Source organism: Magnolia sinica, chromosome 4, assembly GCF_029962835.1.
Source record: "Magnolia sinica isolate HGM2019 chromosome 4, MsV1, whole genome shotgun sequence".
NCBI lineage: Eukaryota > Viridiplantae > Streptophyta > Magnoliopsida > Magnoliales > Magnoliaceae > Magnolia > Magnolia sinica.
Window position 1 is genome coordinate 26481355 of NC_080576.1, and position 144179 is coordinate 26625533.

General features: G+C 40.6%; 2 protein-coding genes across 2 annotated transcripts; one reads left to right on the forward strand and one right to left on the reverse strand.

Moving 5' to 3' along the window:
- Positions 1-26305: 26305 nt before the first annotated feature.
- Positions 26306-86661, reverse strand: LOC131242859 (cell division cycle 5-like protein). The gene is made up of 4 exons (XM_058241785.1): positions 86235-86661; positions 30489-32222; positions 28939-29220; positions 26306-28264 (listed from the first exon to the last, which is right to left on the reverse strand). The coding sequence occupies exons 1-4, from the start codon at positions 86409-86411 to the stop codon at positions 26729-26731; spliced, it is 3729 nt and encodes a 1242-aa protein (XP_058097768.1). The 5' UTR covers positions 86412-86661; the 3' UTR covers positions 26306-26728.
- LOC131242860 (uncharacterized) lies at positions 66110-67365 on the forward strand. The gene is made up of 2 exons (XM_058241787.1): positions 66110-66565; positions 66685-67365. The coding sequence occupies exons 1-2, from the start codon at positions 66500-66502 to the stop codon at positions 67228-67230; spliced, it is 612 nt and encodes a 203-aa protein (XP_058097770.1). The 5' UTR covers positions 66110-66499; the 3' UTR covers positions 67231-67365.
- Positions 86662-144179: the final 57518 nt, after the last annotated feature.

The following is a 144179-nucleotide window of genomic DNA, read 5'->3' on the forward strand; positions in this document are numbered from 1 at the left end:
TTCTTTTCAATTACTCTCTATTTTGTAATCCCATTACCTGTAATTTCGTAAAAAACACTTGCATCTTGAAGATCTTTAGTATGTTATATCTTTCTCTTTCCATAACACATTTATTTTCCAATTAAATTCTTAACTCAACATTTAAAAAAAAAAAAAAGTACAACATGGTAGACATTCAAATACTCCTCAGCTAGTTTGGAATGTGGTAATTGGGCTTAGCCTGGCCTGGTCCGGCACTTATAAGCCCAAGTCCCGAGGACGAACCCATAGAATTGATCGAATCCCCATTGACGGTTCCTACTAGGGGTGTACATCGAGTCGAACTGAGTTGAGCTAGCCTTAGCTCAACTCGGCTCGAACACTGGCTGACCTCAGCTCGAACTCGACTCGGCTCAGTCCTCAAGCCTGATTGGCTAGCTCGGCTCAGTTCGGTCAATAGCTCGGGCCGAGTTCGAGCCAAGTTCGTCATTGAGGCATTTCTACGAACACCTGAACTGCAACTTCACAATTCCATTGTTTGTAAAACAAAGGCAATGGTTTTACATGTGTTTTATCAAACACCTTTTAAGTAACATAAAAACAAAAAAAAATAAAGAGAAAAAAAGTATTTGTTTAATGTGCATACCTTACTTGCCACCAGCCACATTTGGTTGAGTCATTTTATCAATGGTTGGTGAGCAACATCAATGGCAAAGTAACCGAGTCACCAAACTAGTTTGATCCGAGTTCGATTCGAGCTGGATTCGATCCGAGTCAAGTTGAGCTGGGGCCTGCTCAAACTCCGCTCGAACTCATTTCTCGGCTCGAACTCAGCTTCGAACGAATCGAACTTTTTCGAATGGAGTCGAGCAAGATAACCGAGCTAGCTCGGTTCGTGTACACCCCTAGTTCCTACATTGATTGTTCCTAATCCACTCGTTGACAAGTGGGCCTCACACACGTGAAGGATGATACAGACATCTAGAAGATTGAAAATTAATGATATCCATTCAAGATGCATATAGTACATGTCAGATGACGATCAGAACGTATCAATACACATGAACTGGGCCGGTCAAGATCATGCTCTTATCCATGATCGGGCCTTACTTGCCAGGTCCAGGTCGGAAACAGCCCTAGTTGACAGGTCCAAGCCCAGTCCAAAGACAAGTTGGACTTTACAGGCCCAAAGGGCCTACCGCCCGTACTGCAGTTGTGGCCTGCCACTCATTTGGTTCGCATCCAAACACCATGAAATAGCCCAATTGCCCATGAGTCTCGTGTACATCACATCTGTGTGGTGGCCCACTGCATTGACGGTCTCAAAAGCATTCTCTATACAGACGTCACTTGTTCGGAAGCGGATTGGCTAGTGTAGGTACGTGTCGTGCGAAGACGAGCGCTGACGCTCCTCCAGCTCCGAGTTGTACAAACGGTTCAAAGGAGATCAAAGTTACATGGGTCCCACAGTGATGTATTTATTATATCCACACTGTTCATCCATTTTTCAAGATCATTTTAGAGCATTATCCCAAAAATGAATCATACGAAAAGATCAAATGGACCACACAACAAATAGCAGAGGGGATAATGATTTTCACCGTTAAAAAAAAGCGTAGGGCCCACCATAACGTTTATTTTTCATCCAATATGTTCATAAAGTCACAAAGACATGGATGAAGAGGAAAAACAAATTTTATATTGATCCAAAACTTCTAGGATCCCTAAAAGGGTTCAATGGTAGACGGTTAATCCCTTACTGCTTTTTGCAGTGTAGTCCACTTGATAGTTATATCTGTCTTATTTTTCGTCTCAAGCCTGAATACGAGCTCAAAAAATGGATGGACGGTTTGGATATAATACATACCTCGTGATGAGACCTGTAAAATTTGCTGACGTCAATACATCAACTGTATATAGCTGATGTGTGCTACACCAGCCAATCCGCTTCCTGCTTGTTTGGAAACGGATTGGCTACTCCGAGACGCGGATTTCCTGCGATTCTTGCACTGGGAATTTAGGTGAGGCCCACTGTGTTGTTTTTGAGAAATCCTCTCCGTCCATCCGTTTTGTGAGTTTATTTTAGGAAACGTTGTCAAAAATGAACCGTATCCAAAGCTTGAGTGATCCGTTCTAAAGGAAAATGTGGTTAGGGAAATTCCTACCATTGAAACCTTCCTGGGTTCAATAGTGATATTCAGATGCCATCCATACTGTTAATAACGTCATTCCTATTGGGATGAACTGAAAACAAAAATATTAACATGAATTAAAGCTTATGTGGCCTACAAATATTTCAACTGTGGACATTTAATTATCACGTTTTTGGCTGACTTGAGCTTTGGATACGGTTTATTTTTGATAACTTGTCCTAAAATGAACTTACAAAATGGATGGACGGATATGATTTCTCACAAACATCACAGTGGGCCCCACCTAATTTCCCAGTGCAGGAGGCTTTCGCAGGAAATCCGCGTCCGGCTACTCCCCCTGCACCAGCTAATGGCTCGGTGCTTTTGTATTTTATCCATGCCGTTCATCTAATTTTCTAGATCATTTTATGGTATTAGACCAAAAATGGGATATAAAATGAGTTATATCACAATCTCAAGTCGAACACATTACAGGAAACAGTGTTTAGTGAATTTTGACTATTAAAATTGTTTTGAGGGCCATAAAAGCTTTGGATCAAGCTGATATTTGTTTTCACCCTTCATCTGGGTCTGTATGACCTAATAAACAGATTGAATGTCAAATAAACAGTACAGTGGGCCTTAAGAGGATTTTAATCGTGGATATCCAATCAATATTGTTTTCCTGTGGTGTGGTCCACCTGAGATTTATATTCCTCTCATTTTTGTGATCAAGCCCTAAAATGATCTTTAGAAATGGATGGACGGAATGGAGAAAACACATACATCATAGCGGGGCCCACAGAGCACCGACCACCAGCCACGGGGCTGGTGGCAGGGGGAGTAGCCAATCCATTCCATGCTTGTTTATACGCGGATCAGCTACTGAACCTGACAGTAGCGAGTTTCGCTACTGAAGTGACGTCACCACGTTCCATGGCACTTAATATGATGCATGTGTTGTATCACACCGTCCATCCATTTGGTGAGATCATTTTAGGTCATGAGCCAAGGAATGAGACAGATCCAAAGCTCAAGTAGATCCCACCACAGAAAACAGTGGGGACAGTGACGGCCACCGTTGAAACCTTCCTAAGGCCGGCCATGATATTTATTTGAGATCTAACCTGTTTATCAGTTAACAAAGACATAAAATAAAGGAAATTAAAATTATCAGCTTGATCGAAAACTTCTGTGGCCCACTGCATTGACGGCCTCAAGAGCATAAAGTATCTAATAGAGACATCACTTGTTCAGGTGATGTCACGGAATCAATGCAACCCCTTGATGGGGAAGCGGATTGCGTCCTTACCCCGCCTCGAGGATAATCTGTCCAGACAGGGGCTCTGTGGGGCCCACCGTGATGTGTGTGTTTTATCCACTCCGTACATACATATGCTTTCACATCATTTTAGGGTATTATCTCAAGAAAAGGGAGGTAGATCCAAGGCTCAAGTGGAACACACACTCGGGGTTGAACGGCCACCATTAAAAACTTCTCAGGAGCAGCAGAAATATTTTTTTTTGGATCAACCTGATATTTGTGTTTTCCCTTCATCTGGGGTGTCACTATCATTGTTGTTTCCTAGGATGTTTAGATCTGCCTCGTTTTTTTGACTGTAGACTAAAATAATATGAAAAAAAAAAATAGTAGATGGATGGCGTAGATAAAACTCATAGTCTAGGATTTTATTTTATTGATTTCCTCTTTACCTGACCCACTTTTCGTCATTACTTCTTCATATTCCAAATTATAGTTAGTTTTAATTTTACTTTTAGTTCTAAAGTTTATTTGAGAACAAACTGATAGAGTTGGGCATGTCTGACCCGATCCGGTGGATCCGACCCGATCAGACCCGATCCGAACCGAACCGACATCCTGGATCGGTGCAGATCGAGTAGGGCTATTCAGATCCGATAGTTTTTCTAATCGAGATCGTGTTGTGGACAATCTGGACCGATGCGATCCGAAAACCCAATTCGAATGGATTCGGATTGATTCGATCCGACCCAATCCGCAGTGATTCTTATCAGTACTTCTACTTTTTCCCATGGTATGGTCCACTTGAGCTTTGGATATGCATCAATTTTGGGTTCAACCATTAAAATGATCTGGAAAAACGAATGGACGGCGTGGATAAACCACATGCATTCACGGTGGGCCCCAACAGAGTTTACTCGGTACGAATTGGTTGGTGTACTACACACCAACTATATAATATAGCTATTGTAGCCTGTAGGTACGTGTCGTGTGAAGACAAGCACTGAGTCCTCCCAGTCCCATCGCATTCCGTTAGCGTCAGGACACCAGTGAAAGACAATTCGCATGCTTCTACTAGTTTTGAAATACTCCGATGCTAGTTTTGCAGTATTTAAAAAGTGATGGTGACTCATCTCATATCATGTGGCTCTAATGCACAGCTATCCCCACCGTCCAAATTGTGGGTCCCATCATATCTATGAAGTGATCAAGCTATCCTAACCATTCAATTAACATCTATCAAATTGATGGTTGACATTACCATCATCTCAAATATTCAGTTATGCTCCATCCACAGCAGTTTCATTTGGATGGTCTGGATTACCTCACTTGGCTAAGCTTTGGATAGTCACTACCGTTTTCTTAATGGTGTAAAACTAACATGGGTCTAATCTGAGCTATAAATAGCTGGCATCTCATTAGTTTCTTTCTTATTTTCTATGGTTTCCATCACCGCCACTAATGTTGTAGCCTTAGCATGTAGGTATGTGTGGTGCGATTAGGTACTGACAAGTCAGTAGTGACGTCACCAAGTTTTGTGGACCCCACCATGATGCATGTGTTGTATGCATACTATCCATCCATTTGGAGAGATCATTTTATGGCATGAGAAAAATAATGAGATAGATCTAAAGTTCAAGTGGACCCCACCATAGAAAATAGTGGGGACAGTGACATCCATCGTTCAAAACTTCTTAAGTGCCACAGAAGTTTCCGATCAAGCTTATATTTTTGTTTTCACTTCATCTATCTCTATGTTAGTTTATGAATAGGTTGGATCTAAAAAATACATCATGGTAGGCCCTATAAATGTTTAAACGGTGGGTGTGACTGATCCCACAGTTTTCTATGGTGGGTCCACTTGAACTTTAGATCTATCTCATTTTTTTCTCATGCCATAAAACCATCCCTACAAATGGTTGGACGGTATGGATACAACACACGCATCATGGGGTCCACAGAGCTTGGTGATGTTAGCAATTTGGTACTGACCTTATTAGTATCTAATCCGTGCCCACACGTAATGTAGTTTCGTGCACAGCACGTCAACACAGTTATGTGTCGTGTAAAGATGATCGGAGACACACCTCGAGCTCTGAGTTGTACGAACGGCTCAAATGAGATCAAGATTACATAGGCCCCACAATGATGTATATATTATATCCATACCGTTTATCCATGTTTCGTGATCATTTTAAGACCATTTGAAAAAAAAATGAATCATATCTAAAGCTCAAATGGACCACACCGAAAATAGCAGTGGGGATAATGATTTTCACCGAAAATGAATCTGAACCTTACCGAATTCGATCCGACTCGGTTTTTCTGACCAAGTCGAACTCGGATCGGATCAGGCCAGCGGTGGTTCGGATCGGTTCGAGTCAGATGACCCGGACTCGGTCCCAGATCGGATCGAGTTCGGTTTAGGCCATGTAGATTTCGGACCGAGTTGAGTTGGACCCAATCCAATCCAACTCAGTCCGATGCCCAGCTCTAGTCCCTAAGAATTCGATCTCTGTCTCACTGAGTTAAAACTACATCAAAGCCTTGCACTTGGAGTTGTCATCCTTTTGATCGATTAATAAATGACATGAAATGCATATGTGCGGCCCGGGTTCAACAATAATAGTAATGAATCATATCAACGCTATTACTAGGGCGTCAACATATGCATAATGGTTAACTTGCAACACAACCCAACAATGTTATGGTAGGGTCCTTACTCTTGCTCTGGTGGTAGACTCTAAGGAGTTTCAACACTTGGTCAAGGGTTCGAGTACCCATAGGTGGTGAAATCCCACTACGGTGTGAGTGTGTGGGGGTGTGTGTGCGTGTGTAAATTTAAACAAAAAAAAAAAACCCAACAATGTTATGGTATGCACGATTAGCCGGGATTTATTAATTTCAAGTCAAACAGCCAATTGGCGAAGCTAGGATACCACCGTCGAATCGCGGGTTTCTATCCGGATCACATGGCTCGTTGTGGCACTAAGCATTTCCTCACCACTTTCCCATAATCCATTTCAGGGTTCATGACCCAATTGTCCCTATAATCAATCAGATTCATAGTAGAGCTAGTCGCCCAGGGATAATCACAACCATGGCAGAGGTCATCACCCAACCCAAGTGTGGAGAAGGCACCCCACCCAAGCCATTGACAACATGATAGGGTCGCATCATTCCTCAATGCTCGATGGTCATTACTGGGAGGCTCATCATCCAATGTTTTGCCAATATGGTAGGCACATCACCCTAGTGTAGGCTAACAACTCAGACAGGGTCTTCCATACCACCATATTCGACTCCTGAGTCTTGTTAGATCATATCGCGCTAACAGTTATGGATGAACCTCATTCGCTAGTAACAGGGTATCTCGGATTTCATATTGTGTTGTGCAATCACTAAACATAAAGGCAATTGAGCCATGCATTAGACTTATCTTATTGTCCAAGGGGAACCCTGGACAAACTGGCATTAGGTGCAAGCATCCGCCATGGTCAACAATATAAGTCGAGGATGCCCAATTTTGGCGGCCATCCCCTACTCCAACTGTTTGGCAAAGCTCGATCTCTCTGCACAATAGTTTAATTTATAAAGTATACCGATATGACAATATACTGTCATTAACAGACATCTCAAGTTTAAATCAATACAAAATAATGCATAATAAGGCACATCAATAGGAATCCACAAATTACTATAGTCAAGTCACAACAAAATTTCATGCAACATGCCCAAAGCTAGAAACACACCCATCATCATTTGGCATCAACGATTATCATCGCAAACCATAGCCAAACATTAACTAGGTAAACATTATAATGAGTAAGTATTTTATCATACATGTTAACTACCAACACTAATGAAAATCAGAGATTTCTAGGATAATACATTTAGGGCAAATTTTAGTGTAAGGGTTCATATTAAATCAAAAGGACTCATAGTCTATCACCATCAAGGGTTGATAAAAGGAAACCTAGGAGAATAGTCTGCACCTTAGTAAAACTTTTCTCAATTCATAACACTTTTAGGGTTAGAGTTTGTGGTTAAATCAATGGGCACCTAATCAATTGACAAAGCCATTGTGAGATTCATGTAGTTACCCTAAGAAAGCTTCGATTATGAAGAATGACTCGATTCTTACCTCCTATCATCGGCGGAAAGACTTTAAACGGAGATCTAGAAGCTCGTTAGGACCTCAATTGAAGAATATAAATATTTTGGATCCTTACTCTTGCTCCGGTGGTAGACTCTTAGGAGTTTCAACACCCGGTCAAGGGTTCGAGTATCCATAGGTGGTGAAATCCCACTACGGCGTGAGTGTGTGGGGGTGTGTAGTAAAAAAGAAAAAAAAAAGACCTCGATTGAAGGAAAGAAGGAAATGGGTGAGTACAAATCCTCCAAACCTTTCGACATTCACTTTCTCTCTCTTTCTCCTTCCCTTTATCTTCTCTTCCCCTCTTCTTCCTCTCTTTAGGGCATAAAAGTCGTATAGGAGCCAAGGGCTTCCCTTAATGCCCTATTTATAGCACCAAAAATTGTGCAAATGGTCCTAATGGGCAAGGGTTGGGTCATGGGTGTACTAACCCTATGGGAGGTTAATTCCTGCTATTGGGGCCCATCGAAGGGTGCAGGGGTTGATTTATACGTTAAAGTAAGTGACCTTAGTAAGGATGTACACAGAGATGTGATCGCTCCGATATTCGGATGTGTCAATCAATGGAAAAGGTCCTAATTCAATTCAACGATCACCAATGATTGATCGGGGTCGCAGCTATATGGATATGCATAGGGTAATATCTTAAGTTTGATCATAATTCAACGGTCTGAAAGTCACAACTTAGGCCGAGAGTGAATGATGGTTTTTAACTTAAGTTCATATGAGTACCTACGAACACTCACGCGCTCCAATCACTTAGCCTACAGGTTCAAGTTAAGCGACTCTAAATGGAATCTTGGCTCAATGTCCGTGATGGACATCAAACCCGGTGAGACAAATGTCTTCTTATAGTTTCAATTTTAGTAGACCACGTACGAGCAGTGTAGAGCTAGTTTGGGTATTAAGGGTATTTCTGGAATGAGTCAAACCACGAAACTATATGCGGACAATGATTTGTGTTAGTATTAGTTAGGTTCACAATTACACGATTACACCCATTCGCATTTAGCAGAAATGGGCAATGGGACTTAATCTCCCTATTTCCACTTGTCCAAGGGTATTTAGGACATCTGGTCAAGACTAAATTGATTTCTGACAGTACCCCTCGTGGACATACTCGGGTTTAGTATGAAATTTTACATGATGTTATGAGTTATTACTTTTAAACATACACAACAAAAAATACCAAGTACAGTAAATGGCCAAGACACAAAGTGAAGAAAAAGAAGACACTCAGCCGATTTCATTAATGATCAATTCCATTACAATGGTCAGTACATAATGTAAAAAAAAAAAAAAAAAAAAACAGAAATCAAAAGAAGAAAAAATGAAAATCTCTCATGTATATTCTCCCATTTGGTTTTCTTCCGATCGAAGACAATTTGGGGATTGTCTCGAATAAAGATAGCTAGTGAACTGATTTTGATTTTTCGTTCACTTCTAATATTACTAATTCTTTGTGGCGATCTTTCAAAAACTTGAGTTTTTCTTCCATTATTGTAATTTGAATAGTTAGGTCGGTCATCTCTGAATATGTCTCTTTCAGTTCAAAAAATGCAACAGATAGCCGCTCTCCAGCATTTGTGACTTCACTCATTTTGAAGTTAGCAACATCATGCTCGGCCTAGGCTTTATCGACTATCGCATTAATATCTTGGCACTCCTGCACAAAGCCCAAGAATTCATAAATTAAAGGAATTTTAGCTCATTCAAGCAAGAGATAATCCGGTATAACTGAATAAGGAGAATAAGTCTTTCGACCGACCTTGATAAAATAATCTCAGTAGCCTTAGAGCGAATAAGAATGTGTAACACCTCAGGTTTTCAGGGGCCATATAAGAACTCGGCTCCCGAATTCCCAGGTGCCATGGGTGCCCTAATGAGCTTTATATTTTAATTACATTTCAATGATCTCATAAACAATGAAGGATTTAGCATAGCATGAAGCATAAGTACATCATAAAGCAGTATTAATTGCTACTAAATATAAAAATATCCAAACCACGAAACCAAAATTATCTAAATAGGAAACTAGTCCCACCCATACATGACCCAAAGTGACTAGGGCTCGGGTCCATACCCCGCGATAGCTCAAACTCAAACTAAAAGGATCTACCAAAAGTCTGGAAGTAGGGAAGCTCCTCTTCCCTATCCTTGCTCACCTCGCTCGGCTCGTCGAGCTTCGTCTCACTTGCATCTGGTAAAGGGTCTGATTGGTGTTTTAAAACATCATCCCAGAGTAGGAATAAGTAGATAACTCAGTGGTTACTATTAGCCTTAAGTTACAACTAGCAGTAATTATATGGTGAATTTAATGAAAGGCATACATTCACAGATCCCTAAATAATTTTATTAATGCATATGCATATATTATAATATGATGCATAACCTCGCAACAACACTCCCTTGAGTGACTACTTATAACGATCGCGCATGATCAACACTCCCTCATTGCGACCTCAACTGCTGAGTCGCCAAATTCTAGTTAATATGATGCGTGAATAATGTTAACCGAGTATTTAATTAATTTCGTGCATCCAGCAAATTGAAAAAACTGGTACACCCCATGTATCATTGCCCTCAATTAGTTATGAGGCCAAAGCCCTTCAACGTGCGAGACCAAGACCACGCGATCCTTGATCCCATCGGATTTTTCGTCCCCGATTTCAAGCACATGGGGAGTGTTAAGAAGACAGATCGCTCGCAGTCACTATGGGGAGGCTCATCACCCCATCGTAGGCTGACAGCTCAGACATAGTGTCTCATTCCACCATGCCCGGCTCTCAAGTCGGTGAATCAGTTTCGAATGGTTATCAATAGGATTCAGTGGTAGAAAGGTGTTCCACGTTCCATACTGGCATGAGCAGACAAGGTTAACAAACATGGTTGGTTAGTAAGTGAACTAGACTATACGAGTTCAGGCAAGTGCGTGATGGACGACATCGAGTATAAGCGACCCGTGTAGTCCAACTATAATTGCCCATTCGCATTTGCCCAAACCCGCTAGTTTAACCGTAGGATAGTCCTACCAATGGGATCACCTCCTCCCACCTCATCTCCCTAACCAACCTAGGGGTTTGATGACATTCAATAATATTCCAACACTTCAAGATTCATCTTCTACACAAGTGAAGTCATGCTCTCAAACATTAAACATAAAATTCAGATTTTTCTACGATGCATCTACAAATAAAAATACAAAATTAATGTGCATGTGTGTTGTGATAGGTTACTGAAAAGACCAAGAGTTATACATCATTCATAGCACAAGCATACAATAAGGATTAATGTTAGCGCAATCATACAACAAGGATTTATGCATGCACCAACATACAACAAGGGTTTTATGCAATCATACATGCCATAAGGGAGGTTATACTAAAATCATATGTGGGATGAACATGTCACACAAAAATTAAACCAAATCATGTTGAAGAACAAATAAATAACATTTAATCATTTCATGAAATTTAGGGGGACCTATCATGTAAGGTCTTGGCTAGGTTCTCTCTATAGGTTACTCAAGCACATCATCGTAACACTCATAATCATTAAACTCACAGTAAAATTGGTGCTAGGCCACCTAAGGATAATAGTTCGCACCTTTAAGAAGGAATCTCCGATTTTAAGCTTCTAGGGTTAGGTTTTTAGAGAAAATTATTGAAAGACCTAAACAAACATACAAGCTTATGAGATTTGGAATAAACAACTATTGAAACCTTAAATTATATTTGAGATTCAACACTTACCTCCAACCATTGTCGGGAAAGCTCCAACGACGACTCTGGCTATGGCGAGGCAGCTAAAGAGGGGATGAGAGGGCAAAGGTGCACCAACACCTACACCCCAAGGTCTCTCTCTTCTCCTTTCTTCCTTTTTTTCTCTTACTCTAGGGCATGAAATTCGTATGGGAGGAGGAAGTGCCCAAATAAGGCCGTTATATAGTGTCAGATTTGGTGTAAATGGCCCTAAGGGTTGGGTTTTTACTATACTAGCCCTATAGGAGAGTTTTTCTAGCCTCTAGAGCTCACTACGAGGTGTACATATTGATATATACCATATAATAGTTAGCCCTAATGATGATCTACGTATGGACATGTTTGGCCCGCCATTTGGATGCGTCGATCGACAGATATGGTTAGAAGTCTGTTCAACGGTCACCGATGGTCGATCGGAGCCGCGGCTATACGAATATGAGCAAGAAAATATCCTTACTCCACGTGTGAAGTTTGATCGTAAATCGACGGTCTGAAATCATCAACTTTGCATAAGAGTGGATGACCCAATTCACTTAAGTTTTAGCCTATTCCTTTAGGGTATTTGCACTTCTCATGCACTCATCCTTTGGCTCAAGTTGAGCGGTTTTGGACAGTACCCAAGTCTGACTCCCGCGATGGACGTCAATCCCAGTAAGACGGACATTATTCTATAATTTTGGAACTAGTGGCCCAACAACGAGCGGTCTAGAGCTTGTTCAGAAAATCGGAGCATTTCTGGAATGAATTAGGTATTGAGATTTCTCGTGAGTAGTGATTAGGATTTGGATTAACTATGTTTATAGTATGGCCTATTTATAAATGGTGAAAGTGGATATTTGGTCATGTTTACTCTAAACTGTCGGTTTTAGGCTAAAAGAGTAACGGGGTTGATTTGATCTATTAGTTAAGATCCGGGCCTTATCTGACTCGGCTTCGGTTAGATCTTTAATTTAGTTATGATTGTCTTAATTAGTTAGCGATGGGTCAGTTAGATTTGGACCCTACATGAGTAAATCATGGGGCTAAACTTGATGTTCAAGTGATCGGGTGGATTCGTTGGCTTCCTACGGTTGATTAATCGGACTTGTGTGGTTATTTACTGGTATCACCCATATATAAACTAACATTGAGTGCCAATGGTCAGTAAGTGATAATATAAGTTAATTATATTTAAAAAAATTAAGAATTTTTGAAAATTCAAAATATTGAAAATCCAGGATGTTACAATCTACCTCCCTTAAAAATAATTTCATTCCTGAAATTTTCTAAGGGTAATAAGTAAAGATATTATCATTTCATTTGCTTAAGTTTTGTTGGTTTCGGGTTTATATACATTTTAGGGTATATAATAAATACACTAGCCTAGCTCATTGTGATCTACCCCCCTTAAAAGTTTTCACCTTTGAGATTTGAAAATAAATATCAAAATCATCATTATCGTGCTAATTGTTTGATGATAAAGTTTACCTAAGGTGGTATATTCTACTCTTTATGATTGGGCTAATACAGAAATACAGTTGTGATAGACTTGATCCCATACGCCGATCCTTTGCCTGACCAAGGCAAAAAGATCATTGTATCCCTTCCTAGTCCTAGTAGATCTTGGTTTTTTGCTCGATCAAAGCAATGAGTCCATTGGTATTCACCCAGGATCGAGAATTGGGTTAAGCCGCAAATACTTCACAAATTATGGTTTCGTAATTCCGTAGTCCAATTATTCTTAACATTTGAAAGATATCAAAATTTATTAAAAATTTTAAGTTTCACATTTATAATATTTTAGTGGGTGGTGAGTCCCCCATGGTGCCTATGATCAAACGACTATCCTAGAAAGGTTTCAAGGAACTTAAGGTTTCTCTCGACATTACCATTTTGATCCTATGGTTAGTAAGTTATGGATAAATCAGGCTTTGGTTTCATAAATTTTAACTGGGAATGAAGAATCGAAAGTTTCAAGGTATTCTAGAGGTTTGGAGTGATGGTGATGCAAGGAATACCGCAGAAAAGGAAAAAAGAAAAACATTATCTCCTCAAAGTGGTATGAACTTTGAATCCATAAGAAAATAGAATCCAAAATATTTTAGTAAAGTCTACTTCAAATACGAACTCATAAATTCTTAAGCAATGAAACGAAACCCTACTTAAGAAGTCTAATTCGTCAAGTTATAAATTATTTGAAATAGTAAAATATACTAAAAATAATAATTTAATTTAATTACCCAGGACGATTCCTAAGATCTTCGAAAGCAATTCCTAATTAGACTTCGAATCCTAAAACTCTATAATGAAAGATATATATCTGGTCCATTGGTAACTTTTCATTGTAGAAGCTTTCGGTTTCAATACATCTTTTGTTCATAAACTATTTATCACTTTTAATTACTGGATAAGTTTTATAATTTTTATGGTAATTTGTGATTAATTTGACCCTTTTCATACAAAGTTTCAATCTATTTCAAGTTCCATAAAAATTATAAAAAAATTTAGAAGCATAAGTTATTCGAAACTAACGATGTTCTATAAGATAATAAAACGTATTTAATTCTTGTAACGTTTATTATACTTTAGTAACTAACTATTTTTAAAATTTTTATGATGATTTATCATTAAGTTTCAAGTCATCCCACAAAATTTCATATCATTTGGAGATGTAAATAAATTATTAAAATTCTAGGAGCAATAGCTGTCCGAAATTAATAATTTTTAGACAGTTGGTAAAACATCTTAATTTTAAATATATTCTAATTTTTATTTTTTTTTCTTATTCTTATATAAAACTAGACTCATCAAATTTCAATCTGGCTTTTGAATCACCTAAATCAGAGTTGTAACGAAGGATATATGAATTTTTTAAATCGACCCAAAATTTATAGGAATTTTCGGCGGGGCAACGCCAAAAATTGGCTCCCGGCAGGGGCCACGCGAGCCTCTAGCAACCCGAGCAGGGGCACCTTGCGACGGACATATCTCACAAATTAGAATGAGTTATTTGACGTGATATATATGAATTTGGGGTAGGAGAAGCTACTCAATCCAAATAACTTAGTTGTTTCACAAGATTCCATCAGGTTAATAGTCAAAAATCTATTTTATTTACATTTTTACTATTTATAGTAAATTTTCATCTGATTATAGCTTTTCATCCTTTGAGCTTTGTAGTTGTGTCCAATTTGAAAGTACTTAGAGAAATTATAAGGATAAAGTAGTGGAAAGTGAGATTTTTTTTAAAGAAATGGGTTGAAAGGAGGAGTTGAGACTTAGGGGTTAAGTTTTGAGAGCTTAGGAAGAAAATGGGATAATGATTGAGGGTGAAAGGAGTAGGATTGGCTAGAAATGACCATGGAGAGAAGCCTCTAGGGCATTTAAGGAGTTTGGAGAGGCAAGGAGGGAGTCGCCACGTATGGGAGGGCCCACTTATTCTCCGGGCTAGGATACACTAGATGTTGGGATCGCACAAGCTACTTCAGCAACTTGAACCTATCGCATTTAGGTCGGATCGACTCAAGTCGTCCAACCTTTCAATTAGAAGTGATTTGGATCACTTTGTGCAGTCTAAGTCTTTCTATTCGTAAACACTAACGTTTTAATATTCGGACTTGCCAAATGGCATGATCCCGGAATCTATAGATGTCTCTAAGTTCAATCGCTCCGTCCTACGTAAGCATATGGTTTTGGCGAGTTCATAATCCACAGCCCAAGTTAATCCAAACCATTGCTCTAATACCATCTATAACATCCCGGATTTTCAGGGGCCGAGTAAGAACTTGACTCCCAAATTCTCAGGTGTCATGGGTGCCTTAATGGGCTTCATATTTTAATTACATTTGGATGATCTCATAAACAATAGAGGATTTAGCAAGGCATGAAGCATAAGTACGCTATAAAGTAGTATCAATTGCTACTAAATATAAAAATATGCAAACCACAATTCCAAAATTATCTAAATAAGGAACTAGTCCCACCCATACATGACCCAAAGCGACTAGGGCCCTGGTCCATACCCCGCGGTACCCGAACTCAAACTAAAAGGATCCACCGAAAGTCTGGAAGCAGGAAGCTCCTTTTCCTTATCCTTGCTCACCTCGCTGTGCTCATCGAGCTTCGCCTCACCTGCATCTAGTAAAGGGTCTGATTAGTATTTTAAAACACCGTCCCAGAGTGGGAGTGAGTAGCTAACTCAATGGTTACTATTAGCCTTAAGTTACAACTAGTAGGAATTATATGATGAATTTAATGAAAGGCATATATTCATAGATCCCTAAATAGTCTTATTAATGCATATACATGTATTATGATATGATGCATAACCTCGCAACAACACTCCCTCGAGCGACTACGTCTAACGATCGCGCATGATCAACACTCGCTCATTACGACCTTAACTGCCGAGTCGCCAAATTCTAGCTAATGCAATGCGTGAATAATGTTAGTCGAGTATTTAGTTAATTCTGTGCATCCAGCAGATTGGAGAAACTGGTACACCCCACATATCATTGCCCTCAACTGGTTGCGAGGCCAAGGCCCCTCAACGTGCGAGGCTAGGACCCCGTAATCCTTGATCCCATCGGGTTCCTCATCCCCGATTTCAAGCACATGGGGAATGTTGAGACGAGGGATCGCTAGCAGTCACTACGGGGAGGCTCATCACCCCACCATAGGCCGACATCTCTGACACAGTGTCCCATTCCACCATGCCTAGCTTTGAGTCTGTGGATCGGTTTTGAATGGTTATCAATATGTTTCAGTGGTTGAAGGGTGTTCAAGGTTCCATACAGGCATGAGCAGATAGAGTTAACAAACATGGTTAGTCAGTAAGTGGACTAGACCATGCGAGTTCAGGCAAGTGCGCGACGGACGATATCGAGCACAAGCGACCCATATAGTCCAACTACAGTCATCCATTCGCATCCGCCCAAACCTGCTAGTTTAGCCGCAGGATGGTCCTACCAATGGGACCACCTCCTCCCACCTCAGCTCCCTAACCAACCTAGGGGTTTGATGACATTCAATAATATTCCAACACTTCAGGATTCATCTTCTACACAAGTGAAGTCACACTCTCATACATTAAACATAAAATTCAGTTTTTTCTACAATGCATCTATTAACAAAAATACGAAATTAATGTGCATGTGTGTTGTGATGGGTTACTGAAAAGATTAAGAGTTATACATCATTCATAGCACAAACTTACAACAAGGATTAATGTTAGCGTCATCATACAAGGATTTATGCAAGCACCAACATACAATAAAGGTTTTATGCAATCATACATACCACAAGGGAGGTTATATTAAAATCATATATGGGATGAACATGCCATACGAAAATTAAACCTAATCATATTGAAGAACAAATAAACAACATTTAATCATTTCATGAAATTTAGGGGGACCTATCATGTAGGGTCTTGGCTAGGTTCTCTCTATAGGTTGCTCAAGCACATTATCGTAACACTCATAATCATTAAACTCATAGTAAAATTAGCGTTAGCCCACCTAAGGATAATAGTCCGTACCTTTAAGAAGGAATCTTCGATTTTGAACTCCTAGGGTTAGGTTTTTAGAGAAAATTGTTGAAAGATCTAAACAAACATACAAGCTTATGAGATTTGGAATAAACAACTATTGAAATCCTAAATTATATTTGAGATTCAACACTTACCTCCAACCATTGTCGAGAAAGCTCCAATGACGACTCCAGTTACGGCGAGGTGGCTAAAGAGGGAATGAGAGGGCGAAGGTGCACCAACACCCACACCCCAAGGTCTCTCTCTTCTCCTTTCTCCTCTTTTTCTTCTCCCTTTCTCCCTTTTTTTTCTCTTGCTCTAGGGCATAAAATTCGTATGGGAGGGGGTGCCCAAATAAGGCCTTTATATAGTGCCAGATTTGGTGTAAATGGCCTTAAGGGTTGGGTTTTTACTATACTAGCCCTATGGGAGGGTTTTTCTAGCCTCTAGGGCCCACTATAGGGTATACATATTTATATACACCGTAGGATAGTTAGCCCTGATGATGATCTACGTATGGACATGTTCGGCCCCTCTATTTGGATGTGTCGATCGACAGATATGGTTAGAAGTCTGTTCAACGGTCACCGATGGTCGATTGGGGCCACGGCTATACGGATATGAGAAGAAAAAAATCCTTACTCCAAGTGTGAAGTTTGGTCATAAACCGACTGTCCGAAATCCTCAACTTTGCATAAGAGTGGATGACCCAATTCACTTAAGTTTCAGCCTCTTCCTTTAGGGTATTTACACTTCTCATGCATTCGTCCTTTGACTCAAGTTAAGCAGTTCTGGAGAGTACCCAGGTCCGACTCCCGCGATGGACGTCAAGCCCAGTAAGACGGACATTATTCCATAGTTTTGGAACTAGTGGCCCAACAACGAGTTCTCGTGGGCAACGATTAGGGTTTGGATTAAATATGTTCATAGTGTAGCCTATTTATAAGTAGTGAAAGTGGAGATTTGGTCATGTTTACTCGAAACCGTCGATTTTAGGCTAAAAGAGTTATGGGGTTGATTTGGTCTATTAGTCAATATCCAGGCCTTATCTGACTCGGCTTCGGTTAGATCTTTAATTTAGTTATGATTGTCTTGATTAGTTAGCAATGGTTCGGTTAGATTTGGGCCCTACGTGAGTAAATTATGGGGTTAAACTTGATGGTCAAGTGATCGGGCGGATTCGTTGGTTTCCTACAGTTGATTAATCGGACTTGTGTGGTTCTTTACTGGTATTACTCGTGTTTAAACTAACATTGAATACCAATGGTCAGAAAGTGATAATATAAGTTAATTATATTAAAAAAATTAAGAATTTTTGGAAATCCAAAATAGTGAAAATCTAAGATGTTACAGAATGCGTAATTCTTCTTGGAGTTACTAAAATTCAATCAAAGGCTCTCGAGATTCAGCCACTGAAATGTCGTTGGTAAGGACTTAGCCAAGGGATCAATGAAAGGATATCTTCAACCAAGAATGTCTCCTCGAGCACTGGAGGATAAGCATGTGAAGTCTCGACCAACATGGCAACATTGCCAGCGTCATCGGTCGGAGGAACTTCGGTAGTTATTGTTCGACTAGGAGAGGCCATGACTGATCAAGGAGCTTCTTCTTCTTCATTTTTTAAAACTGGATAGTGTCGAATGAGAAGATGCAGATTTAGGAGAGATTCGCGGTGTCTCCACAGGAGGTTCGTCTTTATCTTCTTCTTGGTTGAGAGAAATGATCGTTGTCTTAAACTGGATAGGAAGAGATTCTATTGGTTGCACAGTCTCCATCTCTTCTTAAGCATGGATTTCTATCCGAGGGACATCACTCATGGTCTTCTCAGAGTCCGAGACATTCAAATTCTCTGACGAAGTTTGGGCCTCGTCGATCACAGCGATAACATGGACTACTTCGGGCTATAAAGATTGTTTTTTGGCGATCGAAAGTTCTCTAGTCACTGCATAGATGGAAGATATCAAAAAGATAAAAGTTACTAAGTGGTTGAGATATAAAAACAACAAAAGAAGGTACATCCACCTAAATTAAAGTAAATAACAATGGTGGAGTATCGATCGATCATTGACTGAATCTTAATAAGATCATCGATAGCTATGGAAAAAGGCTGAGCGGAAGAAGAAAAAGACGGAGGATTGGGCCGATAAGGTGTAAGAAAGTGATCGAAAGAAATGTTGAGATCATTTAACCTCTCCATCTCTTTTTGCCATTTATTCCAAGATTTATTGAAATTTACATCTTTATGTCTTTTTAAAGCTTCATCCATCTCCCAAGAATATTTCAATGATAATAATCCCGGCCAAAACTTAGTTTTGAAATATTTTTCAAAAGCAGAAATACCCTCAGATGTAGAAAGGGTACTTAAAATCTTCGTTACAGATCGAGCAGCTTTATTGGCTATTGTTGAAGGCTTTATGGGTGCGACTGAAACAGTAGGAGGAACAGGAGGTTTAAGGATCAGATCCGGAAGAGAACCCAGATCTGAAATTTTCTTCAAAACAAGAGGAGTTTTCGACGCTAGTGATGATTAAACCAGTGTAACTACTCCAATTGGGTCGACAACTAACATTTTTTGGTGTTTTGCCTTAGGAAGTGTGGGATCGGTCACCATTATTGTTGAAGCGACTGGGGTGACTGATGTCATTCTCTTCGACTACGCCTTTCTCTAACCTGGAGAAATGACTGGCTTAGACACTGTCTTCTTCTTATTTCCCTTGGTCGTCAATTTCTTCTTTATCGGAGGTTTCTCTATTCTTGAATATGATAGAAAGAGTCAGGTGATAATAAATTCGATCGGCTCAGTGACTAATTTATTATAATAGCTCGCCCACCAATTACAAAAAGTTAGCATCCGACGTGGGCAACCCGGATAAAGAGGAGGATCGAAAGCTGCGCACATAGCCCCAAAGTTGCTAGCAATAGTTTGGAAAGTGTCGACCGATTCAATCAATGCTCACCCATAAGGAGGTTGATTGATGGTCTTGTGAGTAAAAGGATAAGGAAAGCATTGTGTAAGATTAAATTGATAAGCTGATATTGGTGCAATATTGCTTGACCCCTGCCTTAGCATTAACACATGTTTTCATAACACCACCATATGGGAGATCTTTACAGAGAATGTAACTTTTTCATGCTTTGTCTCGAAGCTCAGCCATCTCTACATTGGCCTTTTCATACTCTTCGGTAAACCAAGCCAAGCCGAATTCTTTATTGTGAAACGAACAAAAAGATTTGTTTGGTTTATCAGTATTAAAGGTGAGGAAAAGCTGCATGTAATCAACAAAAGAACAAGAAGCTCTAGAGTAGCAAATATTCTGATGGCTGAAAGAAGTAAAGGAAGTTGGAGGAGTGATAGGATTAACATGAGTAGAATGAAAATACTCATACAACCACATCTGGAGAAGCCAAAAAGGTCCTCTGTTGTGGTAGAAACCCTTAGTGGTCACATCATGCATGCTACTGTACAAGTGACTGAGCACGAACAGAGCAAGGGCTAGTTGTTGAACCCTATCTAGGGCCTCGACCAAGTAAACATATTCCTTCATTATTTGGACGGCATTCACACAATGTAAATAGAGGCAAATCTACATCAGTAGGAATGTCATTTTTTTATTATTATTAATAGCAGTATGAAATTTGTGTTGAATGGATAAGAAAGTCGAATGTGCCTGTCCACTCTTTTCTGGGAGATTGAAAAAGTACTCTTCATCTTGGGCAAAGTTAGGGTAGATCGAATCTCCAAATGGAAAAAGATGGATGGATGCATAGATAATGCATAGATATCCATAACTGTGGGGCTCATTAGACAACATCTAAAATGAAAGGTATTAGTCAATCGACTCTAAAATGCTGAAGCTGCAGCAAGAAGAAAGGCATTTGTTGTGTACTAAAGCAAGGATAAACTGATATAGTCAAAAATATTAGTTTGTCTCAAAGTCCCACCCTGCTATTTTTCTACCCGGTCGAACCACTCTGACCATTCTTTCATAGATCTCAGCTAGAACCTTGACGTCTTGAGGGTATAATCAGGAAGAAATTAAGATTGAAGTAAAAGTTTTTCACCCATACAGATATGGAAGAATGAATCTATATACTGAATTTGTTCAGGAATAAGAATGAATCTATATACTGAATTTGTTCAGGAATAACTCGAGGATAAAAAGCTTAGCCAAGTGTCATGAATGATTTGTCATCAATCGGAGTTTCAAAAAGAATATCCTCTAAAATCATCTTTGAAGGGAAAACATCCAATGATTGCATAAAATCTTCCTGATAGTAAGCTGTGTAGAAGATGAAGAAGCAGCCATAGCACTTTACAGATATCTCGATCAAGGAAGAGTTTCGGATGAGAGAAAGGGAGAAGCGTAAGGTAAAAGATTTGGAAGCGATCAACCGATTTCAAATACAGGTGTATATATTGGTCAGAACTGTGCGCATTAATGAAAGGAAAATTATGATTCTTCGTATAACACGATTGTATGCTACGTGTCATAACAACAACTGCAAGACAGAGGTAAAACCACCATTCGGTTTTCGTCTCGACCCAGCAGAATCAATAAGGAGCTGACACATGGAAAGACTGTCGATCACGTTAACCAATCAGGGAATGACACATGTTGTTGCACAAAGAGAATATAGCATGCAGAAAAATCTTCAAAGATATTTGGAACACTTTTTAACCGAAGCACAACTGGTGCTGAGTTGGCAGTTCTTGTTATTTGATGATGGGGCATGGTCGAGATGTCCAACAGTCGAAAACCATTCGAGAGAAATGGAACGGTTAGAAGAACACAGAGACAGAAAGATTTGAAAGACCGACATAACAACGATTCAGCTACCATAACAGTTGGAGTAAAGAGGAGGAACGGATATAGAGTATTTGTGTAGCGGAGAAGTCTATAAATAATAGAGGAAATCCACAAAGAAAACTGCCTCATACCAATTCAACAAATCGAGTTAAATTTATCTTATTTTATCTTAGCATAATCTTTTAAGCCTTAGTTCTATTTTAGGAGCAATGGTAATCTCTTAGTTGTAATCAATTAGATGTAATTTAAGTCTACACCCATACGCTAGACTTTATCCATTATCAATACAAGCTGTTATTCATTCAAAAAGGCTCCTTGCAGTCCCGACTGGACCGATTGTAAGTATTTTCATATAGTTTGACAATAGCTAGGAATAAAAAGTCCTTCCATATGAAAGGCAAAGTTAAACCCATCTTTAAAGGAAGAATCCCACCCTCTGAATTTTACATGATCATCCCATGAGCCCAAACCTAAAAAAGAACTGCCGAACATCACTGAACCTTGATTATAGGATAATAAATTTTTAATGGAAGTAGTGAGAATATGGACGGTTCAAATTATCGGATCATCTCAGCATGTGGGCCCCAGTGGGTTGTGACACACGCTGGATCCTGAGTGGCGACTTGCGAAAGGCAAAAACGATATCTTCTTTAATTTCCCTCCTCTCGTCTGGTGCTTATCTTCTTTGAGGAATTACATGATACACGACCAGCGTCTTTGAAGAGTGTACTCAGCTTTTCAAATCTGGCACGTGAAGCTTATGATTAGCCAGTCCAAACCGTTGATTTATTACATCCTACGGTGGATGGATAATGCCCCAGAAAATCTCTCATCATTTGTCAGAATCAAAATCCCATCACGGATATTATCCATAACTTTCTGGGTTCCTCCTGTCTGTTGAAAGCAAAAGCTCTTCTAGAATCTAATAAGAGAGATGCTTGAAACCGTTGATGTTATGTCATAGATGGGGAAAGTGAGATATATTCCTTTCCTGTTTTTGAAGACTGAAGAGTATCAAAACTGAAAAGATTTTGATAGAACGCAGGTCCCTGATGGCACAAAACAGATCAACGGTCTGGATTGCTGAACAATGGGCCCTGTTTTCATAACTGAAAGCCCGAGTATACTCTGCACATCATCCACTCGAAGATCCTATCTCGACCCAGCTGTGCGTTTAAAACGTAGGGACCCACTGCCTGCCAGAGGACCCGGACGCGGATTGCATACAGACACCGTAGCGACGTGGTTACTGGACGGTTCTCTGTGGGCCCCACCATGATGTATATGTTTTATACATGCCGTTCATCCATTTTGGGTCATTATTTTATGGCAAGATCCGAAAAAATAGGCATATCCAAATCTCAGGTGGACCACATCATACGAAAACAGTGATGATTGAATGCTCACCATTAAAAACTTCCTAGGCACAGTGTAATGTTCATTTGTCATCCACGTTGATTAGGTCACACAGACGTGGATGAAGGGAAAACACATGTCAGCTTGATTCAAGACTTCTCTGTCCCCCCAAGAAGTTTTCAATTATGGGTGTTCAATCACCACTCTCTCCTCTGGTGTGGTCTACCTGATATTTGGATCTGCCTCATTTTCAGGCTTAAACCCTAAAAAAAGGAAACGGATTGGCTACTCCCCCTGCCACCAGCCCCGTGGCTGGTGGTCGGTGCTCTGTGAGCTCCACCATGATGTATGTGTTACATCCATTCCGTTCATCAATTTTTACAGATCATTTTAGGACCTGAATCTAAATATGAGAGGCATATAAATCTCAGGTTGACCACACCAAAGGAAAACAATATTGATTGGATATCTACCATTAAAATCCTCCTAAGGCCCGCTGTACTGTTTATTTGACATCTAATCCGTTGATTAGGTCATGGAGGCCTAGATGATGGGAAAAAACAAAAATCAGCTTGATCCAAAACTTTTATGGCCCCCAAAAGGTTTTTAAAGGTCGACGCTCATTCAACACTTTTTCCTGTAATGTGGTCCATTTGAGATTGGGATATACCTCATTTTTGGTCTTATACCATAAAATGATCTGGAAAAATAGATGGACAGCATGGATGAAACACATACATCATGGTGGGGCCCACAGATCACCGACCACCAGCCATTGGCTGATGGCAGGGGGAGTAGCCAATCCATTTTCCTAAAATAAGACCCAAAAATGGATGGACGGCATGGGTATCCATTAGCGAATCGCTACTGACAGCGTCAGTATGCAATCCACGTCCTAGCTGGACCTTTTTCAGCCATTAATCCATATCACTGCTTCAAATGAAGCGTTGGAATTTACAACTGATGTTGAACTGCAGGGACGCGGATTAGCTACTGACAGGTTGATTTGGACCTGAATCATTCTTTAGATCATGCCTTAAAATGATCTCTCCAAATGGATTGACGGTGTGGATACAAAACATACATCATGGTAGGGTCCACAGAACCTTTCAGTAGCTAATCCGCGTCCTTGCTGCAGTGCCAAGTCAAGTGGTGCTGTTGGGAGATAGTGTTCTTGTTACCTTTCATTGGTCCCCTTCTTATGATGGGAAATGCAGCCGAACCGTCCTTCACTGGCCCACACCAGTAATCAAGTCAATTTAGTGTGAAACACCTCTTTCTTTCCTCCTGTATGCAAGGCACACATGTACAAGATCTCTGCCTTTCATTAGCTAGGCCCTATCATGGACGGACATGTACAAGATCTGGATCTTTCATTAGCTGGGCCCTATCGTGGATGGACAGACGACCAGGAAGCACATCAATTGGGCAATCTAACCATCCAATTAGAAGAATGAAAAATAACGGTGGCAAAATACCTCTATCACTATGAGAAATGGGTGGATTGTAGTGTGTGTTCCTTCAACATACCATCACCACCATCATCATCACCACCACCACCACCACCACTATTAGCTTCGTCCCAGCTATATCGCTATTCAGGTTCAGCTTTAGCATCCTTCTACGTAAAGAAATCAAAAGTCCCTACTTTCCATAGAATGAAAGGCCTTGGTGTTTTTTTTTTTTTTTTTCACACGCACACACAACACCACACACTCACGCCTTGGTGTTGTTTCTCAATCCCTTTATCCAAGTCCTCCTTTGTTTCTCAATCACAGGCCATTTAAAAATAAATAAATAAAATTCCACACGCACGCACACCACCACACACTCACACCGTAGTGGGATTTCACCACCTATGGGTGCTCAACCCTCAACCAGGTGTTGAAATTCCTGGGAGTCTACCACCGGAGTAAGAGCAAGGACCCTAATCATAAGCCATTGCAACCTTCATCAATGGTCACTTGCCTGACTCTGTCTTATGGTATTATTATTCATACACAACCAATGCTTAACATTCCAGCATGCTCCGTGGGCCCCACCATGATGTATGCATTTTATCCATGTCGTCCATCCATTCTGCCAGATCATTTTATGGCATGATGCTGAAAATGAGGCAAATCCAAATCTTAGGCGGACCACACCATAGGAAAACAGTCGTGATTGAACACCCACCATCAAAAACCTCCTAGAGCCCACCGTATTGTTTATTTGTCATCCACCCTGTTAATTAGGAAAACACAAATATCAGCTTGATCCAAAACTTGTAGCCCCCAAGAAGTTTTTAACAACAGTTCAATCATAACTGTTTCATGTGGTGTGCTCCACCTGGGATTTGGATCTGCCTCATTTTCAGGATCATGCCATAAAATGATCGCAAAATGGATGGAGGGCATGGATAAAACACATACATCATGGTGGAGCCCACAGGGCACCATCCGGTAGCGACTGGCTCCTCACTACTCAACTGTCAATAGGCAATCATCATACACTTAACAATGAAAATAAAAGAGAACATGACGAGTAGAATGCAGATTGCCGAAAGCTCATGAGTCCCAAGTGAAAACTATTTATAGAAAAATCACTAGAATAATGCATAAGCTAAGATGGTGTCGTGTGGCATTCATTCAACAGCCAGTCATTCATAGAAAGCTTTTAGACTAATTTACACAGGCTACAACTCTTCTAGCGAAAACTCTAAAACATACAAGGGTTTCCAACACAAGCCTATGCTATATGTCCACCCACACACATGTACAAGCCCCATGTACAATGTGTGAGAGAACTGGCCGAGTCTATGGACTAGCCTCACAGAGTGATCTCATGGTATGTCTATACTACTTATTAACGAGTCTCGGGAAATACTAACATCCACAGACAATGCCCCCAAAGCTTTTAAGGGAGACGAGGCATGATGAATCATCAGGCAACAGAGTCCATTCAATTGTACCATTGCAGGAAGGCCATCGTGCGAATGTTACGATGATCAAATGTCTTAACCCTTCGAACATGGCCATCTTGTTAAAACCATCCATTTTTTTTATGAGCCATAAGGTGCTTCTTCGGAATCACAAGTGGTCTTGAATGAATGGTTCAGGATGATGATTGAACCAATTGTTTCTCTGTTTGATTGGCTTGATTTTCGCACCATAGCTTGCCCCCAACAGTAGGATTGAATGGACTGTTAGGCTCGATGATTGATCATGCCATGTGTCACTTAAAAGCTTAGGGAAATTGCTAACCTTCCCAGGAAGGTGGAGTGGTTAGCATTCCCATTTTACTATTCTTCGACACCCATAAAGATAATCCATCTGCCCATAGCATATATTTCAGACCAGAAAGCAATGGAGACGTTACCATTCCCTTTCATATAATATTTCAAAATGTCTGAAAAGCTTACCATGTAAGAGTCCAGCTCACTCTCCCAACAGTACCATTCACAGCTTTTCATCTCGCAACCTTACGCTACACACTCTTGCAGATGATAGACTTCCTCTCTAGCCAATATTCTCTGAGAACATCTCAAGTGGATAACAGTCGTCTATTTCAATTTGGCAGCTGCCACAATGGGCTGTGCGTGCCTCCATAACCAAATGATTTCATTTCATGGGTCATGGATAGTGTGAAGAAAACATTGATGGACCTCGAAGATTATGAAGAGAATGTTGGATCAATGGTTTTGTCGAATTCCGAGAACATCGAACGGTTGACAGCAAGTTTTTTTTTCAGCATCTGCATACTCACGCATCGAAGCACTCGGATGTTATTATCTCTCACTATCGAGTTCTATGCTTGCCTGTTCAGAACTCGCATTGGTTTCCACCAGCTTTCCATCTGATTCCGTGGCCTTCTCATTTGGAACAGCATCGATCCCAGTAGCTGGATCGATATTTTTGCATTTCATGTCTCCACCCACATCTGATGTAGAATGAGTGGCCATTTGAATTTGATCAACCTCATCTGTCATCACCTTTTCTATGTTCCCTGCAGCTGTTTGAGTCTGATCAACCTCATCCGTCGCTTTCTCTTCTATGTCCACCGCAGCCAAGTTACCACCGTCTCCTGCAGCAGCTGTCAGGGGATGACCAACTTGCTTGATAGGAAGAGCATCTGGGTTTTGGCCTTCTGAAACAGAGGAATGATCCTCAACCAGTAACTTGGATTCGACATAACTATTACTATTTGCTGCAGTATGTTCTTCACCAGCAGCTTCAACATGGATTCCTGAATCACAAGCTTTATCTTCCTCTACAACTTGAACATCATTTCTAGAATCACCTGCTGGATGATCAACTGGCATCTTCTCTACCCTAGTCATTGAATTCAGAATGGCAGTCCCATCAAGAACCATGTCAGCTTGAAAAGGAATAGAGGGATTTTCAACCACAGCGCCTATCAGGTTGTCACCACTCCCAACAGGGAACTGATCTCCACTAGCATTAAGCTCTTTGTGATTCTCACCATCTAACAGAGTCACCTTTTCCTCATTTACAGTGGCAGCACCATTATCGGACAGGCTCATATTCATGCTAGTAACTGACTGAGGCTCTGGATCAACATTGATATCCTTTCGACCCACATTCACATTTTCAACAGCGTGATCTAGACTGACATCCGCTTGCTTGGTTGATGTTTCATCATGCGGATGGTCAATGGGAACTGAGACTGGGACTTCTTTGGAAGAGGCAACAGGTTCACCATACTGAGCGGTTGGCATATCAGTATCTTCCGTAGCTTGAACTGATACCCCTAGTGGACGATTTTCCACCAGGACTTCTTCCAGCTTTTGTAAATCCACTGTGGCCATTTCCTCCTGATTTTGTAACTCTATCGTCACAGTTTCTTTCTGCTTCTGTAATTCCATAACCTCAACTTCTTCCTGCTGCTCTGTTTCCACTGATGCGATTTCTTCCTGCTGTAATTCCATTGCTGCAATTTCTTTTTGCTTCTGCAATTCCATCGCCGCGATTTCTTCCTGCTTCTGCAATTCCATTGCAGCAATTTCTTTTTGTTTCTGCAGTTCTATCGCAGCAATTTCTGCCTGCTTTTGTAATTCTAACTTGTACTCCTCTAGAAGCCTTTGAATCCTATCCTGCTCCACTATGAGGCCTCCGTAGCGCTGCTGCAGATTTCTTTCAAGTTCTTTCTGCTTATTGATTTCCACAAGCAAGCCATTGATTCTGTGAGTTGCTGCAAACTGCTCTTGTTTCTGCAAAGCTCGAAAACACTCGAGTTCTGTTCCAGCAGTGTCCATCTGCTTGTAGGTGGCCTCTATTTGTGACCATAACTTTCCTGCCCGCATCTGCACATTCAAATGATATACAACTATCAGTCAACTGGAAGATCTAGGATTCTAAAATGAGGAAAACTAACCATCATTAAGGTCTATTGTTTGTCACCTTTTTTGCTGAAGTGACTCAATTTTCAAACCTGGCTAATATGTACAAGATCCAAACTAATCATCACGTCGGCTTTACCTTGGATGGGCCATGCCCCAAAAGATACAGCAATCACACAATCCCAACCATTCTATTGGAGAAACTTTGGGGAAAGAAAATGGATGATTATATAAAAGGTCAATCTAAGTGTTTCGACCTCCCATCTTTTTCTTCCTGTAATGTCCTCCAATCCAACAGTCAGTATTGCCAATTGTCCAATCATTTTGCATTTTGGGAAATGGCCAATCCAAGGGATGGCCTACTGGATGATTGGATTCAGATCTTGTACACAGGAACCATCTGTACAAAAAAGATAAGCAGAAAATAAAATAAAAATACTCTTATGTTTTGCCTATCATTAATCCCCAGGTTTCAAATTGCCAAATGATATGCAACTCCAATCCCAGGGAAGAAAATGAAATATAATGGGAATGCAGTACAAGTAGGGCCATATGATTCACCAGCATCTGATCCAAAAATAGGATGGTGATAATGGCATATGGCTACCATGACATTTGACAAGCACTTCTCACTATACCTGATATCCTTGAGTAAGAACTTTTATCTTCTGCTCAAGCCGCAGGGCCTTCTTAGCCTCATCATCCATTCTCTTCTTCACATTCTCAAATTCGTTTTGCAAGGCCACAAGTTTGTCACTATTGTTGGCAACACTGGCAAGACCATAAGCATTACGAGCCGGGAAGTACATCAGATCTTCTTGGCATGCATCGCGTGCTTTAATAAATTCATCAAGAGATTCCTCCTCATGCCCCATCGCCACACGAAGAAATTGAACCTCTTCCTTTATCAAAGAATCAGCCTGCAAGAAAATTTGGGTTCTCACACTGTTTGATGCTAAAACAAACCATAATGATATGTAACTTAGGCTCAGAACTCGTGTCACAATGCCAAATGCAGAAATAATCTGTCAGACTCAGAACTTGATCAACTGACAGGTCCATACATTAGATCCACAAGGCTAGAAATATTATATGAATAATAGCAACAACGGGAAAAAAAAAAAAAAAACACAGAGTTAAGGACTTATTACTCAAAAACATGTGGCCATGTATCCATAACATGCATCCAACAGCACCAGAAAAATATTCATTTAAACTGTGGAGGTCCATTTTATATGGATGTCTATGGACACTCAACCCAAAAGTGTCTTGCCTTTGGCATAACAGAGCAGTTCAAGTTACAAGTCAATAGGCATCAAAAGCCATGGAACTACCCATGAGCAAGGAGAAGCTATCAGAACATGTCTTCATCTAATTCAAGGCTAGTGCAGAACTTTCACTCATTCATTTAGCTGATTCATTCCAGATTGACTTCATGTTTTGTGAAATTTGCACTAAATCAGTTTGCCCTCATTTGAAAACTTAAGTAATATGATCGGATACTGTGAGATGCCGTAACATATAGAAATAAACAAAACATTCTGAATCAGACTCAAACATCTAGTATCCTCATCATCATCATAGCCTTCTCCCAGCTATTTGGGGTTGGTTGCACTAACAAACCCTGTTTCGCCTACTGATCCTGCCTAAGGCCCAATCCTTGGAAAGCAAACAAGCCTTCATGCCCTTTCTCACCACCTCAACATGACCAATTCAGGTACATGTTCCTTTGCGGACATTGACAGGGTGTATGAGTTGCAAGCTCTAGGCACGTGGGTAGACAAGTAGTACACCAAGCATAACTTCAGCAAGAAATTCCTGCATTAGCTTAGGAAACTCGAAGATCATTCAGACAAAATATGAGAAGTGAACACATTTGCAATTTCCTTTTTCCTTTTCTTGTATTTCATTTGGTGATTATGCTGACAGTTAAAGAAACCAATATCTCCAAGTTGAGATCACTCAGATCCACAAACATCAACCTTGCCAGCATATTAATTATCAGATAGCCACAAATATCATTATGATACTTACAAGGCATTGAATATGAAGATGAGAACCAATGCAAGAAATGCAATGCTTAACAATCAAAAGAAAAGTATTAATATCTAGAAATGGGATATCTGGTATATCCAAGGGTTACTTTGCCTCTAAAAAGAACAAGCACGAAAAATAACAGTCAGCTTACCTCCTTCAGTGCATCTTCTTCAAAATCCTCAATCTCAGGGATGGAAAGAGCAGGCTTTCCATTTGCTGTACGCTTGACTCCTTTCTTCTTCTCCTTGTCTTTCTCCGTTTTTTCATCAAGTGGATACTTTGCATTATCATGCTCTAGTAATGCAAGAAGTTCCTTTCTTATCATCTCATCAGCCTGCTCAATCAAAGTAGGAGGGACAAACGAACTCTTATCTTCATCACCCCTGATCAACGACTGCTTGATGAGATCCAAGGAAGCAGTAGGAGGCCTAGGGAGCTCCCGCTGCAGCACTTTTGATCTCTTCCTGAGTAGTGCCATCTGTCTTGCTTCTTCCTCTGCCTTCTCTCTAGCTAGCCTATCTGACATATCTTCTTCAATCTTATCCTCAGCTTCTTCGTTTTCCTCGGGAATGGGTTGGATAACTATCTGGTATTCATTCTTAGGCTGTGGAAGATTGATTAAACCGGAATGCAAGTTTCTTCTCAGCTCAGCCTGCCGACGCAGTTCAAGCTTAGCACTGTCATGCATATCCATATCTTCGTTAATGTGAAGCTCGTCCCGTAGAGGAGTCCCTTTTGGAGTCACGCCATAAGAATATCCATCCCTTGATGGTGTCATACCAATTCTAGGAGTAAGAGCCATTGGTCCAGGACTTGCCAAAGGAGTTGCCATGGGGTTTGGTGTCTGTATCTCCCTTTTCTTAGGTGTAACACCCGAAAAATCAGATGGGTGCAGTTCTGGATTCTCTCCACCTAATAAAGGTGTCTGCGACTCTCTCAACCGTGCAAGGTTTTCCGCTTCCATCATAATAGCATCAGCCTTGCCGCCAGGAGTTCTTTGCGGTGTCCGCAACGGTGTCATCCCCTGCCGTGGTGTTTGAGCATAATTTGCAAGAAGAGCCCGTGTAGCACCAGTTCCGTCGGCAAGTTCCTCATTCCCTAAAACAAGATCGCCTTCATAACCCAACTTTGCTATCTCCTCCAATTCGTGGTCTGAAATCTGCGGCGGTGGAAGCATTAGTTTTGACCTCTTCCTGACTGCTTCAGGATCATTAAGCTTGTTCACTTGCAATATCGATGATGGGGCATCCTGCCTCTGTGCAATCTTGTTCTTAGCAATATCCTGCTTTCTTAACTGGGCCTCCACATCGACCCTCCTTTTCCCTTCAAGTTCTTCAATGGTGGTCGGAAACTTGGGCTGATCCACTGGCCTCTCCTCATCTGCAACATCATAGAACCCTGGTGGGGGCCTTTTCTCAAAGGGTATCTCGGCGTTGTAGTCTATCCCCTTCCTTTTCCTCTTCCGTTGCCTAGTGTCGATACCAGCTGCCTTGAGTTCTCTCCGTTTCTGCAAAGAAGCAAGCCTCCTTGCCTCTTCCAGCTGCTTCTCCCTGGCTTTCCTTTTCGCCTTCTTGCCTCTGGTGTTTGCTAACCGGGCTCGGGCTTCCGAGAGCATTTCCTTTTCATCTTCGTCCATATCAACAGGATCAGGACGTGCAGGTTTAGATTCAGGGTTTGGGTCAATCTCCCCAGGGCGCAACTTCCGTGGGTCGTCACTGGGTTCATAGTTCTCATCCTTGACGCATGCTGCATCAAGCAGTTTCTCGTAACGCTCAAGACACTGGGATGGCGTTCGACCCACAATTGGTGCAATTGTCCTCCACTGTGTGGGCATGAGTTTAGCAAGATGAAGCAGCTTCTCATCTTCTTCTCGGGTCCACTCAGTCTGAATCAATTAATTTGAAGCAATCATCAGTTCTAAATTCAATTAAGCAAGTTCCATAATCAATCAGAAAAGGAAAAAGAAAAAAATCAAACCAGCAATTGTCATGATCCATTAGAGAACATAAAAATAAGAATATTTTAAGTGTTTGTCATAACCAAAAGAAACATAAGAAGAAGAATACAACTCATCGACATCATAGTTGTCTGGACTCTGGAAAACATCATAGTAGGTAAAGACAATGAACAGGGTACTAAAGAAATGATTGTTTTCTAATTTTTCAATGCTCCTCTTTCCAACCCAGAATATACAGTCGGTGCTCTAATTTATATCCATGGTGGACATATTTTGAATTAGAAGTTACTGAATTATTGAGATTATCTCTAACAATTTATGGTCTGATTGTGTGAGTCAACATGTATAATGTTAGATCTATTTATTTATTTATTTATTTTTCGGAATGCAATGAAGCTTTTATTGAAATGCCAAAGGCGCAAAAAGAAACAAAAAGGATCCACAAAAGCCTATAAGAAACAATCTACGGGGATTTTAAGAGTGGAAGCCCAATCTATTACATTGTTCTCAGTCCAACCCAAAACAACATAGAAAGGAGCAGTCTCGCCCCTTAAACAATTGCTGCTCCACTCTCCCCAAAAGGACCACAGACCAGCTAGTAGACAAAAGCCTCCAAATTTTCTTGCCGATCCGACTGAAGCCACCCCCATGCCATGAGATAAAAAAGGCCTCGATGGTCCCCGGCATCATCCAAGGAATCTTGAAAATACCCAAAAAACCGTCCCAAACAATGTTGTCAAAATCATTACAATATAGCAAATCATAATAGGGGTTGAATCATATCGAGTCGCAAATCGTAACATTTTTTATATTTTCTTAAAAATATGAAAAATGTAAATAAATCAGAAACTTTAACACTGTCATGAGATAGTAAAAATTAAATGATTCTAATATTTCCTTCTTTTTTTTTTAGTCTTTCAAGAAATTCTCCTTAAAACACAAGGATCCTTTAATAATTTATGTTCTTGTTACCTTTCTTGTATGTAGAATCACATTGGAAAAGCGGCATTTGATTTTGTAGACCGATGAAAAAAGATATTTGGATTTCTAACCATCATTCCACAATACATAAGCTGACATGATTGTAACCATCCATAAAAATATTCTAGATAAATCATACATCAATTTGGTGTTTCGATCAGTTACGAAGTAAGAAATCATTTTTTTTTTTTAAGCTCTAGGATTTAACATTGAAGAGAATATATATCATTTAAAAAAAAAAAAAAAGATCTAGGATTTAACAATGAAGAGAATATACATAATTTAATCTCTTATAAAGAAGAAAATAAAATAATTTACCTCCCCTAAACGATTCTTTTTTCTTGAAAGGTTTTTTTCTAAATGATTCTTAAAGCCCCCACCAATTTAAAAACATAAAATGAAAGCAGAGTGATGCTTAAAATAGAAGAAAACAAGAATAATTTGAATCGCAAATTGTGGGATTTATATGAAAATGGATTCAAAAGTGGGATTCAAATCATTTTGCTTAAGATTCGACTCAAATCGTAAATCGTAAATTGTGAATCGTAGGATTTTGACAAACACTGATCCCAAATGAATCTAGCAATTGGACTACAAACAAACAAGTGGTTTATAGATTCCGCATTGCTAAAACATAAGGAGCACATATTGGGAATGAACATAGACCTTTTCTAGAGGTTAGCACGAGCGCCATAGCCCCACATAAACTCCAAAGGACTAGAATCCACCACCTCAGGAGAGAGAAGCCTATAAAAAATGAACCAAGAATTTGCCCGATCTCTCAAGGGGCCAAACCAACAAATCATTCTCTCAGGGACACAGATGGGCACCATGGAGCATAGCCGAAGCCCTTAGGAAATCATCCACCTGCTCATTGGAGGGATTTCTTCTAAAAGAAGGGGACCACACCATTTTGTCGCCACTAGAAGAGAAGCAGGTAGCCACCGAGGACTTGACGTCCAATGCTACCCTAGTCAACCTAGGAAACTCTTTGCGAAGCGGTCGGTCTCTGATCCAAACATCAACCCAATCTCTACTACCCATTGCAAAGCTCGTCCCCTTCTTAAAGCTCTCCCCCTCTTTCTATATCCTTCCATCGCCTAGAAGCTCTATAAAGAGGAGCTCTTAACCCACCATATCCCACTTGAATTCCATATTTAGTCGTTGCAACCTTCCTTCACAAGCTTTCTTCCTCTGACCTGAACCTCCATAACCATTCACCCAACAAATCCTTATCTATAACCTCCAAAACTCTTATACCAGCCCCGCCTTCCTGAACCAGCCTACGCACCTCGCCCCACTTCAAGAGATGAAATTTGTAAAGATTCGGAGGATCCTTGCCACAAGAAATCCAATCTCAACTTATCCAGCCGATCCACCACCGCTTTCGGACATTTAAATGAGGACATGAAATATATCAGCATATTACATAATGCAGCTTTGATCACCTAGTCCCAAAGGTGCTTCGGAGGCTTTCCCTTGCAAAGAGGAAGCCAAGATGAGTGGAAAGGAAAGAGCCAGACCCACACCCAAAAACCCCCGCCAAACTATCCAGCTCCTCATTGGAAGTACCAATTCCCAAAATTTCCTTCTTGAGGTATAAATACTTAACCTCAACACCCATTCAAAACATTTAATAATCTTCCTTATATTATCCACCATACTGAACCCCAACAACACCCACTCAAAACATTTAATAATCTTCCTTATATTATCCACCATACCCATCCTAGCTTCGTTAAAAATAATTGTATCATCAGGGCATACTGAAGATGGGAAGTATGAGGACCACCCCTTCCCACATGAAAACCTTTAAAAAGCCCAACCTCCTTACCTATATCAAGGATCCTACTCAAAACTTCAATGGCCATGATAAAGAGATGAGGAGAGAGCAGATCGCACTGATGAAGGCCACGCAAGTCCCCAAAAGAACCTTTTGGGGACCACCCATTAACCAAATCTGAATACCTAACCAACTGAGTGCAAGAATTAATCTAGCTTCTCCTCTGAACCCACATCCCATCCCTTCCAAAATATAGTCCAAAAAGTCCCACACCGCACACGATTGTAGGCCTTTCAATATTTAACTTACACACCACCCCCTTCTTATCATCCCTACGGCGTGCATCAATACATTCGGGTGCCAGGAGAGCACAATCCACAATTTGTCTCCCTTTGATAAAAGTATTCCGAGCCAATGAGGTAACACACGAAATGACCTTCCAGAATCCTGTGGCTAAGATCTCGGCAAGAATTTTATACAAGCTCACTATCAAGCTCATAGGTCTAAAGTCCTTCAAACTGTCTGCTTATTCCTTTTTAGGGATGATGCCTATAAATAAAAGTGTTCCCCAATTCTATAGTGAGTTGAGCGCCTCTAAAAAATTCTTCTACAAAAAGCACCACATTTCCCACCACGACCCAAAATTCTTGAAAGAAAGCTAATGGAAAACCATCATGGCCTAGCGGTCTATAACAGCCTAGACCAAACACTAGCACATTAACTTGATTCTCTTGAATCAGACTTTCCAAATAATTAGCTTTATAAGGAGATTAACAGTTAGAAGTCATATTATAAAGGCATTGTCTCGTCCAACCCCAGAAGATAATAAGTCTTTACAAAAATTCATAATGGCTTCGTAAACTTTGTCTTTGTCGACAAATGTAGAATCGTTCACTTTCATGCTATGAATCCGGTCTGCTCTAGCCATGTATAAATTTTGCTAAAAAGAACTTTTACTCCCTTGCGTGGGAAAGGTTATCTTTTTTTGTAAAGGTAAAGATTTATTATTGCTAGACCAAAGCCAAAAAAATACAATATACAAAAGGAAAAAGAAATACAAGATAGCAGAAAAAATTATCCCATAGCTTTAAAAATTGTCGCCCATTCTAATATATTCGCTTTAGCCCTATTAATCATCTCTTCAACATCTTCTTCCAATAGATTCCTTCTACACCGGGGGGTGGGTGGGTGGGTGGGTGGGTGCATATCACCTCATTTCTTTCAAGCAAGAAGCAACGAGCAACCAAAATGTTCGATTCCCATTGAAATTCTAGGAAAATTAGGAAAATCATCTAAAATTCTAACAATAATCATCATAACTGAGAAAATCATAAAGGAAACATGCAATGGAGCGGGCCATCACTACAACCATGGAGTATGGAATTCAATTACTACTTAGGTTGGATCCGGAGGATGAGACCTCCCGATCTTGCATGGTCACACCCAATCGATCAATGAAGATCACTAGTCCGAAGAACCAAGAAGTTTCTCGGATTAGGGATTTGAGAATTTGGGAATTTAGGGTTTAGATCGGTTCTCAAGATTTTGATCGAAGAGGACTTAGCCAAAACCAAAAAAATAGAAGAAAGAAAGTTATTACCTTGAGGACGTTGGAGGGGCACAAGAAGAAATTAGAAGAAGAAGATCAAGGGGAGAGAAGAAGCACCATTAGAGAAAAGAGAGGAAGGAGGCAACCAAAGGGTTTGCTTTTCATTCATCAATAGTTGAAATTCGTGTTTAGGGCTTTACCCCACTTAAATAAGCAAATAAAGACATAAAATTACTAAAATACCCCTAGAATAAGCAAATAAAGATATAAGATTACTAAAAGACCCCTAACTAAGTCAAAAAATGCACAAATAACATAAGTATGGGAAATTTTGTGCGCTCGGTCTTCTTTCTCCAATCTTCCTTCACATGTGTCTTCCCTAAGTGGGGTCTTCTATATGTCCAATCACATGTGAATGGTCTTCCGCTCCTCAATATTCGCCTATCCACAAGGACGGCACTTGTGGTTGGCGCTGTCTTCGTTGGGACACCGTGATTGCACCTGGGTCCGCATCAATTCCCCTCGGGTGAGAAAAACTCGACTCGACGAGTTGAAACTTTTGTAGCGCTCGAGTAGATCCTGGATCAATACCTTGCAATGCGTCGCCCGACAGTAGATTCAGACGATGGTTTGTTTTTCCACCTGACAAGATACCTTTGGAAACCCCCATCTCTCATGGATACTATCTCATCATCCAAGATTTCCTCAATTGCTTCTTTATGGGTAATGGGTGGAGGAGGGGGTAGAAGGGGTTGGGAGCAAACTCAGAAAAAGGCCATGAAAGGGACGATGTATCACAATGGGAGTATGAGCACGGACTAGATCTTCCACATTAAAAGTTGGATTAATGCTCATTTCAGGTGGAAGGTCAACCCGATACGCGTTGGACCCAACCTTTTGTAATATCTTGAATGGTCCAACACTACACGCTTGTAATTTCTTTGCAGATCCTTGAGAGAATCGCTCTGGCCTTATTTGCACCATTACATAGTCTCCTTCTTAAAATTCTTGCACTTTACAATGAGAATCAGCTGAAACTTTATAATCATCATTGCTCTTATTTAACCGCTGTCTAATATGTGTATGCAAATCATGAATATGGCGTGCGAATGCATCGGCTGACTCAGAAGACCTTTGGGTAACAGACATAGGTAAGAGATCTATGGGCATTCTAGGTTTATAACCACTTACAATTTCAAAAGGACTCAACCCTGTAGATCTATTAACTGACCCCTTATAAGCAAGTTCCGTAGTTGGTAAAATTAGGTTCCAAGTCTTAACATGTTCACCCACTAGACAACGTAGAAGATTTCCAAGGCTACGGTTTACCACTTCAGTTTGACCATCTGTTTGTGGGTGGTAAGCAGTAGAAAATTGCAAACGAGTTCCCATAATGTGCCACAGTGTCTTCCAAAAATAGCTAGTAAATCGAACATCACGATCAGACACTATGGTTTTAGGTAACCCATGGAGACGCACCACACCATCAAAAAAGATACGAGCAACATGAGACGCATCTGACGTCTTCGAACATGGGAGGAAATGCGCCATTTTAGAAAAACGGTCCACAACGACAAAAACGGAATCGTGCTTTTTTATAGTCTTGGGAAGCCCAAGCATGAAGTCCATACTAATGTCCTGCCACGGAGCATGTGGCACTGGCAATGGCGTGTACAGCCCAGTATTTTGCTTTCTTTGCTTTGCCAGCTGACATGTTCGACACTGCCCTAAAACTTTGGCTACGTCTCGCTTGAGGCTTGGCCAATAGAAACGATCTTCCACGAGGGCAATGGTCTTATCACGACCAAAATGGCCAGCTATCCCTCCTGAATGAAGCTCCCAGATGAGGAATTCACGAAGGGACATACGGGGAATACAAAGTCTGTCTCCCTTGAAAAGAAAGCCATCTTTAAGAACATATTCACCCATAATATGCTGGTCACTAGAGAATGACGCGTAAGTACCCCCAAAATCAGGACATATGGGGTATTCATCTTTCAGTTGCTCAAATCCGACTACCTCTACACTCAAGGAGTTGAGCAACGCCACTCTCCTACTAAGGGCATCCGCTGGTTTGTTTTCAACCCCGGCCTTGTGTTTCAAAACAAACGAATATTCCTGAAGAAACGCTACCCACTTGGCATGCCTTGGGTTGAGTTTCTTCTGAGAATGCAAATATCTCAAAGCCTCATGGTCAGAAAACAAAACGAATTCTTGCGGTAGGAGGTAGTGTCGCCAATGTCTCAGGGATTGCACTACCGCATAAAATTCTTTATCGTAAGTGGAGTATTTTTGTTTTGCCTCATTCAGTTTCTCAAAATAGGCCACTGGGTGTCCTTCTTGACTCAACACTCCACCTATACCGACACCGGACGCATCGCACGCTATTACAAAGATTGTAGAAAAGTCAGGTAGACGCATGACAGAGCTTCCACCATCTTGCCCTTAATTTCTTTAAAAGCCTTGACGGCGGCTTTAGACCACACGAACTCTCCCTTTTTCATGCACTCGGTAATGGGAGCCATGATCGTGCTAAAACTCCTAATGAACCGACGATAAAAAGTTGCTAGGCCGTGAAAACTTCGCACCTCATGAATGTTCCTTGGTTATGGCCACTCAACTATGGCCCTGACTTTCAGGGTCTGCACGCATCCCTTCTGATGACACTATAAATCCTAAGAACACAACTTGGTTAGACATGAATGCACATTTCTTAAGATTAGCGTACAACTTTTCCTTCCTAAGGACACTACAGACCTTCTTTAAATGTTCAAGGTGTGATTCCTTAGTGGTACTATAAATAAGAATATCGTCAAAGTACACCACTAGGAATTTTTCCATGAACGGCCTCAAAGCTTGGGTCATCACCCGCATGAAAGTTTGGGTGCGTTAGTCAAGCCGAAGGGCATGACCAACCACTCATACAACCCATCTTTCGTCTTAAACGCCGTCTTCCACTCATCTCCGGGGCGTATACGAATTTGGTGATATCCACTCTTGAGGTCTATCTTAGAGAATATAGTGGACCGGCCATCATGTCAAGCATATCATCAAGTCTAGGTATAGGGAACCTATACTTGACGATAATTTTGTTTATGGCACGGCTATCCACACACATGCGCCACGTGCCGTCTTTCTTTAGCGTCAACAATGCAGGCACACACGGGCTCATACTCTCTTGGATGAAACCCTTTTGAAGCTCATCAACTTGCTTCTTCAACTCGGCATGCTCGGGGGTTCATTCTGTAGTGAGGAAGGTTCGGTAGAGTAGACCAAGGGACAAGATCAATGGCATCCGTATGTCCCTCATAGGTGGCAACTCATTCGGTAAGTCTTCGGGAAATACATCACGTATTCCTTCAGGACCGAGGTCACCTCACGGGGCAACTCTAATGGAACCTCAGGTATAATTTCTCTAGCCACAAGGGCATACACCATGGAATCCTCCTTAGCCTCTTTTTCAAACTCTCTTGCGCTGATTATATGTAAAAACTTAGGTTTGGATTTCCTCATTTCTCTAGGCTCACTTGCCTTCTCATCCTTCTTCTTCCCTAGTGTATTCTCAGGTGGCATGGGATTAAGTTTGATCTTTTTACCATTATATATAAAAGTACACGCATTCGAACGGCTAAAGATCATGACATCATTATCGAATAGCCACGGTCTACCTAGGATAACATGTCCCACATCCATAGGTAAAACATCACACCACGGGGACTCTTTGTATGACCTAAACTCGATGGGAACTAGACATTGCTGGGTGACAGGTAGGGATGTCTTGTCAACCCAAGAAACTTTATATGGGTCTGGATGAGGTGTGGATTTCAGTTTTAAGCGATCTAAGGTGCTAGTGGAAATCACATTCTGACAACTTCCATTGTCCACTATCACCTTACAATTCTTTTCACCACACTTGGCAATAGTTCAGAAGATAGTGCTTCGACGCCAGTCAGCACTACTTCTAGACTGAGCTAACACACGCCTGACTACTGCAAGCGTTGCTTCTCCATCCACTTCTTCTTCATCAGTAAGTCCTCCTTTAGGGTGATACTCTTCAACTTCATAATCACCCTGGTCATCTTCACCCTCGTGGGACTCGCCTATAACTAAGGCTCTCCCACGGCTCTTCATAGGACACCGATTAGACATGTGGCCAAGGTTGCCACACTCATAGCACCTCACTTGGCTCATGTTACTAGGACCGGCACCAAGAACCCCTTTGCCCTTGTCCTCCTTAGGCTTAGGCGGAATGGTCGCTGTGCCCTAGGTTGATTACCAATATTAGGTCTAGTTCCTTGGGAACTAGATCTAGCATTGGAGTCTCGGGACTCAAAACGACGAAAGACAGAAGCCTTCAGATACTGCTCTAACTCCTGCACGACTTGATATGCTTCATCTAAGTCCGTTAAGGGCCGAGTAATAAGCTCGCGCTGAAGATCCGCACAAAGGCCCGTCTTAAAACGCGAGAGCGTTACTAGAGGGTCTTCTCGGATATCACATCGCATCACATACTCTTCAAATTTAGCGATGTAGTCAGCGGCAGACATTGACCCTTGGCGTAAGGATTGCCATTGGTCAAGGAGCTTCTGACGGTATGAGAGAGGAAGGTACTTCTCCTTCAACTTCTCTTTCATCTCATACCAATGTGTGATAGGGGCTCTACCAACTCTCTCTACCCTACGCTCGGTGTTGGTCCAGAAGAGCTTGGCTTGACCCACAAGCTTCATCTTAGCAAACCGCATTTGACGGTTTTCTGACATGTCATACCACTCAAAGTAGTGGTCCATGTCAGCAACCCAGTCAAGGAATGCCTTGGGATCCAAGCGTCCATCAAAACTTGGAGCCTCAACTCTCACACTCTTCATCGCACGCTCATCTGGATCATAACGGTCTTGATGACCACATGTGGCTCGTGCCTCTCGCACCACACCACGACCGGTACCACGATCTCTATCCTCACTACCACCACGTGTGGCAGCACGTTCTTCCATGATTCCTTCCACTTGGGAGTGCACATCTTCCCCTACAGCGGGGTTTTCCTTTTGGGACGCCTCTAGTTGCTCCACCTTAGTCATGGTGGTGGTAATTTGGTTCTCAAGGCGGGCAAACTCACACCTTTAACCCGCTTCTAGGGCGGTTATCTTTTGTATCAATTGAGCAAGTTGCTCAGATAATTGCTTGTTATTCATGGTAGGTTGAAGTCCGAAACCTCTACCTCTTCTCGTGGGCATACAATGAAGACTTGAACCAAACTCTACCTAACTAGACTACTAGGTGTTATGACTTTCAAGATGAATGCGATGAATGCAAAACTACTATGAACTGACACAATTAAGTTGAAACAGGAAACAACTCAAATCTGAAAATTTTCCAGATTAGGAACTTTCTAAAATTGAAAAGTTTCTAAAATTGAAAACTTTCTAAACCTAGAACTTTCCTAAGTTAAACCTAAAAATCAAAACCCTAATTTGATAACTCGATCTAGACAAAAACCATGCAAGCCTAGGCTTTGATACCAAATTTGACGTAGGACAGCCCTAATTATGATGCATGCTCATGGAAATAATTAAACAGCGGAAATAAAAGGAATAAATGATCTAAAATTCTAACAATAATCATCATAACTGAGAAAATCATAAAGGAAACATGCAATGGAGCGGGCCATCACTACAACCATGGAGTATGGAATTCAATTACTACTTAGGTTGGATCCGTAAGGATGAGACCTCCCGATCTTGCATGGTCACACCCAATCGATCAATGAAGATCACTAGTCCGAAGAACCAAGAAGTTTCTCGGATTAGGGATTTGAGAATTTGGGGATTTAGGGTTTAGATCGGTTCTCAAGATTTTGATCGAAGAGGACTTAGCCAAAACCAAAAAAATAGAAGAAAGAAAGTTATTACCTTGAGGACGTTGGAGGGGCACAAGAAGAAATTAGAAGAAGAAGATCAAGGGGAGAGAAGAAGCACCATTAGAGAGAAGAGAGGAAGGAGGCAACCAAAGGGCTTGCTTTTCATTCATCAATAGTTGAAATTCGTGTTTAGGGCTTTACCCCACTTAAATAAGCAAATAAAGACATAAAATTACTAAAATACCCCTAGAATAAGCAAATAAAGATATAAGATTACTAAAAGACCCCTAACTAAGTCAAAAAATGCACAAATAACATAAGTATGGGAAATTTTGTGCGCTCGGTCTTCTTTCTCCAATCTTCCTTCACATGTGTCTTCCCTAAGTGGGGTCTTCTATATGTCCAATCACATGTGAAAGGTCTTCAGCTCCTCAATATTCGCCTATCCACAAGGACGGCACTTGTGGTTGGCGCTTTCTTCGTTGGTACACCTTGAATGCACCTGTGTCCGAAGCAACGAGCAACCAAAATGTTCGATTCCCATTGAAATTCTAGGAAAATTAGGAAAATCTACATGAAGAGGCTTGTCTCCCAACCCAACATCTTCCCAAAACCGAATGCTACTACCATCTCCCAAAAAGAAACCAACCCCTTCCTTATATTTCCATCTTTGACCTGCTATAGCTTTCCAAGCCCTCGAAGCTTTATATAGAGAGGACTCTCCTATCCATCTACCTCCTTCCTCTATTCCATATTTCTTTACCATAACCTGTCTTCGTCGATGACTTTCCTCCCCCCAAGCTGCCATAACCATTTTCCCAATAATGCCAAATTCATCATTTCCAAATTTCTAATACCCACTCCCCCTTCCTGAAATGGCTTGCACACCTCCTTCCACGAGTCTTCTGCAATTATCCAAGCAATTTAGCACCAACTTGGGGCATCTAAACAAAGACAAAAAATAGATCAGGAGATTAAACATTGTTGCCTTTATCAACATTAACCTTCCTCCTAGAGATGGATGTTTTCTTTTACAGCTTGATAGCTTCCGTTCAAACATTTCCACTACCTTATTCCTCAAGAGTTTAGCCGGTTTGCCTACACAAAGAGATAGGCCTAAATACGTTGAAGGAAAAGATCTCGTATGACATTCAAAGACTCTGGCATACTAATGGGGGCATCTTGGTGTGATTCCAGGGATGCACCGTATCTCCACACTGGGGTGGGATGGCCCACAAGGTGGGGTCTTTGAGATGTAGAATGGCCCACGAAGTGGGGCCCACTGTGGGACCGTGCGATTCGGAGACTTGTGCAAAGCGGGGGTTACCCATGGGGAGGCCTCGTCTGGGTTTGCCTTGGAGGGCCTGCATATAGGGATAAATCGTTCCTTCCCCATTAACTATGGAGTTTTTGGTGCGCTGGTTAGTCGTCTGCTATTAAAATGATATTAAGGCGGGAGCCCAGTGTTCGAGTCTCCTCACCAGCGTGGGTGGATGATGTGGGGGCATTTTAGTATAATTCAAAGGATGCACGGTATCTTCACACTGGGGTGGGGTGGCCCACGAGTTAGGGTCTGTGAGATGCATAATGGCCACGAGGTGAGGCCCACTATGGGACCGTGCAATCCGGGGATCCATTCGAAGCGGGAGTTGCTTACGGGGAGGTCTCGCCTGGGTCTGCCTGCATATATAAATCAGTCATTTCCCATCAGCTCTGGAGCTTTTGGTACGTTGGTCAGTTGTCCGCTATCACATACTCGTCCACCTCTTCTTTGGATAATTAAATTCCTAATTGCTCACTTTGCTAATATTCACTCTCAAAGCCTGAAACTACCTTGAAACAAGAAACGATCTTCTTTAAATTGTCCACTATCACATTCACATCACGAAATAAAAGCATGTCATCCACATAGTAAAGATGGGAAACCTGAAAATCTATCCACACCTCTTTGTAACATTCGACCGAAAGCTTCCATCACTACTACAAATAAATATGGAGATAATAAGTCCCATTGTCTCAAACCCCTCGGAGATGAAAAATAGCCCTTTGGAGATCCATAAATTGAAAACTTGGCCGGCTAAATACACATTTGTATCCACCTTCTCCATTTCTGACCACAACCCAAACATTCTAACATGTAGTCTAAAAAACCTCAATCCACATAGTCATAGGCCTTTTTTATATTCAACTTGCAAACCATCCCTTTCTTCTTTTCTTTGTGAAAGGTTATCACCAGTGTTCGAAATATCGGTATCACACCATGTATTACAACCTTGGGATACGGATACATATCAGTTATCGCACGGGATATATTGTTTGTATCACGTAATTTATCGCACTTTTTGAGAAACATGGGGAAACATTGGGAAATTTGTTGAATTTTTCAATGAAACTTCAAAGATTATTAAAAAAAGACCTTAATACACCCTTTTAAATCATAAAATCTCAAAAAAGAAGTGTACATAATACGTTTACTTTGTAAAAATCCTAAGCTATGCACTGGCTGATTCAACTAATGTAACTATATTCAAATTGAATGCATAACATTAATAAATGTATTAAAACATGTATGAAAATACAATTAATTCATTCAAAAGTAGAAATTGTAAACATACCCATCAATGATGTGACTAGCCGATTTTTGGGGCATGATGGACGTTTAACGCTCACTGTTTCATGTCATGTGGCCAACTTGATCTTAGGATCTGCCTGATTTTTAGTCTTATGCCTTAATATGCTATGGAAAAATGGATGGATAGTGGATTTCTCACAAACATCATTGCGAGCCCCACCATGAGCCCCATAGGACCATCCATTTCTAAATAGGTCCTAGCAGGATGTGGATTGCCTACTGATCTGAGGGCCTCACCATAATATATACATTTTATCCACTTTGTCAATCTATTTTTCCAAATAGCTTTATACCATAATCCAAAATATGAGGCAAATTCAAATCTCATGTGGACCACATCGTTGGAAACATGGGCCATATGAAGTTTTTAATGACGTGTCAGTGGAATTTGGATCTGCTTAAAATTTAGGATTTTTTTTTATAGTGAGGTACTCAATCACCACTGTTTCTTATGGTGTGGTCCACCTAAGATTTGGATCTGCTTAATTTTTTGGGACCACATCCTAAAATAAGCTAATATAGACCAGAGAAAAGGATAGATATACTACACATCGGTAAGGTGATGTATATGTTTTATCAGGGGTTTGTGGGGCCAGTGTAATGTATATGTTTTATCCACGTTGTCCATTCATTTTGACAGATAATTTTAGAGCATGAGCTAAAAAAAGGTAGGGAGATCTAAGGCTCAAATGGACCACACCATAGGAAGCAGTGAGGATTGAACAGCTATAGTTGAAAATGTCTTGGGGGCCACATAATTTTTGGATCAAGCTAATATTTATGTTTTCTATTCATCCAGGTCTGTCAGACCTTATGATCAGATTGGATGGCAAATAAACATCATGACGGGACCTAGGAATGTTTCAATGGTGGGCATCATTGTCACCACGGCTTCCTGTGGCGTGGTCCACTTAAGCCTTGGATCTGCCTCCTTTTCAGGCTAGTGCCCTAAAATAACATGTCAAAATGGATGGATGGTGTGGATAAAACACATACATAACGGTGGGTCCTACAGAGCCCCCGACAAGACCGTCTGCATCCGGCTACCGATTATGCCTGCGCCCACAGAAAAAGGACGCGGATTAGCACCACTGGTTGGAAATCGAATTGCATAGAGTTACTCACTACGCTCTTATCGTACTGAGTAAACTCAGTTCGGCCCACCTTGAATGTATGTGGTCTATCCACGCTGTCCATACGTTTTTCCATCTAATTTAAGGGGTTGAGCCCAAAATTGAAGCAAATCCAAAGATCAAGTGGATCATACCACTGGAAACATTGGGGATAATGATTTCCACCATTGAAACCTTTATAGGCCCTTCAGTGATGTTTATTTGTCATCCAACCTGTTCATAAGATCATACAAACATGGATTAAGGTGAAAAACAAATATAATATTGATCCAAAACTTCTGTGGCCCCCAATAATTTTTCAACCTTAGACGTTCAATTCAACTCTTTCCTACGGTGTGGTTCATTTGAACATTGGATATGCTGCATTTGTGGGGTCAATACCTAAAATTATCTGGTAAAATGTATGGACGGAGCACATAAAGTACATAAATCATGGTGGCCCTCACAGAGTTTACTTACTACACTAGCGTAGTGAGTTACTCTATGCAATCCACTTCCTACAGGTTGAGTAGCGAGACTCACTACTAAAGTGACATCACCAAGTTCCGTGGGCCCCACGATTTATGTATTGTATCTAAACCATCCATCCATTTGGAGAGATCATTTTAGGGCATTTGATAAAGAATGAGGTAGATCCAAAGCAGTAGTGGACCCCACCACAGAAAATAGTAGGGAGAGTGACGCCCACCGTTGAAACCTTCCTAAGGTCGACCATGATGTTTATTTGAGATCCAACCTTTCCATAATTTAACAAAGACATGAAATAAGGGAAAAAACAAATATAAGCTTGATCCAAAGCTTTTGTAGCCCTTAGAAGTCTTTAATGGTGGGCATCACTCCCTGCTGTTTTCTATGGCGGGGTCCACTGGAGCTTTGAATCTGAATCATTCTTTGTATCATGCCTTAAAATGACCTCTCCAAATGTATGGACGGTGTGGATACAACGCATACATCATGGTGGGGCCCACATAACTTGGTGACATCACTTCAGTAGCGAGTCTCCCTACTCAAACCCGTCAATAGCCAATCTACGTCCCTAAAAGGCATCCGAGGCCTTTTTTCCGAAACAGAGGAACCCAAAATTCCCTCTTTTTCTCTCAAATACTCTCCAAATCTCTGATTCTTCATGTCATTTGCTGAAATCGAAGGGAATCAAAGATTTTTTCAAAAAAAAAAAAAACTACGAACGGCACACGGCTTCGATCGATTGGCCCACCAAATGCAACTTTCGAATAGGCAATCTCTTTTACAGGTATCAAAATACACTATTTTGAATTTTTTTCCTTTATATATATATATATATATATATATATATATATATTATTTTCTGGGGTTGTTCCGGTTTTTTCTGATTTTTCAACATTCCCGGCCCTTTAATCGCGAAGGAAATGTTAAAATCCCTATAAAAAGGGGTAAAAGTGATAATAGCTATCGATATCACACAATATTTTGCGATATCTCACGATATTTTGCAATATATCGCATGATACAGAAGATCTTTCAAATTTTTTGTATTTCAAGGGCTTTCCGAGGGGTTTCGTATCGCTCGCCATCGATACCGATAATATCAGCCGATAGTATCGATATTACGAACATTGGTTATCACCACTTAATTTCTAACTTCCCTAGATAAAAACCATATAAATTATAAATAGAAAATAATTGGCAACATGGATGGGGAAAAAACTTCAAATTAATAGTTTTCTGGAGAAAATCAGTCTTAATCCTTTCAATAAGGAAGATCATATCTAGAAGGCATTCGAGGGTTTTAAGATATTTTTTGGATTGCTTATGGAATCATTAGGATGCATGGAAGAATGTTTTCAAGGGAAGTCCATACCCATGGATTCTTAAATCTGGGATAAGGGGTTCAATGGATTTTGAGAGTTTGTACTTTGATGCCAATGTAGAGTTCCATGGATGTTTAGATTGTGTTTGGATCATGAATCCTGGAAGTCACATTCATGATTAGGAATTGAAAAGAATACAAAAAGATATGTCAAACAACCACTTGCTCTGAATGCTCGAGCCATTAGAGGATGTTGTATCAATGTATATCAAGGGACTTTAACACTCCCCCGCACGTGATGTGGGGCTTCGCACGGGAACATACTGGGCAAAGGTGGAGGCACACTCACTCACACCATAAACAATGGCCACCTGTGGGAGAATATATTACAGAGGCATAGTTGCTACTCTCGGGATTCGAACACATGACCTTCCTCTCTGAGACCATGTTAAACCAGTGTTCAAAATATCGGTTATCGCACTATGTATCGCACCCTTGGGATATAGATACGTATCAGTTATCGCACGGGATATATCGTTTGTATCGCATAATTTATCGCACTTTTTGGGAAATATGGGGAAACTTTGGGGAAATGGTTGAATTTTTTAATGAAACTTTGGGGATTGTTAAAAAAGACCTTAATACACACTTTTAAATCATAACATCTCAAAAAAAAGATGCACATAATAATTTTCCTTTGTATAGGGTCCTGAGCTATGCGATGTTTAACTGAACTAATGCAAACTATATTTAAATTGGATGCATGATATTTATAAATATATCATAGTCATGTATGAAAACACAACCAATCTGGCGTCACAGAACTTGGTGACGTCAATTCAGTAGCCAGTCTAGCTACACAACATGTCAGTATCTAATCCGCGTCCTACAAGTCCGCGCGGGTGAACTCCCCCTGACACCAGCCCCATGGCTGGTGGTCGGCACTCTATGGGCCCCCACCATAATGTATTTGTTTCATCCATTTCGTTCATCCATTTTTATGGATCATTTTAGGGATTGATGAAAATAATTATAGGGATATAAATCTCAGGTGGACCACACCACAGGAAAACAATAATGATTGGATATCCACCATTTAAATCCTCCTAAGGCCCACTGTACTGTTTATTTGACATCCAATCTATTGATTGGATCATAAAGACCCAGATGAAGGGGAAAAATAAATATCAGCTTGATCCAAAGCTTTTATGGCTCCCAAAACGTTTTTAATGGTCAACGTTCATTCAACACTGTTTCTGTAATGTTGTCCACTTTATATTTTGATATACCTTATTTTTTCTCTCATAACATAAAATGATCTATAAAAATAGGTGGACAGAATGGATGAAACACATACATCATGGTGGGGCCCACAGAGCACCAACCACCAGCCATTGGCTAGTGCCCGTGGGAGTAGCCAATCCGTTTCCTCCGCGCGGCACACTCAGTACCCCATGTGTACTGTGTAAATTTTGTGGGGTCCACCGTGATTTATGTATTTTATCCACTCCATCCATCCATTTTACCAGATAATTTTAGGGCTTTAACAGAAAAATGAAGTATATATAAACCTCAAGTGGACCACACCACAGGAAACAGTGTGAATTGAACATCTACTGTTGAAAATTTCTCGGGAGCCACATAAGTGTTGGATCAAGCTTGTATTTGTTTTTTCCCCTTCATCCATGTCTGTGTGATTGTATGAACAGGTTTGATGAGAAATAAACATGACTGTGGGCCCTAAAAAGGTTTCAACAGTGGAAATCATCATTCCAACTATTTCCTATGGTGTGGTCCACTCAATCTTTGGGTATGATTAAATTTTGGGCTCAACCGTTAAAATAAGATGGAAAAACCGATGGACGGCATGGATAGACCACATACATTCACGGTGGGCCCAACAGAGTTTACTCAGTACGATAATAGCGTACTGAGTAACTCGGTACGCAATCCGATTTCCTCATTGACCGGGCCCAAGTGATGTCACCAAGTTCTGTGGGTCCCACCATGATGTATTTTTTGTATCCACACCGTCCATCAAGGTATCTCGTATCAATATCGGTTGGCGTAACGGTGCCCTCCAATACCGATACGGATACGGGGGTGTAATGGCGATACGGGGGCGTAACGGCTCGTAACGGTGCAATTTATTTATTTTTTTGCCAAAAAAATATGAAAAAATATGGATTAAATCTGGAATATTCTAAGCATTCCAAATATGCATTCATTTATAAATTGGAACATGCTTATGGTGGTGTAACGGTCCACTCTTTGGTGAGAAGTTGTATTGGACTGTCTGATGAATTTATGAACCAGATAACTTGAATTTGACTAAAAAATTCATATATTTAATTTTATAAATATCTAATTTATATACTAAACAATTTAATATCATTTCTCCCAATAGTTCTTTAAAAAAAATGAAATTAAATTCAGGTAGATGGCGTTTTGGGGCTGACTTGGAGGACCAATTCATGCCCCAAATCAGTCTCAAATTCATGCAATTTATTGGCATTATCCCACTTATGAATTGGTGGACATTTATTAGATAGTGAATCATGAAAAAAAAAAAATCAAATTTATTAGATAGTGAATCATGAAAAAAAAAAATCAAAAGGCCCTATTTAAAAAAATAAGTGTCTACAAATTAACAATTAAAACTATTCAAACAATTTGATTTTGGCATGGTGAATTAGCAATTACAGTCCATAATTTAATTGGTAAATTTTAAGTTAATACATGTCTCGTGTACAATTTTTTAAGGTCCCGAATTAGGCAAGACTCGAATTGTGAAGTGTAGCACACGATTGTCAAAGTTTTTTGGGCCCCACCCGTGATGAATGTATTATATCCACACCGTCCATCCATTTTGCCAAATAATTTTAGGGCATGAGACCATAAATGAGGCAGATCCAAAGCTCAGGTGGACTGCACCATAAGAAACAACAATAATTAAACGTCCACCATTAAAAATTTATTGGGGGCTACAAAAGTTTTAAATCAAGCTGACATGTGTGTTTTCCCTTCATCCATGTCAATGTGACCCAATTAACAGGTTAGATGAAAAGTAAACATTACAGTAGACCCTAAGAAATTTTTAATGGTGAGCATTCTATAACCACTATTTCCTATGGTGTGGTCCACCTGAGATTTGGATCTTACTAATTTTTTGGATCATGACCTAAAATGATGCGGCAAAATGGATGGACGGCGTGCATAAAATATATACATCATGTTGGGGCCATGCAACACGTGTACAAAAGCCTACCACGCACATTTTTTTGAAAACGGATTACGTTGTGTACCTCAATGACATACCTGTATTAACGGCAGTAAGTCTTGTGGGTCTGATCATGACATATGTATTATATCTAAACCGTCCATTCATTTGACGAGCTCGTCTTAAGGCTTGACACTAAAAATAATACAGATCTAATTATCAAGTGGACCACACTGCAAAAAGCAGTGGGGGATTGAACGTCTACCATTGAAACCCTTTTTGGGATCACAGAAGTTTTGGACCAATATGAAATTTGTTTTTCCTCTTCATTCAGGTCTTTTCGACCTTATGAACAAATTGGATGGAAAATAAACGTTTATGGTGGGCCTACGAATTGTTTAACGGTGAAAATCATTATCTCCGCTGCTATTTTTGGTGTGGTCCAGAAGATCTTTGGATATGATTCATTTTTTGGGTAATGCTCTAAAATAATATCAAAAAATAGATTAACGGTGTAGATATAACAAATACATCACTGTGGAGCCCACGTAACTTTGATCTCCTTTGAACCGTTCATACAACTCAGAGCTCGAGGAGTGTCAGTGCTCGTTTTAGCATGACACGTACCTAGAGTAGCTATATAGCTATAGCTAGTGTGTGGTACACCAGTCAATCGGCTTCCGATTTCAGATGAAAAGGACGGGAGAGAGGGCTTCCGATTTCAGACGAAAAAGACGGGAGAGGGAAATCGAAAATCAAAAGAGGGAAAGAAGAGAGAGAGAGAGAGAGAGAGAGAGAGAGGAGGAAGAAGAAGGAAGAGGAGGCCCGCGGCCGCAGCAGGGCGAGAAGAAGAAGAAGAGGAAGGAGGAGGAGAAGAAAAGAAAATTAAAAAAAAACGTATGTTTTTTTTTCCCCTATTTTTTTCTTTTTTTCTTTTGGCCCGTAACAGCCGTTACGAGGCCGTAACGGGCGTTATGGCCCGTAACGGGCGTAACAGTCATAGAATCGGGGGCGTGCTCGTTTCGACCCCGTATCACGTAACGGTGTCAGCCGTTACCGTTACGTATCGGCTGATACAGCTGTATCGTAACGGATACAGGACAACTTGCCGTCCATACATTTGAAGAGATCATTTTATGGCATGAGCCAAAAAATGGGTCAGATCCAGAGCTCGAGTGGACCCCACCACAGAAAACAATGGAGAGAGTGACGCCCACCATTACAAACTTACTGAGGCCCACAAGAGTTTTTTATCAAGATGATATTTTATCTGATCCGTCCATCCATTTTACCAGATAATTTCAGGGCTTTAGCCCAAAAATAAAGCATATACAATGTTCAAATGGGCCACACCGTAGAAAACAGTTGAATTGAACATCTACCGTTGAAAATTTCTTGAGGGCCACTTGGATGATTGGAACAAGCTTATATTAATATTTTCCCTTCATCCACGTCTGCATGATCTTATTAACGGTTTGGATGACCAATAAACATCACCGCAGGGCCGAGAAACGTTTCAACAGTGGAAATCAATATCACCACTGTTTACTGTGGTATGATCGTTTAAAATTACTACATTTAGGGATCAACCCCTTAAATTAGATGGGAAAATGGATGGACAGCATGGATAGGCCACATACATTAAAGGTGGGCCCAACTGAGTTTACTGAGTACGATAAGAGCGCACTGAGTAACCCACAACGCAATCTGATCGGTTTTTCACCCATCCGCACCCCCCTCCTTCACGCACGAAGGGTCTCACTTTCCCTCTCCTTCACGCATGCAAGGTTTCCAGACCGACGTTCTCTCGCTCCGGAAGGAAGGGTTCCTCAATCCGGCCTAATTCCTCGCCGGAATCTTCGAGAAATCCCCACAGACACGCTCCAATCAGCGAAGAAAGAGGGAAATTGAAGAAAATAGCGAGAAAAATCATCGAAGAAATAGGAAAATCGTACTTACCTATCAAATGGCCCACCTCCGATGACCGCTACAGCCTACAGCTACAGGTACTCTCCGATTTCTCTTCTTTTTTTTCTAATTCAATTTTTTTCAATTCTCCACAACCCCGCATCGGCTTTTTATGGCCGTTGTGGGTTGTTGGCTACAGTGGGACTCATGAGTCCCCTGCAAACGCACCCGTATGTATCCGTGAGTGTGTTTGTCAATATCCGACAATAATGGAGGAGGAAATCGTGCGATATCGACGATACATCGTGCAATATCGACGATATATCGTGCGAGATTTGGATTTTGGATTTTTTTTGCATCTTCCGGGGGTTATCAGACGGGTTTCATCTCACTAGGGGCCGATAACGATAATATCGACCGATAGTATCGATACTTAAAACAGTGTGTTAAACAACCACTTGCTCTAAAAGCTCGAGCCATTACAGGAGGGTGTATCAATGTGACTTTAACAGGATCATATGTTGAAGAGTGAGTTATAGTGCACCTGCACAAGATCCATGCCACTAACTGGGTGCTAACACATGAAGATGCTCTCCCGAAATCAGGGACGTGCATTCCTAGCTTGCATCTGTTGGACTGTAGAATTTAATGGGATGTGGAGTTGAGAGCTCTCATGTGGATTCCTACATCCATAAGCTTCATTCAACTATTTGGTTGGAAGCCTAAATCTTCAATGTTTTTTTCAACCCTCGTCCACCAAACTTAAGGCGGCTAAACAGCGGAATCCTGATGAGGACATCCAAACACCTTACCGAGTATACCAAGGGAAGAGGAGATGAGCTCCAGTTTCACTTTGGCTTGGTGACCACTACATGGGCACACTGAAGACCCCACATGCATGATTGTGCATCTTCGAAGACCCTATACTAGGAAGATGCATGTAGGTTACTTATTGAGGAGTTTGGACCGTTGGATTGCGAGGACACATCGATCGGACGGTTGGATCTTGAGAACACTTTGATCGGACAGTTGGATCATTGATCACAATGATCATAGACTTTAGGATGTTTAGATTTATTTCTTTTATTTAGTTGATTATTCATGTTGGATTTATTTTGATATTTAGTTGTGATTAGACAGTTAGGAACAACTTTTATTTCATTGAGCATATTTACGCTAAAAATTTTATGTCAGAGCATCTTTTTGTAAAAGTTCTTTTCTGTGACTATAAAAGAGAGGAAACGGCCAACCCTAGGGATGGATGTTTTTCTAATGAAATTTATTTGCTCCCCTTGAAGCTTTCTCTTCCTGTGAATGGAGATTGATGGTGTGATGCCAAGGTGCGAAACCTAATCTCTCCTCTCTTATCTTTCTCATCTTGTTTTTAAATCCCTCTTTTCTTCTACTTTTCTTCTCCAAACCTAAATCTCTTTACTCTTCTCTCCACCAAAACCCAAACCCATCTTTTCTTATCCCTCCCTCCACCAAACCCAACCCATCCCATATCTATCAAGCCCTACACGTACGGACTGCTTGTCCATATAAGTCGGTCTGTATGGCTGTGCGAACAGATTCATAGAACAGATTCATCCTGCATCAAATCCCCAGTCATCTATGAACGCATTGGTGTTATGCGAAGGTTTCCATGCAACCAAACAACCATTAATGGATAGAAATAAAGGACTCTGTAGAAACGACTAAATTGGAGTCTCAAGCATGTGAGACATCCTAGCTGTGGAGGCATCCTCCCATGAAGATCACTAGACACAAAAAGAGGCGAGTTCAATCATCAGGTAAACCCCTCAAGGATGTTGAATCAGACTGTCACATGTCTAATTTGAATTGTCCATCATTTCATAACAGTGTAGCCTGCCTGGAAATTGGACAAGCCTTTTCTTGCACCTGGTGATCCTCATAGTAGGTCCCACCTTCCACGCAAATCGGACGTGACACACTGACACATGCTGGGAGCACGGCGTTATCATCTGATGAGGTGCATGTAATCATTCCTATAGAAATAAGAACACAGTTCTATAGTGGGCACATCCAGGCCATACACCAGGAGGGTCCTACAAAGATGCTAGGCCCAAAAAGTCAGGCTAGTCAATTCATTAAGTGGACCGTGCACGAAAACAACCGAGTTAAAAGAAGTGCTAATGGTCAACAGCCCACCTGACAAGGGTCAAGTGTAATTAATGGACAAGGAGATCCAGGTCATCTAATGATGAGGACCAATTAGGCGTCCCACATGTGCCAGTTGGCATGTGCAGTCATGTGTAGAGTAACATGTTCAGAGGTGCCTGAAAGGATATGCATTTAACAAACCGGTACACAAATGAGAAGTACTACAATGTTCTCATGTTACGATAAGGTATATTGTATAGCTAAACCAACAAAAAATGTTCAATGCTCTCAGAGGGCTGTATTTTTAGTTATACAGGCCATTCTATCCAAATCCATTAACAAACAGACAAGAAAGCACAATGTTAACTAGAAAAGACCAATGAAGAAAACATCAGTCAATTAAACTACCCCTTTTGAGGGCTTTTATCAAAGAAGTCGAAACCCTCAAATGGAAGGAATTCAAATTTCAAAGCAAGAAGAATCAAGGAGCATAATCAACCAAACCACATCTTCCAGCAAAAAACTAAAGAGATGGAAGAAAAAGTAATACAACAAAAATATCATCGGATACTCTCCCGACTATAGAACTTTCAATAAAAGAAGATTAACCAAAAAATAGGCCTTCAGAGAACTGTAGAATATGGTAAAGGGGTGACACAATACAAACCAAAAGAGAAAAAATCATTTTGACATGTTGTGTTTTAAATATCAATGATATCAACTGATATATAATGTTTCAAACATGTGCAGTACAAAATACAACTCAAGTACATATTTTATAATATGTTGACGGTAATTATCATTGCTACTGGCAAATATATCGGCATGCCTTATCTACAAATTTGCTCTGTTTAGGTCAAAACTTGCAGTATTTAGCAAGGTTTGCAGTGTAAATCAGTACATATTTGGAAGAAAAAAATGCCCAATTTTTTTAGGATTCCCTTCATAAATGTGTTTTAACGACTCCACTTGAGTTGTTTCGCATCAAAAAACGATTTGGTAAAGAAACAGCAATTGGAGACCAATTTTAGCCCGGAATCCCAAAGGTGAGAAAAATGCATCTTTTGTTTGTTTGAATTCATTTTTCAACAGATTAGCAATGAAATATTTTGACATCCATGTCCATGCATGACTTTCATGCATTGAAATGGATTTCGAGCAAGAAATTTGAATTTCCAAGGTGAAAAGAGAAGAAAGTGAGGAAAAAAATTATGCATAGTTCTGTGATGGAAGACTGTCATATATTTGTAAAATTTTGAGCTCCGTGTGCAATCCTTTGTCTTTTAACATCTCCGGAAGATTCACTAAGAAAATCCACCATTTTTCTGAAGTTTTCCCAAAGTTTTTATTTTTATTTTTTTGGTTAGCTTGTTAGTACACCCACTGTCAGCTCACACTTCACTATAAGCCACCCCCACTAGGGAATCGATACCAAGACCTCAGTGTTGAAAAGAGGTATCTTTCACTCAGTCTACCACTTGAGCTATGGATCAGGGTGTAAAATATATGATTCCTACAGAATGAAACTTGACAATATATGTGTAATATTTCCTGATATATCCCACAATATTTTCATTCTTGAAGGTGTGATATCATGTGCAATAATGATGTTTAAAACATACGAACCTTGTATGTTAACTAGAATAAGGTTGGGATTAACCAAGTCACATGTTCAAGCAGAAAACCACAAAATATATAACTGAACAAAAGAACACCAATATAAACGAATAAACTCCCATTCTGGAATTTTTATAGAAGACCATATATCATCAACTAGAAGCATAAAATAAACCCATAACATGCATCAATCATGTGTTATTTATTGTTAGGACCATAACATCTAGCCCCAAAACCCATATTGGGAAATGATTCTGGTTGACAATGCCTCGTATTTGCACTTTTAGATCTTAACACTCTTATGAATTACAAATAAAAATTAAAATGCTAGAGAAAAGAGAGAATACTCAATAGAGGTTGAAGGAGTCCCCCACGAGTGCTTTCAGTGTCGGTATCAATGCATGTATCACACACTTGAGATATAGAAACATATCAAGTATCGCATAAAATATCGCCGTTTTTGCAAAACAATGGGAAATTGGTCAAACTTTTCAATGAAACTTCAAGGGATGTCTTCTGTAGATTAAACACTTGGAGAGGTAAATCCATGTCTTTGGGAGGGAGACTAACTCTTCTCGAAGCGTCTCTCTAATCTTCATGTCTATTTTATGTCCTTGTTTCATTGCCCTTCATCGATTAAGCTTAAAATAGATAAATTGAGGAGAGATTTTCTCTGACAAGTTGGATCAGAAGATTGGAAATTCCATGATGGGGACATCATGCGCACGCGCACGCCCCCCACCCTACGCACATACTCAAGGAGGAGGAGGGCCCCACTATCGATCTAGATCGACGATAGCATCTATGGAGTACCTCTTAGTTAGGGGGTTGTGCTATGGAGCATTGGAGTGGACCCGATCATCATATGGATTCTACCATTGGATCTCACGATCGTGGCCCACTACCCTAAATGATCTAAGATTTTGAGTTTTGGCTATTATCGTTATTAGAAACATCATGAACGGTTTTGAATGCGTAGATTAGTTATTATTTTAGTTACTTCATCTCTAAGTATTAGTGTGCGCACACGGCACAAGGATAAAATTGGCTTTTGGGTTTTCATATAGATAAGCAACCCCATGTAGGTATTTTTCAATGAAGTTTATGAATAAAAATTCTACGTTTTTTTCTTCTTCTTTATCTCTCTGAGTTGAATAATCAAATTGGGTGCAAAACCCTCTCTTCCTCGAAGGGCTAACTATCGTGGTGCGAAGCCACAACCATCCCAAATCATCCTCACTTCCTACACCCCACATCCATCATCTTCCACAGCCCTCCCATCTTCAGATTCACCTTTTCTTGTTCCCAATGTTCAAAATATCGATACTATCAGCCAATATTATCGTTATCGCCCCCCAGCGAGACGAAACCCGCGCAATAACCCCCGAAAGATTTTAAAAAAAAAAAACTCAAAATCCAAATATCGCACGATGTATCGTCGATATCGCACGATTTCCTCCTCCATTATTTGCGGATATCAACAGACGCACTCACGGACACTCACAGGTTGATTGTAAGGGACTCGCGAGTCCCACTGTAGCCAACAACCCACAACAACCATAAAAAGCCAATGTGGGGTTGAAGAGAATAAAAAAAAAAAAAAAGAGTGAGAAATCGGAGAGTACCTGTAGGCTGTAGCGAAGATTGGTGATCGGAGGTGGGCCATTCGACATGTAAGTACGATTTCCCTCTTTCTTCGATGATTTTTCTCGCTATTTTCTTCAATTTTCCTTTCTTCGCTGATTAGAGCGTGTCTGTGGGGATTTCTCAGAGATTCCGGTGAGAAATCAGGCCGGATTGAGGAACCCTTCCTTCCGGAACGAGAATCATCGTCGCGAACGTCGGTCTGGAACCCTTGCGTGTGTGAAGGAGAGGGAAAGTAAAGGAGGGGCATAGATGGGGTGACAATGGGATCGGATTGCGTGGTGGGTTACTCAGTACGCTCTTATCGTACTCACTAAACTCAGTTGGGCCCACCTTTAATGTATGTGGTCTATCCACGCCGTCCATCCATTTTCACATCTAATTTAAGAGGTTGATCCCAAAATTTAGGAATTTTAAAAGATCATACCACAGGAAACAGTGGTGATACTGATTTCCACCGTTGAAACCTTTCTTAGCCCTGCAGTGATGTTTATTGGTCATCCAAACCATTAATAAGATCATACAGACATGGATGAAGGGAAAATACGAATATAAGCTTGATCCAATCATCTAAGACTTCTGTGGCCCTCAAGAAATTTTCAACGGTAGATGTTTAATTCAACTATTTTCTACAGTTTGGCCCATTTGAACATTGTATATGCTTTATTTTTGGGCTAAAGCCCTGAAATTATCTAGTAAAATGGATGGATGGATCAGATAAAATACATAAATCATGGTGGACCGTAATTAGCTTAATCAGTATGGTAAGCATAGTTACTTTTAAGTGACGTCACCAAGTTGTGGGTCCCACGGTAATGTATGTGTCGTATCCACACCGTCCATTCATTTGGAAATATTATTTTAGGGCATGACACAAACATTTAGGCAAATATCATCTTGATCAAAAACTCTTGTGGCCCTCAATAAGTTTGTAATGGTGGGCGTCACTCTCCACTGTTTTCTGTGGTTGGGTTCACTCGAGCTTTGGACCTAACCCATTTTTGGGCTCATGCTATAAAATGATCTCTTCAAATGTATGGACGGAGTGGATACAAAAAATACATCATGGTGGGAGCCACATAACTTGGTGACGTCGCTTGTGCCCTGTCAATGAGGGGCCGATCATACAGATGTGGTTGATCGGACTGCGTACTGAGTTACTCAGTACACTCTTATGATACTGAGTAAACTCTGTTAGGCCCACCGTGATTGCACGTGGTTTATCCACGCCGTCCATCCATTTTTACTGATCATTTTAGGTGTTGAGCCCAAAATTGAAGCATATCCACAACTCAAGTGGACCATACCACAGGAAACAGTAGAACTATTAATTTCTACCATTGAAACCTTTCTAAGGCCCATAGTGATGTTTATTTGTCATCCAACCTGTTAATAAGATCAATCGGACATGGATGAATGGAAAACACAAAGATCATCTTGATCTAAAACTTCTGTGGCCCCCAAGAACCTTTCAACAATAGAAATTCAATTCACACTGTTTCCGTTGGTGTGGTCCACTTGAGATTTTGACAGACTTCATTTTTGGGCTAAAGCCCTAAAATAATCTGTTAAAATGGATGGATGGAGTGGATAACATGCATGAATGAGGGTCAGCCCCACAGAGTTTACTCAGTGCGCTTAGGTTCCGCAATCAGCTTCCGCGCGGATTTGTAGGACGCGGATTAGATACTGACAGGTTGCATAGCCAGACTGGCTACTGAAGTGATGTTACCAAGTTCTGTGGGGGCCCACCATGATGTATGTGTTGTATCTACACCGTCCATCCATTTGGCTAGATCATTTTTAAGGCATGAGACAAAGAATGAGTCAAATCCAAATCTGAAATGGACCCCACCACAGAAAACAGTGGGGAGAGGGACGCCCACCGTTGAAACCTTCCTAAGGTCCACTATGATGTCTATCTGAGATCCAACTTGTTTATAAGTTAAGACAGACATGTGAGAAGGGAAAAAACAAATTTCAGCTTGATTGAAAACTTTTGTGGCCCTTAGAAATTTTTAATGGTGGGCGTCACTCTCTCCACTGTTTTCTGTGGTGGGGTCCACTCGAGCTTTAGATCTAACTCATTCTTTTTCTCATGGCCTAAAATGATATCTCCAAATGGATGGACGGTGTGGATACAACACATACATCATGGTGGGCCCTAGAGAACTTGGTGATGTCACTTCAGGGTCCACCATGTCATTTATTTTCCATCCAACCTGTTGATATGTTCATATACACCCGTATGAAGTGAAAATATGCTGGGAATAAAACAATTACAGCTCTGTAGGGTAAAACATGCTGTAAATGTAAAATTCACCGTTCATCCGGTGATCCGTACATACAAAATATAAGCCTGATTAAAAAAACTATTGTGGGCCACACCAATGGGAACAATGTAAAACTGCTTCCAAATTGATAAATTCACGCTGTGAGGCCCACCTGAGTTTCTTTTATCAGGATGAATTTTGTACCTTCTCCTTATTTTAGTGAGTTACACCTGATTAACGACTTTGATTGAAGGTCCACATCATGGTGGCCCCTAATTACTAACCTATTGTTGGCATCAATTCCCATTGTTCCTTGTGGTGTGGCCGATCTGAGTGGTGGATCTATCTGATTTTAGCTCCATCCAATCTCAACGGATAGATAAAATATTATTTTACGGATAAAATATGTCGAGAGGAAGAGAAGGGAGACAACCTAATATAGGGTGGACGCACGGTCAGCCCATTCCCGATAATCGATTCGGGAGTATTTGTAATTTATGTGGCCATGTATCGAGGAGTGGTGGGGTAACCCGCTTAAAAGAGCATTTAACAGGAGGGTATCGCAATGTTGTGGATTGCCCTAAGTGCCCACAGGATGTGCGAGAAGAGATGACCATATTGGAAAAAAAATGTAAAGACAAAAGATGAATGACATGCACGGGAGGGAGATTAGGGAGGAGTTGGGGCGGCCACCATATGTAAGTGAGGAGGATGTAGTGGATCACGATGGCAATGTTGATCCCGAATACAGACGCGCAGTTCAAGAGTCCATGCGGATCAGTGGGAGAGGGATCAAGATAGGAGGTGGGACACGAGTAGGCCTAGATTTGAGGGGTCTATCCAGTTTACCAGTGGGTTAGGTTAGATGACTTGGATACCTCAGATGGGCGACCAGAGCCACATGTTGCAGCGGAAGCAGAGACACAAGGGATTGATTTTAACGTACATGTGGAACAGCAGAGGTCTCCTGCTGAGGCATTCGACCCATTGACGAAGAGGCAGGAGGGCAGCCCGCGGCAGTCACTATCACGCGGGACACATGGCTGGGAGGCATTGTCTGACACCGAGACTGAGTCAGAGAGTGATGCGGGGAATGAGTTCTGTGATGATGATGGCGGTGATAAGGGTGACGATGACTCTAATGACAGTAAGGATGATGATGATGATGATGGCGATGGGGATGGCGACATGGGTGGGAGTCGGGATAAGAGGCCTCTTAGCCCTTTCACCGGGGAGGAGAATTTCAATCATTCCACGCAAGACCCTGACCATGGTTCTCGTCTAGGAGAACCACAACCCCGTCTTGTTTACAATAAGACATACACGTGTCAAAAGCTACTGCAGAAAAAGCAGACTCATAAACTTTCAGATTTTGAGGAGCTGCTGGCAAAATACATGAGGGACACAAGCGTTCGTAGCAGGCGAGGTGGCTCTAGATTTAGATCACGGACGAGGGAGGGGAGCTCGAGTTACAGGCCACAACATGAATCTAGATCACAAACACGGGAGAGTAGCTTGAGTTCTGTACCACAGTACGGGGCATGGATATGAACCTAGTGGATATGCGACGAGTGATTCCAGCAGTTACGGCACATCATTTTTCAACCATGGTCAGGAGTTCACTTCTGCATATGGGTAGGGATATGAGCAGCAATATAGATATGACCAACAATATGGATACCAAGGAGCTTCATATGTGCCCTTCCCTGATCCATATCAGCTATAGACTGTGACGATTATGCAATACCCACGGATGGGCGTATTGATTCAATTCGAAGTGGATCAGTACCAGCGTTATGTCAGGGAGTATCTTAACTGGTACCACTCTACTATGACCTGGGCACAATATTGTCGATTTGTGGATCAGCAGTACTATGCCCAGCCCCGTCGAGATGGAGATGATGATTACGAGCCACTGCGCAACTCTATGTGGGTCTAGACCACAACTAATCTCCATCATTGATATGTATATTTCTCAAATTTTACTTCTTCAATTCTTTTGCTTTTCAATGAATTGGTTGTGTTTTCATACATGACTATGATATATTGATAAATATCATGCATCCAATTTAAATATAGTTACATTAGTTCAGTTAAACATCGCATAGCTTAGGACCATATACAAAGGAAAATTATTATGTGCATCTTTTTTTTGAGATGTTATGATTTAAAAGTGTGTATTAAGGGCTTTTTTAACAATCCCCAAAGTTTCATTAAAAAATTCAACCATTTTCTCAATGTTTCCCCATGTTTCCCAAAAAGTGCGATAAATTATGTGATACAAACGATATATCCCGTGCGATAACCGATACGTATCTGTATCCCAAGGGTGCGATACATAGTGCGATACAATGTTGTCATGTGTGGTCGCATTTGCGAATATGCGATCGCATATGCGCATATATGTGGGCCGATCGCATATGGGGCAGTGGCATATGCGATCCCTGCACATACGCGATCGCATATACCACATGTGCCAGCATATGCGATCCCATATGCGATGTATGCGATTGCATACTACATATGCGATCCCATATGTGATCGCATAATGGCCAACGGTTAGATTTCTGACCATTTTTTGACCTTTTTTTAAAAAAAATCCCGGTTTTTACTTTATAAATATGCATTCTAAGCATTCCTACATGCAAAAAAAGCTCAAACTCTCTCTCTATTCTCTATTTCTCTTACTACATCCTCTCTTACATATTTCTAATTCTAACTTCTAAGCACTTTACAATCTACATTCTACATCCACTCCTCTCCATCCATATTCCATTTCCATATTTCTTTTCTTTTCTTTTCTTTCAACTTTCAAGAATCAAGAATCAAGGAAGGGTATAAGAATCAAGAATCGAGAATCCAATATACATGATACATCATACCATTACCATCCATATTCAAGAATCAAGATTCAAGAGTCAAGAGACTCCTCACTCTTCTAGTCCTCTCCAATCTCCATCCACTAAGTTTTCTAAGTTCTAACTTCTAAGTTCTAAGTTTCTAATTCTAAGTTTCTAACAACTTCTTTCTATCATTTTTTTTTATATTTTGTTTGTTTATTGATTTGTTACTTTGTTAATTGTTAGTTGTTATTTGTTACAACTTACAACTTACAAGCTTGAAGTTACAACTTACAAGTTACGACTTACAAGTACAAGTTACAACAAGATTTCAAGATCAATACTCAAGTGAAGGGGTAAAAAAGGTGAAGAGAAGACAAGTAGACAACTTAGAGTCGAATTTGGAAGTTGAAAGTTGGAAGTTGGGAACCTCTTTTAGATTTGTTACATTTGTAATTTCACTTTTATTGTGTGTAAATCTCTCTCTCTCTCTCTCTCTCTCTCTCTCTCTCTCTACAAGTGTAACTCAACTCTCTCTTTTTCTCATTTTCTTTTCCCTCTTCTTCTCCCTTTCTAAAAGTGTAAGTGTGTAACTCAACTCTCTCTCTCCCTCTTCTTCTCCCTTTCTAGTTTCTACAAGTGTAAGTGTAAGTGTAAGTGTGTAACTCTCTCTCTCTCTCTCTCTCTCTCTCCCCCCCCCCCCCGCCAAGTCCCATCTCTTTAGGCTCTTTACTCTTACTTACTCTCTTTGATCTACTTCTTTCTTACTTCTTAGTTCTTTTTCTTAGTCTCTTACTTTAGTTTTCTTTTTATTTGTAGTTTACTTTCTAGTTTCTAGTTAGTAGCAAGTTAGTTACTTTTTAGTGCTAATACACACACCACCATCCACCATTATAATGTCTTCTTCCCAATCTTCCTCTTTGAAGCCCAACTCGAATGACCCGAGTTGGAAGTATGGGCACTACCATAGTGCGACCGAAAAGACTCACATAGTATGTGAGTTATGTGGGTTTGTGAGTTCCGATGGCATTACAAGGCACAAGCAACACCTTGCACATTTACCGGGGTCAAATGCAAAAGCATGCGACAAAATTACTCTAGAAATCCAAAGGGAGATCGTGGAGTATATGGAAAAACAATCAAGAGAGATGCGATAGTGCCCTACATCAGGAGGAATATATGGAACAAGATACATATAAAGATATAAATGTAGTTAATACAGATGAAGCTAGTCTCACTCTCTCTACTTTGACAGGCCGGTCTAGACCACAAGTACAACCATCGAAAAGAGCCCGAGGGCATGGGCCCATAGATGGTGTAGACCACACCCCGAGGATGTGGTCGACCAAAGGGGTAGAGGGAAAGGGCCGGCTCAATCAACTTTAGAGAACCAGTATAAACAAAAAGATAGGAAAACCACAATTCAATATATTGCTAAGTGGTTTTACCGAACTGACGTTGCTTTTAACGCCATTAAATCAAAAGGCTTCAAAGTAATGATTGAGGCTATAGGTCAATTTGGACCTGGGCTTAAACCTCCTTCATATCATGAAATGAAGGAGACATGCCTAAAAACTGAAATTGAATATACACAATCCTTCATAGCTGAATATAGGAAATCATGGAAAATATATGGTTGTTCACTAATGGCCGATGGATGGATGGATTGATCCGATCGGTCTCTCATTAACTTTTTGGTAAATTGTCCAGCTGGGACAATGTTCTTGAAGTCAGTGGATGCGTCGGGCCATTCACACACAGGAGAATATTTGTTTAACTTACTAAATAGTGTAGTTGAAGAAATAGGTAAGGGCTACGTTATACAAGTAATTATAGATAACGCAGCCTCGTATGTAATGGTCGGTCGTCTTCTTATGGAGAAGAGGCGACGTTTATTTTGGACCCCCTGTGCAGCCCATTGTATTGATCTTATGTTAGAAGATATAGGTAGATTATTTATAAATGTGATTGCAAGGGCTAGAAGAATCACGATCTTTATGTACAAACACGCCCTTCTTCTCAGTCGAATGAGAAAACACATTGGGAGTAACTTGCTACGTCCAGCAGTCACTCATTTCGCTACAACCTTTTTAACACTACAAAGGCTACATGCAAAGAAATCAAAACTTAGAAGCTTTGTAGTGTCGGCCGATTTTACAAGTGAGCCTTGGTCAAAGAAGGCTGAAAGGAGACGAGTTCAACAAACAATTCTTTCTCAAAGTTTTTGGACTCAAGTGGTAAAGGAACTAAAATCATCCGAGCCCTTAGTCACTGTGTTGCGATTGGTGGACGGGGATGAGAAGCCCGCAATGAGCTACATATATGATACTATGGAGAGGGCGAAAAATAAGATCATGGACCATTTTAACTATAGAGACCGTGATTACAGACCAATTTTAGATATTATAGATAGAAGATGGGGCAGCCAAATGTCATCCCCATTTTATTCGGCTGCTTACATCCTTAACCCGGCCTGTTTATTCACTTCTGCTGATCCAGCAGAAGCACTAACTATGAATATGGTTGGATTTATTGATGTCTTGGAAATAATGATTCCGGATAGAGGAGAACAGGACAAGATCTCAACTTTGTTGGACTTCTACACAAAAAGTGAAGGGATATTCTCAAAGGATATCGTAATAAGACATCGGACAATGAAATTACCCAGTAAGTACTTCTATGAATGAATGTTAGTGTACTGTCAATTGTATACTGAACTCTTACAAAAAGTTTTTCTACAACGTGTCTCTAAGAGACTAAGACTCTAACCTATACTTAAACTGTTGTTCTCAACTGACTGGTGGGCTGCCTATGGAGTGGACCCGAACAGGAAGGATCCAGCTCTAAAGAAGCTGGCTATGAAGATTCTTGAACTCACGTGTTCTGCCAGTGGTTGCAAGCGCAATTGGAGCACGTTCAAGGCGGTAAGTTTAGACTGTTTAGTAATTGTTTTGTTTTTTTGTAAACTTTAATTTTTTAGTGGCCTAAGCTAAATTAATTACCTAAATAGCTAGTGCCAAATGCTGCACTTTCTTTCTTGCAGATTCATACCAAGAAAAGGAATCGCCTTGAGCTAAAAAAGCTCAACGACTTGGTTTTCGTCCAATACAATCAAAAATTGCGAGAACAATTCCAAAGTAGGAAAGAAAAGCCCGGCTTCTTTGACCCTATCTGCTTAGATGAGTTGGATGCAGATAACAAGTGGCTTGTAGAGACGGAGGACCCGGCATTTGCTGGAGAGGATCTGACATGGACACAAGTTGAAGATGTCGCATATGGATCGACACCTGGTGAAGGTATTAGTACCACTCGAAGGCGAAGGATGGGGTGGTGCCGGGGGGCGAATAGTAGCCGTCAACCCGTTGATGAGATTGAGGAGATTGAAGAAGGAGAAGGTGATAATGATGATCAAATTGAAGATCATCCACCATTGGATGTTGATGAAGTATTAGTACGTACAGATGATGAAGAAACGGAAGAAGTGTGTGTCGAAGAAGGAGATGACTCGAATGATGATGATGATGGTGGTGGTGGTGGTGGTGGACCTGGTGGTGATGTGCCACAATGGATGCTAGATCAATGTATATGATTATTGATTATTGATTAGATAAATAATAAATACATAACTTCTTAATTTTGTTTAATGCTTATCTCATAAGTCTAAGTGTGTTGATGTTGATGTTGTTGATTGTTGATAACTTGATATTGATAACTTGATATATTATATATTGTATCAACTATCATGTACATGTAGTGTTGAATGTTGAATATGGATATTTGATATTTGATATTTCATATTTGTTATTGTTAAATGTAACTAAAATGTTAATTGTTAAGATTTAAGAAGTTAACTATATTGTAATTTGTAAACTGTAAATGTATGATGTATCATTATCATATGTATGTAATTTGTCCGTTTTATTTTTTTTTCTACTTAAATTAAATGTATTTCATGCCTCAATGACATATAATAATTTATTTTGATTTTTCTGATTTTTTTTGAATTTTTTCTGATTTTTCTGATTTTTTTTTAATTTTTTGAAAAAATGTGGAAATTTATATATATATGCGATCGCATATGCGCACACGCATATGCAATCGCACAGGATCCATATGCTATTTGACAACATTGGTGTGATACCGATATTTCGAACACTGCTTGTACCCAAGTTCTCCTCCACAACAGATTTTCAGATTCTGGCCCATCAGAGGGGTTGAAACTTCGGCGGAGCACCATGCACAAACCGGCAACAGATTGAAACAAAATTTGGTATGGAAGTGGGCCTCCCTTGGCCAATCCTACCGTAGGAATCATTTTCCGATTTCGTGGGCCCCACACATGTGTGGACAAGGAATCACGCACATGCGCCCAAGCCTGGTTGCTATCCACATGCGTGGATCACCTCAGGTTCCATCTTTCTTCAATTTCTCTCCTCTCTCGCCTTAAATCCAAGGCCTTAACCCTAGATAATCTCAATCCCAAATATTCCCAAATTTGCAAACCCTAGACTTTCCCCCGAATTGAAACATGGTGAATCTCTTGAATTGGGGAACAATCCTTTGCAAGAATAGATGAATCCTACACTCCTTTGGGCATTGTTTGGTTTATAATTTTATTTGATCCAGCCCTAAACTTGTGTAGGCTTGGACCCCCGTAGATTCCCCTTGTTGAATGTTTGATCGTATGTGGGACGTGGAATTTTGTGATTGTTTAAAATTGTTATGATCTAAAGCTTGAAATCTTACATGTCATATTTAATTTCATGTCCTGCATCATTCCATCTTCTGAACTGGAAGGAAGTGTGCTTGCCGACTTCTCTTGGAGGAGCTGGTTAATAAGTATCTTATGGGAAAATGGGTGTGGAGGTTTTTCCAGGACAATAATAGTTTGTGGAAATCTATTTTAGTGACTAAATATGAGACCTCCTCCACTGGCTGGTGGCCTAAGCAATTTTCTGCATACCGTATGTCCCACACTTGCAAAATCATCAATAAGCTATCGCCCTTGATCTTCTCTAGATTGAGTCTTATGGTGGGTAATGGCAAAAGAGTTTGCTTCTGGTCTGATCCTTGGATCCTCGATCAACCTCTTAAAATGGTATTCTCGGACCTCGCCATCCTATCCTTGGATATCAACATTCCGGTGGCTGATTGCATTTCCTGGCATGGAGATGAGATAATCTGGATAGCTCTCCTCTGCAAAGGGATTTGAAGGAATCTGAGATAGATTCCCTAACATCTCTCCTCTCACTATTGCAGGATGTCAGCATCGATAAGGAGTTGGAATATAGTATGCGCTAGAGGAAAGCAGTCTCAGGAGTATTCTCAGTTCATTTGCTTTATGCTGACCTCGTAAAGGCAGGAGACAATAACCTAACGGCTCCAACGTCGATGGTTTGGAAATACGGTGCCCCCACCAAAGTAGCAGCATTCGATTGGCTAGTGGGGAGGAGCAGAATCCCTACTTTGGACAACCTCCAAAAATGTGGCATGATTGTCCCGAGTATCTGCCTATTGTGTTTCAACCAAGCAGAGACTGTCGATCACCTCCTTCACTGTTCCTTCTCATCAGAAATCTGGAATCAGATTCTCTCTCTTGCGTCAGTCAGTTGGACCATGCCATGGTTTATCAGGGATCTGCTAACAGCTTGGCACAGTGAGAATGGAGGAAGTCTCAGGAGAAAGAAATGGCGTATAGCCCTGCTTGCAGTGCTGTGGGCAATCTGGGCTGAAAGGAATGATCGTTGTTGCGCAACAGAAGATCTAATGCTGGAGTTTACCGTAGGGTTACCCAATTCATGTGAGATTGGGCCCTGTGATGCTAGTGGGTTTTGTCCAGTGTGGGCACTGGCTTTTGTTGTTGTATTTTAGTTTCTTTAGGTTTTTTCCCCTTTCTTTTAGGTCCAGGGTGTCTCTTTCGTCTCTGTGTTGTTTGTTGTCTGTTTTCGGTTCTGGTTTTAATAATATTATCACCTTTCAAAAAAAGAAGCTTCAAGGGATGTTAAAAAATGCATTAACACACACTTAGAACTCAAAAGATCACCAAAAAAATTTACAAATGATAAGTTTCCTTTATATAGAGTCCTAAAATATGCCTTGCTGGTGCAACTATATTCAAAATCGGTTCATATAACTTATATCATAGAAGACATATGAAACACAACAAATATGGCTGTCGTTAAGATCAGTATACACTCATTATAACATAAATAAGGCATAAATAACATCTGGTAAACGATTTTTTCAAAACAAAAAAATATTTATTTATCAATATTTTTAATTAAAAGTTCACTCGGAGTTTGTGACGGTGAGTTTGTGACGGTAGAACACACCAGCAACAGGCAAGATGACTTCGGCGCTGGGTGCAGTAATCACTCGGACGGTAGCCAATGGCATCACCAACATGGACTTCTAACGTTGATTAAACCAATCAACATCTTCTAATTCCAAGGATATCCCACGCATCTATCCCAAAGAATTCCTCCTTACTCACGCACCATTGGGAAGAGCTTGTAGTGCATCCCTTAACACTCCATGAACCTTGCCACATTAAAAAAATTATTCCATCCAAATGACCCATATAATAGCAAAATGGCACTTTGTGATCTTCCTCCATGAGATGGCGGATTAAAGGAAATAGTTGTGGCTAAGGTACGTTGAATCAGAGTGACTTCTCTATGAACCAAATGATGCACCCATCACTTCCTGATATAACTGGTGGATATAGCTTTCCACTATAACCAAGCACACCCTGCATACAACCCAACTTCGTATTCACCCACTGCCCGAGCATCCATTCAAAGATAACAGTTCCGTGTGCTGTGATGCTTTAAAATATCAAATGAAGAATCTCAAGGTTCTTTGAAGACGGTTCAAGGTGGTCTCTGACAGAGTAAATCTTAGTAAAAGCGCCAATTTTAGGTACCTTTACATCCTGACAGCATGAGGAGGGACATCCATTATTGGTTGTGAAGTATACAGCTAGGTTCTCATTTATCTTGGCCTTACAGTTGGTGATAAACCTATTTCTTCCTCTGTGGTTTCCTATTGTAGAAAGATTCAAGAAGCAGTTACCACATGTAAATTAGTCCTATGTTTCTTTTGGAAGTAGAATCACTCTTAATGGATCTTCCATAGTAGGATCCTATGCATGTTTTTATTGATAACAGACATTTTTTATTAAAAGACCCCAAAGGGGAAAAATAAAACAAAGGAAACAAGATCCATGAAAGTGCAGATCTATAGAATGCATCCTTTGCCATAGAATTGACAATACAGTTTGACTCGCAATCAATTTGCTCAAAAACAATCTCCCCGGACAGAGATTAAAAAGAAGGCTAGTTTCCGCGGAGGTCAAGCCCCCAAGGCCCAAGCAATCAAACAGACCAGGATTCCTGATTGAACCTTCCATCTATCTAATAACTTCCACCATCCTTGGGGTGCAGGGGACCACCAATTTCATTTGACAAAAGGCTGTTGAAAATCACAAATCGCCTGCTTGGCTCCTTCCTATTGTGAAGAAGACCTGAGATGCGAACACCGGAGAATTCCCAAGTAACACCTCGAGTTCCAAATGCCCTTTTTATTTTTCCCATTAAATTGATGCAAGGACATATGATGGCCTAACCCTAGATGCATATAGAATCAGGTTGAAGGGATTCAAATAATAAAATTACTCAACTAACTGTTTTCAATTAAGGGGATTAAGCAAATCTCAACACAGAGATTAAATCATTCCATCGGGATCGTGCCCCTTCGCATAAAATCACGCAAACAGTAAAAAAGGGAGGACCTCGGGATATGAGGAAATCCCAGATATAATATAAGTCAGTCCACAGTTAAGTTTGGATCCGATTCTCCTTACTAGTCATCCCTCTTTTCCGTTCAAACCAAAAGGGAATATATAAAGAGGAACGAAAGAGATGAAGAAGAGATGGTTCGAGATGAAAGAGAGTATGGATTTTAGGGCATCAAAGAAAAGAAGACGGCTAATTCTTACCTTTTCCTACACCTCGAAGATCTATAAAGAAGGAAAATGTAAGCCTGGGGTGGAATCCTCAACACCCAAGGGTCAATCCTTAAACCCTAATCTCTTTAATAAAAGATGAAAAAAGTATACGAATTATCATTCATTCAATAATAAAATAGAGGTTTCTCATAGTGTATATATAAGCCACGGAAAAAACAAAAAGTACACTAAAGCCCATAAAAACAAGGAAAAGAACAAAAAGACGCCTAAAATTAAAATATCCACGTGACAAGGTGTGAAATCCGCCCCATGGGCTTGCAGTCAGGGTGCGGTCATGCCGCTCTTGCACTCATAGCGCATCAGAAAATGGGTCTGATGGACCCAGCGTCCATCCACATCAAGTCCTCCACTCCGTTACTTTTTCGGCGACACCTCCTCCTCTAGTACACTCTAAAGGGTGCACCACTGATGCTGCATCATAAATGCTCCTTATTAGAAACAATATCCCCAGATACTCTCCCATATATTTTCCACATACTAGCGAGGGGACGCAGCCACCAAAGGATCTTGCCTCGAGGATTAAATGGACCACCATTCCACACATCTATTAGCCGCTCTAATGAACTCAACAGAACATGTTTGAGCTCAAAAGGCCAAAACACTTCACACCATGCTACACTGATTCCACATTACACAATAGAGAAATGATCAACCGATTCCTCTTCCTTCTTGCATATGATGCACCTATTGGCAATAACCCAAATTCTCTTTTGACGGTTATTTGGAGTTAGGATCTTATTCACCACCGCTACCCAAAAAAAGGCCTCAACACGAGGTCAACAAAGTGATTTGTGAAATGGATAAATCCAAGACACTAAAGTTGGATGGATTATCTATGGCCTTCTGTCAGACATGTCAAGGTGTAACTAAAGTTGATATATGAGCTTCTATACAGAGTTCCATGTCAGATCTAGATTGAGCAAAGGATTGACCACAACATTCACCTCGCATTCCAAAATCGTAAGATGAAGCTGAAATTTAAGTCTTCAGACCCATTGATTTCATTGGAGGCGTCTAAAAAGTTCCGACTAAGGTGTTGGTGATCAGGTTAAGGGAGCTTTAAGCTTCATCAATTCCCCATTCCAAGGAGCCTTCATTAAGGAGAGACACCGACACATGTAATTCGTGCCTCATTTCCAAGATGAGAGAGGGTTTGGCAATCGTCTCTCTCACCATGTGCGGAAAAAGGTGTAGTAGTGCCATATTTGTCCCCATCATTTCTTAAAAACTCACATGTGGGAGCTTGATTCAGTAGTTATAAATAGAAGGGGAATGCTATTCTCAACAGAGGTGTGTGCAGCAAGCTTGAGCCTATTTCCTTTCGAGGGGGGTCTCAACCGCAGCATGGGATTTGACTGAAATCACATCTCCATAGGGCAGATTGTCCTGTTCAAGGAAGGCACCCTGGAGGATCCATAGCGAGATAAGGTAGAGGATGAGTTGGAATCGTCGTGGCCAACACGACTAATTCAACATCACTCCTCTTCAGGTTGCGGGGAGATGCCATTGGAAGCAAGTCAACTCTCACAACCCTTCCTGCTAGAGAATTTCGAGAATCTCATGGGGTCATCTTCAATGACGAGGGAAGAATTAGAGTGGTACCGCGACATACTAGAGAGGGTGGGCAAGTTAGAAGGCCTATCTTTCGAATCAGGTGACGATGATGTTCATGCTTTCATTCAATTTGTCAAGGAACGAGGCTCCCAAAGAGTGAGGAGAATGCAAGTGCAGAAAGCAAAGCTGAAGACTCTGAAAGCGTGGAGAGAACTGTTGAATTTGGAGTGCTCAGTGAACTATGATTCTCATAGCAAACATATTGATGGAAGGATAGAGGGGGTCGAATGGTTTCCTAATGAAGATGATAAGTTGGAACTTGGAACGTATAGACACAGGACAGCTCGGAAAAGAAGGAAATGTGTTAAGGAGGTATGTGGTAGATATAAGGCTCAAATAATAGCTCTACAAGAAACGAAGCTTGATGCCTTTGATGATAGAGTACTGGATTCAATCTAGGGAGCAAAAAATCAGGACTGGACTACGCTAAATGTAGAGGGTACTGCAGGAAGGATTTTGGTGGCATGGAACAAAGAATTCTAGTAATGGAGGACAATTTTCTTGGGTCATTTCCGGTTTCGGTATCATCAAGAGCAGCTCTTTAGATAGCATAAGGCAATTCACAACCGTCTGTGGGCCGTGTCATCCGAGTCGCAGGCAACGCTTCTAAGCAGAGTTAGATGCAACCAAAACTAGATTCAACATGCCATGGTGTGTTGGGGTGACTTCAATGTCGTCATATTTGCACATGAAAAGTCCAATGGAAGCCACATGACAGAGCATGATAGGATTAGAAGAATGGGTAAGCCGCTAATGTGCCGTCTAGACAGATTTATGTTGTCTGCTGAGTGAGTTGAAAAATACACATTGGTTCCCTTTCAAGGACTGCCTAGAACAATATCTGACCACAGGCCCATTTTGCTGGAAGTTAAGGACGAGAGCTGGGGGCCAAAACCTTTTTGGCTCGAGCTTATGTGGCTAGAAATGGACGATTTTTTTCCCTATCAAATTAAGGAGTGATGGCATTCCTTTGAAATAGAAGGCTTGGCTGGTTTTGTATTGCTTCAAAACTTAAACTCTTAAAGGCAATTTGAATAGCTAGAAAATGGAGATTGTGGGGAAAAGAAAAGTCGAAGCAAAAAGCATTTTAAATGATATTCATGATCTGGATATTAAGGAAGAGACGAGTGGTCTATCTAATGACAAACGGCACAGATGCAGTATGCTATTAGCGGAGTACTCCAAATACCTTGAGGAAGAGGAAATAAAATGGCAATAGAGACCTGCGACTCTTTGCCTCAAAGAAGGTGATAGAAACACCCGCTTCTTCCACCACACAATGCAAGGGCAAGAAACAATCGTATAAGCAGTCTAATGGCGGATGGAAGAAGAATCGAAGATAAGAATCAAATAAGCTCCTCGGTGGTACAATACTACTCGCAACTTCTCTCGTGTAATGAATGGAGGAGGACCTAAGTTAGATGATTAGCAATCTGAAATCTTATCAATTGAAAAAAGGGACTCCCTAAAGAAACCTATGTCAAAAGAAAGTAAAACAGCTACCGACTGATTGGGCAAAGATAAGGCCCCAAGTCCAAACGGATGTCCCGTGGCTTTCTATCGAGTTTTTTGTGAAATGCTCGAAAGGGATGTAGTGGGTTTTGTTAAAGACTTTTTTGAAGAAGGCGGTTTAACGGCAGGGATGGGGCCTTCTTTTATTGTCATTATTCCGAAGAAAGAAGGTTTGGAGCAGGGTGTACCAAATCCGTTACATATCGGCCATAACGGCCGATACTTAAACGGTAACGGCTGAGTCCGTTACGCGATACGGCAATGGTAACGGACCTTCTTTTAATGATTGAATATGATGTGTTAATTATAGTAGAACACATAAATTTCTTTTTACAAATTATTCAATTGATTTCTATTTTTTCATATTTTAAAATTTTCGGACTATTTTCAACTTATTTTTAAACATCAAGAAAAAAATCAATCTTTTTCTATTTTAATGGTTGAATATGATGTATTGATGATAGTAGAACATAAAAACGTTCTTTTTACAGATTATGCAATTCATTTGGTATTTTTTTGTATTTTCGGACTATTTTCAGCATTTTTTTAAAAATTAGGGAAAAAATCAATATTTTTCTATTTTGATGGTTGAATATGATGTGTTAATGATGTAGAATGTATGAATGGCCTTTTTACAGATTATGCAATTGATTTGGTATTTTTTTTGTATTTACGGACTATTTTCAACCCATTTTTAAAAATTAAGAAACGAATATCTTTTTTTCTTGTTTGATGATTGAATAAGAATGCGGTATTAATATAAGATGATATAATGTGCTTGAATATCATATTGTCATTATTGATTCAATCTTTTATTTTTATTTTTATTTTTTATTTTCAAATTAGTGATTGTGTTTATATTTTTTTATTTTAGGCAGGTTTTGGAGCTTCATAGTCGTAGGGCTTTGTACTTAATTTCTTTTTTATTGATTAGATTTAGAAGAAATTAGAACATTATTTCATTAATCTATTTACAAGTTTTTTATTGATTAGATTTATAAGAAATTAGAACAGGTTTTGGAGCTTCATAGTCGTAGAGATTTTAATTAATTCATTTTCTTATAAAATTTGTATTTAGACGTAAAGAATCGAGTAGACTCTCACATAAGCCACAACTAGCTAAGAAAACGTTTGGCCAACAAGGAAGTGAGAATATTGGATGGCAACTTTGTCGGAGGATAGGTGGTGGTAGGCACAAAGTGAAGTGCACTCATTGCGATAGACTAATAACTAGTGGAATGACTCAAACAATAATTGGCACATCGAAATAGTCAAGTTGCGGGATGTACCAGAGTGCCAAAAGAGATAATGAATATGATGAAGACAGATTGGATAAGTCAAAGGGGAAACAAGTTGTTGTGCAGAAGAAGAAAGATACGATTTTGGAAGCAGCCCGACGGGAGGTGTTTGGTCCTAAATATATGGACTTTCGTGATGAAGAGATCATTGATTCTAACGAAGATTCAAATCGAAAAATAACTATAGCTAGAAGAGAAAGCGTGCACCTTGCTCGTGAAGAAGAAGAACGTCAGCGCATGTTTGGCGCAGGATCTATACGTGATATCGGGGGGCAATGGGACTGGGAGTGGGAATGCTATTGGCAGTGCGACTGCATCTGTAAGTGGGGGTAGTTTGGGTGGATTACGACGTATGTTTGGTAGTTGATGATATGCATCTTCACGTAATACCCCTGTGGATGTGGATTTGGAAGAAGATGATCCGAGGAGACCCTCTATTGATCTGATCCTATCTAGGAAAGAATCAACTAAACAAAAAAAGATAAAAACAAATGTGGAGTAAAACTTCCTTTGAGAATCTGGGTAGGGCAGCAACAAAATTATTTATACATGCCAACATACACCTTAATGCGGCCAATTCTCCATATTTGTAGGCGGTAATTGATGTAGCAACAGAAGTAGGTGAAGGAATTAAAGCTCCCACGGCTAGGGAGATTAGGGGGAAATGGACAAATGTAGAGTATGCAAATGTGAAAGCATATGTGGCTACCTTTAAACTCATATTGCAGGCCAAAAGATGCGTGATCATGTGCGATGATTGGACTGGCCAAACCAGACACAGCATGATCAACCTTATGGTGTATTGTCAGTTGGGAACGGTGTACCATAAGTCAATTGATACATCGGATGAAACAAAAAATGTTATTTATATTTTTTCCCTAATGGACAAAATGGCGGATGAGATTGGATAGGAGAATGTGGTGCAGATTGTTACAAATAATGAAGTAACATAGAAGGCTGCAAGACAAAAGTTGATGATAAAGAGACCACATATATTTTAGTCACCATGTGTTGCCCATTGTGAAGAAGAGTCTTGAGGAGACGGTCGAAAGGGCAAGAGAAGTGACGACATTTATTTACAATAATAATCAAGTAGTTGCAATAATGATGAGGTTTATGAAGGGAAAAGAGTTGCTTATGCCTACGATGACTAGATTTGCAACTAATTTTATAGCCCTGGAGAGTTTGTACCAGCATAGAGGACAGTTGAGTGAGATGTTCGCTTCCCAAGATTGGCTCAACACAAAACATTGGAAGAAGACATCAGGGACACCAATTGAGGTTGTGAAAACCATAAGAAACAACAATTATTAGAAGAAGGTCCAAAAGATCCTAAAGGTGATGGAGCCTGCAACAACTAGATTTGCGACTAACTTTATAGCCCAGGAGAGTTTGTACCAGCATAGGGGATAGTTGAGTGAAATGTTCGCTTCCCGAGATTGGCTCAGCACAAAACATGGGAAGAAGATATCGGGGACACCGGTTGAAGTTGTGAAGACCATAAGGGGCAACAAATATTGGAAGAATGTCCAAAAGATCCTAAAGGTGATAAAGCCACTAATGAGGGTACTCCGTCTTGTTAAAACTGACGAAGCACCTACCATAGGCTTCCTCTACGGTGCCATGGATAAGGCAAAGCTGGCAATTCTTCCTTGCTTGCATGTGATTTGCAGGTAGTGATTTTGGGTCCTCTAGGGATTGGAGAGGGGGTGTGAAACCTCGCGGGTGTTCCTCGCCTATCTTCTTTCTTCTTCTTCCAAAAGGTATTTTTCCATCTCCTTTTTTATTCAAAACTAAAATCCCTATTCTTTCTTCCTTTTTTTTTTCATTTTTCCCTTTCTTCCTCAAACCTAAACCACCAAAACCCAACCCATCTTCCTTCCTCCATCAACCCACACGCATGCATGCACGTGCGTCCATACAGGCTGACACGTGCAGCCCCTCTTTCCCCCATTTCCTCTTTGTTTCTCTCATCCAACCCTAAATCCCTAACCCTATTTCGACCCTTTCCAAAACCCTAACCCTAGTTTCTCTAAACCTAGCCCTAATAGTTCAATTCTTGACTCCCCTAACCTTTATTGTGTCCTAAGCATGAATTCACGAATCTACTTGATTATTGGGCTTAATCCAAACTAGAACGAGATTCCCATATCTCGTAGGGGCCGCTCTTTCTTTATTTTCTAGTGAACATTCTTGCAAGATTTTACTTTTGGCTGAATCTGAATAGTTTAAATCTGAATTTTCTGTTTTTTGTGGTAGAATACTTGATTTCATACTTGATTTATTTGTGTGAATCTGAATTTTTGTTCTCTTCTTGTAAATCAACATCACAAAGCATTCATCCTACATCATATATCCATGCCATCCATTCATTAGTAAGGATCATTTTAGGGTATGGGCCCAAAAATGAGGCAAATTCAAAGATCAAGTGGACCCCACATTTCATAAAACAGTGGAGATTGAATGCTAACCATTTAAATGTTATTCTTGTGTTGTGGTCCACTTGATCTTTGGATCTGCCTCATTTTTTTGGGCATACCTTAGAATCATTTGGCCAATCGAATGGATGGCATAGATAAAACACAGACATCATGGTGGGACCCACAAAGTCTTGTCTCGTTTTCCATACCTAAAAGTTGCTACTATCACAATCATACTACATCTCTTCCCTTAGAAATTTGTGTGGTATGTAATTGATACTAAAAATGGTAACTACAACACAAATCCCATGAATTACATGATTTCAAACAGGTCCTAAAAGAAACCACAGCCACTTTGCACTCTTTATGCAATATGCAGGCAACACTATATCATTTTGTGATGCAAAGTTGTCAAAGGTGAATAATTTGAGCAAAATCTTAGGGTGCTTCAAGGAGGTTTCCGAATTAAAAGTAAATGTCAGTAAGAGTGAAATGCTAAGCATTGGTTTATCTAAGAAGGAAGTACAGGCATATGTGCATGTTTTGGGATGTGGGGTAGGGTCTTTCCCCTCCTCTCGGGTCTACCACTATGACTGGGGAAGCCAGCAACTCATTATGGAGTGAGGTTGTTGAAAGATTTGAGAGGAAGTTATCAAGATGGAAGAGTCGTCACTTGTCAATAGGAGGGCGAATCACACTTATCAAAGCGGCACTCTTTAACCTTCTTCGTTATTTTATATCATTGTTCAAATGTCCGAAGTCAATATTGGACAAGCTAGAGAAACTAAGGCAGGCACAGTTTCTTATGAAGAGGGGCCAAAGAGAAGCACAAGTTCTATCTACCCAGTTGGGAAGAGGTATATAAATCGATCTGTGAAGGAGATGTTGGCATTAGAATATTAGAGTCGATGAATGCAACTTTGTTTGGAAAATGGTATAGGAGATTCATATCCGAAGAAGGCAAAACGTGGAGAGAACGTGTAACTTCCAAATTTGGTGTTCAAACAGGGGGTGGGAAATAGAGAAAACTTCATGGTATCACGCTTCAGGATACCACGAAGCATGATTTTGCAAGTTTATTGAAGAGGATTCATAATCTTAAAGCATGCCCCATTTCCAAGGATTCTTTAGTATGGAAAGGCGGCTCATCGGGTTAATTCTCAATTCGGTCCTTTTAAAAGTTGATTTGGAAATCTTTATCCCCCTCTAGGCTCATATCTTTCACCTTTTTTTTGTTCTATGGAGCTCCTCCGAAAGTGAGCTCCTCCGAAGGTGACCACTTTTGTTTGGTTGGTAGGGAAAAGGAGAACCTTAACTATTGACAACCTCCAGAAAGATTTGATAGGAAGTTATCAAGATGGAAGAGTCGTCACTTGTCAATAGGAGGGCGAATCACACTTATCAAAGCGGCACTCTCTAACCTTCTTCGTTATTTTATAACATTGTTCAAATGTCTGAAGTCAGTATTGGACAAGCTAGAGAAACTAAGGTGTGATTTCTTATGAAGAGGGGCCAAAGAGAAGCACAAGTTCTATCTTCCTAGTTGGAAGAGGTATATCAATCGATCTATGAAGGAGATGTTGGCATTAGAATATTAGAGTCGACGAATGCAACTTTGCTTGGAAAATGATATTGGAGATTCGTATCCGAAGAAGGCAAAACGTGAAGAGAACTTCTACCTTCCAAATTTGGTGTTCAAACGGGCGGTGGGAAATAAAGAAAACTTCATGGTACCACGCTTCAAGATACCACGAAGCGTGATTTTGCAAGTTTATTGAAGTGGCTTCATAATCTTAAAGCATGCCCCATTTCCAAGGATTCTTTGGTATGGAAAGGCAACTCATTGGGTTAATTCTCAGTTCGGTCCTTCTACAAGTTGATTTGGAAATCTTTATCCCCCTCTAGGCTCATTGATGCAGGACTGATGCATAAACCAAATAATATGTGAGCTCAAGTAGCAAAATTAAGATATTTAACCAAAAAACGTAAGCATTGCCATAAACACACAAATATCATGAACAAAACCAAAAGAACATCATGCATGATCCTAGCCTAAGTTACCAACATCATAACAAAGATCGTTAAATAAAAGGAAACTAGGATCTAATGGATGTATAGACATCCAATTAGCATAGGGTATAGTCTATTTCAAAGTAGATAACCTAACACAACCTAGGGTAAAATTAGGGTTAAGGAAAATTTGGGGAAACATAAGAAAAGTCAGGGATTTTAGGTTCAGGGTTAATGATGGGTGTGGGAAAGTGAGGTTTAGAAGAAGCAAGGTATTCAAAATTGGTTACGTATCGGTCGTAACGGTACGGCCAATACGTAACAGTAACAGTATCAATCGTTACGCGATACAGCCCCAAAATGGGGCACCTCTGTAACAACTGTTACGGGCCATAACCCTAAAGAAAAAAAAAAAAAACATTCTTCTTCTTCTTCTTGGGTTGCAGCACTGCCGCTGTTGCAGTTGCGGTTGTGGCGCAGCTGCGGCAGCAGTTGCTGCTCTCTCTCTCTCTCTCTCTCTCTCTCTCTCTCTCTCTCTCTCTCTCGTTTCAGTCCCCTCTTCTCTTCTTTCCCTCTTTTCTTTTCATTTCCCTCTCTTCTTTTCATTTTCCAAAAAAAACGAATGGACTGCGTGGCCGTTTCACAGCCACGTAGTTTTCTTTTTCATACTCTGCAGTGCACGTTGCATAGTGCACACACACTGTTTTATTACATGGGGGTGGGGCCCACCTTGATTTATGTATAGTAAATCCATGTCATCCATAATTTTTCAGGTTCATTTTAAGACACGATCCTTAAAATGAAGAGATCCAAATCTCAATTGGACCACGCAGTTGGGATTGAATGCCCACCGTTAAAATCTTCTTAGGGCCCACTATAATGTTTATTTTCCATCCAACCTGTTGATGAGGTCACATAGACCTTCACCTTGATGAACGAAGAACACAAATAACAGCTTGATCCCAAAATAATGTGTTAAGAAAATTTTAATGGTGGGAATTAAATCCTTATTTTGTGATCCACCTAAGATTTGGATCAGCCTCATTTTTTGGTCCATATATTGAAATAAGTTGGCAAAGAGGATGGACCACATGGATATACAAATGCATTGAGGTGGGCCCCACTTTTAAAGGCATGCTCACTAGTGGTCCACCGAAGATTTAGATCTACCTGAATTTTTGGACCATGCCTTAAAATGAGTTGGCAAAACAGACGGCATGGATATACAAATACAACGAGGTGGCCCGCCTAGCCCACTAGTGGTCCACCTAAGATCTAGATTTACCTCTTTTTTTTTCCAATACCCTTAAATGAGTTGACAAAACGAATGGACGACATGTATATATAATACATAATCGAGTGAACCCCACATACATGGCCCTAAAAATTTATACATGAGGAATATATCAACTCAAAATTAACCAATTAAATTTTGGGACCATTGTTGCTAAGTCACAATCCCAAAATTAAATTGTTTGAACAATTTTCACTATTAGTTTGTAGACACTTGTTTTTTGAAATAGGACCATTTGATATTTTTCATTTTTCACTGTCCAATAAATGTCCTCCAATCCATTAGTGGGATAAGTGCTAATAGATTGCATTAATTTAAGGCTAGTTTAGGGCATCAAATGGTCCCTTAATCAACCCCGAATTGACAACACTATTTACCCTAATTTAATTATTTTTTTTAAGATGTATTGAGGAAAATGATATCAAATATTTAGGTATATGAATTACATAATAGGATATAAAAGTCTCTAAACTCTATATATTGAAATGAAATGTATGTGAGTCACGAAGTATGCAATGCACTAGCACTATAAATAAAAGGAAACTTGAAAATATAAGATGTTTTGGTATTACATTCATTATAGTAAATTTATATAGATATTATATTACATAGTTAAAAAACTAAATATAAAAGGTTTGCAGTTAATTCCAGGTTGTTAGGTTCATAAATCCATTAGACAACCCGATACAGCATTCTCACCAAAGAGTGGATCATTACACCACCATAAACATGTTCCAAATTATAAATGAATGCTTATTTGGAATATTTAGAATATTCCGGATTTAATGGATATTTTTCCATAATTTTTTGACCAAAATTTTTTTTTCACCGTTACACACCCCATATTGGCCGTTACAGCCCCGTATCGGCCTACGAGGCATATTTGTATCGGTAGTGGTGGGCACCGTTACACCCACCGATACCGCAACGGAACACCTTGAGAAGAAGATGAAAATATGGGATGGGAGAATTGAAGACTTGAAGAAAATACCTTGATGGATAATGAAAATGTGATGTTGTGGGGCTAGATGGAGACCTCGCACATCCGTTGATGAAGATTAGCCTCACACCAATCTCCCTTCCAAATCACATGGAAGTATCTTCAAATCTCATGAAGATGGAAGAAGAAGAATATAACAGAAGCATCTTTCTTTCTTCTTTTTTTCACAAAACCTAATGAGGGAGAGAGTCACACACCCACCCTCTTTTTATAGCTTTACCAAGTTTCAATAATTACAAAAAACACCGTCTTATGAAATTTTAATAAAAATAGCCCTAGTCTAAAGAGAATTTACTAAATCACTCATAAAAGTGTCCAAACATAAAATAATAAAAAATAAATCCTAAAAGATGATAAAATCAAAAAAACCGATGTGGACGATTCATGATCAATGGCCCAATCATGTGATCCATGAGATCCAACGGGCCGATCATCACACCCCTCTAATCCAACAGCCTAAATCACTCCATATAGCAAACCATGTGCATCTTCCCGGTGTGGGGTTTTCCAGATGCTCGCACATGCACATGGGGTCTTCAACACGATCACAGGTAGTCGCATAGCTACAGGGAAATCGGTGCGGCCAGCCTCCTCTGATACGTACGCAAAGGTGTACATTATGTGGTGTCCTCATCACTCATATCTTTCACTTTTTTTGTTCTATGAAGCTCCTCCGAAGGTACCTTTGTTTGGTTGGTAGGGAGAGAGAATCTTAACTATTAACAACCTCCAGAAAAGAGCTATGATTCTACCCAATATTTGCCTTGTGTGTCTAAGGGGTGCAAAATCGATAGACCACCTTTTCATTCATTATACCTTCATGAGGCAAGTATGGTCTGCTTTTTTATCATGTTTAGTCTGGAATGGGTTATGCCACAAACAATTGAAGAGTTACTAAGGGTTTGGCACGGTGTGTATCTCTCCAAGGACGAGTCAACAGGTTGGCGCCTAGTCATAACAGCAGTCTTATGGAATATTTGGTGTGATCGAAATAAGCCTTGCTTCCTTAGCAAGTAAGGATCTTGGGAGGAGGTAGTGTGGAAAACCAAATGACATGTGTTAGAGTGGGTATCTAGGGTAAAAAATGCAAATGTTATAATGGCATCCAGCGTTCCAAGTATCAGTATCGCTACAATTTTCGTTGGTCAAGGATACGGAAACAATATTGATATTGCCAATAACAGAGAATGCAGGGAAACATTGGGGAAACATGGGGAAATGGTGAAATATTTCAGTGAAACTTCCCGAGATGCTAAAGTACACATATTTGCATATTTAGGAATCAAAAATTGTCAAAAGAATGCATACATAATAAGTTTCCATTTAATAGGGACCTAGAAGCATGTGTTGTCATAAGAAATCAGTCCAGTCATCCCATCAATCCCATCTTATCCATCCAAACATCCATTGATATTTTAGAATATCGACAACACATGATATTTTGCCAAGAAATTGTCGACAACTGGAAAGGAAACGAAAGATTGTGGTCTCAATATCGGCCATATTACGATAACAATAATATCATGATATTATCAATATTAGCATCGACAATTTGAAAATTACAAATAACCATGAGCTCATAAAAAAATCTAAAACGAAAATTTTTTTTATAAATTGACTTTTGGCAATATCGATACATTGGTGATATTATTGAAATATCGCCAATAATATTGCCAATACATTGGCAATACAAGAGAAACCTAGAATTTACACAGTCGAAAATATTAGCAATGCATTGGCGATACAAGCAACGCCTAGAATTTACATGGTTGAAAACATTGGCGATACAAGCAATGCCTAGAATTTACACGGTTGAAAACATTGGCGATACTTAGCAATACATCACCAATACCAGGAATTTTTGATACTACCAGTGTTATCAATATCGCTACCAGTGTTATCGGCATCATCAAGCTAAAGATACGGATAATATCAGGAATATTTCGATAATATCATGGATACCCCAAACAATGGTGGTGTCTTTGTTTGGATTGTAATATTTCTTTTTGTGTTGTATTTTTTCCGCTAGCAGCTTTTCAACTAAATTACTTGTTATACTTCAAAACGGGGGGAGACGGATTTTAGATAGCGTGTTGGTGGCAAACGAGTTCATTGATTCTAGATATAAAGTAGGTGAAGCAAGTATTATCAGCAAAATCAACATGGAAAAAGCTTATGACCAGGTTCACCGCAACTTCCTTCTATGTTTTCTTTCTAAGGATGGGTTTCAGGGAAAAGATGAATTGGTGGATCAAAGAATGTATCTCTATGGTCTCGTTCTCAATTCTTGTGGATGGTCTGCCAATCGGTTATTTTTTTCTTTTCTTTTACCAGTTCAAAGGGCATCCATCTGGGTGATCCCTTCTGCCCTTTCCTATTTTTAGTAGTGACAGAAGGATTAAGTCTGCTTATGGAGATGGTGCCATCTTGTGACATCGTTAGGGGTTTGGGGGTTGGTAAGAAAGAGGTGTCACTTACGCACATCCATTTTGCAAATGACACCATCCAACTTTGTGACGCCAATGTGCCCTCAAAGGAATTCTAGACGCTTTGAAGCAGTGTCCATTTTGCGGGTGAACCTAGGAAAAAGAGCCATGGCAGGTGTTGTTAACTTAAGATTGTATTCTCTATTCTGATTCTATGGTTTTAACAAAGCTCATCATTTTATTTATATTTATATAAAGAGTGAGAGAGAAGGTCTCAAGTCCATCTGGTTCGACCACAAGTTATGGTCCACCCAACGGATAACTTCAAACCTATTGAGAGAATGCAAAATCCAACACTTCCAATCGATTGGCTCCACCATAAGGATCGCCCAGTGCAAAAATCAGCACCATCTAATCGTTAAGTAGACCACACCATAGTGAACATTTTCTAGCCATTGATAAATAGAAGAAAAAAAATGTGATCTATTCAATGAGTGGATGTGGCTGATTTTTATACAAGGCGATCCTCATGGTGGGGCCAAGGTATTGGATGGATGAGATGTCACTGTAACATGTAATTGGAGACCTTCTCTCTCACTCACGCGCGCGCACGCACACACACATGAAAGGTTGCAAGTTATCTGCTGGGTGGACCATAACACGTAACTTGAGAGATCTTCTCTCTCTCACTCACACACACAAAAGGCTCTCACGCAAGCACAAAGACATTGGAGAGAGATCCTAAAATCTAAAATGCAACCATTTTCTACCACGCATGGACAAAACCAATTATCAAATCGAGCAGGCCAGGATGTTAGGATTTTCTATTCAGAAACCACATCCATGGCCAGAAAAGGGAATATCATAGAATCTACGTACAGAAGCAGCCATTTTTACCACGGGAAAATTGTACGAACTCAAATATAGCAGATTTCCAGGGTTATTCCACAAGATGAAAATAGAGATCGAGATCGAAGAAAGGAAACCAACCTTCTTAATGGAGGGATCAAGCCACTCGTACCACCGGGCCTTGCACTGCTTGGCCGATTTGCGGACGAGAAGGGAAGAGATTCGGGCCCACTGATTCTTCCCATATTTCATAACAGCCGCTTTGAGAATCTCATCCTCCGTGTTCTTCCAAACGCCTCCCTTTATCATAATCCTCATCTTGCCGGCTTCTTCTTTTACCCTCCTCCTTCAGAAAGGGAAGAAAAATTAAAAACTAGGATTTCAGATGCTGTGCTTTTCTACGGTTTTTTCGATCCCAGGAGTTGAGAATCTCTGGTTTTCTTGTCGCAGCACCTCGAAGGAACCCTAGAAAATCTCTCTCTCTCTCTGGCGTCTGGAGGGTGCAAACAGAAAACTCGAGTGAGAGTATACTTTTGGGACGTTCGCCTCCAGCAGCGGTGGACCCGAGCCGCCCATCAGACGGGCCCCAAATTTCAGATCGAAAGCTCTGCCGCGGTTTGGGTGGATCCCTAACTGTGGGCCCACTGTGATATATTTTCCTTATATCCACACTGTCCATCCATTTTGAAAGCTTATTTTAGGCCATGATATAAAAAATGAAGCAGATCCGAATCTTAGGTGGACCATACCACAGGAAACGGTAGTGATTAAATCCCCACCATTAAAATTTTCATGGGAGCCAACGGAATGTTTATTTTACATCCAACCTGTTGATAAGGTTAGAAATGTATGGATGAAGTGACCACATAAATATCAGCTTGATCCAAAACTATTTTGCCCTACGAGAAGTTTTTAATGGCTGATTACTACTGTTTCCTATGTTATGGTCCACCTTAGATTTGGATATTCTTTATTTTTGGCATCATAACATAAAATGAGCTTTCAAAACATATGAACGGTGTGGATATAAGAAAAATACATCAAATTGGGCCCCACGATCCCACACACCTCGGTGTATCCGGGGATCCACCGAAGCCGCCACCGAAAGCTCTTGCCTGACTTGCTGTAGGCACGCGCGGAGCGTGGCTACCGCTTCTTCTAGGGGGAGGACCTTACGTGGATCAGATCCTCCCCGTCCATCAGGTACAACACTGTTTTTTTGTCTTGATCTAAAAACTCAGGCTGATTAAACACTTAAATTGGCCAACCAGGAGGGAATTATACCTAAAAACTCTAAATTTACTTGTTATGGACTTACCTGAGTTTTGAGTAGATTGAAGTTTGGGGAATGATTTCATCCTGACGAGATAAGTTAGATGAACGGATTGGATGAAATATATACACAACGGTGGGCCCTACAGAAAACTGATGGCGGGTGTAATGTTACAGTTGTTTCCTGCAGTGTGGCACATCTAAGTTTTGGGTCCTCGTAGAAGATAGGTTTCAGAAATAACGTTATGCAACGCACCGAATGAACGGTTCGGATCCAATAAAAGTTCTGCCCGTGTGGCGGTAGGTCTGCTCACGCGTACCTTTGCAAGCCTCCCTACCGGGGGCCTCGCCTCAAACAACGGGCCGGTATGTTCACTGAGGGGAACAGATTTTGTGCGGCCCCGACCTCACCCAGCACGGTGCAGCCCTGATAATGGGCCCACCTTGATATATTTATTGTATATCCATGCCGTCCATCCTTTTTTAATCTCATTTAGGACTTATCTAGAAAAACTGAAGCAGATCAAAGTCTCAGGTGGACCACAGCATAGGAAAGATTGGTAATTAAATGCCTGCCATTAAAAACACGATAGGTGCAATGTAATGTCCACCACAATTTTTGTTTACCATCCAAACTGTTGATAATGCAACATTGACCTGGATGAAAGGGAAAAAAAAAATAAGTATCAACTTGATCCACAAAACTTTTGTGGCCTATAAAAAGTTTTTAATGATCAACCACTGCTGCTTCCAGTAGCATGGTCCACCTACGATTTAGATCTGCCTCAATTTTAAGATAATGAATTAAAATGATCTGCCAAAATATATGACCAGCACAGATACACCGTACATGAATCAAAGTAGGCTCCACGATCAACACTGCACTGAGTTGGGTGCACTAAGTTGGGTAAGGCCTGGCCTTACCTAATCCACTCCCCGTTTGGAGCGGATTAGGCGAGCCCATGCCTCACCCAACACGTGGCCCTACCGTAAGGCCCACCTCCATATATGGATTGCAAGTACATTCGGTTTCGTTTTCAAAGCTAATTTTAGAGCATGTGACTAAAAATAATCGGATAAGCTTGGGGGACGACGATGTAGGAAAGAGCCGCTACAGAAATTCTAGATCAAGTTAGCATTTTAGTTTTCCCTTCGGCGTGACATTATTAACAAGTAAGATGATAGATAAACATTACGATGAGTCAAAGAAATGGCAAAGGTGAGCATTCAATTACAACTTTTCCTATGATATGGTCCACCTAACATCTAGATATTCTTCACTTTTGGACTCGTGAACTAAAACGAGTGGACAAAACAGAATGACATCATGACATATTATACACATCAAAGTGGGTCCCATGGTCCCGGCGCACCATGTTGGATTAGGCTGGGGCACACCTAGTTTGTCTAGAGTTAGGCGCAGTTTGTGTGGATCCCCATATCCACTTGAGGTTGGTAGATCCCTCACTATGGGGCCCACTGTGATACATGTGCTTTATATCGACACAGTGCATCCGTTTTGAAAGCTCATTTTAGCATATGATCTCAAAAATAAAGCAAATCTAAATCTTTCACATGAGATAATAGTGATTGAATCCCTGTCATTAAACTTCATGGAGGCCACCAAAATGTTTATTTGCCATCCAACCTATTGATAAGGTCATAATAACTTAGAGGAAGAGATCGTACAAATATTAGCTTGATCCAAAACTTTTGTGGCCAACGAGAAGTTTTTAATGGTTTATTACCATCGTTTCCCATATTTTGGTCCACCAGAGATTTGGATATGCTCCATGTCACGACCTGAAATTTGGTACCCAAGCTAGTAAGGCCTGAATCTGAGATAATGTGTATGAGCGTATGAATGGGCGTGGTATCCAGTGCACTAAGGGCCAATTTGTTAACTTTTTAAAATAGTACTAAATGCGGAATTGAGAAAATGCTCCTTATTAAGAGTTGTTTGTTAACGCTGAAATCAGAAGACGCTAATGGTGAATGCGGAATGTGTTCCATAATTTTTTCTATAAAAAAATTTGCTTCCAAAATTACCCCTCTTCAATTTACTACAAAACTTTTTTTCTCTTTAAATTGTTTGCGTAATAGAAAACCAACTTTTAACATGTGAAACCTCTTTATGCCCTACCATGATTTATGTGTTTGATCCACACCGTCCATCAACTTTTTCAGGTCATTCTAGAGGATGAGCCCAAAAATGAGGTACATGTAAAACTCAAGTGGGTCACACCATGGAATCCAACAGAAATTGAATAAAACTATTGTTGAAACTTTCCTAGAATCTAATGTAATGTTAATTTCTCATATAAACTCTTCGTAAGGTCACACGTACCTTGATGAAAAAGGAAAAATACAAGATTTAGCATGATCAGGGCCTTTTATGGCCCTGAGAAATTTTAAATGCTAGGCACCCAATTTTCACTATTTCCTGCAATATGGCCCACTTGAGCCTTATATCTACCTCATTTTTTATTTTATGCCTCGAAATGATATGAAAAAGTGGATAGACAGTGTGGATAAAACATATCTACCTCATTTTTTATTTTGACTTCAGATTTCAAATTCAACCTTCGGATTTCATATCTAGGCTTCAGATTTCAGATCCAGGCTTTAGACTTCATATTTAACAAATGGGGCCTAAGCATATTATCAGTGTCGACCTATCAGGCTAAGTTCACTAGCATGTTATCAACCATATCATGTGATAATCGACTTAAATTGGCCTGACATATAAAGAGTGGGATCCAATCGACAGCCCCACTAACAAATGTAAAGGTCTTTGTGGCATGGCCCACTTGAGGCTTGAATCGACACCTCTTATGGCCCATTGCCACGTGGTCTAACAAACAGATGTATGGCATGGATAAACTTATACATAAAGGTGAGACCCCTTGGGACGCTCTGAATAAACACACGCACCATGGTGGGGTCCACAGCGGGGCCCACGAATAGGGTGACAAATGAACATTACAATAGGCCCGTAGGAGGTTTTCAATGGTAGGCACTCAATCACTGTTATTTCCTAGCGTGGTCTGCCCAAAAATGGGCCCCACACATACCATGGGCAACCAAGATGAATGGCCAACATGGGTACAATAAACACATCAGTGTGGGACCCCACATCCCTTGAATGGCTGGAAAATAAACAATACAATTGGCCCAATGAAGGTTTCAAGGGTAGGCACTCAATGCCCACTGTTTCTATCGGTACGGACCACCTAAGGGTTAGATCGACCTTATTTTTTAGCTCATGACTTAAAATGGTATGGAAAAACAAATGGGTGGCGTGGATCGAACATATACATTACGATGGGTCCTACTACCAAATAGGGTGCATGGACAAACATGTTGTAATATCCCAAAAATCTATGAGCATAAGTAGGTACCCAAATGCTCTCCCACATGTGTAAACACATTTAATGTAGCACATGTATATATTTTTCCTAAGACTCACTTACACTTAGGGCTCGTTTGTTAAAATTGAAGTTGGAAGTTTGAATCTGAAATCTGAATCTGAAATCTGAATATGAAGTCGAAAACCTAGTATTGAATTTAGAACAATGCATTTATTAACTAACATCTGAAATGTTTGGAATATGTTAAGTTGACACATTTGTTCTCAAGAAACAATCACGATTGAATCCTTACCATTAAAATCTTCATAGATTCAATCAAAATGTTTATTTATCAATCTATTGATAAGGATAAAAAAAACACCTAGATGAAAAGAGCACACAAATATCATCTTAATCCAAAGATTTTATGTAAGACCCGTAACCTTGTGAGACCTTTTGTACATTTCTACTTAAACAACGACATGTTCCTGGTGGAGCAGATCGACAAGTTTTGATCGATACCCTATTTTTGTACCGCAATACCCCGAAACATGTACCCTAGCGACCGCACGGGTGTTACGATTCCAATGCCATGCGACACGCCCCATTTCGACCCTTGTATTAGAAGTTACAATTTTGGCACAATCCGAGATGAGCCGCGCAATGCATGCGGCCCCACTTACACAAATCCTCATATTGTCAAATCAATTAATCCATCCATCCATCAATCAAGTCATCCGTCGCTCATGTTGCTCTCTCCCCATTAGTCAAACAAACTCATGTCATTCTCATGCAACCTATACCCCTACCTATGCTAGTCATCATTCTTTTCTTCCTTTTTTCCCCATTTTACCCCTCCAACTTTCCCTTATTCCCTCCCTATTATAAAATCTCTACCATGAAAACTCTCTAACTCCCTCTCATTTTTACCATTTCCCAGCAAGAGTAGAGATGGATTAAGAGAGAAAAATATTAGAAAGATTAGGGAAAATTTAAGAGAGAAAAAGAGAAAAGAAAGAAAGATTAGGGAGAAATTAAGAGAAAAGAAAGAGAGCTTGTGAGAGTATTAGGAAAGATCAAGAGAGTAGGAATAAGAGAATAGAGAAAAGAGTGATTAGAGGAGGTTAAGGGTGAAGAGGAGCTTGATGGATCGTCTGATCGCCGATTCAAGCCGATCTAACCGTCCATCCTTCTAAGTGAGTACATAGGAGGGTCAAAACCCTCCCCTTCTTTGTGATTTCTCTATTTTGGTGGGCCCATAAGGGTGAGACCCACCTTTATCATGTATTGAGTATATGGTGGACCCCATAGTGGCGGAGGGCCACCTTGATGGCCAGATCTATTTTCCTTCATTTCCCTTTCTTTTCTTATTTTCATGGTGTTGTGGGACCCACAAGTGCGCCACGCTATTAGAGAGCGTGCCCCGCACGCTATCATAGTGTTGACCACCTGTGTGGCCCAATATGATATTTATTTTCTATTTAAACCAATTGATTGTGTAGTCACACTTGGATGGTGAAAATACACAAAAAATGGAAGTGATCCAAAGCTCATGGTCCCATCATGTGTTGGACATTCAAATGGATGGAATGGATTTCCTAGGTGGGCCCTACATCACCCTTAAAAACATAAGACAGGGAGAGGGGTAGTGGCACTGTCGTCCCTGGATGCAGCAATGTCCAGAGATATCTCTCGCACCATTTACCTTCCAAAGCCACCACGTGGGCTTCTCTTGTAGGCCCCATCATGATGTATATATATCATCCACACCGTCCATCCGATTTCCCTTCTCATTTTAGGCATTGAGCTAAAAAAATGAAGCTAATTTGAATCTCAGGTGGGCTGCACTATAGGGAAATGTGAGGCTAGAAACCTCTTGAACTTAAGATTTCTTGGTTTTGGGATCCCTTGGACTTGGAAATCCCTGGAATCAAGATCCCTTAGGTCTTTAGTTATGTTTGGCATCTTGGATTCAAATTCTTAAATTAATTGGTGTGAATGTTGAAACTATGGTTTTATTAAATCCATTTAAGCATATACTCTGCCTGAACTGATGAAATCCCAATACACAGATGGGCCATGAGTATAGGATCACATCTTAATGACTAACCAATGATTTGTAACCATCGATTTACATTAGCAATGATCAGACAGTGCAAATCATTCTACTAAAGTAACTATAGCGATGTCATTGATAATCTGATTATTTAGGGACATCATTAGTAGGCCATGTGCCCAAATGGATTGGTAGCCTAGTGACACATGTGTTGTACATGTGGGTATTCATCCGGGTCACTCCCAGTGGACCCCGCCTTATTATTATTATTATTCATGCCTTGCAAGCGACATGAGGAGCTAATGTTAGTCTAACGTGGGCCACACCACATATATTTCTATATTTCTAGTAAGGCACGTCATTCAATTCTCACTCTCTGATATGATGTGTTGATTATTGTCTGATATGTTTGATAACATGCTAGTGTACTTGACTTGGTATGACACACTAAGAACATGCTTAGTATAATGACATCATGCCCAAACATATGCTCATACACATCACATGTATGCATGTTGTGGGTGATGACTAATCATAGCATATGCCATTGGGTTGAGATACTTAAGGGACCCCATATGAGATAGGGTTGCCCCGCATAATCGCGCGGTACGCGTAGGTTTGATGCATGACTTGGATGGTATAACTCATGCATTTCGTATCTTATATATCACGATCACTTTATGCCCTAGCGAAATTAGGGTTATGGCCTCCGCAGACATATTGTGGATGACCAAATTAGATATTAGAAATATCTGTTCTACCATTGGGGCGTTATGGATGTCCTTGGGTGAAAGTCCTTAAACCCTTGGTGACCAGTAAGATACTTCAACATTGAGACCGGGTGAATAACATGAGTGCCCGAGTGCCGAATACCAGTATGTCACATCTCTCACCGTGTCGTGGTCGGTTGAAAAGGGGTGTGACCTTATCCGCCCGAGGGTAGGGGATCGTAAGCTAGGTTGAGTTTGACCGGCTCGTAAATAGTTTTCGTTATCGACGAGCTGGGTGGGCATTGGCATACCACCAGCAAGGCGGATAGTGACGTCTCTTTCACTCACTTGGTCATAGGTGCGATAGGGCGGAAGCCAGTGTTGGAGTGTACTAGACCCCGGTGATATTTCCATTGACGAACCATATTGATACGTGGACTATTTGAGAATTAGTATGCTTGCGTTACATTTCTAGCATATGACATTCGACTATGTAGGCATTACATTGCATAGCCTTGGTATGGCTAACATCATATATGGACTTGCCAATTTAACCTTCCATTATTTCTGCTTACTCTGACATTTGTATGCTTGTCACATGCATTGCGTGCACACGCATGCACTCTTTAAGCTTCATAGTAAGCTTATGCATGTTCGTTACGTGCAGGTTATGTTAGACTGCAGCGGCATTGAAGCAGAAGCATGTGCCCGATCTTTTGAAATTTTGTTATATGACGTAGTTCCCTTTCAGCACTATACTTAAATATTATATTAGTGAATATGTGGTGATGATATTTTGTTACTTGGTTATACTTGTGGCTATGCTCTTTTATAAAAAAAAATAAAAAAAAATAAAAAAATCACCCTGAAAATCCTCCTTATAGGATCCTATAATCGGAACCTGACGCATGGGAGCTGTGAGCTGAGAATGGGGTACTATGGAAGATGTCGGCACCAGATTCGGCGTTCGAAAATTTTGTGAGTCCGGTTCTCGAGTTTGGGGCGTGACATTTTGTAACTTGCAAGAAATTTTGAATGGGCATTTGCCACTTTCGATTGTACTATGCCCACCTGAGATTTGGATTTGCTTAATTTTTTGGATCATGCACAAAAATGAGCTTTCAATATGGATGGATAACATGAATGTAGCCACATACATCACCATGGGCCTCACAATCAGGGTCCCATGCACCTCGGTGGATCCAGATTGCATACTAACCACGTCGATAGCCCCTAGCTATTGGACGATATTGTGTAGCCCCCATCATTATGTATGTGTTTTATCCACGTTGTCCATCCATTTTTCCGAATCATTTTGGGGATTGATCCCAAAAATGAGGATGATCTAAATCTCATGTGGCCTATGATATGGCTTTTTTGGCCTATAACTTTTTTGGCCCATTAATGGTCACTCACCACTATTTCCTATGATATGGCTTACTTGATAATTGGATTTGCTTCATTTTTTGTATAATGCCCCATAATGATTTGAAAAAACAGGTGAACAGAGTGGATATAGAATACATACATCAAGGTGGGCCCCATGGTTAGGGCCAAGGTAGGTGGCATGTGGCACATGACGCTGCGAACCCCAACAATCGGATGCGGATTAGCTACTGTCAGGTTGAGTAGTGAGACTCGCTACTGAAGTGACGTCACCAAGTTCTATGGGTCCCATCATGATGTATGTGTTATATCCACACCGTTCATCCATTTGGAGAAATCATATTAGTGCATGATCCAAAGAATGAGTCAAATCTAAAGATTGAGTGGACCCCACCCAAAAAAACAGTGGGGAGAGTGACACCCACCATTAAAATTTTCTAAGGGCCACAAAAGTTTTCAATCAAGCTAATATTTTTATCCTCATTTCATGTCTGCGTTAACACATGAATAGGTTAGATCTCAAACAAATATCATGGTGGACCTTAGGAAGGTTTCAATGGTGGGCGTCACTCTCTCCACTATTTTCTATGGTGGGGCCCACTTCAGCTTTGGATCTGCCTCATTCTTTTGATAATATCCTAGAATGATCTCTCCAAATGGATGAACAGTGTGGATACAACACATACATCATGGTGGGCCCACATAACTTGGTGACGTCACTTTAATCGAGTCTCGTTACTCAACCTAATCCGCTCCCCCCAAATTCGGGTGGGATTGCATACTACCCCCACTAGCTAATCAGTATGGCTAGAAAGGATGTCTTGTCAAATAGCTCTATGGAGCATACAGTGATGTATATGTTTTATCCACACAATCCATTCATTTTTCCATATCATTTTAGGGAAAATGACCAAAAACAAGCCAGATCTAAGGCTTAAGTGGGCCACAATATAAGAAACAGTGGGAGTTGGGTGCCTACCATAAAAAATTTCTTGGGGTCACATAAGCCTCTGATCAAACTGATTTTTGTATTTGTCCTTTATCCAGGTTTGTGTGAACTTATAAAAAGGTTAAATGGCAAATAAACTTCACAATGGACCTTAAGAAGATTTTAACAGTAGTCATTTCATTCCCACCACTTTCTATGGTGTGGTCGACTTGAGGTTTGGATGTGCCTCAATTTTTGGGATCATGATTTAAGACGATATAGAAAAGTTGATGGGCTTTTTGGATTTAACACATAAATCATAGTGGGCGTAGAGCAGTGCCACGCCTTAAAAGTTGGATTATGATTTACGCAATGGAGAAAGTGTAGGAAAAAATAAAACAAAATACCCCAAGCGCATTCTCCATTCACCATTAAGCTAGACCTTTATTGCTGAAAAAATTCAACCAAAATACACGAAGCGCTTTCCACATTCCGTGTTAACAAACAAAGCTAAATGCCGATTGCTTTCCAATTCCGCATTAAGTCAAAATTTTCAACGTTACCAAACAGGCCCTTCGTAATGAACTTTGAACCCTCATTTATCATCATATAATCAATCAATCATTAAAATGGGCGTTGAAAACACAAATCACCACTAAATAAACATATATGATCGTCCACTTCAATTTTGGACTACTTGATCACATTAAATGAAACTAGAGACCGTCGCAAACATCCAATTACGAATCCTGAGGCCACCTAAACCCACAATCACAATGATTTGTTGATCAAAATTGACCGTTGGATTAATCTCATTCATCCATCATCTTAAGAAAGCTATGAATAGCATAAACATGTCATGACAAGCCCAAAAAAGATTTCGATGGATGATGTTTCACCCCATTTTCCTTCACATCGTGGCCCACTTAAGTTTTAAATCTATTCCATTTTCAAGCCCATAATCTAATATAATCAAATAGATTAGATAGACGGTTCGGATGCCTTCCTAGACATCACTAGTGGGGGCCACAAAACCTTTGTAAAAAAAGCTCGATGTGCGCTACACGTTGTTATAGAAGCCGGGAGCTACACGCCTCCTCCATCCATCTGAAATCGGTGGGTCTCACTCCCATCTCGATTACAGGCCATCCATCATCCAAGGCGGTTATCCACCCCATTCATCTTGTCTGAGCCCCGAGGAGGTTTTCAATGATAGGCATCTCCCTACCCGACCTTCAATATAGCGCCTTGCCTGAGGCTTTGAATCTACCTCATTTTTGGACCTCTGTCCAATCAGGATATGAAGAAATTGATGGATGGTATAGATTTCTCAACACCTTCTGATGGACCCCACCTTGTCAGTTGTTGCGGTTCGACCAGACCTGAACCTAAGTTGAGTTACCATGCGGAAACTGCTTCTTATGAGTTCAGGTAGGAGTTTTGCGCAATATCTTCTCCCGACCTTCTCCATCTAAAACTACCTTCATAGATAATCCCAACCGTCCATTCCTAAGTTTTTGTGTGTTAAGAATCGAAAGAAACTGATTCTTCCATGTTTTTTGTCGAAAACTTCGATCGTACACAGTGTGATAGCCTCACTTTCTTTTACGGAAACCATTATGAAGGTGTAACGCCCCGGATTTTTGTCAGGTGAGAATTGAATGTCCTTGGGCGGTATCTTTAATTTAATGGCTCGAGTGTATGTCCGTGTGTGTATTTGCACATGTTTGGAACCAAAAGGAGTGACCTTAGATCCACTAAAATCATCTAACTGAGTGAAATCTGAGAATTTTGAAGAATATGGACAACCAGGCTCGGTTGCACCGAGCAAACTAGGGCAATTGGGGCAGCACTGCTTAGTTGCATCGAGTAAACCTTAAGTAATCGAACAAATCTGGATGTTCGGATTTTGACAGTTTCAGTGTACTGACTTCAAAAAGTCATATCTATTTTTCTACAACTCCAATTGAGGTGAATTAAAAAATAGATTAAAGCTTGATGAGTCTAGTTTCATAAAAAAATAAAAACAAAACTTAAAGGGGGTTAATTTTAGGACTTTTTGAAAACTGTACCAAAATCATTAATTTCAGGCAGCTGGTACTCTTAGAATTTTTAGAATTTTTATATAACTCGAAACGAGATGAAATTTTGTGGGGATAAATTATCTTAATGATAAACTAATATAAAAAATTTAAAAATAATTTGGCTACTAAAAGTATCAAAAACATTTCAAGGAATAGATCTATTGAAACTGAAAATTTCTACAACCACACGTTACCGATAAACTGCACTTTTCTTTTTTATATTAGAGTTTTTATATTTAATGTCTTCTTAAGACTTGCTTCTAATCATACTAGGAATCACCATATTTAATTTTTAATATATTTTACTAATTCGGATAGCTTCGAGTATAGTTGAGTTATTGTCCTTTTATTAGGGTGATTAGAGACAAGTTACCATTTCCACTAATTGCGAGTAGGCTATACTATGAATTTAGATAATCCAAACCCCAATCATCATGCATGAGAAATCTTGTTGCCAAATTCATCCCAAAAATGCATAGATTCACCGGATTAGATATATATCGCATGTTAGTGGCCCGCTAGACTCAAAACTATAGAATAACGACCATCCTACCGAGCTTATGCAGATGTCGATCCGGGATAGTGTATAGAATCGCTCAACTTGGACCGAAGGTCAAGTGCTTGAGATACACGAATGTCCTAGGCAGAAACCTAAAATTTAAGTGAATTGGGCTGTTTGCTCTTTCGCAAAGTTGTGGCTTTTGGACCGCTGGATTGTGACTAAATTTAGGGCAACAACTTAGATTAATGTCCTACACAAATCCATATAGTCGCAAACCCGATTGATGCTCGGTGACCATTGATCTGGGTTAGGGCCTTTCCAGTTTATCGGCATGTCCGATCATCGAATGGTTGTGTCCAAACATAGATTGCCTAGTAGGACACCTATCTCATGGCTTAGATTGACCAGTACACCTCCCGGTGGGTCCCATTAATTGGAAACAACCCCCTCTAGGGTTAATATAATGAATAAAGAGCCATTGGCGCCATTTTTATCAATTTTGGCTCTATGAATAACCTCATTTGCACACCCCATTCTCCTATACGAATTTTTCCAAATGCAAGGAGAGGAAGAGAAGGAGAAGAAGAGAGAAATGAGAGAAATTATGGGGCCCGGTGCCAGATCACACCATCCAATCCCCGTACTCACCGGATTCATGCAACACCTCATCTCTATTCTTAGTTCACAGATGAAATACGAAGCTTTTGGGTTGGATTCTCCACTCCCTTGCTAGGCAAGGGGTTTCCCTGCATGTTTTTCCATCTATTTCTTTCATTTCTTTCATTTTGAGCCATTAGGGTTAAAAACCCATTTCCTTTCCGCTGATTCTCCTGAACCCTAATGTTATGGTTGATTGTGTTAGAATTTTGAGTCGCAATTATTGATTGGAGAGGTCCATACTCTTGAGGGAGCCATAATCCGGCCCCATTCCATTATGGTTTTGGTTGTGCGCCGATTACGAGTCTCGATTCGTCGAACCGAGTTGATGGATCAATCAAAGTGAGTTAGTTAAGTCATAATTCATTGTTTAATATTTAATTAGGACTAAATCTATGTTATTAACAATAGTCTTACACTTTAATTTAGGTTTGAAGTGTTTTCCCTAAATTCCCAACGTTATGGCCGCATCCGAGTCGAGGATTTTAACTTTAAGGTGAAGATCAAATAATTAAATATATTTATTTACTCTTTGATTGATAAAATGCTCGATGAAATGCCTGAATAGTATGAAACTCTTAATATTATAAACTTCTTGGATGTTAGATGCTTAGAAATACTATGATGATTGAATTGTGTTGTTGTGGTGGATCGAGCTTCACAAATTATCTAAATATGCAGTGTAACAACCTCAATTCTGGCCGTTAGTGGTATCTGTTCGCACATACAAACAACCTTCGTAGGAAAATAATGAATGCTTAGAATCACCGCAGATTATATTATAATTGTCACCAATTCATTTAGAAGCACTGAATCTAGAGGACGAGATTCTTAATGAGGGTAGATTGTAACAACTTGTACTTTTTATACTCGGGTGTTACCTTGGATACCTAATTAATATATGCTTATGCATGGGGACACATAAAAATATACTTTGTATACCATCGCCCAACCACTTATTTATCCGCCCATCTCAATTGTCTGATCTTAGTTAATAACCGCCTACCATACATCTTCACTTAGTTAGCTATAAAGCTCTATATGCTACTTAAATGAAACTTTAGTGCTATGGAATTGTTAACCCTGAATCAAACAAATCTAGTCTGCCTAATTCAGATCAGACAAATGAAGACGTTCGTGACGATCTAAATCATACAAATAGTTGGTCAATAGACCTAGATCTTGGGGTAACTCGCGATCATCCATTCAACCGAGTTAACAAATAGGACTACGAACCCTCACGACCATTGAAGATTAGATCAAAGGTAATCTAACCCCCTAATATACCCTCCTTTTATAAATCAGGTCATCCGACCGTTAGTCCTCAAAGACAAGTATACATCTCTTCACAAAATCAATATTTGGCCTTCAGAAACCCATTGTATGGCTGGAATTCCGATGGTGATAAAAGCCTAAACCCTGCCTTATTAGATAGATTGAACCATACGTTATCAATCTTGACTCTTAGATCATCAGATCCACCCTTCATTGGAGCCACAACGTCCAACTTAAAGGTCTGTCACGTAAGCACCACACCTAGACCATTAGACACTAATTTAATCATTGGATCTCGTCTAGGCAAACCCTAGGACCATTTCAACCGTGAATGACCAGATTAAACACAACCTGGCCATCGGATTGACGATAACCTACAATTAATGGTCTTAAATCCTTGAAAGATAAACACTTAACCACTTGAACCTACCAACTTTTAATCTGTAGCCATTAGGGGACCTTCCAAGACCAATGGACAGTGTTGATCGGACTAGAGCATGACGTGGACCTCACATCTGATCTGTGCATGTGCACAGATAGTGTACACATGCTGTGCATGAAGTCTTAGCATCCGGTCAAACGAGTGTTGACCCGATGAAAACCAAATCCTTTGAATTTCAAACACCTCCTGCCCGACGCACATTCAAACGGAGCCGTTCGCCTGTAGCTAGTGATGACCCACCATCGGACACCATCTTCAAAATCTGAACCGTTCATCTTGAAGATATGAGAGTTTCGACCAAAGCCATGATCATATTGCATGAAGTGACGAACGTGCAAAGATGCGATCTCAACCGTTAGTGAGCTGCAACGGTGGATTTCATTGAGATAGGAAATCTGAGCTGTCAAATTACCGAAAATCAGAGCCGGCTAGCCTCTCCATCTCAACCTTCCATTTCGAATAATCCTAGCCATCCATTTCTACCCTGTTTTCGATTTACTTACGGCTAGCAAAAAAAAGCCGAAGGAATCTTTCCAATAATGGAAAGAACGATCCCAGCCGCTAGGACGTTTCTAGAAAGAGCTCCGAACATATCTGGAGCATCCGTTTTAGGGCAAGCAATGCCCTATCTCGTGGAATGAAGAGATCTCGTAAGAACTCTTCCCTGTTGTGAGAAATCCGTCCGCGACCGAAAATATCAGGACCCTATAGTAGCATCTGATGGGTCCCACAATGATATGTGGACGCATCCAAACCATCCAAACAATGTGGATCATTAGATGGGTCCCTAGAATGAAAATCATAATTAACCATGAGTAATCTTCTCCAATCTGACCAATGGATCGACCTTTTATAGACCTGACCCATTCCCACATCTAAGCCGCTCATCGTGCGGCCCACCCCATTTAAAGTCCATCAGGGACGAATGTATAAACCCGTGTACACATCCAGTCAATAAAGAGACAACTGATGATGGGTTTCTTAGCACCTCTTTCGTTAAAAGTGCATTAACCCATCTGATTAGCCGTGGAAGTGTCTGGAAATAGAATGGCTATATAAAGCCGTGTGTTAGGGCGAATTCCCAGGAAGAAAAGAGAAAGAAAATAGTAAGAGAGAGAGAGAGAGAAGGAGGGCCGGCCGCTGGGCGAGTTGCAGGTGGTGTTGCAACCTGACTTAGTTGGGTCGTTTGTTTACTGAGTAGGAAATAAAAAGAGAGGCAGAGCAGAGAGAGAGAAGTGAGATTGAGAGAGAAGGAGATAGAATAGAGAGAAAGAGAGGTGATAGAAAGAGAGGAAGCAGAGGAGCCAGAGCAACTGCTGAAACCAGTTTTCAGCCGTTGTTTTAGCTCGTTCTGAGTTTGCCGAGTTGCACTCTAAATCATCGTCCAGCTACATCATTTGCTGGTGAAGTTAGTTGTCCCAAGCCTTCCGTTAGCAATCGAGGATTGTCCTAAATCAGGTAACCTTCATCGCTCCTTCCTCTACTGTTGATGAACTCTGTTTGGGCTGACTACGCTTACTGTCGCCTCAACTCAGTTACGAGTTGAGTGACTCAACACCATCTCAGTGTGAAAATCCCGATTTGCCTTCATGGCAATGGTCGGTTTTTCTAGAGCTGGGACCGGCACTACAAGCCAAGCTCTGGTTCGCCAACAACAGGGTGTGCAAGTGCCATTTACCCTCGAGTTGCTACTGAGTCAGTGACTCAGGTATGGTGCGGGGAAATAGATCCCAACTCAGTTGGGCCTGGGGAGCTAATTGCCTTAGTTAACCTGAAACACAGTCAGGGGCAATCAAAGCTTGCCCGATTGGGGACTAACCCAACCGGTTTCCCCAACTGAGCCCACCCACTGCTCAACAACTGGTTGTCTAGGTCAGTTTCCCGAGTAAGTCAAGCTGACTCCCATCATCTAGAGATGATTTGAGTAGCATGGCATTCTAAGGATTAGTAGCCTAACCTTGATAATGGTAGACTCCTTAAAACTAACTTCTCTAATCGTTAGTTGAAAACCCCATCTAAGTCAACTCAGTCACGACTCACTGGAATTTTGAAATGCCCCATCCAAGTACTATTTACAACTGAAATCCTGAAGGATAATTACCTTCTATCAGTTTCGAATCAATTAAGTGAAGAAGATTTTAATCCACCCATAGTCCATGCATGAACTAGAATAGTATTTGATCTTCATTGCTTGGATCTCAGGATCAATACATCCACCCCATAAGAACGTCTCGAATCAAGAGGAGCATTCACTCAAGGTGAGGGATATCCCACATGGCTTCATCATTTCATGGAATTCTAAAATAATTGTAGAAAGATATTATAATTGTGCAAATAGTAGTTGTGTTCCTCTAACTTTGAATTGACATGAATAAACATGTGGGACTGCCTCAATTTATGTTACCCCAACATATCTTATGAGAATTGCTTTAAGATCACCATGCCATGTTGGGAATTGCTTGTGTACATGTACATTCCTACTTATTACACATTCATCATGCCACATTTGAAATTACATATATATATCTTCTAGTTACATTAAATGTAAGAGTCCTTGCTTCCACTACAATAATAAGCTTGCTCCATTTCTCATTATATGGGTTAGAATTGTTATAGTTTGATATAAACGAATGTCTCTCTTCTTAAGATGTGTAATAATCATGTTACTATCTAAATGTGTTTGAAATGTCATATTTGGGCCCTTCTTTGGACCTTGGGAAAGTAAATGAATTTATACTAAGTTCATATTTGAATGTTGGATATCCTATTAAAGGACTATAAGTCTTGATCATGCTTATGAGAGTAATCTTGTTAATCTTATGGAATGTGCATGAGCATTATAGTACATGACATTCATGTATGACATATGAGCTTTTTCGGGTGCTCAATGTAAGCCACATTCTGTTCAATTTACTAAAAGTTCCAATACTTTAGTTGAACTTACAGAACCTGTGCATTTGGGTCACTTTGGGCGCTCTTTCTTTTCATGAGACTTTTCCGGGATTAGACACTCCTCGGGCATACCTCGTGTATTTTTCTAGGAGTTATCCTTGGGCGCACTTACTTAGATGGCTTTTTTAGGTAGATAATCTACCGCAGGCGGTCTGCATAGTCTTTTTCGGGCGGCTAGTTCTCCTTGGGTGTACCTATGAGTATTTTTTCGGGTGACAAGTTCGCCTTGGGCGACCCTTTATTTTGACAGCTGGATGTGCATCCCCAGATCCGTGACTTCAGCATACATTCATACACCCATACATTCATTTATAATTTCATGATTAGTCTCCTTGTAATTTGAATATGTTGATTTAAACTGTTTTAGAATAACATGGTATGCATGAATACTTGCGGAAAATTCCCACTGAGTTTTCACTCACCCAATCGTCCGATTGCACCCAATAGATGCAGGAATGAGGACAGGTAGAGACCTCTACGATGGGTTTCCAGGGATGGTTGAGGTGGTGTTTGGCGAGGAAGAGTTCTACGAGAATCTTGTTGAGCCATTGGAACTCTAGGATTTACTTGCTTTGTACTTCAGATTTTGTATTTTGCTTGAATTGTAATAATAATTCCCTACAATGGGATTTCATTTTTCTTTCCTTTATTTGTATTAAACCTCCTTGTTGTTACTCCTGATATTCTAGTTTACATGGTAGTTGTCGTGAAATTTTCTAGTAATTAGATGTAAAGCTGGTTACTTCATAGTGTAATACTCGGGTTCTCATACTCAAGCGACTATCCTCAGGTTTTGAGAACCAGGGCGTTACATGCAGATAGCCCACTTTACGGAGGTCGTCTCAGGCTTATACGGCTGACCAGAGTTGAATATGGACGATTGACAGTAGTTGGAGCTACACGGGATGCTTTGCACCCAATGCCGGTTTGCCCGAGGTCCTCTATAGTCGATCGCAGTAGTCTACTACAAGCTCAATCATTCTTGTGCTTGGTGATTATATAACATTCAATAGAATATTGGATACCACCATTACCATTGATTTAGTCTACTCATAACCATTAGCGTGTTACAATTCCCAAAGACTCGTGAGCTGAGCATGGTGGTATGAGATACTGTGTTTGAGCTATTGGCCTATGTCGAGGTGACAAGCCTCCCCATAGTGACTATTGAGCACTGATAGAGGTGATAGTATGTTGTTTGAACGACCCCGGTCAAATTACCCGACCGATGGTTCCGTACCAGAGTACCATTCGAACAAACGGGCGTGGATGAAATTGAGTAACGAGCCATTTCCTTTGTATTGATTTAGTTTTGAGTGACAAACCCGCACCTCTGAATTGATGGTTCATACTCGGTATTGGGTGACAACTCATACCTTGATGATGCCTTAATTTGGATCAAGGGACATTGGTGATGTAACATCCTGGATTTTCATTGTTTTGGATTTCCAAATATCCTTGAATTTTTTTTATTAATTAACTTATAATATCACTTAAATGATCAATAGCACTTAATGTTAGTCTATACAGGGGTGAAGCCAGTAAATAACCACATAAATCTTATTAATCAACCGTAGGAAGCCAACGAATCCGCCGATCACTTGAGCATCGGGTGTAGTGTAACATCTCACCCAACCAGAACAGTGTCCTGGGGCGTCCACGTAGGATTTGCCACAAGACCGTTCGTTTAAGCTACTCGTAATGAGGTATCACAAATAAATTAGACCAAGATTAGCCCAATTGATTAGGCCAGACGGGTCCTGATAGAACCTGGTGCGGGCCTCCAAGCCAGATGGTCGTTTACACCTAGCGACAGCCCGTGCAGGCTATACCGTGACACGGGAGGGTCAGAAAATTATAAAAATTTAGGGGAGCATAGATCTCACTGGGCTTGGTGACCATCGCGGACCACGGACCCCGTGGACACTCAGAAGTGGAATTTGGTACTTGCCAGATGCGCCCCACCAATACCAGAATTGGAATCTGACACGGGTAAATAAAACTAAGATTTCAGGCATTTCAGCTGTCGGATTTCTTCCAGATTTACGGTAAAAGTCTAATGTATTTTTCTACGCCCGCCCACAAAATCTGGGTCCCGATCGTGGCACGGTGACCGTTGATCGCGAATCAAACCCGTGCGACCAAACCCCATATCTGATCATCCCCAAATTTTGCATGGCCCTTCATCGGGCCATGGAGCACCTATCCTATGAGTTTCATGGTCAAAGGGCTATCAAAACTGCCCCGGTTATCCAAACAAGCTCTAGACCGCTCGTTGGTGGACCACTAGTTCCAAAACTATAGAATAATGTCCGTCTCATTGGGCTTGACGTCCATCGCGGGAATCGGACTTGGGTACGGTCCAGAACCGGTCAACTTGAGCCGAAGGACGAGTGCATGAGAAGTGCAAATACTCTAAACGAAGGAGTTGGAACTTAAGTGAATTGAGTCATCCACTCTTATGCAAAGTTGAGGATTTTGGACCGTCGGTTTGAGACCAAACTTCACCCATGGAGTAAGGATATTTCCATGCTCATATCCGTATAACCGCGGCCCCGATCGACCACTGGTGACCGTTGAACAGACTTCTGATCATATCCGTTGATCGGCGCATCCAAATGGTGGGCCGATCATATCCATGTGTAGATCATCATTAGGGCCAACTATCCAATGGTGGGTGCCGACTCCTACGCCCCGTAGTGGCCCCCAAATGGTAGAAACACACCCCCTAGGGCTAGTATAGTGAAAACCCATCCCTTATGGCCATTTACACCAAACCTGGCACTATATAAAGGCCTTATTTGGGGCACCCCCTCCCTTATACGAATTTGCCCTAAGGAACAAAGGAAGAGGAGAGAAAAAGGAGAAGAAAGAGAGGAAGAAGAGAGTGAAGGTGGACCGTAGGCAAGGTGGGACCCAATGGAGTTCATTCTTGCACCTCCTTACCTCTTCTTCAAGGAAGAAGCCTCCACCACAACCACATATTCACTTCGTTGATCATTTAGGTAAAAGCCCTCATCTCTTTTCTTGAAAACCTTGAGTTGAGGAAGGATTTGATTGAAACTCTAACATGCGAATGGTTGCTTTAGGGATTTCGGCCGTTCGACCCCAAAAGTTCCTACGTCGTTTTCAAGATCTCAACGATCCATAGGTGCGGACTATTACTCTTAGGTGACCTAACACCAATTTTAATCCGAGATTGATGATTTTGATTGTTTGGATGTTATTTTTGAAAGCCTAGGAAATCCTAGGAATTGTATGTTGGTTGAAATGGTATGGATTTATATGTTTGACTCTCTCTCTCTCATGATGTCGTTTATGTTTCTCACATGATTTGATGTATGGATGATCATATGCTCATGCCGTGTTGATTTTTATACGTAGTTGCTTCATATTTTGTATGATTTCATTACTCTTGTGTATATGATTTCTCAACATGGAGGAAGTGTTAACTTCCTCAATAACCCACACCACACACATACACTTTATTTATAATATTAATGATTTGCTTGTAGGAAAATTTGAATTGTATGTTGAGCAACATGAGAACATGGTGTTGAATATGCTTGATGTTACATTGGTAGTCGGCATGCTATGAGTCACTATTCCTACCCTTGGGTTGGTCAGGAACATGAGGAGAGCGAAGGTGGTTCCGTTGGTAGGACCGCCTTGAGGCTAAACCCATGGGTTTGGACGAGTATGTGTGGGCGGCAGTAATCAGGCTACATGGGTCGCTTGTACCCGATGTCGTTCCGCCACATACTTGCCTGGGCTCGTGCGGTTTAGTCCACTGGCTGACCCACCTAGTTTGTTAACCTTGTTTGCTCACATATGTATGGAAACTGGAACACCCCACCACCGTTGTAGCCCATCGATACCGGATGGAATATTGATCCACAGTCTCGTGAGCCGGGCATGGTGGAATGGGACACTATGTCCGAGCTGTCGGCCTACGTTGGGGTGACGCGCCTCCCCGTAGTGACCGCGAGCGACCCCACATTCAGCACCCCCCATGTGCTTGAAGTCGGGGATGGGGGAAACCCGACGGGGTCAAGGATCGCGGGGTCTTGGCCTCACACATTGGGGGGTCTTGGCCTCGCAACTAGTTCAGGGCATTTGATACGTGGGGTGTATCAGATTCTCAAATCTGCTAGATGAATGGACTTAACTAAGAACTCGGTTAACATCATTATTGCATGGCATTAGCTAGGTTGGCGACTCGACAGTCAAGGTCGCACTGAGGGAGTGTTGGCATTGGCGATCGTTAGATGTTGTCGCACGAGGGAGCGTTGCGGTGAGGGCATACATCATATCATCCTGCATGCATGCACATTAACAAGACTAGATAGATGTTTATGATTAATTGATTTTCATTAAATTTTTATTATAATTTATGCTTGTTGCAACTTAAGGCTAATAGCACCCATTGAGTTGATCACTCACTCCCACTCTGGGACGGTGTTTTAAAACACTAACCAGACCCGTTCATAGATGCAGGTGATACAGATTTCATGGAGCCTGGCGATGCGAACCTCGAGGAGGAGGACGAGTTCCCTTACTTCCAGTTGATGAGCCGGATCCCATCGGATCAGCAGATGGGTCGTTGGATCGCCGAGCAGCGGCTCAGCTTTATTCCTTGGGACATGCCATTCTTTTTGTGATTTTGTTGGGCGTCACCTTGTGCGTCCGTTTGTATTCTTTTGGACATGTATATAATGATCTATTTTCATTTCAGCAGACTAGTTGTGATCATGCTTCATGTTTTAAGTAATTCCATGCTGCGTCTTTAAACCTGAATTAATCACATAGTAATGATAACCGATTATAAGTGACCCCGGGAACTCGGGAGTCGAGCGTATGCACGACCCCCGATTTTCAGGGTGTTACAGGTGAGGAGTCGGCACATGCCGTGACGAACCACGTGATCTAGATAATGACGGTATTCTAGCTTCGCCAACCTGCTATATGAACTGGTACTAACAATCACTTGGTTAATCATGCATATCCTAGGATAGGTTGCGATTTGAAGTTGGAGTCGCTTGTGAGGGAGTAATGGCATTTGTGAAATAGACGTGGAAGTCACTTGTGAGGGCGTGTTAGATTGTGAGGAGCATTCATCATTTCATCATTGCATTAATATACTTACTAAATAGATTATGAAACTGTTTGTTTATTATGCTATCATTACTTACGGTCTGTTGTGTTGGTAACATGTGTAATTTGTTTAGTAGTTGTGCGTTAAAGATAACATGCTTGAGTGTATTACATTTATTAATATGTATTTGTTGTGAACCTATTAATCGCAAAAATGTCCTTAGTAACAATCTTATAGATATTTCTTCACTATGTTAGCGTTTGACGTCTCCTATTTGACATATGCAAATAACTTAGCAATAAGACCATTCGGTAATGCGCTCGAGGTGCCCAATAGATCTCTAACTTCTTTTCGCTTAATAGTTGTACTTTTGTTCCTATTATAATTATTTTGATTTGTATAATTCTCATTTGGGCGGACACCATTTTTTAATTGTACTATTGATTGTTAGCCGTATACTTATTAATTTTTGTTATATCTACATCGCTTTGGTTTCGCTAATTTGAATTGCACTACTTTGATTGCTCGTGTGTAAAATGAGTGTGAATATGAATGAGGTCATACATGCATTTTATTTGGTTAACACCCAGAAACTCGGGATCAGGGTCTTTGTACTCGGGTATTGATTTTCGGGGTGTTACAGAAGGACAATTTTAACATTTGATTTCTCCATTCCCTAAGCTTTGTGTGGGCCATCTGAACCCTCCAAAAAAAGCAGATCGAAGATGCAATTGTGTGGATTGTTTACTAAAGCACGCAGAAGCTTAAAGGATCTTAGAATTATGACCAAGTCCTAGAGGATGGTAAATAAGACCACTTAAAAATATATGTAAATTAAAATAAATTGACACTTAGGCTTTCAAGGCAAGTGGGCCCCAGTATGTAGACTACAGATAATATAATTATATGAGCAACTAGTTCATGTGACTGAGATATGAAATGCCAATTGTGTGTGCTACAAAGTAAGTGTCTAGCATAACTTATAGTCATGTATCCATATGAAGTAAACAAATTTAATTACAATCAAGAATAGAAATGCATCCACATATGCCAATCACAAACACGACGATATATAGTGGTTCGGCTAATTGCCTACTTCACTCCCGGTAGACACACTCTCCTTGAGTGTACCGAATTTCACTATCTCGGAGGTTTCTAATAGGTGTACCTCTAACCTTTACAATGGTTTTTAATAGGTTTACCTCAAACCTTCGGTCTTACACAAGAACCTACACGTATGCGCTCGTGTTGGTGGAACACTTACACACTCGTGTTGGTAAAACACGTACACACCTGTGTTAGTGGAATACAATTTTGCTCGTGTTAATGGCTCCCGAAGAGACTCGATTTTCTATCAGCTAACTAACAACCACTATGGTCCTAATCCAGTGACCTAAGTATACTCATGTTGGAGGCTTCTATGGAGACTAACACATATGCACTCATGTCCGGTGGCGGTCCCACACAAGAACCTATTTACATTCCCGCCAGAGATGATCCTAAATAAGGACTTAGTTGAGTTTGGATCGTAAACTTTATACATAGACCCTATTAGGATTAACATTGCCTTAGTCAAACAAGATTAGGACAACCCCGACTTAAAATAAAGTATCTAATCTTAAACCTTTGTTTCTATCAAATTGGCCCATAAGTTGTCTGTTGTATTGCACTTGCACTGAGATGCACTAAACCAAAGACTCTAGCCTATTTGGAGAATTATGAGGAGATGCTGTCAAAATTTCGACTCGCATGTAATTTGTGTGAGTAGAGTACATGACGTATTACTGAATGGGATAAAAAGTGAAATTAAAAGTTGGGAGACGTTAGAAAATGCCTACTTACAAATCACATATTACAATCACACCTTTGAACTTCACATATCTCATGCGTGTTTTCTTTTTTTTTTTTTATTTAAATATCGCTAGTGAGAATGTCCCTACTACCCCTGGTGTTAGTATATTTGCCACATCTCCTACAACGCCCCGAATTTTAGCGGCCCGAGTATATAGTCATGCCTGAGAATTTCGGGTGTTAATAATGTATAAATTGTATGCTTTAAAAATCACGTCTTATTTTTTTTCCCATTTAAATCACATCTAGTTACATTCAGGAAGGTAGCCACCATTCACGAGAATAAAATCGACTGTATTTATTACTTTATTAGAGTAAAAGAATTCAATAAATCATTAAATGTCGTCTCAATGAGAGTTTATTACATCATCAAAGTATGCAATGGAACACATATAAACAAATAAATTCCGGTGCCATTCTTCTTCTTTATTCAAACATATCTTTTACGGAATGATTATCGTCCGTATCGTTAGCCTGCACATCACCTGCATCATCTATACGGTTTGAGAGGGTCAATGCCCTACTCATAGTGAAGGTTATCCTTTGTAAGGGATTAGCAAAGTTTATAGTGTGGAATTTTCATAATTAGAGGAAATGGTAATTAAGATCTAATCACCCTAATTAATAACCCTAATGTACAACTATATTAGAAACTACCCGAATTAGTAAAATATAGTAAAAATAAAAAATTCTAATTTAATCATACAGGATGCTTTCTAGCATGATTAGAAGCAATTTATAAGAAGATACCGAATACAAAAACTCTAAGATGAAGAAGATATGTGATGTCCATCGGTAATATGTAGTTGCACGAATTTTTGGTTTTAATAGGTCTATTGCTTGTAATGTTGTGGTAGTTTTAATTACTAGATTATTTTTATAATTTTTATGATAGTTCATTGTCAAATATAATTTATCTCTACCAAATTTTATTCTATTTAAAGTTCTAAAAAAATTTTAAAAATTCTGAAAGTACCAACAACTTGAAACTAATGATTATCGATATAATTTCCAAAACGTCCCAAAATCAACCTCTTTTGAGTTTTATTTTTATATAAAACTAAACTCATAAAACTCTAATATTTCTTTTGAACCACCTCAATCGGAGTTGTAAAATAAAATATATGAATTTTTGAAGTTAATGTACTGAAACTATTGGTTGCTGAACATTGTTGTAGTGCTAAACAACGGGGTAGGCGGTGGCACCGCCGCCTGCTATCCAATTTTGGAAGTGGCACTGCCGTTCTGGCAATGGCACAGTTGGGGTTTGTCTCAAAACTTTTTTTTTTTAGCGATGACATCATCGAAGTCGATCTACGCTCTGTAAATTTCAACCTTCCACTCTTTTAGGCGGTTTTAGTGGACCCGAAATCACTCATTTTGGTCCCAAACACATGTGAATGTATACATAAATATGCACTTAAATCGATAAATCAAAGGCAACGCCTAAGGACATTTAATTCCCAAGTTAGCAAAAATCTAGGGTGTTACAATCTACCCCCCTTAAAAATAATCATCTTATTAGTTGTGATTACATAAAAAGTACTACAAGCACTCTTGAAGATCTTTAGCATGCTATATCTTTCCATTACTACAACATGTGTAATTGTCAATTGAGTTTTCCAAAAACATTTTAAAATAGGATACAACAATGATGAGACTCAACAAACAAGCAGTTCAAATTATTGAGTGGGTTGTTATCGATCTTAAATCGTCCATCGTATAAGCCATCAATCAAATGCTTACAATTGCTTGATTGATGTTATTTTTTATGTTATAACCCATGGAGCTTTATGCTACACCCAATGGATGTATTCGATTGATCAATTCGATTGCCAGGTGTTAACGTACCAGGGCTAGGAGCACTAGAGCTTATGGGCCATGAGAGTATTGGATCACTTCTCTTCAAAAAATACCATCGACACCTAGGGCTGTTAATGGGTTAGGCCCGGGTTAGTCTAGCCTGAGCCGAGCCTTCAAATTCTAATTTTACGGGCTCGAGCCTGACCCATTAACACACCTATCAACACCCCCTTCCAAATAACGTTGTCAAAGGGCTAAGGTTGGGGTTTGCCTTGGCTTGGATTATGAATCATTTCAGGTCAGGACTATTTAAATAATTTATTTTGGCAAGCAATTTTTTTTGTGTGAATACAATTAACACACTTCCCGAAATTCAACAGTTAGATTGTGGCCCCTTTCAATGACTTGAGCTATTTATATGATGAACCTAACCACGAATGGGGTAATACCCAACAAAAAAGGAAGCGGATTGGTTGGTGTACCACACACCACCAACTTGGATGGTGTGTTGATGTCACCAGGTTCTGTGGGTCCCATCATGAGGTATGTGTTATATCCAAACCATCCATCCATTTGGCAAGCTATTGTAAGGCTTAAGCCAAAAAAATAAGATAGATCCAAAGATCAATTGGACCAGACTGCAAAAAGTAGTGGAGGATTGAACGTCTACCATTGAAACCCTTTTAGGGTCATCTAAGTTTTGGATCAATATGATATTTGTTTTTCCTCTTCATCCAGGTCTTTGTGACCTTATGAACAGATTGGATGGAAAATAAATGTTATGGTGGGCCTTACGAATGTTTTAACGGTGAGAATCATTGTCCCTGCTACTATTTGTGGTGTAGTCCAGTTGAGCTTTGGATGTAATATACTAGCAATTTCGAGGGGTATTTTTTTCTTTTGATTATTTAATCATCAAGTGGGTCATTTTAACCATTTAAACTAAGATCTGTGACAATCCGTCCATTGGATCACTAATCCAAACCATGAATCATCGATCAAAACCATCTAAATTGAATAATAACTAATTAATTTTCAAATCTGCCATTAAAATTATTATCTAACAGATGTATCATTAAGATCTTAAGAATTTTTAATTGAACCACTCAATCTTTCTATAGACAACCGTTTAATATATTCCTCTATACAGTATCAACAAAGTCATATAAAAATATTGACTTGAATAAGGATAAAAAGCTTAGATCTAAGGCCATGATTTCTTAAACCGTCAATTCTAGCAGATTTTGTGGACCCTAACAAAATATACTAGCTCCTTATTTCATAACTCTAATAGATCTTCAAGACTATGATTTTAAATTATACTAGCATATGTAAAATCATAAAAATCATCCATATATATTATAACCATACATTTGAGCATGGCCCATAGTATTATACACTTTTTTTTAAAAAAAATACTTTCAAATTATTTTTCCCATGCTCTTGTCAATATTTCTGCTTATTTCGACATTATACAATTTATGGATTACAAGTACTTTCGATATTGTGTGATTTATGACATTGCATCCTCGGCATCTAATATTTGGCTCGCTTTAATTCCTTATTTGCACAGTTGATCTGTGTTATGTACCCTGATATCGTATGATCCATGGATTTATCAGTACTTCCGCTTAATTTGATTACTCTGATATGGAATACTAGGCACTTACCTTGTACACACACTTACACCACCCTCTAAGCTTTCTATAAGCTTATGCACGATAGATGCGTGCAGGTGATGTTAGGTTACAACAGTGTTGAGTTTGGAGCGTGCACCGGTCTTCTGGAGCTTGATTTTTGATTGATGTGTTTTCCTTTCAGCATTGTACTCAAATGATTATATTAGTGGATATATGATGGTGATGTTGCCTTTGTGAATTGGGTAATCTTGTGGTTATGCTTATTACAAATTAAACGTATATTGTATAAAAAAAAAATCTTCCTTATAAGATCCCAGGATAGGAATCTGGCGTATGAACGCTAGGAGCCGAGAATGGGGTACTATGGAGGCTGTCGGCACCAGATTCGGCAATCGGGATTCCTGTGAATCCGATTTCCGGGTTTGGGGCGTGACATGTATCGGATTCTCAAATCTGCTGGATGAATGGACTTAACTAAGAACTCAGTTAACATCATCATTGCATGACATTAGTTAGGTTGGCGACTCGGCAGTCGAGGTCGCACTGAGGGAGTGTTGGCATTGGCGATCGTTAGATGTTGTTGCACGAGGGAGCGTTGTGGTGAGGGCATACATCATATCATCCTGTATGCATGCACATTAACAAGACTAGATAGATATTTATGATTGATTGATTTTCATTAAATTCTTATTATAATTGATGCTTGTTGCAATTTAAGGCTAATAGCACTCACTGAGTTGATCACTCACTCCCACTCTGGGACGGTGTTTTAAAACACCAACCAGACCCGTTCATAGATGCATGTGATACAGATTTCATGGAGCCTGGCGATGCGAACCTCGAGGAGGAGGACGAGTTTCCCTTCCAGTTGATGAGCGGGATCCCATCGGATCAGTAGATGGGTCGTTGGATCGCCGAGCAGCGGCTCAACTTTATTCCTTGAGACATGCCATTCTTTTTCTGATTTTGTTGGGCGTCACCTTGTGCGCCCGTTTGTATTCTTTTGAATATATATATATATATATATATATATATATATATATATATATATATATATTCAGGTAGATTTTCAGTAGACTTGTGTGGTTGTGCTTCATGTTCCAGAAAATTCCAGAATGCGCATTTAGACTGGATTAATCGCATATTAATGAAAACTGATTATAAGTGACCCCGAGAACTCGGGAGTCGAGCATATGCACGACCCCCGATTTTCAGGGTGTTACAGGTGAGGAGTCGGCACATGCCGCGAAGAACCACGTGATCTAGATAATGACTCGTGATATAATGACGGTATTCTAGCTTCGCCAACCTGCTATATGAACTGGTACTAATAATCACTTGGTTAATCATGCATATCCTAGGATAGGTTGCAATTTGAAGTTGGAGTCGCTTGTGAGGGAGTAATGGCATTTGCGAAATAGACGTGGAAGTCACTTGTGAGGGCATGTTAGATTGTGAGGAGCATTCATCATTTCATCATTGCATTAGTATACTTACTAAATAGATTATGAAACTGTTTGTTTATTATGCTATCATTACTTGCGGTCTGTTGTGTTGGTAACATGTGTAATTTGTTTAGTAGTTGTGCGTTAAAGATAACATGCTTGAGTGTATTACATTTATTAATATGTATTTGTTGTGAACCTATTAATCGCAAAAATGTCCCTAGTAACAATCTTAGAGATATTTCTTCACTATGTTAGCGTTTGACGTCTCCTATTTGACATATGCAAATAACTTAGCAATAAGACCATTCGGTGGTGCGCTCGAGGTGCCCAATAGATCTCTACATTCTTTTCGCTTAATAGTTGTACTTCTGTTCCTATTATAATTATTTTGATTTGTATAATTCTCATTTGGGCGGACACCATTTTTTAATTGTACTATTGATTGTTAGCCGTATACTTATTAATTTTTGTTATATCTACATCGCTTTCGTTTCGCTAATTTGAATTGCACTACTTTGATTGCTCGTGTATAAAATGAGTGTGAATATGAATGAGGTCATACATGCATTTTATTTGGTTAACACCCAGAAACTCGGGATCAGGGTCTTTGTACTCGGGTATTGATTTTCGGGGTGTTACAGAAGGACAATCTTAACATTTGATTTCTCCATTCCCTAAGCTTTGTGTGGGCCATCTGAACCCTCCAAAAAAAGCAGATCGAAGATGTAATTGTATGGATTGTTTACTAAAGCACGCAGAAGCTTAAAGGATCTTAGAATTATGACCAAGTCCTAGAGGATGGTAAATAAGACCACTTAAAAATATATGTAAATTAAAATAAATTGACACTTAGGCTTTCCAGGCAAGTGGGCCCCAGTATGTAGACTACAGATAATATAATTATATGAGCAACTAGTTCATGTGAGTGAGATATGAAATGCCAATTGTGTGTGCTACAAAGTAAGTGTCTAGCATAACTTATAGTCATGTATCCATATGAAGTAAACAAATTTAATTACAATCAAGAATAGAAATGCATCCACATATGCCAATCATAAACACGATGATATATAGTGGTTCAGCTAATTGCCTACTTCACTCCCGGTGGACACACTCTCCTTGAGTGTATCGAATTTCACTATCTCGGAGGTTTCTAATAGGTTTACCTCTAACCTTTACAATGGTTTTTAATAGGTTTACCTCAAACCTTCGGTCTTACACAAGAACCTACACGTATGCACTCGTGTTGGTGGAACACTTACACACTCGTTTTGGTAAAACACGTACACACCTGTGTTAGTGGAACACAATTTTGCTCGTGTTAATGGCTCCCGAAGAGACTCGATTTTCTATCAGCTAACTAACAACCACTATGGTCCTAATCCAGTGACCTAAGTATACTCATGTTGGAGGCTTCTATGGAGACTAACACGTATGCACTCATGCCCGGTGGCGGTCCCACACAAGAACCTATGTACACTCCCGCCAGAGATGATCCTAAATAAGGACTTAGTTGAGTTTGGATCGTAAACTTTATACATAGACCCTATTAGGATTAACATTGCCTTAGTCAAACAAGATCAGGACAAGCCCAACTTAAAATAAAGTATCCAATCTTAAACCTTTGTTTCTATCAAATTGGCCCATAGGTTGTCTGTTGTATTGCACTTGCACTGGGATGCACTAAACCAAAGACTCTAACCTATTTGGAGAATTATGAGGAGATGCTGTCAAATTTTCGACTCGCATGTAAATTGTGTGAGTAGAGTACATGACGTATTACTGAATGGGATAAAAAGTGAAATTAAAAGTTGGGAGACGTTAGAAAATGCCTACTTACAAATCACATATTACAATCACACCTTTAAACTTCACATATCTCATGCGTGTTTTCTTATTTTTTTATTTAAATATCGCTAGTGAGAATGTCCCTACTACCCCTGGTGTTGGTATATTTGCCACACCTCCTACAACGCCGCGAATTTTAGCGGCCCGAGTACATAGTCATGCCTGAGAATTTCGGATGTTAATAATGTATAAATTATATGCTTTAAAAATCACGTCTTATTTTTTTTCCCATTTAAATCACATCTAGTTACATTCAGGAAGGTAGCCACCATTAACGAGAATAAAATCGACTGTATTTATTCATTTATTAGAGTAAAAGAATTCAATAAATCATCAAATGTCGTCTCAATGAGAGCTTATTACATCATCAAAGTATGCAATGGAAAACATATAAACAAATAAATTCCAGTGCCATTCTTCTTCTTTATTCAAACATATCTTTCACGGAATGATTATCGTCCGTATCGTCAACCTGCACATCACCTGCATCATCTATACGATTTGAGAGGGTCAATGCCCTACTCATAGTAAAGGTTATCCTTTGTAAGGGATTAGCAAAGTTCATAGCGTGGCATTTTCATAATTAGAGGAAATGGTGATTAGGATCTAATCACCGTAATTAATAACCCTAATGCACAACTATATTAGAAACTACCCAAATTAGTAAAATATAGTAAAAATAAAAAATTCTAATTTCATACAGGATGCTTTCTAGCATGATTAGAAGCAATTCATAAGAAGATACCGAATACAAAAACTCTAAGATGAAGAAGATATGTGATGTCCATCGGTAATATGTAGTTGCAGGAATTTTTGGTTTTAATAGGTCTATTGCTTGTAATGTTGTAGTACTTTTAATTACTAGATTATTTTTATAATTTTTATGATAGTTCATTGTCAAATATAATTTATCTCTACCAAATTTTATTCTATTTAAAGTTCTAAAAAAAATTTAAAAATTCTAAAAGTACCAACAACTTGAAACTAATGATTATCGATATAATTTCCAAAACGTCCCAAAATCAACCTCTTTTGAGTTTTATTTTTATATAAAACTAAACTCATAAAATTCTAATATTTCTTTTGAACCACCTCAATTGGAGTTGTAAAATAAAATATATGAATTTTTGAAGTTAATGTACTGAAACTGTTGGTTGCTGAACATTGTTGTAGTGCTAAACAACGGGGTTGGCGGTGGCACCGCCGCCTGCTATCCAATTTTCAAAGTGGCACTGCCGCCTGCTATCCAATTTTGGAAGTGGCACTGCCGTTCTGGCAATGGCACAGTTGGGGTTTGTCTCAAAACTTTTTTTTTTTAGCGATGACATCATCGAAGTCGATCCACGCTCTGTAAATTTCGACCTTCCACTCTTTTAGGCGGTTTTAGTGGACCCAAAATCACTCATTTTGGTCCCAAACACATGTGAATGTATACATAAATATGCACTTAAATCGATAAATCAAAGGCAATACCCAAGGACATTTAATTCCCAAGTTAGCAAAAATCCAGGGTGTTACAATCTACCCCCCTTAAAAATGATCATCCTATTAGTTGTGATTACATAAAAAGTACCACAAGCACTCTTGAAGATCTTTAGCATGCTATATCTTTCCATTACTATAACACGTGTAATTGTCAATTGAGTTTTCCAAGAACATTTTAAAATAAGGTTCAACAATGATGAGACTCAACAAACAAGCAGTTCAAATTATTGAGTGGGTTGTTATCGATCTTAAATCGTCCATCATATAGGCCATCAATCAAATGCTTACAATCGCTTGATTGATGTTATTTTTTATGTTATAACCCATGGAGCTTTATGCTACACCCAATGGATGTATTCGATTGATCAATTCGATTGCCAGGTGTTAACGTACCAGGGCGAGGAGCACTATAGCTTATGGGCCATGAGAGTATTGGATCACTTCTCTTCAAAAAATATCATCGACACCTAGGGCTGTTAATGGGTTAGGCCTGGGTTGGTCTAGCGTGGATTTTGAACTGTTTCGGGCTGGGCTGTCGAGCCGAGCCTTCAAATTCTAATTTCACGGGCTCGAGCCTAACCCATTAACACACCTATCAACACCCCCTTCCAAATAACGTTGTCAAAGGGCTAAGGTTGGGGTTTGCCTTGGCTTGGATTATGAATCATTTCAGGTCGGGACTATTTAAATAATTTATTTTGGCAAGCAATTTTTCTTGTGTGAATACAATTAACACACTTCCCGAAATTCAACAGTTAGATTGTGACCCCTTTCAATGACTTGAGCTATTTATATGATGAACCTAACCACGAATGGGGTAATACCCAACAAAAAAGGTAGCGGATTGGTTGGTCTACCACACACCACCAACTTGGATGGTTTGTTGATGTCACCAGGTTCTGTGGGTCCCATCATGAGGTATGTGTTATATCCAAACCATCCATCCATTTGGCAAGCTATTGTAAGGCTTAAGCCAAAAAAATAAGATAGATCCAAAGATCAATTGGACCAGACTGCAAAAAGTAGTGGAGGATTGAACGTCTACCATTGAAACCCTTTTAGGGTCATCTAAGTTTTGGATCAATATGATATTTGTTTTTCCTCTTCATCCAGGTCTTTGTGACCTTATGAACAGATTGGATGGAAAATAAATGTTATGGTGGGCCTTACGAATGTTTTAACGGTGAGAATCATTGTCCCTGCTACTATTTGTGGTGTAGTCCAATTGAGCTTTGGATGTAATATACTAGCAATTTCAAGGGGTATTTTTTTCTTTTGATTATTTAATCATCAAGTGGGTCATTTTAACCATTTAAACTAAGATTTGTGACAATCCGTCCATTGGATCACTAATCCAAACCATGAATCATCGATCAAAACCATCTAAATTGAATAATAACTAATTAATTTTCAAATCTGCCATTAAAATTATTATCTAACAGATGTATCATTAAGATCTTAAGATTTTTTAATTGAACCACTCGATCTTTCTATAGACAACCGTTTAATATATTCCTCTATACAGTATCAACAAAGTCATATAAAAATATTGACTTGAATAAGGATAAAAAGCTTAGATCTAAGGCCATGATTTCTTAAACCATCAATTCTAGCAGATTTTGTGGACCCTAACAAAATATACTAGCTTCTTATTTCATAACTCTAGTAGATCTTCAAGGCTATGATTTTAAATTATACTAGCATATGTAAAATCATAAAAATCATCCATATATATTATAACCATACATTTGAGCATGACCCATAGTATTATACACTTTTTTTTAAAAAAAATACTTTCAAATTATTTTTCCCATGATCTTTGCAATAAAAACTTCATTTTGATATAATGGTTGGATATAAAAGCTTTTTCTATAGCCCACACGATTGTGGCATGTACACGCTCAATTTATACACCTTACTTCACATGAACGCATGTGTATAATCTTTGGTGCACTGTCGCTTCTACGAACACTTGTGATTTTCCTATAATTAAGCGTTGTCATTTTGATCAATAAATCATTTTTAGAAGATGACATCAGACATAAACAATCTAATCATGCGCTTATATCAAGAAGATTGTACTTGTGGGACCCACATCTCCATGGCATGTACGCATATATTAGTTGCACCCTCATCCACCCTAAAACCTCTCACCCTCAATATGAGAGTTACATGCACTTAACATGTGTTCATCACACGTTACATGTGCATATGCATTTATGTAAAAGGGGTTTGGGTCCCCTATATAAGATATGTCAAACCACTCGTAAGCACTCACACTTTAAACATAGAGAGAGAGAGAGAGGGATGTACACAATCCATGCCACACAAGTTAAAGAATCATTAATCTCTGTCTTACGTCAATTAAGTAGCATCTATATTGTATTTTTCAAGGCCCACATGTTTTGATTTTTGAATGGGCCGTTTGGATGTTCCAATCAGTTAAATCTGGTTCATTGATTTGAGGTCCAACCTATGCACATGTGTACTAACATGGGGACGTTCAAATCCACCCATTTATTTTATATTCTATTGAGTCTAAATTTGATCAATTCCAGAACACACAATGACCACTAAATCTGATGGAATTAAAGATCTTAGATAACCTTCGAACCTGACTAAACCTGGACTATTTGAACAGACTACAAAGCTGTCCAAATTAGGACCATTTGATAGTCCAACAACTGCCAGAATATAGATCAAGATTGTTAAAATTAGGGAAAAGATCATGATAATGGTCTAAATCATTAAATCGACGATCGGGTTCAATCCAACTGTTGATTAAAGGTTTAATAAACCAATCAATGGATTAGATTTAAGAAAATTAAAAAAAAATACTAGATCTAATGTTAGATCGGATCATCTGATCAAAGATCAATCCGGGCTATTAGACTAAAATCGTGGGAAATAAGGAAATAAATCGTGGATATAAACATCCAATTATCTTTAAGGTAGATCTTGATCCTAAGTCAAACTTAACAAAAATTAATACCTTTGATTTATGATTATAAACATGGTAAATGGACTATCTAGGGCTCAAATCTAAGAAATTAAGGACTTGATTGACCAATTTAATGGACTAATGTAACAATCTTAGGATCTTACTCATTTTTGCAAGTGTTTTAAGAAAATTGACATTAAGGAATAAATTCACTTGATACTTGTATTCTAGCTAAGACAAAAAAAAAAACTTTCTATGAATCATAGACTCGACTGCAGTCATTAGATCCATGAAGAAATGATCAAAATGTCAAAATGGTCGAATAAGGAATAAACGTTATGGGTAAGTAGTCACTATCCCAGATGAATTTTCTTACATGCATGACATAGAATTATATACTTATTTTTGCTTAACTTTTATAATTTGTTGATATATGTTTAAGTAAGCAATTGCCTTATATTTGATATGTCATTCTGAGAATACTAGACAACTCGAGGATCGGGTTATCCCTTAAATTCTCGGGCAAAGTTGCCATTGGAACCCAAGTTGAGGGCTTTCTTGTTGGACTACCTGCGCAGCGTATCACCTCGAACCAACATTCGCGTAGGACGTGAATAAACTCCTACACGTGTTGGGTTCGTATGTAGGGCTGAACATGAGTCGAGCTAGCTCGAGAAACTCGCTAGAATCAACTTGGTTAAGCTCGTTCCAACTCGACTTGCAACATGGTTCAGGTCAGGCTGAGTGCCAATAACCTTAACTCGAATAAAATCGAGTTGAGTTCAAGCTTAGTCAAGCTCGAATCGACTCGAAACATAGCTCGAACTTGACTTGAACTCGACTCACTCGAAAAATATATATTATTTATAATATATATAAGTTTTTTTTAAAGTAAAAGTAAAAAGTAAAAACCCTAAACCCTTCACCTTTCCCTATTTTCGTTTTACCCAATCCGAGCCGAGTGCGACTGATTGTGCAAGCGAGTGGCTGGCAAACGGCAGTCCGACAGAGCCCACCACTGAGTGCGAGTATTCGAGTGAGCGGCAGACGACAGTCTGGCAGAGCCCGCCCACTACTGAGTCTAACTCTGCGAGCGAGCGGCAGACGACAGTTTCTCTACTCTCTACTCCCAAGTCTCTCTTCTCCTTCAATCCTTCAAGCCAGGTAGACACATTTCTTTTCTTTCTTTTTTTTTTTTCTTTTAATGATGTAATCGAGTTGGGTCAAGGTTGCGTCAGGTTGGGTCAGCGTCAAAATAGGTTAGGGTGTGGGCTGAGTTGCGTCGGGTTGGGTTAGCATCAAGTTAGGTCATGGTTGGGTAGTGTCCGGTTAGGTCGGGGTGTGGGTTGCATCTGTAAGAACCCTATGTGGTGGGCCTTACTAATCAACGGTCTAGATTGTCCTATTAGTTGGACTATAGGATTGAGTAAACCAGTAGGCCCCACTTCAGGTGATAAGTTGCACAGGTAGGCTGCGCAACAATGCGTATTTGGGTGGAATGCTAATGCTGTTTACGCAGACAACAATTTGAATTAAACTAGGATGTAGCGATGTGGAGCGTGGGAGAGAGAGTTGTGATGGGTTTCAAACTCTCGTCTCCACACCTTACATAAGAGAGAGCTGGGTCCCCGATCCAACACAACGACAGAACCTAAGTCCCATCACTATTCTATGTATTGGTGTGAAGGAGAGGAAGACTACAACTTTTGTATTCTATTATTCTCAGCAATGGCATCCCACTTAGGTAAGCCATCCGAACCCTTGATCTCCATGTTTTATGCACAACAGATCTCTGGGATTTTCGCATCCAGAAATTCTTACAGTTGGTATCAGAGCCACTGTGTAAAGGCATGGATGATCAGATTATCTATTACATATTCAGATTCATCCTCTAGGGATTCAAAATTCCATATCAAAATTTTGAATTCCCAAATCAGGTAAATTGGGATTTCGAATTTCGAATCCAATTAGGGATTTTCATCTTCACTTCCAGTATTAGGGGTTTCGAATTCAAATCCCCAAATCCATATGTTAATTAGGGATTATTCGAACCCCAAATCCAGTTAATTTGGGGATTTCAGGCCTATACCCCACATACAGTTGAAATTAGGGATTTCAGATTTAAATCCCCAAATCAGGAAATTAGGGATTTCAGATTTGAATCACTAAATCAGGAAATTAGGGATTTCATGTTTGAATCCCCAAATCAGAGAATTAGGGATTTTTCCCTGAATTCAAAAATCAAATATAGGGACTTCGAATCCCAATTCCCATATTGGGGATTTCAGTTCCATTACCCTAAATCTAGTTTTAATTAGGGATTTTGGATTCAAAAACCCAAATCCATATATTGGGCGTGCAGTGGCGATTTTAACACCCTTACCTGTGTATATCAATGGAGGATGCCATGCCTATTGCAGCAGTTGATGGATGCTGAAGATTCGGCCATGGTCGCAATCCTCAACCTCCTGATACCCATTCACACAGGGTTTAAGGAAGCATTGCCCTATCTCAGGCAACTGTCAACAGTGCTGATTTCTCATGGTTGGATCATCCATCTTCATGGCCATGCGATTTAGATGCAGCGGCTGGAATTAAGGGAAGACAGGTGGAGCTGCCATTGAATTAGGCTGCCTGTTCCAATTCCTTGCCGAAGGGATCGAGCAGACGATTCAACTCTTCTGGATCTTCTCTTCTGTTCCGGTGGTGAGTGGATTTCGCCCGTTGAGAATCGTAGTGCAACGAAGGCCCTTTTGCCTTCATAGACTCTTCTGTTTTAAGGCCTGTACTCGTAATAAATTTTTTTATTAGAATCGGGCCCGCGGATCCGTTTCAGACCCAATTAAACCGATTCAGGTCTGTCAACCCAACTTGATCTATTCGGGTCTGTAGACTCATTTCGGGTGTGTGGATCAGACCTTGTACGATCCTTATGAATTATCCCGCGATCCGCTATCCTGGAGTCATCTGTTTAGTGCCTTATTTTGGAAATCCTTTATATGATCTGATCCGTCTGTTTGGATTAAAATGAGTATAAAATCTAAAATATTCACTGATGGACATTAAATAAGAATTAAAGCATCCGCCTAAATTATTTCATGCCACTGTCTATCGTGTGAATGTTGTAGATCAGAATTCTAATGCTCATTTATGACGATCAAATCATACAGAGTCATGATTCGGCCCTATTATTGGCTCATCACCCATCCTTAGGAGTTGATATAGACCGTTGAAATATATGCTGTGAAACTTATCCGTATGTTTCACTTTAAGGTTCCTTTATTTATAAAAGGGTCAGTACCAACTAACTTATGGGCCGAATCAACTAATTAAGATATAATCCATTGAGAGGTAGGATTATAATCATGATCCTAAGTCTGTCTTTGTAGCATTGGATTCGATTGTGTTAGCCACCATAATGACCTCAATCGATGAAAATTTTACAAGTACAAACTTGTAACATTGGGATTAAGAGGATTACATACAGTTGCGTTTACATTTTCGTGCATACGGTAACGAAAACATAGACGATTACTGTTTGGCAGTCATGTGAACGAGTGAAGTAAATGGTGTTGGTAATATAAAACTAAAATACTCATCTCACCCACAGGTGTTGAGTGTCTCGGATTTACATGGCAAACATCACTTAGCTTCATGTTCAGGAGGATCACTAACATGTTATTATTACCGCCCACAGGAGGAATGATGATGATGTAATAGATTCTCACTAGGATGAGATGGTTGGGCCCATCGTCATCTTGGATGATTTAGTTAATGCCTCTCTTAGCAACTGAATTGATTAACTTTGCCTGATATTTTGTTTACATTCACGAAATTGCTTTGTGAAATAATGAACTAATGTGAGTATATATGTATCTCTTCTATTTCAGTCTTAATTCCAACTAATCGCATCAAGTCCCTGCCCTAAATGGGTCTAATTATACTCAATGGAAGAACGCCAATGAAGTTGTACTGAGCTGCCTTCAATTAGATCTTGCCCTGATAACACCAGAACCACCAAAACCATCTGATAATGCCACTGAAGCAGAATATAATCGATGAGAGGCATGGTTTAGATCAAATGATACATGCCTGAAAGTCATCAAGTATTCGATTTCTGAATCGATGAAGGGTGCCCTGCCTGAAACAGATAAGGCCAAAACTTTCCTGACTGAAATGGAAAAACGATTTAAGAAATCTGATAAGTCTGAAGTGGCATTCTTTTGAATAAATTGACTCACTCATCTTACGACGGAAAAGACAATATCCATGAATACATTGTGAACATATTGAGGTTGTTTCTAAGATCCGTTCTCTAGGGCTTGTACTCATTGATGATCAACTGGTTTATTTGATAATGATCAACCTACCTCCTTAATTCAGCACGTTCCTGGTAAATTATAACACTCTGAAGGACATGTGGACATTGAATGAACTTATCACTCAGTGCGTCCAAGAAGAAGACAGGATCAGACAGTGTAACACCCCGACTTTTCAGGACCCGAGTATATGACCCGTTTCCCAAAAACTCGAGTGTTAACCTTAAAGGATGGTCAAATTCAATATATAATATTTTTCTTTTATCAGAGTTAACAAATAAGCGTAGGATGGACAAGTCAGTATAAAGAAAAATTTCAAATTTCATTTAGAATATACAAGAGGTTGCCCATAATGACTTATACAAACCAATGTCTCAGAATTTAAACAAGTACAAGATTTACATGATTCAATACATAAAGAATAACGGGAAGCATATAAATATAAGCCGCAAGATGACGTAGCTCCTCCAGGCAAATACAGTCATGCATCTCTGGCGATCGTACCCTACTCCTCATCAAGTCTAAACATGTATATCACTTAAGCCACTTATACTACCTGTATAGTTGTATATTTGATGGATGAGTGACCAACTTAATGTGAATTTCCCTCAAGATTATACACCGCTGTATTAAGTAAGAAATAATATAAAACATCTAGACAACCAAAATAGAGTAAATACAGTTTTATTAGATGCATAGATGCGTGAATACAATCATTATCCCAGGTAAAACATTAAACGGACATTGGGGTCGTCACTCATGAAATCATTATCTCGGGTAAAACATCCAGACGGACATTAGGCTCATCACCCATGAATGTGACTGGTCATCAACGTAACACTCAACATAATCGCATGGGCATGATGATCTAAGCCATCCTCATAAATTGAATAACTAGCCACTAGCGCAACACTCAGCGTAATCGCATGGACATAATGATCCAAGCCATCGTTATATGCCATGTATGTATGATTAACTAAGTCATTATTAGTCCATTTACAACCAGCCAATTTAAATAAGCTCAAAGGTCACTACGGGGAGCGTATAGCCCAGCGTAGGCCGACAGCTCGGGCATAGGTCCCATACCATCATCCCCGACTCATGAGACTACCACCTTAGGATGTTTAATAGAACCCCGTCGACTAGTGGCCAATCATATCACAACATATGATGCTTATTATCACATGGTTGTACAGTATAAAAATCAGACCCATATAGGGAAAATACCAAAACAAAGCCACAAAAGGCTAATATCAAAATAATCCACATAGGGTGAGTATTAAACCATGCGATAAAAGACCATCCTTGAAAACCATTGGACACAATAACCCTGTATGGTATGCCCACATCAATGGTCAATTTAAACCACCATTCAATAACCACTAAGACAAAGGTCCATTACAATCACATTCAAACAAGTTACATCCCAAGTATGGGTGTACATTTATAAGTGGGGGTTGCCCACTAATGTACCAGTTTAAATCGCAGAAGCAAGCTACAAGTAATCCAATCACATGAATTAAATATATAGGATAAACATTAAGCATGTGATGTAGCAACACAATTCCAACAATTAACACATGTGGTTATAAAATGGAGATATTATTTATAAATTAAAATAAAACAAAAACTTAAGCTAATGGAAAAATGAAAAGCTCAATGGGAAGAAATCATCACTTGTAGGGTTGTGTTCGCGAACTCGGTCCAAGTCTTCTTGTGGCCCAAGGTCACTCAATCTCTTAAAATTACAGTTTATATTTGTCAGGTATTCTTACGGTTTGTTCAACCAACAAGAAGGTTCAAAGGAATATAACAACAAGGCCTTTTAGGCTTGTGCTAGGTCCACCCTATTTATCCAAGCAAGGTGGCCCAACTGGGTTCAAACTCTTCACCACTATAGGCTGAACTAGGCCCATTTTGTCTCTAGATGTTGGGTCCAAACTTGACCCAAGTGGGACTGGCACATGCATTATGTCAGGTGGCCGGTGTACATATACCGTATGCTAGTGGGCTCACCATGTTGTATATTGCATTCTGTTCTTAGGGACTATCTAGAGCACTCTTCAAAAGAATGGATCACATTGAAAGATCACCTGGACAATTCCACAGATAACGGTGGTGGTAATGATTTCCACTACCGAAACCCCACAGGGCCCGCCACGGCGTTTGGTCCCAAGTGGGCTTCAATGGTGGGCATTTCAACTCTCCATGACTTTTCTGTGGTGCGGTCCGCCAGAAAGATCCGTCCCGTTTTTAGTCTCAAGCTTGTCAATTGGGTGGACGGTTCAGATATGGTTTATTCATCATATACGGGTCTCACCGCCGGATGCAAAACGGACGGCGCTGATATAATACGTGTCTTAGTGGGCCACACCGTCCTCAGCTGGACGGTGTGAAAGAAACACATGCATCGTGGTGCCCCATGTGCTGGGTACAGTACGCACGTGGGGCCCATCCCTTATATGTAGTATTATGTATATACGTGTAGGCTCCGTTACTATTTTATCATTACATTTATATATTTTATTCATGCCACACATATGGTGCTGGACGTCCACTAATGGACGGTCTGGACACAACGTCCATCTGTGGACGGCCAGGATCTACTGATGGTGGTCTGAACTTGGTGCGGCCCACCGCGACTCGATGGTGCGGCCCACCAACATGTAAACACACACACACACATATATATATGTATCATATTATATAATAAAATATTAATTTATTTATAGAGTGCACGTCCAGGGCCTGCCGCCCCTTTGGACGGCCCACATATGTGCAGTCTGCCTGTTGTTTGGTAAGGCCCACCTACAATGGCGTTGGCTCATATTGGCGTGGCGCAGCCCACCGTGACTTTCATGGTGTGGTTCACTGCATAGACCGTGCAGATAAAACACTTATATCATGGTGGGGTCTATGCACGTGGCCCACCGTTAGGACGAGCTTGTTGATTGGATGGGCGGATTGGATGGAACATGTCCATCAGTGGTGGACAACCCACGTGGTGTAGCCCACATAGAATATATATACATACACACACACACGGAAACGCTCACCTGCAAACCACTTTATATATATATATATATATATATATATATATATATATATATAAGCATATATTGTACTATATAATAAAATATTATTTTATTTGTTTTAGAGGGCACGTCCAGACCTGCTGTCCGTTTGGGACGCCCCTCATATGAGTAGTCCAACAGCTTTGGGTGAGGCCCACCTGCATTTGTGCAGGGTCCACAGCCAGGGCAGCCCATCCACTGGCAACGTGAAAACGGTCCCAAACAAGGCCCGTACTTAGGCCTGTTCGGTCCTTAGAACAGTGCCTGAATGCAGGCCATATCCAGCTTCAAAACAGAGTCTGTTTTTGGCTCTATGCACGGTCCCGCTGAGGGGCGTTTTTAGCCACGAACATGTGTGGGTGAGGTGTGATGGAGCCTTAGTTTTGAGCTCATTTAAAGTTCCAAAAGAGTGGAAGGAAGGGTCTTACCTGCTACAGTCGGATCCGACCCGAGTTTGGGCTGGCACGCACACACCCACCCTTCCTTATCTTTCTCTCCCTCAGGTGGTGACGTTGTGGTCCCACACTGACTCGGCTCGGTCCGTTTTTCACGGACTGAGTTGGGGCAGTGTGCACCGAGCTCACCAAAAATGCTCCTTGTTTCACTTCTTTTCTCTGTTTTCTCTCTCTTTCTTTTCCTTCGTTTCTGCGTGACTCTTTCTCAGACCCCCTCTCTTTTTTTTCTTCCTATGTCTTCTACTATTTCCTCTTAGGCTGTCTGGTGGAAATGCCGAGGGAGTAGGGCTCCCTTTTATAGACGAGGAGCGTGCTCGAACGGCCCAGCCAAGGGTCGAGATCTGGTGGCCGAACTCACGCACACTCCCCCGATTTTCGGACGCATGGGGGAAATCCATCACGAAGGATGGATTTCACTCATCGAGGCCCACTGGAAAAGTGATCTGGATCAGTTGGTGGGGTCCACGCGATCGTGGTGGGTTCTTCCATTTAACGGAGAAGATGAGGTTGCCTGCAATGGCGTTTTTGTATTGGTCGGCTAAAACGGCCATCCAATCCATCTGGATGGATCAGATGGGGAATAGTATTAGTGTGGGACCCACTTTCTCTGCAACTCGTCTGAGTGTAATATCCCGCGAGATATTCTGCCTTCAAAGCTTTTCTCGCGAGATCCATGAGGGAGCCGTTGCTGCCCTACAAGGAACGGAAGGGATCTATCCACGTGGCCCAGGGAGAGGTTTGGATTGCGCCAGAGGCACTTTCCTAAAGTGGGAATGTCTCCCTTGGCATTTCTTGATGCAGGCAGTTGCTTGCCCGCTTTTGGCAGCGGAAGAATGGCGTGGATAGAAGCCTGGACGGAAGGCTGAGATGCGAGGAATAGGGTGAACCCGGATTGCCAACGTGGCAAGGAGAAACGGAAGGAAATCCATCTTCAAAAATCTTCCAGCATGCGCACCCCATTTGCATCATTTTTTGTGTCCATGCACGTGCGCATGGGGGGTACGGACAACGTATGTTGAGTCAATCGTGGATTCTCTACCAGATTAAAGGTTTAGATCAACCCAAAGTGTCCCACATTAATCACGATGGGCTAGTTTTGAAGGGGCTACAAACACAATTCTGCCTACAGCCAGCTTACTTCAGCCTGAAACTGTGCGCCGTTTTGTGGGTTGAACGCAATGAAAGTTTGGGTTTTGGTTGAGACCATGCGCTAAGCACGATGGACGGTTTGGATCATTCACGAGGATGATCATGGTGGGCCACTTACCAATTACACGGACGACGTCCGTTTTGAAAATCCCGTAGGCGGGGAGAAAAAGAAGAGGATTTCTCTTTTTCAAATGGGATCGGGTCAAAGCGGCTTGACCGGCTTTCCCGGCTCAGCGCACAGCGGGTGTACACACCCCTCATGCACATGCAACTTAGGGTGGGGCCCACAGGATTGGTTTGGTGCAATCAACTCCGTCCAAAATACTTGGAAGCCTCATCTTGGGGTCCTGGGGTCGTTGATCAGGCTAACCCAAAGTCTGGGTGGGCCATTCTCCTATATGGAGTTCCTTCGATCTGGTTGTCAGCTCACTCTATCTTTGAATAATAACGGTTACAAGGGTCCTAAGGCCTATATGAGCAGTTTCAATGGTACATTCAATTACAAGAAGCCAGGACAAGGACGATCGATCAGTGAGCTACAAACTTGAGCGTTGTAGGCTCAATAACAGTGGATCCTACGGTTTAGACTTCTAAATCTAAGACAAATGATTAGGTTTATCTATCAAGAGATGAAAACATGTAATTAGGTTTCTCTGTTAATGTGGGGCCCATCTCGAAAAATTAATTGGATGGATGACTTACTATACAAAGAAGGTTTTCCTAGACGATTGAGATAGACAGATTGAGAGTCATTGGATGATGTCATGAAAGTTAAGTTACGTGTGTTCCCACACACATGTAAGTAAAATCAGATTTCATGGTGAAATTCGAGTATTGAAAAGTATGGGCAAGTGAATAAAGGTAAAAGGAAAAGGAAACAAGGTTCTAATAATAGATCCTTTCGTCATCCATCTGGAAACCATGAGAATCAATCTGGAAACGGATCAAAACGTAAACAGGTTAAAGGTAAATCGTGTTTCTTTTGCAAAAAGGTGGGTCATCTTAAGAAAGACTGCGAAGGGTTTAAGAATTGGCTCATAAAGAAAGGTAATCATTTTGTTCTTGTCTGTTTTGAATCTAATCTGACTGATATGTCAGCAGATTCCTGGTGGATAGATTCAGGAACTACTATTCAAATATGCACTTTTATGCAGGAATTAGTATAGGCCAGGTCACCAACTGATGCAGAGCGCTCAGTATATGTAGGCAATGGTGTCAAGGTTGATGTGGATGTAATAAGAGTCTATAGGCCTAAGTTGAAGTTTGGTTATTTTTTGGATTTAGTGGATACATTTTGTGTGCCGTGTATAAGACGCAATTTACTTTCAATTTCCTGTTTAGATAACTTGGGATATTCATTCCACTTTGGAAATAAAAGCTTTAGTATTTACTTTAATTCGATTAAAGTTGGAACCGACTCTATAGTGAACAACTTATACCAGTTAGACTTGATTGCCTCTCACGTCCATAATATTAATGTCTTGCATGGAAATAAAATAGGATCCAAGCGAAGGCTAGACTATGAGAATTCCTCCATGTTGTGACACAGGCGACTCTGTCATATATCTCATGAGAGATTAGATAGACTTGTGCGAGAAGGAATTCTGCATTCTCTGAACTTCTCCGACTATAAAGTGTGCATTGATTGCATAAAAGGAAAACAGACCAGAACTAGAAAGAAAGGTGCAACCAGGAGTATAGGTCTATTAGAGGTGATACATACAGACATTTGTGGACCATTCCCTACAGCTTCATAGAGTGGACACAAATATTTTATTACCTTTATAGATGACTACTCTTGTTTCGGGTACCTCTACCTTATCAATGAGAAATTAGATGCCCTAAATGCTTTTAAAATCTATAAGGCCGAAGTTGAAAATCAACTCGATAAAGGGATTAAAGTTGTCAGATCTAACCATGGTGGTGAATACTATGACAGATATGACGAATCAGGACGCAATCTAGGGCCATTCGCTAAATACCTGCAGGATTGTGGCATTGTCACCCAGTACACTATGCCTGGTACTCTAGAGCAGAATGGTGTGGCTGAGAGGCATAATCGCACCCTTATGAATAGAGTGTGAAGCATGATTAGTAATTCGACATTGCCAGAATTACTGCGGGGTGTGCGATCAAAACCGCAGTTCATATACTAAACAGGGTCCCTAGCAAAGCAGTAAGCAAAAGTCCTTTTGAGTTGTGGAATGGGAGAAAATCAAGTCTCCGATATCTACATGTTTGGGGTTATCCTGCTGAGGCCAAAATTTATAACCCGCATGAAAAGAAGCTTGATCCTAGAACCGTAAGTTGTTTCTTCATTAGATATCCAGAAAGATTAAAAGGCTATCGATTCTACTGTCCTTCCCACTCTATCAGGATTGTTGAGACTGAGAATGCCAGATTCATTGAGGACACTGAAAATAGTGGGAGCACGAACATCAGAAATTTTGTATTTGAGGAATAAAGGACTATGACTCCAGTCATAGTCACTTCAGATCACGTGGATATTAATGGTGCAGTTGATCCTGCAGTCACTGCAAATCACGACGTAGAACCTCATATATAAACCACTAATGAGGAAAATCTATATCAGACCCAACAAGCTGAATCATTAAGAAGATCTGAAAGAGAGAGAAGACCCGTAAATAGAGACGATTACATCGTATACTTACAGGAGCACGACTTTGACATAGGGGTGGAGAAAGATCCTAAATCCTTTACACGAGTCAAACAAAGTGCTGATCCTTCTCGTTGATTTGATGCAATGAAAGATGAGTTGAAATCCATGAAGGACAATAAAGTATGAGATCTTGCAAAGTTACCCACTGGAATAAAGTCGATTGGTTGTAAATGGATATTTGAAACCAAAAGGGACTCCAAGGGTAATGTCGAAAGATATAAAGCCAGACTTGTTGTCAAGGGTCTTAACCAACATGAGGGCATTAACTTTAAGGAGACTTTCGCACCAGTATCTACTCATTCAGGATCATAATGGTTCTTGTAGCTCATTTGGATTTAGAGTTATATTAGATGGATGTAAAAACTGCATTTTTCAATGGGGATCTGAATGAGAATGTATACATGTTGCAGCTCGAAGGTTTTGTAGCTGATGGCACAAAACATTTGGTTTGCAAACTATAAAAATCTATCTATGGGTTGAAACAGGCATTGCGACAGTGGTACCTAAAGTTTCATGAAGTAATTTCCTCACACGGCTTTGTAGAAAACACTATAATTAAATGTATCTACATTAAAATTAGTGGGAGTAAGTTCGTTATGATGATTTTGTATGTTGATGACATTCTGCTGACTAACAGTGACACCAGGATGTCGAGCGACACCAAGAAATTCTTATCTCAAATATTTGAAATGAAAGATCTTGGTGAAGCTTCTTACGTCATTGGCATTGAGATTCGTCATGACAGATCACTTGGACTGCTCAGCCTGTCACAGAGGGCCTATATTACTAGGGTACTCGAAAGGTATGACATGCAAAATTGTGCTTCCGGACAGTCGCCCATTGTGAAGGGCGACAAATTTGGCCTATTTCAGTGTCCAAAGAATGATTTGGAAAAGAATCGAATGAAAGAATTTTCGTACGCATCAGTAGTAGGGAGCATCATGTATGCTCAAGTCTGTACGCGACCGGACATTGCCTTTGTCACTGCAATGTTGGGAAGATACCTATCTAATCCAGGAATGCAACATTGGATTGCCATAAAGAAAGTTTTACGGTATCTACAGAGAACGAAAGACTTAGGACAACATACAGAAGATCTGATTAATTGGAGTTGATTGGATACTCAGATGCAGATTTTGCTGGCTGCATTTAGGGGTGCACATCAAACCGTTGGATCCGTGTAACCGGACCGAAACTGTTGGATCAGTCCAGTTTGGTCCGGTTCTAGGATGCTAACGGTCCGGTTTCGGTTCCAAAAATTCCAAAAACCGTTGATTACGGATCAGTTTCGTTTTAGGGCCCTGTAGAACCCATTCAAACCGTTGAACCGAACCATAGATCTGAACCGTAGATTCGAACCATGGATCCAAGCATTCGTTTAAAAAAACCCTAAAGTTCCTTTGCCTTTGGCTTTAACGCCCCCTTGCGGCCCTACCTCTCGCCTCTCTCGCCCTTGCAAAAAGAAAAACACCCCTCCCTCAGTCCCTCTGCCCTCTCTCTCTCTCTCTCTCGCCTTCCCTCAGTCCCTCTGCCCTCTCTCTCTCTCTCTCGCCGTCCCAGACATCGGCAGCCGTGTGACGCCCTCCCTTGACGTTCGACCCCCCCTCTCTGTCTCTCTCTTGCCGTGCCAATCATCGACACTCTCTCTCTTTCGCAGCAGATCTCGAAAGGTAATTTTTGTTCTCCTTTGCTATTCTGTCTTTTCTTGTCTTTTCAAGCCCCAATTCCTTCTATCTGCTATGAAAGTAGTATAATCTTTGCATACTATAGAATGCTTTGCGATGATTTGGGGAGAGGGTTCGTTTTGTTTTGGGAAAATCTCAAATGGGCTTTGCTTATTTTCTGATGATTTTGCTTCTGACTTGGGATTTCTGATGGATTTTAGAGATTGGTGTTTCCTTTTCTAGGGTTTTTGAATTTCTCCCCCCTTTTCAAAACCCTAAATAAAAGGTAACATTTACAGTGTTAATTTACTTATTTTCTCTTTATAGGGTAAATTTCTCAAAAACATCATGTCTAGCCATCCCTCTCTTGCTGGTCGTCCCTCTCTGGCCATCTTGAATCTCGATTCGAATTCAACAACGGCTTCATCGTCAATCTTTGTGATGGTAATTACTATTTACTAATTATTTATGTGATTGATTTTTTGCAAATGCTTTATTAAATATGAACTATTGTTGCAATCAATAATAAAGTATAATGATGTGATATTTTCACTACATTTACAAGATAATCAACTATTAAAAATTTAAAACAGACCCTAAAGAGTGTTTGATGGCTATATATGAAAAGCCAAAGAGGATGGTATATATGAAAAATTCTAAAAAGAAATACCAGGATGGCAAGCCAGTACATTGCTGTTCATGCATGTGTGTCGCACACCAGATGATTGGACCAGCCTGATTTCTTGGCCAAGTCATCTATATGGTAGGGCCAACCTGATGCACAACCAAAATTCCTCACAAACCATTCTCCATTGTAGTCATATGTATATAGTTTGAGTGAAATTATGGGGCCCATATGTACGGATGGTCATTAGCATAGGGCATGGCCGATATTTACACTTTCAAGTGTCGCCTGTGAGTTGGACACCTATTACAGAGCTGAAGAAGTATCCTGACTGAAACAACTAGCATTTGGATTCACCATCCAACTGAATTGCATTTGAAGTCTACTAATGTGCAAATGGCCAAATTGCAAGCATATCTTTCTTATTTTGAATACTAGAGGTACGTTTGGCTTTGACTTAAAAGATCAGTCAAATACCATTTTAACGTAAATGGCATTCGAGAAATTACATTAGTTAGATGGCACAATGTTGTTAACTTGAGATATGGTACATATTGAGCAATCTAATTATCAATGTTTCATTGAATGTTAGGTGTTTTATTGATTTTTGTAAATTTTTTTTTTGTATATCTTAATTCTTATTAGATGTCAAGTACTGGAGAGACAAATAATCCTCAGGAGCTCTCTATTACTAATTCTTCATCTCAAGCAAATGTATGTCTTCCTAAAGACAAGGGTCGTAAATCTGACGTTTGAGATCATTTTACGAAAATTGTAGATGATGGGAATGGAAAAGCGAAAGGGCCTAGATGTAACTACTGTAATTCATCCTATGTATGGTTGAGTGAGAATGGGACTAGCACTTTGAGAAAACATATATCAAAGTGTCCCAAGAATTCCCAAAATAAAGACAAGAAATAGAAACTTTTATCAATGTATTTAATATCAGAAGATGGTGGTAGTGTAAGACTCGTATCCTAATCCGTACCGTTCCGTAGGCTTCCGCGGTCCTCCCGGTCGAATTTCGACAACCCTCGACCTGTATCCGACGTTTGCGCGCGATCCTAAATTAAGACCTGCATACCGAAGTCAGCTCAACTCGAAACTTTTACCTTAGCGATCGCGTCGTCGCCAGGACTCGCGCACCGAACCGATACCTGTGCCAGAAGATGTGGGCCCACATTCATTTCGAGGAAAACGCTGCGTGTTGTGAATTTCGACGGAATCTCTACAACATGTCCCATCAATTAATCCATCAATCAATGTCAAGTACAAGTCAAGTACACTCCATACCCCAAGTACAACAACCCATCCCTTCCCATTCCCAAAGTCAACTCTCTCTCTCTCTCTTCACCCATCCCTTTCTTACAACCCCATCACTCCACCCATCACCCATCACACCTCATCCCATCCCTTTTCACCCATCACTTCTCTCTCTCTCATTCCCTCTCTTCACTCCCAAGCAACAAAGCATCCCACGTCCAAGCCTTCCCAAGCTCTCCCAAATCAACAAGTGTGGCCCACCCTCTCACCTCTCATCCCCACCATCAAAACTCCATCATCCACCGTCAAAAGTTGAGCATAGGAGCATACAAGCCTAAGGGAGCAAGAAGGAGGCCAATAGGTGGGTGATCTACCGTCAATTTGCATTTGAGGGCCCACTTATAGGTGGGACCCATTATGATGTATGTGTTGTAATCATGAGGGGCCCATAGTGGCGGGGCCCCTCCATCGTCGTCTCTCTCTCTCTCTCCTTCCTTTATTTTGTGGCCCGCTTAATGAGTATATGTGATGTCCAAACCATCCATCAAATGGACCCTATGGCTGTCCAAACTTGGGGACCAACCCACTTTGCTGGAGCCACCCCCTTTTGGAAGGTCTGGATGATGGGAAAATACACATATCAGGTTGATCCAATCAAGTGGGCCACGTCCACGTGGGACCCACCTTGATGAATGGTATATGCATGCCGTCTGTCTAGCGTCCAGGGACGCTGGACGTGTTCACTAAAGTGTGAACATGCAGTGAGGCGTACTAACAAATAAATAAATATTAGTTTGATTCAAGCTTTGGGGTGGACTGCTCATGCAGGCCCCACCTTGATGTATGAATTCAATCCATGCCATTCATCCCGTTCCCCAGATCATTTTAGGCGTTGAGCTAAAAAGTGAAGTTAATCCGACTTTCTGGTGGGCCATAGCGTAGAAAATAGTATTTTTACCATTGAAATACACCCTGATGTTTCTGTACACCAAAATACCTCGAATATTAAGCTTGATGGGTCTGTCTTGAGCCGTAGAAGCCAATGGGTGGGTTGGATTCTCCGGATGCGGGCCCTACCTACGGAAAACCGCTGAAAAAACTCGTTTTCAAAAAAAATAAAACAACAAACAGGGACGCTGTTGTTGTTAGCGTCTAGGGACATTGCAGCAACTAGGGACCACGGGTCCCACTACAGGTCCCACCGTGATGTGTGTGAAACTTCCACACCGTGCATTTTAAGGGCCCCCTTCTGGCTGTGGGCCACCCTAAAAATCAGCCGTACCTGGAACTCAGGTGGCCCACATCACAGGGAGCAATGTGATTGAACGTCTGCCATTGAAACCCTTTTGGGTTGTCACAGAAGTTTTGGGTCATATGAAATTTGTTTTTCCTCTACATCCGGTCCGTGTGACCTTACCAACAGATTGGACGGTAAATAAACGTTATGGTGGGCCCCACGTGGGACCCAATATGGTGGATGTGTTTTGCCCACATCATCCAGACCATTGGACGGGGGACCCACTATGATGTATGCATTTTATCTATGCCGTCCAGTCACTTTAGCTGGTCTACTGGACGGCAGGGTACCCCACCATGAGGTATGTGCTTTATCTATGCCGTCCATCCCTATGGGACCCACCATGATGCATGTGTTGCATCCAAACCGTCCAACCATTTGGCAAGCTCGTCTTAAGGCTTGAGGCTAAAAATGAGACAGATCTAGGATCAGGTGGACCACATTACCGAAAATAGTGGGATTTGAACGTCTATCATTGAAACCCAATTGGGCCCCAAAAGTTCTGGATCAATAGGGAATTTATTTTCCCTCTTAATCTAGGTCTTTAAGACCTTATGATTAGATTGAGTGGAAAATAAACTTGACCGTGGGCCCTGTGATTTGTTTACAGTGAGAATTATTATCTACTATTTGTGATATGGTCTAAATGATCCTTCAATGTGACTCTCTTCGGGTATGTATGAGGCCCACCTTAATATATATATATATATATATATATATATAAGGCCCATTTGAGGAGACCCATCTTGATGTATTTGTGGCCCGTTGTTGAGGCCCACCTTGATGTGTATAAGGCCCGTTGTTGAGGCCCACCTAGATATATATGAGGCCCGTTGTTGAGGCCCACCTTGATGTGTATAAGGCCCGTTGTTGAGGCCCACCTTGACATATATGAGGCCCGTTGTTGAGGCCCACCTTAATATATATATGGCTAGTTGTTGTGGCCCACCTGGATATATAAGAGGCCCATGTGATGCGGCCCATTTGATGTATTTGGAGCCCTTGGGTCGAGGCCCAATTTGTCACGCCCCAAAGTCGAAAACCGGGCTCACAAAATTCCCGATCATCGAATCCGGCGCCGACAGCCTCCGTAGAACCCCATTCTCGACCCCAGCGCCCATTTGCCAGGTTCCGATCCTGGGATGCTACAAGGAGGATTTTGTACATCAGTTTGATTCGTAATAAGCATAACCAAAGGCATAACCCACAAACAACAACCAAAAACTCCATCACATTTCCACTATAATAAAAAACTTTACAAGTACAATGAGCATAAGGGAAATACAATGAAGATAGTCCAAAAGCTCCAAAGGAAGATCAGCTACGCGCCCAAGCCTCAGCGCTGCTGCGAACCAACGTCACCTGCACGCAACGGTCGTGCATAAGCTTATAGAAAGCTTAGAGGGTGGTGAAAGTGTATGCTCAGGATGGTAATACAGTTATGCAATATCAGAGTAATGCGGAATATGCTGATGAATGCCAAGAATACCATTAGCGGTACTAAGGCCATGTGGTGCGAGAATGATGTCGGCCATACCAATGCGAAATGCAACCCAAGCATACAAATCCTCATCTAACTCCACATCAATACAGCTCAAAATCTGGGATATCACCGGGGTCTAGTATACTCCAAGCCAGATTGCCGCCCCATCGCGCGCAATAAGGTGAGTGGAAAAGACCTCACTATCCGCCGCAATATCGGGCTCGGCTCGTCAATAGCGGACCCATTCCTCGAGCGGTCAGACGCCTAGCATTGCCCCTACTCTCGGGCGGGTAAGGCCGCACCCCTTCCAACCGACCACGACACGGTGGAAAGCGCAACCGTCTGGTATCGGCACCCCGCGCTCATGCACCCACTCGGCTGCAGACGTTGGAGCAACCTCCTGGTACCATAAGGGTTTAGGGACTTTCACCCAGGGATATCTATCGCACCCCATGTAGAAAGATTTTCGGTATCCAATCCCGCCAACCACGATACGTGTGTGGAGGCTACGGCCCGATGTCGCTAGGGCGTAGAACTATACCACACAATGCGAATGCATGAATCACACTATTCGGTCATGCAATCTCGCGCATATCGTGCGCTCATGTAGGGCAACACCCCTGTACGGAGCCCCTAAACAATCGCCCGAAGGCTATGCTATGATCGTCATTTCTCATATCAAGCATACGTATGATGCATATGATCATGAATCATGGAATTAAATATGTTATATGGGGTGGATGATGTTCATAATGAAGATGGGCCTAGACGGCCTACACACTACACATATGGGCCTAACAGTGGGCCCAAGGGAAAGTCATAATGCGGACATTTAACCACACTACACTTACAATGTGGACGTCAAACCGACATTGCTCCCAAGGCACGACTCTGCCACAAATATCATATCATAAGTTATTTTGGGATCACACATTGCAATGGACCTTAGGTACATCCATTGGGCCCTTAAATACATCAAATTAGCCAAGTCACATGGGCCTTATATTCATTAAGTGAGCCACACCAATGGGCCTTATGTACATTGCAATGGGCTATAACCCGGGGCTTCAGAACCTATCAAATAGGCCTAAGCTTATGGGCCTTACACGTGTCAAATGGGCCTCGACAGTTGGGCTCCATATGTAATCAAATGGGTCTACTCACTGGGCCTTATATGTATCAAATGGGCCTCACCAATTGGGCCCCATGTGCACATCAAATGGGCCTCAACTCATTGGCCCCATTACATCAAATGGGCCTCGACCCATGGGCCCCTAATACATTAAATGGGCCTCGACCCATGGGCCTTATATATACATCAAAGTGGGCCTCAACCATGGGTCACAAGTACTGAGGTGGGCCTCCCACCATCAATAAATTATATATAATATAATACACACACACACACACACACACACACACACACATATATATATATATAAAACATATAATATTATATTTAATATAACATATAAATATGATATTATATATATAATATAACATTATATATATACATATAACATATATTATATGTAATATAATATTGTATATAAATATATATACACACATCAGCACACACACATGCACCCACACACACACGCGCACACACACGCACGCAGTGGACTCCACCGTCCGGGCGGACGGTGGAGATAAAACACTTACATCACTGTGGGCTCCATGTGGGGCCCACCATAATGTTTAACTTCCATCTAATCTGTTCCAAGAAATCCAAAGGGAAAATTTTTCACCCCGATCCAAAACTTTGTGGACCCAAAAAGGGTTTAAAAGGTAAATGTTCCTCACTGTTTCCTCACGTGTGGGCCACCTGAGTCTTGGAGCAGGCTGATTTTGAGATGGGCCCACTTGGAGTGGGCCACCCGATGAACGGTTTGAAATATAAACATCAAGGTGGGGCCCCACTGCCGTGGGGGCCCGCCGTCCGCCCGGGCGGGCGGCCCTTCCCAAAGGCCGGCCGTGTTCATTTTTTTTTTTTATTTTCGTTTTTCCATGGATTTTGCAGTGGGGTCCACCTCTTGCAGCTCTGCTCCGTCCAATGGCTCCCCATGCCTCGCGATAGCAAAACAAGCCCAATATTGGGCTTGTTGTATAAAAGGGTTAGGAAAGGTTTAATGGTGAAACCTCCATTTGCCGGTATGGCCCTTTGAAGGTCGATGGATCCCATCTTTTGGTCAACGCCTAAAAAGGGCTTGGAAGGAATGGATGGTGTGGATTTAATACATACATCAAGGTGGGGCCTACATGAGTGGACAACCCCCGTTGGCAAGCTAATATTTATGTTTTTCCCAAAACGTCCAGCGTCCCTGGACGCTGGACCCTTGTAAATATATTAGGGGTGGGCCCTGCTTAGGTGGGCCACCTCATGGAAAATGGTGTGGGTACTACACACAAAGTGGGCCCCACTTGTAGGTGATTTGGATGGAATACATACCCTATGGTGGGGTCCATTCAAATAAAATAAATAAAAATAAAATAAAAGGGAGAGGGATAGAGAGTGAGGCCGTGTGATGGAGGGACCCCGCACTATGGGCCCTCCCTTGCACTAAATCATACATCAAGTGGGTCCCATTACACGTGGGCCCAATAAATTAAAATTCAACGGTAGAGATCCCTTCTCCACTAAATCGGACGGTCTAGAGACCCTAAATATGCAAGGAAATAAACATCATGATGGGGTCCATGGGGAATGGCCCCATCATGGAATGATCATGATGATCCAAGTGGGCCTTTGGCCACATCATAGGGTCCAAAGTGAGATCCAAACCATTGATCGGTTGGCCTCACTTGGCCCATCTTAAAAACATCAAAACTATCCTATCCAAACACCCACCGCTTGATCTTCTTGCTCCCTTGGCTTCCTTAGCTCCTTGAGCTCCTCTTTGATGGAGGAAGATGAGAAATGGATGGTTGAGATGAGAGATGAAGGGGTGGGAAAGGTGGACCTCACAAATGAAGTTTTCTCACCATGGGGGACTCATACGTATGGTGCTCTCTCTTGGATTGGATTTTTGAAAAAATGAATAAGAGAGATAGTTGTAAAGGGAGAGAGAGAGAGAGAGAAAGAGATGGGTGATGGAGTGATGGGGGATGGTTTGGGTTGAAAATTGTAAAAGAGGTATGGTTAATGTTGAAAATGGGAAAAGAGGAGTGGTGAGGTGGAAAGAGGGTAGACTTTTGTAAAAGGTGAAGATGGGTTGTTGTACTTAAGGTATGGGATGCTTTAATGGTTGATTGATGGGACTAATTGTAGAGATTCCTCCGAAATTCGCACGCGCGGTGTTTTCTACGCACCGAACGCACCTGGGTATGGGTTCGGTGCGCAAGTCACGGCGTTGGAACCGCGGCGGCGACGTGGCTATGATATAACTTTCGGACCAAGTCGACGTCGGTGCGCGGGACTGGCTTAGGATCGTGCGCAAACACCAATACGGTGCGAAGGTTGCCGGAATTTGGCCGGAACGGAATGGTGCGGATTAGGACACGGGTCTTACGCTCTCCCCTCCTAATAGAAATTTCGTCCTCGAAATTACACAATCATCGCAACTAGGCGTAACTCAAGAGGGAGAAGAAACATAACATCACTATATAAAATCAAAGATAACATACAACATACAATACAATCAATCATCAAAAAGATGGGGATAACGCTCTCGAATCTCCCTCACGCTCCCGAAGCCTCCTCAACAATGGTGACCCCCAAAACCTTCACCAACGGATGACCTTGGTCCGAGGACTGCTCCTTCCGATCAAGGATACGGTTGCTCAATATAGGAAGCGCCTCACGAACCTCTAACGGCCGCCAATCGATAACAAGATGTCTACCCACACTTCCTCAACATGGAGACATGAAAACGTTGTGGACGCCAGAACAGAGATGGCAAGGCAAGCCGATAGGCCACGGCGCCAACGCCCATGATCTCAAAAGGTCCTATAAATCTCGGGGCAAGCTTGCCCTTGCTCCAAATCGAACTACGCCCTTCATGGCGAGACCTTGAGATACACATGGTCACCACATCAAACTCCAAGGGACGACGCCGACGATCAACAAAACTCTCGGCTCTCAGCTGTGCGCATCCTCTGCCGATGATATCAATAGCCTCTGCTCTCCCGCACAAGCTCGGGACCTAAGAGACGACGCTCTCCAACCTCGGTCCAACAACTCGGTGATCTCCATGGTCTGCCATATAAGGCCTCAAAAGGAGCCATGCCGATGGTCGCCCGATATTATTGTATGAAAACTCCCCAATCGCGATGCTCATCCCATACCCCGAAATCAATCGCGCGGGCAAGCATATCCTCAAGGATCGGTTGACCCTCTCGGTCGCCATCGGCGC

Coding starts and splice junctions, on each gene's coding strand:
- LOC131242860 (XM_058241787.1), top strand. CDS start 66,500: ATGAAGATTCTTGAACTCACGTGTTCTGCCAGTGGTTGCAAGCGCAAT. Junction 66,566..66,684: donor ATTGGAGCACGTTCAAGGCG/GTAAGTTTAGAC, acceptor TCTTTCTTGCAG/ATTCATACCAAGAAAAGGAA.
- LOC131242859 (XM_058241785.1), bottom strand. CDS start 86,411: ATGAGGATTATGATAAAGGGAGGCGTTTGGAAGAACACGGAGGATGAG. Junction 29,221..30,488: donor AAGAAGATGCACTGAAGGAG/GTAAGCTGACTG, acceptor ATTTTCTTGCAG/GCTGATTCTTTGATAAAGGA. Junction 28,265..28,938: donor TTCTTACTCAAGGATATCAG/GTATAGTGAGAA, acceptor TTGAATGTGCAG/ATGCGGGCAGGAAAGTTATG.